The sequence below is a fragment of the Ylistrum balloti genome, unplaced genomic scaffold, assembly GCF_031769215.1.
Source record: "Ylistrum balloti isolate Yb309-2 unplaced genomic scaffold, AGI_CSIRO_Ybal_v1 Utg370274, whole genome shotgun sequence".
Classification (NCBI taxonomy): domain Eukaryota; kingdom Metazoa; phylum Mollusca; class Bivalvia; order Pectinida; family Pectinidae; genus Ylistrum; species Ylistrum balloti.
The window spans coordinates 733,941-852,653 of record NW_026782212.1 but is presented as its reverse complement, the minus strand read 5'-3'; the positions used below and the strand labels follow the sequence as shown (position 1 = coordinate 852,653).

Below are 118,713 nucleotides of genomic sequence, written 5' to 3'. Positions count from 1 at the left end.
TCAGCTCTAACCGGTCTCCATTTCAAACATATTGTATTGCTTGAGGCTTGTTTCCATCACATATAACAAAGCTTGTATCATCAGTCATACTGTTACCTTCGCTTGTTTTATTCGAGATGAATCTTACCTCATATTATACATGTGTCTGTCTAATTAAATAGTCACATATAAAGCTTTACAGGTAGATACAGGTACAGGTAAAGTTCCTATCAACGATAAGATAAAATACAAAAGAACAGTGGATGACCCACAGCTTTGTGATTTAATCTTGATAACATGCTAATACTAAAACTGAAATTTGGATATTGTCTTAAACTAGTCACACATACCGTGAGCATATCAAGCTACAACTGTGCATCCCTATCCATTTCCAGTAATAAGTTTTGGAAATAGCCATCAGAAGTGCTATATTTGATTAATCGATTTCCCCCATTACCCATAATGAAGGTACAAAACCCTCCAAGTTAGTGAAATGCAAGGCTTTTACCGCTATTTTCCAAGCCCTCTCCCATATCATTATACTGTAGGGTTCAAAGGCAAGGGGAAACACTTATGAATAAAATTGATCTGGTTGAACGTACAGAGGTAAAGTCGTCGTAGAAGTTTCAAAAGGAGAGCAATGGTAAATTACACAATGGATTCAAGACTTACTGTATGAGACAAAATGTTGTCTATGTTAATACAGAGGAGGTCTATGTTTCAGGTAAAAGGCGGGCCAAAGGTAACAGCATACACGGAAGTGTGAGTTACACCTAAACTGATATGGTGAAGTGCACAAAGCATGCTTTTATTTTGTTTTTTTACACTTCTGTAAATGTGCTTCCCGACAGTGAAGCAGGACATTACATTTCCCTGGTCCACATTTTTTAACAAACAAATTTGAATGGTAAGAATAGTGATTAAGTGATGTTTTATCTTTTGAAAAAAAAACAACATTTTAACGAAACAACAAACCAGGATATGGCCAAAATATGGTATAAGGGACTTACTTCTCTATTGAAAGAAAATAAGAACTGTTACAAAAAACAACACAAATCAAAGAGGATTAAAATGAGCTCATTTACATAGATCCGAGAAAAAAGGATTAATCTTTATATCAGAGTTTTATACTCGAAGAAAAATGACTTTCTGGAATGTATAAGTGTTTGCATATATGAGGCTGATAATCTTTGAGATGGAAAATATCGCTTTTACTACCCATGCATTGGCTTATGGAAATAAACGTGTGCTAAACGCTCAATTAACCGAGATATATTTTAATTAACACCAGAAAGAGCTCCATCATCTTTAATACAATAAAACTGTTTAGAAAAAAAATGTATAATTACCAACTACAGGCATTAGTGTGCTCACCATGAAAACTGGTAATAGTATGTCTTTTTCGTTGAAGTTATAAAATTGTCACTTTGTGAACAATGTGAAATCTTTGAATATATGTGCATATGATTTTGTTAGAACAGTTTGTATCAGCTGGAATTGTACACACTATTTTGTCTTGGAATAAATCTGATATAACTAATACATTAATTATGTTTTCGTTTTGACCATGTCAAGTTTTAGTTAAACCTGCGATTTTGAAACAGGTCTGCCTACTAGTATACTTGTTTGACACTACTCTGTTTGTATCCAGATTAGGACAATCCCAAGTTACCTTTAAGTTTCAATTTCCGCCATGTGTACTAGTTCAAATCATCCTATCGACATTAGATCTTGCATGTTTAAACTCAGTAAAATATAATCTGATAGCGTCCGTATTTGATTACCCTGATTAGACATTAATTAATAACTATGAACCAAACCAGGAAGTTAAATTTGGTGAGTAGAATGAACATTGAAAATATATAAAAGTCATTTCATTGCCTATTTAAGTCAACATTTTATGATTTACAGTTTGATTTTATATATGCTGATTACTCCTATAATTACCGACTACATAAAGAGTAGTATACAACAAACTCTACTCTCCTCCACTTATTTAAATACCGACATTTCTCGTACATTAATATATTTCAAATTCCAAGTATTTTCCTGACCAGAAGCAATTATACGCAGTTATCAATATCATGAAACAGCTGCGAGACTAATGAAGGGAATTTTAAAAATAGATTTTAACATCAAAGTAAATAATACGCTTGCCTACTTTACAGTAACAACAAAATGGAAATAGCTTAACATTACTTTTGAAAACGACGTTTAATTTAGAATTTTCTTACAGAATTCAACATAAACTACACTGGTTTTCATGATGTTGAATTGTTTTAATTACGGGTACTGTAAAGTAGACTGAGTTGAGTAGAAAGCAACCATGTATATTTCTGTAACACTGAAGGTATAATGTTAATCATTCATGTCTGGTGAGTGAATTTATATATACCGGGATCACATAGTTGGTCACGATGATATATTTTATACTAGTTGGGGATGTTTCATTATTGTCATGTCTTATGAATTTGACTTTTCAGAGAACGGCTGTTTCGAGGACGCAGATCAACAAAAGGATAGTTCTGGTCACATGGCCAATATACAAAACAATCTTAATTCTATGTTTGCATCATATACATTGTATCAACTTGATATCCATGACTATCTTATATCATCCGTACTACGTGGAAAAAGAAAACAAGAAACTATTAATATGATAACAGGAGCTGAAATGAAACCAATACACACGAAGGTAAAAGTATGGACAAGAAGACTCTATCTGGAGATCCATAGAGATGTACAAGGAGAATAAAATCCAGATGCTCCGACAGGGTACGCGTCTTATGCATCAATTTAAGTTAGTCATTGATAGAAACAACCAGGCACAAAACAATGGGCATCGGGGAATAAGAAAGAAGGAATATACATATCATGCATGCTGCGATATCGTAGTCGACAAGAAAATTACAATCTCACTTCTGTTACACATGTCGTAAGTAATGTAAGTTAGTAAACACTTGTAACTTTAAACATCTAATCTACTCGTACAGTACGGAAATAAATCAACTTAAATCTGCATATCCCAATAACCATTAAGTTAAACCCATTTTCTTAAGAAACCGAAATCGAAACTAGGACGGAATATGGAACTTTCATGAAGACGTTGTCAGTGTGAATTTATCTCAAGAAAGAACTTTCACTTAACGGCAGACGCACACATGAAAACCATAATAAACCATAGCACGGCCATTCAACTAACTACTGACGTCCAGTTTGTGACTTAGAATAGTACCCTGTATAACTGAAGCCTCCCCCCAATGTTTCGGACATATCCTGATAACCCTCAACTTAAATTGAAATAGAAGCTTTCATTTTGCACCTGAATATTTACCATGTAATTACTACACATTTTTAAAAAGCTGATTTGATTTTTTGAAAGCTAATGTTGACATGACACAGGACACGTTATGATATACCCACAGAACACAATGAGACGGAAATAAAAATACATACAAATTGTTAGATAGAATTGTTCAATCGTGATGTCACACAGTATATTGTTCTTAGTTAGTCATATCATGCAACATGTTGCAATGATTACCACCGATCAATGTTTGTTCAATGAAGGACATAATCGACGTTACAGCTGTCGTGCACAAAAGCATTTAAATTCAGAACTTGGACGATTGTTCGTGTCTGCCATGTTTTATGTACACTAGCTAACAGCCCCTTATTTAAAGAGATACCTTGCAGCATTTAATTTCTAGACTCCCCCTCACCCTCTTGCTGTAAAATATAGGGTTAGAGCATTCTAAGAGATCAGAACACAAGGACTGTTTTGTTTATCAATTAAATATTCTAGAGACATGTGCTTTATAAATATTTCTATGTGTGAAATTAATAATGAAATACATATATCTTCATCTGCTGTAAGGCTTGTCATATGTAACGTAGGAATCCTTTGTCGAAAACCCTAGCTTTACTTACAAGAGTTTACGTATTTTATTTTTCAATTACGAAGATTAGATATTATTTTTATTATGTCCAGGATGATGGAGGTCACAAATATTTATGACGATTTTCCAGAACCAAGAATACTTACATGGAAGGTGGAAACTTATTCCTTTAATGATAGGCCAGTCAACTTGGTATTCCTCTGGGTTTTATTTCTTTCTCTGATTCTACTCACGGAAATATTGATCAACATGATCTTGTTCTATATTCCAAGAAACGTCAAGAATACCTGGAATATCGGAGTCCTTGACACATTTAAAAAATGCATTAACTTTACGTAATCAATAGATATAAACGTACATTTTACATTACAATACCCATCCTTATACTATGTACCGTAAACATACACTGTATCTTAACACACATCTGTGACTACACGCATAGTGTAGGACCTCAAGGTGTCATTCTTATATTTACAGTAATAAATAGCACGTAAGTTGTAATTAAGAAGTGCCATAAAACGGTTGGTGGTAATAATCTGTTCTATAAATAGTAGTTGGTTAGGAGTATAATATAGTATTTAATTCTGTGTGTGGTTATGTGGTGTCGTTTTTTGGTAGTTTAGCCCATCAAATTAGTCACTGACCTGAAGATTTAAAGCGCTCCGCTATATGGCAGCTTTTATAAATAATACATTTCAAAAGTCTATGAAAAGTTATTATTGACAATTATAGCATACGTGTAAAATGTTTATAGAGATAAGTAGAATCAGTGTTGTACATTTCGAGATATTGATTTATTAGGACGGACTTACGTAATACAATGGCTGAAGCGAGATATTGATTATTGTATGAATATTACATTGATTTACATATCTATTACCTATTGTACAATCGAAAGATAGTATCTTCAAAGCAAGCAATGTATTTAATGTGACATGCGTAACACAGTGTGTGTACGATGTGCCTAACATGTCTCAAATCATCTGACATAATTAATTCTTCTTACCTCGGTCTTGTTTTTCGTTTGATCAGAATGGCTTCTAGTTACAACCGGAAGTATAACCAGCGTCTTTGTCTGACTTAAAACTCGGTTCAGAATTGGTTTTTCCAGAATTTATATGAATGCATGGTATCATACTAAGTAAGCTATGGATGGATAAAAACTCCCTGCAATCTAAGTACAAAGTACTCTAACTCAGGGATTTTAAAGTGTATTTTATTCCTGTGAAAGGAAGATAAGATAAACATAAACAAGCCTGCATTGGTAACCACATCTTAGCTGTACCAGATTTATAGTCAAAGGGAGGTAAGTCAATCGTGCATTTGTTATACTATTTGTTGTAGAAGTATAACCACAAGAGGCAACATTGAAATTGTCCATCAACGATCTTAAACGCTAGGTCTATAAAAAAGCTATAATAACATATTTTCCCGATTCAACAACTGATTTAGAATTTCGTCAACAATACAATTAAGTCTTATACAGCATCTTCTAAGATATGTGGTTTGCAAACCTGGTATTAAGCGAAAATCATTTAGGAGAGAATTTCTGCTTAACAAAGATTCTGTTGAAACTTTCCATACGGTGGACAAATGGATGCATAGTGCATACCGATTACACATTCACTGAAACACGAACTGGCATCTTATTTATTCCAAGTAAAAGACGTAAAAAGATAAAGATTATACTGATAAAGAAGAAACCGATCGTTACATTACCAGAATGCTGAGCGTTAAGCAGAGAGTGGTAATTGCCATTTTAAAACACAAATGTAAAGCCTTTCTCAAAGGTTAGGTGAACCCACATGCTTCATGGGATCAGAGACCAATATAAACTTTTTTAATACAAGATAGGTTTGCTGCATGCTCAGTCTTGGTGAAATTTCCTAATATATATTTTGCTTAGATTTGTAGGTAAAGAGCTGCAACAATTCACCTGTTTTGATAATGCAAACTCCAATTTTATAATGCTAGAGAACGTTTGTTCAATGCTGAAGTACAGCTCCATTGCAAAAACGGCTACACTACAATGACCAGATCCAAAATGTCCAAAATGGATGTTTGTTTTAAAAATGGTATGCAGTAAATCCGTTTGTGATTGTGAACGTTTTTGTTGCACCAAAGACAAAGTTAAAATTCGGGATGGCATGACCTTACGGTTTCGAGACCAATGTGTCGAAAAAAAAAAAAAAAAAAAAAACCAGCAGAACAGGTAACTCTCTTGCCAAGTATATACTGATGTTGCAGTTATCGATATATCAATGTCTTGTCGTTAACTTTATTGAAATTGAAAGGGCTGTGTTGAACATATTTGTCAATTATACATACCGTACATGGAAAGAAGACAAGAAAGATTTCCTTTTTACAACAGCCACTTACCTATTTTCTTACAAAGAAACCAACAGGCCCGGTTTTCCACCAAGCTGTATAATAAGCGTAACAGTGTCTTTCAATTTCGCTATAATGAATTTTCCATTTCTGGACATCAACAGTTTTGCTTCCATACCTGTGTCATTATCAAGGACCTGTTTTTAATATCATGATTGTTGTGAAAAATGTCAACAACTGAGAGATAAACTCTCTCTGTACGGGTTTGAGCTATACAGATTGATTACGGGAAAATTTGCTGTCGTCATACTGATTTCTTGGGGAATATTCTGATTCCTTATGCAAAATGAAGTCGTGAGTCTTTGGTGCTCATTTACATGTCTAGTGTTGTTGTTAACCTTGTCCCTATTCGGGGACGTGACATTACTTTCTTGGATCGACTAAATTTGTATAACGGGATATGTTGATGAAGCACAAAATGCATACTATTGCAGAACACCTGGTCTTATCCTCCTTGTACTATTTCTGGGGACTTGTTAAAACCTTTCTTTTGTTTGTATTGTAACGTGCGCGCTGCCACTTTGGATACTTCATTAGTCAGGATGGATATCACATTTTTCCTCAAAATCCTTTTTTGAGAATTCTTTAATGTAAGTCTATATTAATTCTAATAGCAACAAAAAGTCCGATAAATAGGCACATATTTAATTAATTTTTAATTTTATCAACAGGATTAACAGGCTTTGAATACAGTGTACAGGCAAGACATTGAAAAGGTCATTGTAAAAGACACAAAGATGTTCACAAACATGATCAGCAATCATCCTACTTTCGCTCATAACCACCTGACTGTTTACCGGGACATTAGGGTTATCTATTTTAAGCCATGTTCATTTTTATAGAAGTCAGCAGGTATCTGTTATTCATTGTTCATCACACATATGTTCTTCAATTATACAAAATAGCATGTAAGGGGCATTTACTTTTATTTTCTATGTCCATCAATTTAACATTTCTCACAAGCAGCTGAAATGTTTTAATGCATTTTGAGAGGCCTCTTAGAGAACTGACAGAGGCCAATAAAACACAAAACTAGAAGGTAAATTAATCATCGATTTCACATCGTTCTATATCTATGAATTCAATTATCCTTACTAAAAACACGTAAAAGCACGTTTAAAACCTTGGGAATGAATATTTACTGTCATTGTGATTCGAATTCCAGTTTTGCAAGCAAGCTACTACATGTAAACAGACTGTCAGACGACAGTACTATCACTGGAACGAAATCGTTATGATATTTTTATTCATCGAATCTAGGTTCGAATAAAGATTATGTTAATCTAGTAGAAGACGCTTACTCTTCCAGAACACCTGGTCTTATTCTTGTACTTTCTCTGTAGTCTCGGTGCAGATCTTTCTTTCATTGAATTTGACATGTTTCATATTTTCTTGCTGTTTTTTCAAAAGTAGCATTCTGAATCGCAATAGTCAGTCATACGACATATGTTCTAGTTAGATAACAGCGCATGCTCCATTACAGGTGTACACTCGTTACTCTTCGTATCCATATCATTAGGTGACTCATACCTGCAATGTAAAAAAGTTTCTAACCAATAAATGGTCTACGTGTGAACGTTGATGTACCTTGTTGGTCAAGGAAGAAGGTTATTTAAATAAAATACAGCAAAAGATTTCCTTACTAGGCGTTAGAATCCAATAATATTATTTACCAGAACGATAATATCGAAAAATAAATTGTTCGAATGTTGCCATTCATGATGAAAAGATAAAACAATCAATAATGATACGTCTGTGATATCATGATACACATTTATCTGAAAACAATCATCATTTCCCTTCGTTCACCAAGACCAGACAACAAACAATTCTTTTGACACATTTTAAAGAAATGTTTTTTTCCTACATTTTATACGTGTAACCAATCTGATTTTTCAGCATATTGTTTCTTCGTGAGAAGAATATGTAGGAATGAATATTGCCAGAATTAAAAGACAATATTGTCGAGTGTTCCTATAATTATGAATGCAGTCTATTGTGTAGAAAGGTGTGATTGTGTTTTTATGCCAGGCATTTGAGTTCAGATTTGTTTATCTTATCCAAATAAAAGCCTGGCATTACCTCTCCTTTATAGAATGCAGTGTCTCTGGGAGGGGTTCCATCGTCGTCTTCGGTAACATAACAGCGAAAAAAGATCCCCTTAAAGCCAATGCAGCAAACAGGAATATCGGCAGTTTGTGGTCCTTGATGTTGTGAACAGTGGTTGTGCTCATTGTCAGTATAATGTGTTGGTACACTTTACAAGTGTGTAATCACTATAAAGTCGACACCAGTTCCATATCAAATTATATCAGAAAACTTATTCGAATTTTTCGAAGTCTGCAAACAGCACATGCATTTACTTCGCTTACATATGAAGGTCGTTACTAAATCATTTGATAAAAGAAAAAGCCGATTTATTAACGGGATTCATACACAAATCCGATAAAACTTGGGCAAAATATGAACAAAAGATAAAAATCATAAAAGACCAGGTGATACGGAATGGTAAGAGTATAAAGTGAAAACGAAACATGACAGTACATTTACTGTCACGGTATTCACCTCCATAATGTATTCTTATGTTTTAAATGACAGCCCTCATGAGGTGCAACGCATTTTAAAGACTGTAAAATAGACACTGAATAACACCTTTCAATACAAATTTAGGGTTAGATAAAGTAAAACCTGCAATACATTATACTGCATCATACAGCCGTCCCTCGTAATTGATGGTAAGCGCCTAAAGTTTGAACCCGAGGAAGCGATTTAGGAAAACTGAAATTAATCGACAGAAACTTTAGAATGCGGTACACAAGGGGCGATTAATTCTTAAATGTTCTTTGTTTTTAGTACGGCATTATCAAACAAAGACTTTGGAAGGCATTGTTTTTTGTTTCTCTATATCATTGTATATTATCGGCACTTGTGAGGATACCCGTTTGCATCAACTTTTTAAACAATTTTCAAATCCGGATACGTACACTTGAGGAGGATAGACAGATACTAGCATGTAAAACGTATTTACTGAACTTACAGTTTTGTGTTACTTTTACACAATTAATTTAAACAAATTACTTTATTGATAAATGCCAATGGGCCATGCTATTTCAGTTACTCCCGACATAAGCAAACAGAATCCATCAAAAAACATCCCTAACATGAAGAGCTTTGTAAGACCAATCTTGTCCAACAACACAAACGCAACAGCGTTTCCAGGGAACTCGACAAGGCCAGAGAGACTAAGATTTGCTGTATTTACGGAGAATCCGAAGTATGTTATGTATATAACCATCCTGAAATAAATAAGGCAATGGTAGACACAGAGAGCATCACAAATTGTTTTATATAAATTTCTGATATAAATTATCAAAAAAAGTGTTTTTACAAATTTCGGAAATATGCATATTTCATAGTACTGATAACGGTAATTTGTTTTTTCTAAAAAGCACTGCTCTAGAATGAATCAAATTTCTACAGAAAGGATAACGATGTGAAAAAATCTGTTTTATACATTTACCAATTTGTCCATATTATCGCACATCGGGTAAAATAGTCAAAGATGTGAATAAATGGCAGACGTTGTATTGTTCGGGTTCGTCATCCTCATCGTTGGTTAATTGTTGAAAGTCAAGTTTGTCTTCATGATTATTCGATTTTGTGATTTTACGTATTACAAGGCAGGCCTCTTCATGTCCACCCTGACTAATGAGCCAACGTGGAGATTCAGGAACGCTCCTATGAAGAGATTAAATTGTATACTTTTTTCCTTCTTTTAATGTCGAGAAGATTATACAAAAGACACAAGTGAACAGCACTTTTAAATGCAATTTTAGAGTTAGATAAAGTAGAGTAAAAAATTATCAAACTGCAGATCAAACTGCAGTATACGATTATTTCGTCCTGCCTGGATTCGTTAGTGCTGCTAAGGGCCTTAAGCCTGAAAGGAAATATCCAAGTGATAAAAAGAAAGGCCACAACCAAGCATGGAAGGTGCACTTACATGAAAATAATTTCAAAATGCAATTTTATTTTAAAGATAAAACCTCTCATATTCAAAAAGTTTGTATACGACATGTTATCATAATATATTTTACGTAGCATACAGTTGTGGTACAACGGAAAGTAGTTTTGTTTACTTATCGACATCGTTATCGAACGAATTAACGACACAGTGGCAAAACATATAATTCATTTAGGCCATGAAATGTTTGAATTCAATACAGATTTCGAAATAAAACATTAAAAAATAATAATTGAAACTCATGAAAAACAAATGAAAACATTTACCAGCGATGATTGAATTTTGAAGAACTTTTCGTAAATATCTTTCTTCTTCCTTAGTGTGTCCTTTGACACTGCCTTACTTTTGGTCTTATGTCGAACATGTGAGGAAATCTTTAGTAAGTGGTAGTAGCCGCTCATTGCTTTACGTTCAGTATTAAAGTAACTACTGATAAGCACGCTGTCAGTATAAAATTGTCCTGCTGGGAGCATTCGACAACAATCTAATGTGGTACCACTTTAAACTATTAACACCCCAGTTCCGTACTTCCACATGGAAACTTTAACGACCATATCACTACCTTCCAAAAGTAAATGCACCCAACTCACACTTACCTCGTATACACAAGGAGGCCTCCATACATGGTCATTGTTGTTGATAAGACGTTGAACAATACAAAATGCTTTCACCAAGCGTTTGATAGTAGCAAAGGGAGGCTAATCATAGATAGCAGTCACTCGCTCTGCAACCTATTTAATAGATTGACTCTCCAGAACTTGAAACTTTATCAAAGCTCAGTATGAAGCCCTTTCACCACCTAACTGATGGTATGTCTCTCCAACGATGCCAGTGATATAATCCTACACAAGTTTTAACAAGGATAAACATAAGGCGTGGTACATTATAACATCCTACAGGAAATATATGATATACCCTGATAGATGTTTGATTTTTCTAGTTCAAATCTAATGGTAACAGTGTGCCATACATGTTGATGACTATATAATTGAATGTATAAAGGATATCATAAAAAATGTTGTATTTGTATTAATGTATATATACATGGTATAGTGTGTATGTTTTGTGAGAGTTATCTCCCTTTAATTTCTATATTTCTGTATTCATTATGCTGTGTTATTTTCATTTCAATCTTGTAAAATCTATCTGTAAATCAATTTATTCCACCCTGGCCACTATGTGAAGAAAAATTATATAGGCTTTGCCTGTTATCTAATTCACATTGACATCTTTTATCAATAAAATTTGTTGAAATTAATAGAAATGAACAGTGTGCTTTGAGAATGATTTGCTCGTTTGGATTTGTATATAATAGAATTAAGGTATTTTTTCAATGTTATTTTGTGTTTTAGGTAACATATCCCATTTGATGTGAAATACAAGGAATGAAACTCATATTTAAAAGACATGACATATATTTCAATGATAATAATAATTGTGAAAATCAGAATACTTACCACCAGTAAACAATACAAAGCGCTAATGGCACAGAGCATGCTGAATATATTTCCAGTCACGAAAACCATAAGCAATTCCTGATTCCATAACCGGCTAAATAGCCGACATTAATCAGCACCCCAGCCCAGCAACGTTTGGATGGTCCAACAAGCTCCAAAGCTACATATCAGGAATTGTATGAAATATATAGTATATAATATAAATTATACGCACTCCTCTATTGATTGGAGACATTCTCATAATATCCCAATTTCTTTATGGTATGGAAATTATAAGAAAAGTCAACAATAGATTGAAATATACTTGACCTAGCAAATCTATTAATTCGCAAACGAATCGAATTCCCAATAGTAATTAACAATACTACATGTTACATATTTTAATATAGAAGTAGCATGTATTGACACCTACTGTATGAGGGATTACAAACGTCACATCAACGTCACATGTACGCCATATTTACGTCACATTTACGTCCATATGGATGTTAAGATATGATAAAATATTCCCAAAATGATATTTTAATGGACTATATTAACCTACGTATGTGTTTTATGTTAATGTGACCGTACAACAGCGTATTTTGCATAGAGCACAGTTTTGTATATCAATATGCATATACTAGACTGCCAACACGCTTATACCCAACCTACCAACACGATTATACCAGACATCCAACACGCATGCAATTCTTATGTAAAAATGGTATTACTGTTATTAACTTGAATTGCTAATGTATCCTAACACATGAACATCTTTGACATACTAGTGCATGCTATTGTAAAAGTAAAACAAATACCATGTGTATTTCTGACGGTAGGACATAAGATGTTGTACTTGTTGTTACCATTTGTAAGAGGCGACTTAATTTGGAATCGGATCTGTCTTTTCTTTCTAAACGCGTATTTTCTTCCTAATATCTGTTTTGACACTGAATAATTTTTGGCCTTTACTGGCTCGTTCGCACCTGTGAAGGCCTACGACTCCGTCCTCCGGAAGAGATATGCCTGAAAATGGTAATGCCTTCTCCCTGCTTTACAGCAACGTGGTAGCGTTACAGATATGTCGGTTGTCAGGATAATGAGACGGGATGGCAAGGTAGGGTTATGAAGCCTCTATTGCAGCCTCTCAAGAAACACACGTACTCAATATATGTATTGGGAAGATGTCGTCGAACTGCATGAATTTGCTGAGTTCTGTAATAACATCAATGTATTACAAACTGTGTAGTAATTACTCATAGATTGATCATTACCTTTGTGAGAGAAGTACACCTGTATAATGGCAGAAAAACCTCAATAAAGATTTATGTTAACAATCATCATAATTCACACTACATTTGGTTTATATAATAAAAGAACCAAGATTTGTTCAAGAGTTAATATACTTAAAAAGGCCAATATCAAACGAAATACAGATATAAAAATTAAAAACAGGAAATTCCAAATACGGTCATCCTTAAATTTGATTTCACAATATTTATTTCGAACATATCTTTGGCATCTGGTTAAATGACTGATAACTGATGACTGACAAATGGCTAAACTGATAGTACAGACATTTGATTTCCTTCTATATTCTGTTTACAGTTGTATACAGAAGCAAAACCATGATTTAGTTACAATATTATGAATGCAGAATTAGTAAACATATCTAAATGCAATTAATACTTTGTCTTCTGTGATTTCTACAATTAATGAATAAGTATGATCGTTCATTGTGGTAAGCTGAGACTGAATTCCGTATTAGGATAAAAGTAGGTCAAACAAGATGGAAGACAAAGATCTTTTGTTGTTATAAACTTGAATAACATGAATACGAGGACTGATTGATCATTTGTGTGCCTTCTTAAGCATTTCAGCAGGCATGTCTTTTTCAGCTCTAGAATCCCCTGTCTATTTAAGGCTGTGTACACGAAGACTGGTGTTTTGGTCAGGTAGCACTCTAAAGTAAACAAGGCAAGTGACTTTTGCAAAATGGACAAACTCGCTAAATGAGCACTGATGCAATATTTGCGCAAGAAAGGTGAACACCAAAGGATATGGTAACAACACAAGGGAATTATGTCCCTTCATAGGCTATAGTGAAGGTTGGGCAGAGCCTTAGTAATGACATAAATCCTGGAAAGCTTGTCACTGTTGCAACCCCAAAAATGGTAAATGAAGTCCATGATATTGTTATGACTGACAGGTGATTTACAGAGAGATATGTAGCCAGCATAGTTGGGGTTTCACAGGAAAGAGTACATTCTATTCACACAGATGATCTTGCAAGAGGAAAGTTCTCAGCCCGTTGAGTACCAAGACTTCTGACAGTTGATCAAAAGCACCTAAATGAATCTTTCAAGAATCATATAGGCCTAGGAATCAAGATATGGACGTATAAATCAAATTGTTTCACCGATAAGTGTGAAAAAACAATTAGCATTAAAACATATTTTTTTATAATACCTACCTTGGCAATAGCCAATGCAATATATCAGCTCAATTATGACACAGTATCATGTTTGTCGGTCATCCATGATTATCGCAAAATAAGAAAAAAAAAAAAAAAAAAAAAGAATGAGCACACAAAAGATAACAAAAAAATTCAAGGACATAAAATTACGTCAGAGAGAGTCTGAACATACATATCCAAACAGCGTATCATCGTTCCCGGGTTTTTGACGCTCATAACTAGGATTTTACTGTTGATGATGAACTCAATAAACAAATGTTAAAATGATAGACAATCGGATCGCCATAACGTTAAATCTTGTCGGTCTTTTGTACAATTGTTTGAGATTGAAGGTGGTAGACCCTGTTGATGGACTTCAGACCCAGATGTTTGGTAAACCATACATGCCATGCTTGCATTCAATTGAGTGCTGTTCAGAATATACACATCAAATATCCAGTAGCACAGTTATGTGGTTGCAGAATATATCGAATATAAATTCTTCTTATACTCATTTGATGTTTGAAAAGATGAACAAAATGTTCTCCATTATGAAGTAAGCAGTAATTAAAGTTTTGAATTTTGCATAATTTACGGAGCTGAAACATTTTGTAACTGTTCGACGAAATGACATTTTTGTGATTTTTCTTTAGTTTGGCATCTTTTTAAAACATGTACAGTTCATTGCTTTTATATGCAAGAGGAATGTGACATATCTGAGCATTTCTGGTTCACGAGGATGTATGCACTTGAAGTTATTTATAAATTTGATACAATTAAATAAGTATCATATTCTATTAAATGTTCACTATAATGTAATATTCGTATTTAAAGGTTTTTTTCCGCATGTGTTTTGCTTCTCTGATACTCACACCAGAACAAGCGGGCAAAAACTAAAGAGTTGTCAAACAAATATGTTTGCATATCATTAACTATCTGCTTGCTATTGCCGGTAATACGGGAAGTACAGTCACATTCTTAAATGAAAGAATAAATAAAATAATTGGTTACAGTTTTTTGACACCAAGACTCTTCCATTTGCTATATCGTAGGTATCGTCTCTACTACGATTAGCTGTCGACGTCTTCAATAGGATTATCTTTAAAAGGAAGAAAGTAAATCAAAGACACTTTTCAGTATTGTTTAAGGTAAGCATAGGTGGGATTTTCTCTTGTTACGATGATCATCTGTGATATAGAACAATGTTATCTAGATTACTTCGTTAGAATTAATTACCTGTTCTTACTGGCTGTGATATAAGAATAACTATTGAGTTAATGAGTACATTATGTAGATCACATATACCGAGTACATTATGAAGATCACATATACCGAGTACATGATGTAGATCACATATAATGAGTACATGATGTAGATCACATATAACGAGTACATTATGTAGATTACATATACCGAGTACATTATGTAGATCACATATAAAGAGTACATTATGTAGATCACATATCACGAGTACATGATGTAGATCACATATAACGAGTACATTATGTAGATTACATATAACGAGTACATTATGTAGATCACATGTATCGAGTACATGATGTAGATCACATATACCGAGTACATGATGTTCACATATACCGAGTACATGATGTAGATCACATATACCGAGTACATGATGTAGATCACATAAACCGAGTACATGATGTTCACATATATCGAGTACATGATGTAGATCACATATACCGAGTACATGATGTAGATCACATATACCGAGTACATGATGTTCACATATACAGAGTACATGATGTTCACATATGCCGGGTACATGATGTAGATCACATATACCGAGTACATGATGTAGATCACATATAACGAGTACATGATGTTCACATATAACGAGTACATAATGTAGATCACATATACCGAGTACATGATGTAGATCACATATACAGAGTACATGATGTAGATCACATATAATGAGTACATGATGTAGATCACATATACCGAGTACATGATGTAGATCACATAAACCGAGTACATGATATAGATCACATATACCGAGTACATAATGTAGATCACATATACCGAGTACATGATGTAGATCACATATAACGAGTACATGATGTAGATCACATATACCGAGTACATGATGTAGATCACATATAATGAGTACATGATGTAGATCACATATAACGAGTACATGATGTTCACATATACCGAGTACATAATGTAGATCACATATACCGAGTACATGATGTAGATCATATATAACGAGTACATTATGTAGATCACATATAACGAGTACATTATGTAGATCACATATACCGAGTACATGATGTAGATCACATATACCGAGTACATTATGTAGATCACATATACCGAGTACATGATGTAGATCACATATACCGAGTACATGATGTAGATCATATATAACGAGTACATTATGTAGATCACATATCACGAATACATTATGTAGATCACATATACCGAGTACATGATGTAGATCACATATACCGAGTACATTATGTAGATCACATATACCGAGTACATGATGTAGATCACATATACCGAGTACATGATGTAGATCACATATAGCGAGTACATGGTGTAGATCATATATAACGTGTACATGATGTTCACATATACCGAGTACATGATGTAGATCACATATACCGAGTACATGATGTAGATCACATATAATGAGTACATGATGTAGATCACATATACCGAGTACATGATGTAGATCACATATACCGAGTACATGATGTAGATCACATATAATGAGTACATGATGTTCACATATAACGAGTACATGATGTAGATCACATATAATGAGTACATGATGTAGATCATATATACCGAGTACATATATCACATTTAACAACGATGTAATGTACAATACTCCGCCCGTTAATTCACCAGTATATTGTTTTGTTTATAAATTCCAGAATAGCTAGTGAACCATTTATTCCTGATACTGTTATCAGTAATTAACCCTCACCCTGTCTGGTCATAAGTCACTGTATTCCTTCAACTATACCAAAGTATCAGTTTACCGTGATGGATTTTGATGCTATTTTAGAAAAACTAGGAGATTTTGGTCGTTACCAAAAGTGGCTGTACTCTCTTATCTGTATTTCATCAGCGTTTGTGGGTTTATTCGCCGTAATTTCAGCAATCCTTCTTGGTACACCAGAACACAGGTAAGATTAAGTATTATTTTCTCGGCAATATTCCTAACCATTGTACATGAAATTTCAATAACAATATGTACTCGGTATATGATATGAGTACGGACTTTCTGCTTAACAGGGCTTTTTCCCATAGATATCAATACTTGATGATGTGCGAGTTTAATTTTTATCAGTACGAAATAGTACCTTATTGTTCGTTTAGTTCACATATGAAAGGGAGATGTTTATTAGATTTATATTCAGAGTTCCACGGAATGATATCATTTGCACATGAATTTGTATACAATATATGCATTCATATCTATAATAGATGCTTCTATAGGCAGTATGTCACATATCCATTATATTTGAACAGTTAAAGAGCCAGACCCACTCCGTTATAGATATTTTTTCATTAATTTTTGACAGAAATATTGTTTTATACTAATAGATAATATATCAATAAAAACTTGTATAAAGTTTCGAACTTGAAATTGAAAGGGTACTGGAGATATCGGTGCCGGAATTAGTGTCGTTAATCAATATTGATGAGGAAAAGTCACATGATACAATCAGACGCGGTCAGAACCAAAACAAAAATGGAGGAAGAGGTGAGAAGTTCGTCCATGTGACATCATTTGTAAAGAGATTTTACCGATAAATGCAATTAGTACTCTATATATCCTATATGGAAATCATCTAACGTATATATTGATCACATCTTAGATCTTAGATATGACACATAAACGTGCAGATTACGATAAAAACTACGATTAATTGTAAAGAGGCCCTCAAACGGGAGCTACGATACGGCAACGAGCATAGAGAACATCGCGAAATGGATCTATCTAAAGCGAATATTCGATGATAAGAGTATTTATGAATATGATTTTAGAGTGATACTACACGAGAGAGCCAAACAGAGAGCGATACAGAGTATGTCCCAGCCATCTTCCTTCTTTTTGCCCAAGAGTCCGTCAAAATACGTTTTCTTCCCCGCTTCCCTCGCACGCTTTCCGCCATGTTGAAAGGTGGCATGTTTATTTACAGTTCTTTGCGCATGCGTCAGAGGGCAGGACTTCCCGCATAATTATGAATTAGCACTGAGTCGTTTCAAATACTTTTTTAAACAAGTATTTGTTACGTTAGATTGGTAGCGATTTACTTTAAAATTGCGGTATTACAGGGTTAGTCAGGACTTTTGCTACCCGAGAAAAGTAGTAAATCATGAATTTTTGTTTATATAAAATGATATCGGTTGAGGAGTGGGTCTGGCTCTTTAAGCTAAAGTACATCACTAAGTGTGATATCAAGTAAACGTTATCAGAGAAATAGTAGATCTGTGCGCATATATTCAACCTAGCAAAAATATTCCTCACAAAACCAATGCAATGGAGACCGAGAAAATATTTGCTAAACTTGGAGCATTTGGAACATACCAGAGGATTTTATATTTGCTTATTTGTGTAGCCTCAGTGTTTGTCGGGCTTTTTGGGGTTATTTCTGCGATGCTCCTCTATACACCAGATCACAGGTGAGCCTAATCAGAGAGTTTCTGATTTCACAGCCTGTTGTAACGCAACACAATTACATCATAAGTTAAATAAATAAAAAGATCGATAAAATATATATGCCGTTGAGTTTTAAAGAAGCAAATGTTTACAAACTTTAATTTGGTTTTCTAATACACTACTACAACAAAAAGTAAACAAGTTAAAATATCCTACTTATTCATCTATCTATTTATCTATTCTTGGAAAAAACCCGCCTTCTATTCAAAACTAATCTAGCTGGGACATGTATGATGCTACCTAACTAAATATGACTTTTCACAACTAAGATGAGTATACATTTACCAAACACGCTAAATATATATGTATCATAGTGACAGGGGCTGTAATTGCAGAGAAAGGGAAACTGTACAATTTTTAAATGTTTTGATATTCTATGGGCCGTATATTTAGAAACACATACATTAACCTTAAGAGAAATGCTTCAACTTTTCATTGTGTGTTTGATGAATGATTGAAACTCGATCAACATATACTTAACATTGTCAATCTTCAATAACTGTCGTTATTAGATCAGCTTTAAATCAATTTGCGTATGGAAGTGTTGCGTGATTGTAGTATCTCGAGGTCGAGAATACAACTTGATGTGAGGATCCTATTTACTCAATAGTGATACTTCTTTTGACCTTTCGTTACAGATGCAAGATACCAGGCTATGATAATGACACTTATCATATACAGAATGACGACCACCTTACACTCATCAACAAGTTTATACCTCCGTCGTCGGATGAGACCTACTTATACGACCAGTGTCACTTGTTTGTCTACAACGTTACGTCAGTTACGTTCGACAACTCCAGTCACCCAATCAATGCAACAAAGATACAATGTACTGAATGGGTTTACAGTGACGATGTGTTTAAAGAAACATTTACATCAAAGGTAGCTATTTTGTTTGTCTTCGGTTTTTAATATATTTCCTTCTTATTGATAGACAATGTCAAAATGTCTGAATTAATTAAAAGGCTTGAAGGTATTTCACCGAGACTTCTTAAAAGTACAAGCAGAATAAGGCCAGATGTTCCGGAAGAGTAAGCGTGCTCTGCTTCAGCGGCAATATCGCCAGGTAAATCTTGGTCAATACAAGAAAGTAATATCACGTTCTCAAAGGCGAATAAGGTATACAACAACGGAACTAACAGGCAAACTAACGAGCATAAAACACGTCCAGGTTCGCATAAAGAAATGGAATATTTCTCAATGACACCAGTATGACGACCGTAAAAAGTTTCATTAACTTGCATCTTTTAAAACCACGTGTAATGAGTATGTCCGTCAGTTGACGACTTCTTGAATGATAATCGTGATAATGGGAACAGGCAATTGAATATGCAATCAACTGCGACATGTCAGCACCTTAGGTTGGTGATACAGGGATGTTGCTATCAATAAGTGGGAAACTAATATTAAGGAAATCAAAACCACCATACTTGGTGGAAAGTTGTCAATGTTGATTTCGTTATAAAAAAGAGTCGAGATAAGCGGCCGATTTAGAAGAGTATGTTGTGTCCTTGATTTCCAATTCTGGTGGGTGTATACTATTGATGTTGTAAATGATTGTTTTGATATTTAAAAAGCAAGATGTCATTAATATACTTGAGTGAAATTAAACGACTTTGCAAAGTGTTTGTTACCTGCTCTGATACACTTTTCGATAAATTCAGCCTCCTATGAAAACAAAAAAGTTTAGTCAACAGAGGCATGGCAATATTCTGTTGAAAAATCTCACTATCAAATTCGACGAACATGTTGTCAACCAGATACTTGATCATTTTTATGTTTTCCGTACATTTCGTCTTTGATTTTGACGTATATTCCATGAAAAAAGCTTCATTATAGATAGCAAACATATGTTTGTTCCATTGTTAATCTTTCTTGGAAAGGAAACGGTGACGAATGCTATCTACTTTGCTGATATTTATGGTAAGCATAGGACCAAGTTGAATTTGGCTACGTTAAACTGCCAATTCTCAACGAAAGTCATCAGCATTTCATGCTCTGTTGATGTTAGGCAGATCAAAGATCAAATGTAACTTTCGAAAGACGGTCCCGTTGTTCCATTCTAAACCGGACCAAGTGTATTTCCTCCTGTGTATGTATTTTACATCGCAGTTTTGATATGCCAGGTTCACTTGAAGGTATTGGTGGTAATAGGACATAGGTCATTCCATCACAAAGGTCTGTGTACAGAAATAATTGGGGACATTTTAGCTATGTTTTCTCCATTATTATTAGAAGCAGTACATAGAGGTATAGGTAGTATTATTTACAATCTAACGATGATAAGTATTTACATAACACTGTACTGGGGACCTGTGTCACTATACCGTAGTCGTGGTGAAAATAAATCAAACCTTTTATTGAAAACTTTACAGCTACGCCACCGTTAATTTATCGACTATTTGCTCCACAGTGCAGTAAGCAAATAAGCTATAAATAATCTGATAGCAGCTTTCCTATTCAGGAAAAAGTAGCTGATAAGTTTCAAGCGTGAATCACAGATTGATTCTGGAAAAATCTTTGCTATCAAAATGACGGGCCTTGTGCTGATGTCTTTGAATATTGGAATTAAATAGCGTATATTTCGGCGAGTAAGCCTTGTTTGGAAGAATCAGTAAAGCAAAGCTTCTAAACGATTGCGCTCAAAAGATCGGCTAGATCAGTCGTCTGTACTTCTAGTCCTGTTTACTTTATTCCAGATCTGGTGCATCTTTGTTGTGATAGTATAACAACGACGTCACAGAAGTTAGACTGCACAGATTAAATTAAATTAGCCCGTACAATTTCATAATTGTCATTTGGAAGCCAAATCCATGTTGGAAACTTCGAAAGTAAAGTGTAAGAATTATAATCGTTGGACGTCCATATCATACCTTACTTTATCCACATCTGTTATCCATATAGCGATACAAATGCGTGGAGGATGTTCATAGAGATCATACCCGTTATACAATTTCAAATTTATCACTTCTTCTGACTTCACGCGACAAATGTTTACACTTACCCTGGGTACCTTTTTCGGCGGAATAATACGAAGTTCCGAAAGGTCATGTGATGAACTCGGCTATCTCCGATCAAAACAGTGAACGGCGATGTCGACCAGCGTTAGAAGATGATAATCTTTATCAATTTTCCTCAAAAAGTGCTATTATTTTGTGAATAGTCTAATTAAAACTACAATATGATAATGATATTATACTATAATATATATATATTATAATTTCTCTATATCAAACGCATCATAGAAAAATCAATAAATAACGAGATCTATCCGTTAAGTCTCTATACGGACGAGTGGTGTCTCAGAAGTCAAATCATCTTTCTGAATTCAAGAAATAACTACTCACTCACAATGACGTTTCAGACCAAATCAGGTCGATAGCCACTCAGACTTTAAAGTTAAGGAGGAGTAGCGATTTAAAGGAAAAGTTTACGGACAGCGAATGGCGGACGACGGCAGGCGAATCACGATGATTATAGGTCATCTTGACCTTTCGCTTCAGATGACCTAAACATTCATGAAATACAACATTCTGAATTATTTCCCTAATTAGATTGTCTCACCAAATTCTGAGTAAGTTCTTTGTTCTCTTCTTTACAACATACCCTTCATTTGCACAATGTTACCGACCAAAGTCACGAACTTTGATGTAATATCGTGTTCTGATCCTTTTCGGTCTGGTTTCATAGCTCTGTTTATTTTTGCCGAACTTTGTCTAAATATTATGAAAGCAAGTAGTTCGGCTGGTCTTAAATTATATTCTCTCGCAGTTTATTGGAAAATCGGTTTTAGATTAACGGTGTAAGCGTATAGCTATAAAGATAATCTGTTATCAATTAGATGTTTCTAGCGGAAGTACATCACTTGAGGAAAAGAAAAGAGAGTTTTATGCTAATCTTCCTCCTGCAATTTGATGCCGATAACACAGCTGTCTATGTTGTGGGTAACTAACCCAGGTACAACATGTACGCTGACCACATAGATATCGTGACATTCTCATTTGCCATGTGTATTTTAATATTGTTGATCCAATGATTAAGTTTAAAATAATAGCTTTTACAAGAAGTATATATTTCTCGTAATTGTTATGTTGCTATGAATAAATAAATTTAGTAACGAAAAGTCAAACATTTCACATAATGTTATATGTCCTTATAAAACATGGAATCAATATGTTATTTTTTGTATAAAGCTAATATATCTGACTTTGGCTAATGTGAACATTATGGCGTCCCCCTTAAAGCTCGACTTCAGACCACTCACCTTGCTATGTCTAAAACAGTCAATGTCACGATACAAAACTAGGCGTGATGGATTAAGATCAGGTCGAATGGTTTTTAAAACAATGGCTTCAGGGACAACTTTCGTTTGTTGACATCCTATTCAGTAATTAGTTGATAACTTTACTAAGGTTTTGATATATTGATGTTCAATGATCGATCTCACATTTATCGGGGAAATAATTATACTACGAGACCAGATAATACCGGGCCAGGCCGGGCCTTACCGGACAAAGCTATACCAGGCCAGACCAAACCAGGCTCGTCTATGTTTGAGAGTATGCCGAGTTTTAATCTGAATTTAAGACCATCACTGTTTTCCCATTGCGATCATGACACGAAATGTTTTATTCATCATTCGAAAGAATGTCAGATGATCTGAATTTAGTACAATCACTCTCGCGTGATGTTGTTATCCTGGTATATACATGTATCAACATGTGAAATGCTATTTAATGAATTACGTAGTAAACACAATACGGTAGCTGCCAGAAGCCAACCGAAGTATGGTATCGCTTCACTGTAAAATTGAACATATATTTGTCAATAAAAAATTATCTTTTTAATTCTTTTCTACATATTTATATGTTTTTATTGTAGCATAATCTTGTCTGTGATGACTCCAATAAGCCACCCCTATCAAAGTCTTTATTCTTTGTGGGGATTCTGATAGGTGCGTTCACCTTTGGTAACTTATCTGACGGGTAAGTTCACTCTTTTATTTCATTTTGTCTACAAGTTTGTTGTTGGTCTACTTTTATCATTTTCTTTTTGAGAATGAAATTATCAATTTTACAAAGGCTGTGTTTATGAAGACTCGGTCGGGACATACGTCAATTCTCCCTTTACACAATTAAACTTAATGAGCTTGTAACGTTTTTACCTGGCATTCATTTCATTCTAACTGACCTTGTACAAGTAGGTTGTGCTCACCGGTGTTGTTATACCGCCGAAAAGAAATTTAGGGAATCTTGTCTGAACAACTCCCACAGTTTTCATCGAAACTATATGGAGATTCAAGACTGAAGTTGTACACCTGCGATTAATTTTGGGGGTCTATTTATTTCCATTATTCTTTCTGAAATGCTCTTCTCTTACGTTTTACACGTCCTTTTGTCCGGACCATTCTTCCTGTAGTTCAGTTTTGTATATTGAGAGCTCATTCTAACACATTATAAACAATTTACCTGAGGGGTCTCCGTTGATTGGGTAGCGGGGATTATAAGTTGGCCATCCTGGCGATAGTTCTACATTTTATCAACTTACGTTATGTCGTTAAATGGTATTTTTACTGACCTTATACGATATAGTACTACATGTTACCCAGACTAACCCTGTTATCTGTTTCAAACACGGTATTCTATGTATGTGATGTTTGCTCTAGAAGTACAAAATGCAGTTTTTAACGAATTAAAAAAAAACAGTCTTGAAATAAAGTCAGGTAACTTCTCAGTTAAAGGTTTAGAGTTGAGCGAATTGCAGGTTACGTTTTGGCTTTTTTTTTGTAAATTCATATGTTCATTTTATATTTTGAATTGAAACTATACTAAAAGACACCACAGATAAACAATAAATACGCAGACACTAATGGAATAACTCTATAAAAATACCTTTATGTAGCTAGTATTGTACAGTGAGGACGTAAGATATTACCACATGATGTACTGACATATCTCACCAGAATCGGACGGAAAAAAACATTCTACATCGGAGTCATTCTTATGTTGGCCTCAACTTTGGCTTTAGCGTTCAGTCCAAACTATATTGCGTTCGCCATATTCATGACCGCTATAGGGGCGACAACTCAGGGAGTCTTCTTAGTCGGATTTGTGATCGGTACGTATAATAGTCTATATTCCTTCAAGACAGCTGTAAATAATATCAGGTATTATCTTCATTTTTCGAATCCGAAAACAACCAGTGCCTTTTGTTATAGTTATAATACAGGTATTGTGTTGTGTTATTTGTCAGGAAACTAAATTTTCCAATTCAATTTGATTTTAATTTTGTTTTCACTTTTAAACACGGAAGCACTTGAGCGTCTTAATGTTTTCAAACGTATACGAATGTTGTACTAGTATCAATAATGTAGAAAACCATACGTAACATAATACTGTCAATTGTCATATTACAGGAATGGAACTTGTAGGACCCACAAAGCGAACGTTTGCCGGAATCGTCAGCGAGTACTTCTTTGCGTTGGGTCTAATAATCCTGTCTGGAATAGCTTACTTAATTCGTCACTGGAAATATATAGAGATAGCATGTGCTGCTCCATTCAGTATTATCCTGACCTATTGGTGGTGAGACATCTGTTGTTTTTTTTTAAAAATTGGAATATTGAAGTCACTATATACATATAATGAATTATTGGAAAGAAATTAAGCATTATATAATTCGATAGAAATGTTGGTTAGTCATTCAGCACATTCCTTCCTCTGGCGGGGTAACTCATCGGCGGAAAACACATGTGGAGACTGGGAACACAATGACGAATACACTATGTACATGAGAGAAATTAGATGGGTATCATAACATAATGGCGGATAATCATTGTCGACAAAATACATTAGACGGGTCCACATGTGGTATCTGTGAACACAATAATGGATATTCTATGTTAACAGAATACAATATACTGGTACCACAACACAATGACGGACGATCTAAGTTGACAAGATATTAGACTGGTTCCACATGTGGTGACTGGGAACATAACAACGGATACTCTATGCTTGCAAGAGGTATTAGACGGGTACAGGTATCAAATGTGGTGACAAGCTACACTAGGACGAATGCTAATAGAAAGCAATAGGCGGGTAACACATATGGTGACGTGAAATACAATGAATGATACTCTATATTTACAAAAGACATTAGACGATACCACATGTGATAAATAAGAATGCAATGGTGAATATCCTATGTGGCATAAACGTGATATTATAACGGGTACCACATGTAGTAACATAACGTTGGATGACCTGTACCATCTTGTGCATTCCGAGAAGTGATGTTGCGTGTAATGAATACATTTCATGACTGTTTTTTCCTCTTCTTTGTTCCCTATGTTACAATATTTCGCAAAGTTTGTTCTTTTTTTTACAATCTTCTATAATCGAAGGCTATTGCCGGAGTCGCCAAGATGGCTTATTACCAAACATAGATATGAAGAAGCCAAGGTCGTCCTACAGAAGGTAGCCAAGGTGAACAAGGTCGTGTTAAATGATAATCTGTTACAAGTATCGGACAAGGAAACTGACGACGGTAAACAAAATGACGGGAGAGTCTGGCAGCTCTTTACCTCACGGGTGTTATGCTTAAGAACTTTGGTGATTTTTGTAAATTGGTAGGTTCATACTTAAAACACTAACTTTATTACTGAAATTTTAATTATACCAAGAGGTATTAATAATACTGTTGAGAACAGTCACGAGATTCTATCACGTGCTAGGGAATGCTTCATATTTAACTGACGTTGTCAGTATATCATACACTAACAATCTGACGGCCGTAATAACAGGTGAACAATTTAAAGCAAATACCTTGATGCTGTTATCTTTCCAGCGTCGCACAGTGGTGACTTTACAGAATGTATTTTCAATTTCTACTGGAGTAAGGTGACAGCGATGCAAAAAGGGGTTTAACTTTCTCCATAGTTACAGGATAGACAGGAATGGAATAATTATATTTTCTTTTTGTATATGATAGAAATACTATAATATTTCCCTAGTCCAAAGTTCATGATTATTCAATAATTTAACGAAATTATATTTTCTTTGTCTTTAGGTGCATGGTGACAATGGCCTATTATGGTCTGTCCCTTAACTCCGGTAACCTTGGGGGTAACTACTTCTTGAACTTCTTCCTGTCTGGTCTGGTGGAGTTCCCGGCCTACACTCTTGTCATGCTCTTGGTGGACAGGGTTGGGCGGAAGTGGCTTCATTGCATCAGTATGATCATGGGCGGGTTGTTCTGCCTCTCCACAATATTCCCTATTCTGTATTTAGACAAAAGTAAGTAAAATGTATGTAAATGTTGTCGCTTACCTTGTCCATAACATTGTAGTATTGTAGCGCTTTCAATATCTTTACATATATTTTCTTAACAATTGCGGAAGAAGCTATCAACTTATATCCATTACTTTTTTTTGCACGGCAGGTGACCCCGTTCGGGGAATCGAACCCTGGGTGTCTAATTGAAAGGCGACTGCAAATTAATAACGTTCTTATCGATATCTTCACTTAAATATCCCTACATCAGTTTTTATTAATTGAACATTCATTCAATTAAAGCACTTTTAAAAAATCAATCGTTCGTTGATAACACATTTATATTTCTATATTAGATTAATATTGAAATAATCTTGACATTAAGATCATTCAAGAATAAATAAATAAACACCGCCAACATTACATTGTTTACAGAATATCAGCCCCTGACCACAACTCTAGCCATGTTGGGGAAACTAGGGGCTGCGGCAGCGTTTGCCATCATATATATGTACTCCGCTGAGCTATTCCCAACTGTAGTGCGTAACGCAGGGATGGGAGCGAGCTCTTGTGTTGCCAGATTAGGGGCCATTGCAGCGCCATTCATTGCTGATTCGGTAAGCCAGTTCACTGAAGCCATTTAGAGGAAATTTGTGAAGTTTTGTAAGACGGAAGAAACGCTCAAGTTTGGGTTAAACAATATTGATTAATTCGATTTAACATGAACGTCGAACAATACAATACAGAGAGAATTTAGAAGAAGTATTTACATATCTATATTAATAGACAATGAACTAGGACACAAAAATAGCTGTCATAGGGAGCCATGGACATACATTATGCTGTATGAAAACGGCCCAATACGACAACCGGCATGTAGGCAACATGTCTTCATTAATGTACATATATAAGATTAAAAAAATTGGACGCATTTTGACAATGATAGGTGAGTAATGTGAGGTGTGAAAAAAAGATATGTAGGGGATGGAGGTAGGAGTAGAGAAAGAGTATTTTCGGTAGGATAGGGGTAGGGAAGGGTATAAGTGGTAGGATGGAGGGGGAGGGGTTTGGTTGGGAAGAGTATTACTGGTAGGATGGAGGGGTAAGGGGAAGATTATTACTGGTAGGATGGAGGGGTAAGGGGGTTGGTAGGGGAAGATTATTAGTGGTAGGATGGAAGGGGGTCGATAGGAGAAAAGTATTAGTTGTAGGATTGAGGGGGTTGATGAAGAAGAGTATGAGTAGTTGGATGGAGGGGGTTGATAGGGGAGGAGTTTTAGTGGGAGGATTAAGGGGGTTGATGGGGAAGAGTATGAGTTGATGGATTGAGGTGGTTGATAGGGGGAAAGTATTATTGGCAGGATGGCGAATACTTAAAGAGTAGACACGGTATAACAAAGTACAAGTATTATGTAACATAGCCAAACATTTCTTCCTTCTTTTGGAACGAGTCAAGGCGGGATCAAGGCAGAAAACATTTCTTTATTCAAATCACACTACATTCTGTTTCATCACGTTCCATAGCCATCCTTCTCCGTGATCACTCATGTTTGTTACACGAACCATCTCGCCACCGTAAACCTGATTCAACAAGTTATGTTTCAAGGTTTCGATACTCTAATAGTTACAATCACTTTCTCTCTGCACCTGGAACATGGCAAATAGAAGGTTCCACGTGCGACACCTTGTAGACAACACGAAAAGTCTAGTTTGATACTTTAATGTACATCAAACGAATTTCGGGAATGCATAACGGTATATTGTTATACCTTTGAGGTCAGGTGTCATTCCTTTTTTATCTTTAAAAGGATCGTATGAGCCCGCGGTAGGATGAAAGGGGTAGGGGTTGATAGGGGAAAAGCATTAGTTGCAGGATTGGGGGTGTTAATAGGGAGAGAGTTTATTGGTAGGATAGTGATAACTTAAAAGAATAGACACGGTATAACAAAGTACAAGTATTATGTAACATAGCCAAACATTTCTTCCTTCTTTTGGAACGAGTCAAGGCGGGATCAAGGCAGAAAACATTTCTTTATTCAAATCACACTACATTCTGTTTCATCACGTTCCGTAGCCATCCTTCTCCGTGATCACTCATGTTTGTTACACGAACCATCTCGCCACCGTAAACCTGATTCAACAAGTTATGTTTCAAGGTTTCGATACTTAATAGTTACAATCACTTTCTCTCTGCACCTGGAACATGGCAAATAAAGGTTCCACGTGCGACACCTTGTAGACAACACGAAAAGTCTAGTTTGATACTTTAATGTACATCAAACGAATTTCGGGAATGCATAACGGTATATTGTTATACCTTTGAGGTCAGGTGTCATTCCTTTTTTATCTTTAAAAGGATCGTATGAGCCCGCGGTAGGATGAAAGGGGTAGGGGTTGATAGGGGAAAAGCATTAGTTGCAGGATTTAGGGTGTTAATAGGGAGAGAGTTTATTGGTAGGATAGTGATAACTTAAAAGAATAGACACGGTATAACAAAGTACAAGTATTATGTAACATAGCCAAACATTTCTTCTTTCTTTTGGAACGAGTCAAGGCGGGATAAAGGCAGAAAACATTTCTTTATTCAAATCACACTACATTCTATTTCATCACGTTCCATAGCCATCCTTTTCCGTGATCACTCATGTTTGTTACGCGAACCATCTCGCCACCATAAACCTGATCCAACCAGTTCTGTGTCAAGATGTTATCGAGGTTAAAAAATTAACATATTCCGATACAATGATAAAGGGTTTACAAACAAAAGATTATATTGGATCAAAACGGTGTGTTTCACTGTCATAAAATACTGGTATTTTCTGTTTCGTGCTGAATCACCATATAGCATCCTCAATACTCCTAGGGTTACAATCACTACATCCTCAATACTCCTAGGGTTACAATCACTACATCCTCAATACTCCTAGGGTTACAATCACTACATCCTCAATACTCCTAGGGTTACAATCACTACATCCTCAATACTCCTAGGGTTACAATCACTGCATCCTCAATACTCCTAGGGTTACAATCACTACATCCTCAATACTCCAGGGGATACAATCACTACATCATCGATACTCCGTGGGTTACAATCACTACATCCTCGATACTCCAGGGGTTACAATCACTACATCCTCTATACTCCAGGGGTTACAATCACTACATCCTCAATACTCCAGGGGTTACAATCACTACATCCTCAATACTCCTAGGGTTACAATCACTGCATCCTCAATACTCCTAGGGTTACAATCACTACATCCTCAATACTCCTAGGGTTACAATCACTACATCCTCAATACTCCTAGGGTTACAATCACTGCATCCTCTATACTCCAGGGGTTACAATCACTACATCCTCAATACTCCAGGGGTTACAATCACTACATCCTTTATACTCCAGGGGTTACGATCACAACATCCTCGATACTCCAGGGGTTACGATCACTACATCCTCGATACTCCAGGGGATACAATCACTACATCATCGATACTCCGTGGGTTACAATCACTACATCCTCGATACTCCAGGGGTTAAAATCACTACATTATCGATACTCCAGGGGCTACGATCACTACATCCTCGATACTCCAGGGGTTACAATCATCACTACATCATCGATACTCTAATGGTTACAATCACTTTCTCTCTGCACTTGGAACATGCCAGTGGCAAAATAGAAGGTTCCACTTGCGACACCTTGTAGACAACACGAAAAGACTAGTTTGATACTTTAATGTACATCAAACGAATTTCGGGAATGTATAACGGTATATTGTTATAGCTTTGAAGTTAGGTGTCTCTCTTTTGTAATCTTCAAAAGGATCGAATGAGCCCGCGGTATGATGAAGGGGAAAGAGGGTTGATAGGGGAAATGTATTAGTGGTAGCATGGAGGGGAAGGGGGTTGATAACGGAAAGGTATTAGTGGTAGGATGAAGGGGAGGGGAAGGGGGTTGATAGGGGAAGAGTATTAGTGGTAGGTTGGAGGGAAGGGGAGGGGGTTGATGAGGGAAGAGAATTAGTGGATAGGATGGAGGGGGTTGATTGAATAATAGTATGAGTGGTTGGATGGAGGGGGTTGATAGGGGAAAAGTATTATTGATAGGATAGCGATAACTTAAAGAGTAGACCCGGTATAACAAAGTACAAGTATTATGTAACATAGCCAAACATTTCTTCTTTCTTTTGGAACAAGTCAAGGCGGGATCAAAGTAGAAAACATTTCTTTATTCAAATCACACTACATTCTATTTCATCACGTTCCATAGCCATCCTTCTTCGTGATCAATCATGTTTGTTGCACGAACCATCTCGCCACCATAAACCTGATTCAACCAGTTCTGTGGCAAGGTTTTATCGAGGTTAAAATTATAACATACTCCGAAACCATGATAAAGGGTTTACAAACAAAAGATTATATTGGATCAAAACGTTGTGTTTCACTGTCATAAAATACTGGTATTTTCTGTTTCGTGCTGAATCACCATATAGCATCATCGATACTCCAGGGGTTACAATTACTGTATCCTCGATACTCCAGGGGTTACAATCACTACATCCTCTATACTCCAGGGGTTACAATCACTACATCCTCTATACTCCAGGGGTTACAATCACTACATCATAGATACTCCAGGGGTTACAATCACTGCATCATCGATACTCCAGGGGTTACAATCACTACATCATCGATACTCCAGGGGTTACGATCACTACATCATCGATACTCCAGGGGTAACAATCACTACATCCTCGATACTCCAGGGGTTACGATCACTACATCCTCGATACTCCAGGGTTTACAATCATTTTCGCTCTCTGCACCTGGAAGATGTTATGGCAAAATAGAAGGTTCCATGTTCGACACCTTGTAGACAACACGAAAAGACTAGTTTGATACTTTAATGTACATCAAACGAATTTCGGGAATGCATAACGGTATATTGTTATAGCTTTGAAGTTAGGTATCTCTAGTTTGTAATCTTTAAAAGGATCGTATCAGCCCGTGATTGGTGTTTATTTTCTCCTGAAACCAATCCAGTTATTGCGGATGTGCCTTCAATAATGACCAGGGGTGTAGAGAGCGGAAGTGATCGTAACCCCTGAGATATCGAGGATGCCATATATAAGATCTAAAGATTTGGATGGGAAGAATCTATACGTACAATTAAATTATGCAATCAATAGCCTATGATATTTTGTCGTTTGACGTTTCCTAATACGCCTGTCCAGCTCTTCTCACCGATACTCAATGGGAGACATGTCAGGGCTATATGGGGGCCAAACATTGTATGCCATGAGAAAAAAGTCACGACAGACTCTAGCAACATGCGGTCAAGCATTGTCTTGCTGGAAAACTAGGTTATGACGTTTGAGAAGTGGAAGGACATGTGATTGGAGATCTGGTCTCTGTATCGAACAGCATTGCGGTTTGGATCCGGGACCACTAAGGTTGTTTTACTCTATGGGCGATGCCTTCCAAAACCATTACAGAAGCCCCGTCGAATCTATCACGTTCAACGATGCATGTGTCGGCGAAACGCTTACCTCGTCCAATGCGCAATTTTTTTATACTAGCAAATAAATTAGCAATATACTGAAAGTGACGTGTATTGTGACAGTTCGTGTTTATGATAGTTCATTATGTGTTAATACTATCAGTGAAAGGAACCGTTTCATGGACAATAGCAAAAAAGTGTAATTTCGCAATACTGCAAACACTATACAGAAGGTGGTTATTTGTGTTCCATGCAAGTGAGATAGTAGGAAACTAGAAACTTGGCACAATCTGTCTGTCCTGTATACTTTCAGGGAGATAAAATCGGGGGCAAAATGGGGAAGGCCTTCCCATTAGTCGTGTTTGGAGTAGCGACTATTGTGGCGGGAGTTCTTGCTTTACATTTACCGGAAACCCTGAATCAAGATCTGCCGGAAACCCTTGAAGACGGAATTTTATTTGGAACGTAAGCAAACTTTATGCATTTCCTACATTTCTATCAAAGGTAAATGTAAGCCACATTAGCTCCATAAATACATTTAGTATTTCAGTTGCTATATAGATATTTGTAGTTTAACAATAAGTAAACGCACCCTTGCCACAACAGAGTGTACTATTTATTTCCTTTAATACTGAATTCTGCTAGATTGTGGAACAGAATTTGTAATTACATATGGTTTGTATTTATCCAGGTCTGCTTACAAAAGCAAGAAAAAGGATGAAACTACCCTGGCCACCATCAATACAGCGTATGTCCATGATGATGAAAATGTTACGTCGAACGCTGATGGTGACATGGTCTCTAAACTATAGGCTACATCATGCTGATAATACTATAATTAGTATTTAAATGCTATTTATGTCTTAGGTCTGCCAGCAGTCTTTAATAAAACCGATTATGTAAAAATTCCCAATATCAAAGTTTTCTCTTGTGAATACACTTTAATCAAGGTTTTGGACATTAGTATGTTAAACTAAGATAAATACTGTTTATCTGTTACTGTGACTTGGGTTTTGTTCCATCCATGGATGGAGAATAAGATTTTGGGCACAGAGGAAGACATTTCTTAACGGTGTGAAATAATACAATTTAATTTTAATACAAATTAATGCAATGTCTATACATCATATACAACGACTAGATAAGCTATATAAGCTCAATATTGATTGTCAATGTACGATAAAACATTTTTAATGGATATGAACCTTGGTTTAGCCAAGTAATTATATTGTTATATTAAAATGTTCAGTTTTACCTTGACCTGTTGTGTTGTTGGTGTTGTACATATCCTTAGCTTGAGGTGGTTTAAAAGGACGATGTACTGTAACGATATGTAGTTTATATACTGCATCACCTGCATGTAAAAAGTAACAATGTTTGTCTAAAATCTAAAGGTTACAAAATGTGACGACAGTATAAATAAACAAGGGTGTTTCCTGGAAAAAAATCACTTCCTTTAGAGTGAGATAAGGGTATTAAAACCCGATGGGGGATGATTATTATGGTTACAAACATGAGGTATGGCATTTTTTTTTTCTTACCTTTTTTCATTGGTCTGAGTGCAAGACGAAGTCAACAAAAAGACTAGGATGGCGTATGAACTGTTGACGAGGACCGCGCTTCTCACAAAATATAATTCTAGTGTATATGCCAATAAAATGTCAAATAAAATTATACTTTTGATATTTATTCTATATTTCAAATAATAAGTTCTGCGTTAAGATGAGCTTCAATCATGATGATACAAATGTAACACAATATTTTCAGTTTTGAGAATAGCACATGACTTCACTTGCAGACGAACTAGCGCATGTGTGTGGCAACATAAATGTAGTTTCACTTCCGGATCACATCACAAGGAAATCTCACACTGGAAATTTACCTGTGCAGGGTAAGATAAGTGCTTGTCTAGTTCTAGGGTTGAGACGTACACTGGCTTTTTCCCAAAGCGGATTTTCACTCTACTTGTCCACGAGTTCTAAATTAAACTTTCTAGATTTCAGAACTTGGTCATTGGTAGTAAAAACCCTGACTTTGAAACCTGACATTAATCTTACAAATCCTGGTATATTGTTATCAGCCAAGTTCGCTGTATATTGAAAAGTTGTTACTCCCTCCCATGTTACAACATTTAGATCACCTGCAGGGGAACAACGAAGAGAACCCAACAAACTCATGAACAATGGGAAGATTCACATGGATAATATGACCAGGTGTTCCAGAAAGATAAGCGCCATCTGCTTCATCTCAATCAGATCATTATGATGAATGTGATACATTGTTTTCATCAACCTTCATCTCTCGATACCCTATATTGTGAGTTTACTGATTGCCGGCATCTTGTTCGAAAATCGTGATAATGAGACATGCCTTTGAATATCCAATCAAGTGCGACATGTAAAAAAAGGTTAGGTTTACTATTCACTCAAACAAATGTCTTCTTGGCCTGATGCCTCCACGACAAGCAGCAAACCTTCACCAAGACTGAAAAATTAATCCATATTCATCAAACATCAAAGCTATCCCCTTTTCAAAGTTTATAAATCAATATCGAAAGCATTCCATAACTACTAGATTAATTTATATGTATATTATATACATTACATGTATATAAGGATTTTACAACAGCAGTACAATCAATTAGAATACATGTACCCGGATTCCTTACTGAATCTTTGGAACTAGATAACAATTACGTTAGAAAGACAAAATTATTTTATATTTAAATATTATGTGAATTCATCAAACTTCATTTGGCTACATAAGCATATGTTTATTTTTCATAGATTACTTATTACTTTGTTAGGTACGTGTAGGATAACTATATGATGAGAGACGGAACTGATTTGGTCATTAGGATCCAATAGGTGGAGATAACGTTATTTCTGATAGATGGGAAACATTTCGATCACATGTAGCGTAATTTACAATTTTTGTTGATCTGCTTAATAATGGATATACTCTTTTTGATAATTGTTGTAAATTCGAATGTACCGTCTGTATCAATACATTTTTTATTTATCATTCGGCTGTTATGTATGAAGTATTTTTAATATCTTCATATGCAATATGCATCTTTTACTCCTCCAACCAAAGATGATATCACCAAAATTTGTATCCTTGTTATCAGTAGAGACAGGGAGATTTTCAAATTTGTCTTCAATACAATCTACTGTTTTGGCTGTACTTTGTGAAATTCTAGGTATAAGTGAAACATTGCCAAAAGTCCTTCTAACAAGAGTAGATTTTGTTGGAAAAGAGGTTTTCTGTAGATCTAAAATATCATTATATGCAGTTTTGGAAGGGAAAAAGAATTTCAACGTCCAATGTTATCGACTTTGAAAAGTGCTGCTAGTACACTATATAAACCAGAAGTATATTTATCGACGGCGAAGAAGGATAATTTTCAGCAAGCGACACCAAATATAAATGGAAATAAATAGCTATGTAGCTTTTTATGTTCATAAAATCTTTAAAGGTCATTTGTTAGAAAAAAGACTAGTCACAATTGTTTTAAAAAGCTACAAAGTGCTTTGAGACGGCTCCCATCCGATGGATATTACGACCTCATTAATTCATGGCGACCAAAATAAGAATAATGAATGTAAAAACCATGTTAAACATCTTTAAAGTGGCCGACTGTGTGTTCGACATTATGATTAATTTAAGTTTTTAGAATGCGCTCAGACTTTTCCTAATTAAACAATGCGTCAGGAGTCAAACGAATTGGAGTGTCTGCTAACTGTTGCTTACATTTGAAAATGCACATAACAATGGCATTTATAAAATAGTAGGTGATTAGTAGTTTTTCTACAGTCTGACTCTTATATAATTATTATTATTCATATAAAAATCATGATAACTATGGTTGTTGTCTCTTTTTTCATCAAAAAGATTATGAAAGCTTTCCCCCATTGTGACGTTATTATAACTAGACCTGTCGTTTTCTTCCCCTTAGATTTGACTATGAAACCTGCTACATAACTATTCAAGTATTTCCTACTCGCCCTTCAGGAATACCTACCGTTTTCTTTTTATCGTATCTACCGTTTACAACGCCGTCGCCGTGATATTTAACAATTAAGTAGACAGAATATTCACTAAAGCAGTTATGTCAGTTTGAAACAAGTGGTCTGACGTTTCTACATGTTAACAGGTGTTCAAAGTACAAGGTACAACAACTCCGACGCATGTTAATTATATAAAGGAAACATACTTTTATCGTAAACATTTGGAAAACAGATTTTAATGGTAAAGCAAGATAGACGCTGTTATTTAGTATTATAAAATTACAGAAAATACATTAGACAAACCAGGTGATAGTTCTAAGATGATCTAAACACGTGCAAACATGTTAATTAAGGTATGCAGATTATTGTAAAAGTTTAAGATCAAATAAACATGTCTTTCAAAAATGGCAACTAATGAGACTATTAGCATATACCTGCTGGAACTAATTATAGCCTCTGTTGACTGACTTGCTTTTGTATTCATACCACGCTAAACTAATCCAAGAGCTTATCAAGACAGAAAGTGACAAATTCTTAACAAAGCCAATTTCACTTTTAAATACCTTTTTGATGACGTCCACCAATAGCAATACACCTATGACATATTTGCAACATCCATTAGTATACCCATCAGTATTGGAACATGAAAGACTCTTCTACATTGGTCGTTTTCTCCATTTTGTCCTACATGGAAACCAACATCTATATAATCATCCATTTCAACATTTTCGCATCCACAACCAATGGTGCTGGCATGGAACAGTATATTCGATATCCAAAGGACTGTCCCAATATCACTATTTTCGTGCTAGACATCGTCAACTGGCGAGCCAAATCATCACGTATGTTTTCAAAACAAGCAGGTTGATGAAAAAGTGTTATGGCTTACAGAGGGATCTCATTGAGAAATATCCTCTTTCAATGTGCGAAATACAGATGGACATTGTTGTATAACATATTCTCATCTGGGAATGTGACATTACTTAGTATGATTGACTAAGTTATACACAGCGGTGTCATCAATCAAGCAGAAGACGCTTATCCTTCCGGAGCACCTGGGCTTTTCTCCTTGTACTTTTTCATGAGTCGTCGTGCAAGTCTTTCTTTTGTTCATATCTTGCTCTGGTTTTATTGAATATGAATTTGGATTATGATTCTGGTGGCATTTACTTGTTGCGTTAGACTCTTCTATAATTTTGTCTAGTTTTACATAGAACTAGAACTCTGTTATATTACATGTCATGCTGATATTTTGCATAAAGTATTAATAGAAGTTTTCCTTTACTCCAGGCCTTTAAGCATGTTCTAGTTTTGAATATATAGTGTCACAACACCGTTGGAGATTATGTACAGGCGAGTCCGAGATAACTGAATATTTAGAGCGTATGCAACATTGAAAACAAGTACAAACGTGTGTTTAAATAAACAGTCCTTAATGTGTGAATGCAGTAGGCATATTTTTTGTCCTGCCCCGGGAACCGACCTCGGGAAGGGAGTGAGTTACTATAGCTTCGAATGTCTTTTCCTTTTTTTTCTGCTCACTTCCGTGCCGGGGTCTAAGTCCTTCAATACTTATCACTAAATTTTGACCTTGGACCAACAACTTTTCCCCTATTATCTTCTACACTTGTCACTGGTACTTCAGATGGTTTAAAGTGGTGTGTCGTAGATCAAAAGTAGGTCAATCTTACTTAAATTGGAACAGTTTGACCTAATTTGACCTACTTGTCTGGATTCTATCTCCTACACTTCTTGTCACTAGAACTTCATATTGGTGATATCGTGTCATTGAGGGACTGTGCTTCGCCGAATTATTTTGTTTATCAATTTTTACGATTCAACGACACCCAGGTAATAATATCGTATCATTGATAATGGTCATTAGATGTCTTGTCGTGATCAATGCATTGAAAAATTATTGTCATGTCCAATTTTTTACTTTTTATTTCCAACTTCTCGTTACTTGTAACGCAGTGTTGGTTTAGATTCTATAATATTTCTGTCTAGTTTAACACAAAAATTACATGTCTTGCGAAAAAAGAATACCAAATACCGATCATTTTTTTTTGCGATTCGACGACACTTCGTAACAGAATCTTATGATAGATCATGGTCATTGGAAGTCTTATCCTAACAAATGCTTTGAAAAATTGTTGTCGTGTACAGTATTCTTACATTTACTTCCTACCACACTGTGCATGTAACCCAATTTACAGGTGACTGTTGATTATTCATTTTTATCCGTTCTAGTGACATCGACATTGCAACAGAGTCGATTTGTGAATCTCAAACAAATTAGAGGCTTATGAAAAATATTGCTTTCACAACACGAAACAATTTGCATTGAACAACATTATTTTAATTCAACCAATGTGTCTTGTCAAGGATTTAGTTCAATAAAAGTAAAATGTATACATGTGATATATACCTTCTAAGCCAGATATGTTTTGGTTTTTATTTAAGTCTCTAATTCAAAGTATCAAATTCGGGATCATGTAAAGATGAAGTCATATACCGTTTACACGTTTCATTAAAGGATAAAATATGCACAGACATAACTCTTACTTGCATATGACGCAGTTGTAATATTTTACAGATACCATATCCGTAGACCGAACATTTATGTCTCTTAAATGATAATTTAATGTCCATATTCACATTTATTATGCTGTTATTGATATTTACATGTTTTATTGACTATGCTCATTTTAGAGACAGAACGGATGAGATTATAAAAGTGGAAGAAAAGCAAACACCATGAACTAAACAAGTATTCCCACAACGTGACCAGCAACGTGGGTTCATTTAAAAACATAAAAAAGTTTATTTACATCACTAACTTTTTCAAACCGTACAACTTGCTATTTTTAATCCATTCTAGTGTCTTTCTCTCTCTTCTCTTTGACTTAAAAATTCAATGGCACCGCAATTAAAAGTGATACTAATAGCACTTAGACTGGCTTAAAGCAGCGTTTGTCATAAACATTTTAGAGACAGAAATTTTTGGTTCTACCATATCAGTATTTACGAAAGCCTAGAAAGCCCAAATTTTGAAGGGAAAGTTATATAACCGCGTCATATTCATTAAGGATTTAAAAAAAAAAGACCGGATGTCATATTTCGTTTTTATTAACGAGAAATGATTATGTATATGTAAACGTGATTGACAAATAAAAGTGATAAAAGAATAAATACTTTTTAGATAGGACATTTACTTCTATTACTTGTTTCAAAGTAGTTTAACTGTGAAATAAGTGGTAATATTGAATGTAATAATTGGAATTCAGTCTGATTTCTTAAAATTGAGATTGATGTTAATACGTTTATCAGAAAGTTTTGGAACAAACTACAATTAGGTCATGCTAGCTTGTTAAATATTAGCGACAGCTATATCAGTTGTCCAATGTCAAGTCTGGTCTTATCTAAAGTGTCGCATTAAGCATTCAGATAATGAGGGTCCAAAGATACTTAAAATTATGGAACCCATGGTGATATAGTTGATAACGACCATGAGATTGCTGGACATAGAACTACCTGGGACTTATTGATATTGACTCTTACTACCCTCATACGATCTACAAACACTTCCGGTGAAATACAGCCGTAGTGATAGTTAAAGTTTCAGAAGACTCTCACCTTAAGAGGAAATCGGTTAATCTATCTGTCCAGTGTAAACCTAAAATTAGCTAGCTCTGATTTGTGTTTGAACTGCTATGGTGGTGACCATACATACGCTTAGAGATAATTTGAATTCTTTAAGATCAAGCACAAAAGAAGCACACAGACAAAGAGCATTTCGACACTGGCCTACCCGATCGAGAACGTAAGGACGAAACTTCTTCTCCGGAATAAAAATGGAGGACACGCACCAAGCAGGTAAATGGAAATTATTTTAATGTTTGTGGTCAATAATTAGAAAATAAGTACATGAATGGATTTGTAGTTATGTAAGTCATGTGTGATATACAAAGCTTTCTCCTTCCTCTTATTCCTAGTTAAATGCCCCCGATTCTCGTCTACCGAAGCCGTATCATTCATAAGACGATCTCAAACATGAAGATTACTTTATGCATAGATAAGACAATATCATTTTACCTAATTTTTTCACTAACCCCAATGACATTATCAAAGGTACTCATATTGCCTACTTACGTAAAAAAATCGTGTTTTGTGTTGAAACTATCGTACGGCTGTTAAAGTCGTAGTTTAACAGCTGATAAAAAAATACCAGCTTCACAAACATCAATTAATGTATTTGTTTGTGACCGGAAGTGCTGAAAATATATTAATTACATGACCTACATACCCTGTATCAAGAAATGATTCCTCCTTCTGATTCAGAAATTCATTTCAACAAATGCTCAGAATAGAATGTTTACAACAGCATTATCTTCAGCGCATGCACACTAAGTGCCTCCTGAGCTATGGTGTCGATGGGAATTCCTGATATATTTTAGACTAAAGAATAACAATTCTCACTAACTAAGATGTACACGGAAAAGAAGTCTGTAAATAGAACGTTTGTATACTTCAAAACCATCATTTTAGAAATTAGAATTGTCTACGAATCAAATTATATCGTGATGCTCCCTCAATACGTATAGTTAATTCCGAATGTAAAGTTTGACCACCTAGATTCTTCGGAAAGCCCGTCTATTTATAGCGCTAATAATATGTGTACATGTTAATAATCAATTGCGAACGAGGCAGTTACGTTTGCCTACGCCTGCGGAAATAATTTGCATTGATATCAGTGGTAAAGCCTATTAAAATACGCTTCTTGTAAAATATTATTTGCAAATAATGTTTCACAGTATTAAGAGCAGACCAAAATGTATTCACTATAGTTTAAACGTTGTTATTTCAACGTAACATTACATTACATGCTTACTTGTCAACTTCAATTCACACGCACATATGATGTTTCCTCTTTGTTTCGGTGCATATAGTTCTTCACTATTTGAAATAAATCCATCTGTCATACGGACTCCTTATCCTTATTTTCGGACGGATTATCATATCATCACTGGAATACTCTCTGCTTTGTGACTCATGCAGTGACTGATTTTCATCGCCAGCCTCATGCGAGATGCCATATTGTTTGCAACGCATGAGCAGTCAGTTCCATATGAGCTATGATGTGGCTGTATAGTTCGTAATCTAAGTAGTAAGGATTCTTATGCAATTGATTTCTCTATAAATTTTGACTTTGAGCAAAAAATGAATTTAACTGCACCACACAGATGTTTCGTTCTTCCAGGACTCGTCAGTGATGCTACGGGCGCCATTATGAAACTTAGGAGGCGACTGAGGTAAATAAATATTGGTCGAAAGAAAAGTCAAAATCACGATGGGGAGATGCACTGACCCCAATGTTTTGTAAATGTGGAACATTTCATCAAATTCATATGTATTTAATGAACCGTGCAACTATTCGAATTAATTAACGCAAGGTATGCATGATACGACAAACGAAGAATACACAAATGTAAATGTAAAATTCGACTTTGATTTAGTCCAGTCTACTCATGAATTACACCGCATCATACAACTGTTTCATCCTTTTAGGGCCCATCAGTGATCCTTAGGACTAACTTTAGAAACCAGGGAAGCACCTAAAGAAACCGAAATGATCGATAAAAATGTAAAAATCTAAATGGGGGAAGTTCACTTCCCCAAAATTCCATCAATGTCGCAATGTTCATATATCTGAAAATTTTGAAAAATATGCATTTGCAATCTAAAATGCATTAGTTTGATATGTCACCGTTGATAAGAATACTGTTTACGAATTTATTCATCAATCAAATTGAGGGTGTATTATCGATATTTAGATTAACTGTGTAGGAAATGTACTAACATAGATCGGCTTATCGAATATATGTGTAGCTGCTATTTGTGGTTATATTTATGACAAGCACAAAAATCAGTATAACTATCAACATAGAAATTAGACATATATCCGAGAGATGCCAACTCTAAAAAACAATTTATGACTGCAATCAGCAGGTATGAAATAATAAGGGAATTAAAACATATACATAGAGTTTGACAAAAATAACGATGTCCAGAAATCGTGTGAATCAGGGATGGTATCAAACCATGATTAAAAATCGAATTATCACCGAAGTAGAACAATCATTGTGAACCTGGAAACAAATATAATTCCACTTCTTGCAAAAGACTTTTCGGGTTAGTCAGCTGCGACGCATTCTGACTGACATATGACTAAATATATCTGAAAGTTGATGTACCCCAAATATATCTGAAAGTTGGTGTACCAAAGCATGGCGTTAGGGAGTGCAAAGGTAAGTTTTCGGAATGTTGTTACAAGTTATGTTTAGACGGGATTTATCGAAAATAGATTTTATGTTTACATACATAGAGTGGAGTTTGATATTAACAGTGCTTCTATTGATTATATGGTAAGCTAACGGTTGTATACTTGTTGGCATTGAAAACCATTGCATAATTCAGCACATATATTATAAATGCAAGGATATTACATTATGAAATAAGTCAACAATATCTTGGTCTATAATAACGGTAGACGTTTTAGTTTATGTATCTGTTTAACCTTCATAACTTCATTACTGTTATTGTTGGTGCGGATCCTTATAGTATTGTTAGATCGTATAGTTTCTTGATCATTCCACTATATTAGGACAAGCTGTTGAGAAAGCGTTCTTAGCTCCTGCTTGCACTACAGAAACTACATGTGGGAAGATTTCCAGTGGAATTTGTAACACATGTAGAATGTGCATGCATGTTAGACGTGTAACATACAAGTTTGTCCATGACTGTGATCTAACATTCCACAATAAGAGTACGTACGTCCTAAATGTAAAACAATAGTTATGAGGATTATGTACGTAACAAGATCGCAATTATATTGCATCTGCAATTTGTGCCTTCTTGTCTTGTTTATAGCAGTGAAAGATAAGACTTCTTCGGATACGATTGTTTAATTGTCTAAATATGACTAAACTATTGACTTGACTGTCGGTGTACATCAAAAACGTATTTTCTGAATTTTGTCCTACTTGAAAAGATGCGGCTTTGTTCGAGTAAGTACTTTCATTTTTCTTCCAATTACATTACTAGTTTAAAAATACTCTCGTTCAAAATTACAATGTGAATAACCCATTTTCAGTGTTACTTTATCACCAATGAAGCATACAAGGTTGGTCTTCTTAGTCATAGTGTAAGTCTTTTCACCACAAGACTCCACGAGAGCACTGTGCATGAGGGTAAAATCCTACGTTTCAGTGAAAATCACTTATTGAATCAACCTGTTTCATATTAAACGATGCACAAATATAGCTTCAAAAAGGCATTCTCTATGATTTCAAATAAAGTGGTGGAAAACGTATGACAGGAAGAAATTCAACTTATATATGTCTTGGAACGGAAAGTTCCCAGACAATGTTTGGTTATTCGGTCAGACCACCGAGAAAGTATGTTTTTCTTGATTCCGAAATGTTTTTACTGTATCCGAGACTTTTTCTGCCTATTCCCGTTATCGTCAAATGAAAAAAATGTTTTCTTTTTATCACTGTTTATCGTCTTATCAGCAGCAAAGATCATTTCCTGACAGCACCTATTGTATGCTGGGTGAATGCGTTTGTTCTGTATTGTGATGAATGTGTTTGTCTGTGGGAGGATAAGATAAATTCCTGCAAGCCTCGTTGAGAAGTCTCCTGATTCCGATTCTGTAGTACTATCACAACGAAGTACACAGTCGAAGGCTCATCAGGCCACTAATCTCAGGCGTATTACATAATACCACAATGTTGAACAATGTATAGTGAGTGGAAACTACCATCTCTAAGACTCACATATGTCTCAGCCTGGGAACCAAATCCGAAGCCTGGTTGACGAACGCTCAGCTAAATGCCAATGTTGTGACAGTATCGAGGGCAACATTAAGGAAAAGCATTTGTCTTTAAAAAAAAAAAAAATTGATCACTTGTTACTTATCATGATATTGGGACAGGATGTGCAATTTCCAGCACTCTATCTGAAAGGTATTATATAATCGATGGGTGTGATGCTCTGAGGCTCCTTTCGGTTACTTTTTTAGCGCGTGCATTATTATTTAGTCTTTGATAGGTCCCGTTGTGAAGAAGATTAAAACATTTATTGAGCATTGATCAATGATACGTTCAAACATACGTTAAATAACTTGAATATTGAAAAAATCATTTGAATGCACCATTAAAAAGCGTTTCAGTAAGTTTTCAACAGAGTGTTCTCGTATAATGCCATTGTTGCGTTCACATACATGTATATTATACATATAGTGTTTTTGTTCAGTTTCAATAGATATCACTTGTGAAATGTCGTGTAATATTATAAAGCACTTGGTATAATGCCTGTAAATCAGAAATGGTGTATGTAAGAATATTATGCTATCATTGTATCAATTAAGCACATGGATGGAATGACAGTATATTGTATATAATGTATTGACAAGAGGAAAAAACATTGGCATAATGTAGGTACATTGTACATACTAAAGTAATATTAGTACAACGTATGGAACAATGTATCCATTCAGTTTCTCGAACTTCTCATTTACCATCCAAATCTGCTACTAACTCCTAATTGTCCGGAACGTGCACTGACCTATATATTTACGAACATATACACGTCCACGTATCGCCATGCTCTGGCTACTGTTTATGTTACAAGCGATAGAATCAGTTTGTCTTAACGCACACTGACCCAGTTATAAGCCAAATATTAGCCTCAAAGTCACTCTCTGTGTGCAAGCGGCTATCAAGTGCGTTGTTTTGATGGTCAGATATCGTGGTTAACGCGCAATATAACTGCGGCTACAAGTGCAAGTTGTTCCAATCATCGAGACACAAGGTAAGATAGCCGTTTCAAAACTCATGTACTTATTGAATGATCAATTGTAAAAAAATCCAATTCTGTTGTAACTGGTGCATGTTCATGGGCAATGGTCAACGCGTAGAAGAGATCCGCTGATTCCTTTGTTGGTAGAAATTTTATTTTGTTTCATTTCCTTAGCTATACAGTTGTGAAACTTTTCATCATTTACCATTTGTTTCTCAGCGCCGAATTCTTTCATTCATCTGCGGTGTATTTAGGGTCAACTTTGTTATTTATCCTTGTACACTTTTGCCAGTATTAGGTAACCTCCGTCTGCTTTGGATTTTCACTGATATTGCTTGTTCTGTGATATTTTCTGTCTGCTGCTAAATGCTGATGAATTACTTGAAATCTGAGATCCTGGGATATTTAGAGATTGTGTGATATGTCTTATCCTGACAGGTTTATTGATATGGTATTGCATCATGGAATTATCAAGAAGGCGAATCCCACATTTTGATAACAGATGTTTTGATTAATAGTTTTCAAATACACACTTGACTGTGTAATACATCAAAGCCATGTAAAAATGATTTTCAAATATTTCATGCATTCTAATCAGATAAGTTATACAACATAAGTTAAATATTTAGAATAATGAATAAACAATTAATAAAGAAAGGGAATGATAAAGATTCACTCTCTGGGATCTCCTTCTAGATTCTGGTCAGTCATTTCCACTAGTTCTCTCCATTACTTCAGACAGGGAAATTTGTCATATGACGGCCGATAATTACTCTTATTCTCCGATTGACTGCCCACTCGTTTAATTAAATTACACTTTGCAATCTGACATTTGCTTGCAGAGCAAGTTAAAGGAATTTGTAATTACCTGCTAGGATCATTGTTGCCATCCCTTAGGATGAACTTGTGATTAAATTAAAGAAATCAAAACCAGATTAACGTACCTTGTACATCTCCTCTCATCACCATTTAGAAGTGAACTTTTCAAATGTTGTTGATCAACGTAGCTTGAGACATCCATAACCTCCATTAATGGTGGATCATTGTCATTGCTGCCTAACAAAAGGCTCTACACACGGTGATATGACAGCTATTCAGTATAGCACAGAAAAATATACAGCATCGTCATTAGACCTTGAATATGTTTTCATATGGAAATCACTTTTATTGCTTTTTATTCAATATAGTTATATTTTGATTGTATTATACATTTGAGAACTGACACGTATACTAAGTTACCTATGATCATCACTTTGGTAGACAATGTCAAACGTGGCTCAAATTAATAATTAACAGCATGTATTGATGTATCTCCATAACATCAAATGATCCTGTAAAATAAATTAAGTTACAATTAAGACATTTGAAGTTCAATTTTACCTTATAGCTAAGAAAATAAATAATAATTTGTCGAATTAAAATGTCAAATATAATCACAATACTTCCAAATGCTATGAACATTATACATGTAAAATATATCGATATGTATTATGTTCATGCCAAAATTATTACATTTGACGCATCGATATGATAATTATCTTATGTTTATGGTTATATACTTAAACAAATCTTGACTCTATATCGAAAGAAAAACGAAAGCGACGAACAAAAATCAAATCAAATCAAGAAAACCACTTCGATACAAATTTTAAACCCTTTTCGTTATAGCAAACAGCTTAATGATTTGTTAGGCATGACAACAAAACATTTCGAAAAAATACAATAATACAAATATGAATATATTTGTTGTATGATGTGGTACAGTTTTACTTAACACCGGTGTAGGTTGTGTAGGTTAGATGACATTTTGAATTCTATGCTGCTGTCATTTGTTTTTATAACATACTTGTACATTATATTTAAAGTATTGTAAAGGAAATATATCATTCTGAGATAAGTTGACATCTTGAAACACTTTAAGATGATATAATTATCAGTTGCCCGATTAACTACCGCAGTGATATTTCTTGACTTGAAGAAGTCCACGTCGGAACATCATATATCATTACATCGTTTTCAAAGAGGTAATGAGAGTTAACCCTGATTAACTGTGACAGGCGGGTGGGATAGTAGGGAGGATGAATGCCATCTAGGTCGTAAATTGGCTCACGTAACGTTCTCTTTATTATGTATACCTTACATGAACGAACTTAAATTCACATATATCCACGCTTTCGGTGGCAGTTGGGGCACGATTTCAAGATAAAGTGTATAATCATCATAGTGTACCCAGCTAAAGAAGTATTTGAAAGATATGACCCGATACCGTAACAGATATTGAGACCGGTCAAGAGGTATATCTGCCAATCTGCCACTTGTTATCAACCGTAACGCAGTACAAACGTATAACAGTGATTAAATACTATCCACTTAATGCAAAATAGCTGCTAATACTTTTTAGAATCCCTTGTCCCGAAGACGTTTCCGACGTCCGGCGTCATGAAGCTGGACGAAGTTCTGGAGAAGATCGGTCAGTTTGGACGCTACCAGAAGATCATATTTGTGTTGATATGTATTCCTGGTATAAGTTGTGGTATTGTGATGACGTCGGCGGTGATTTTACTGGGAGTACCGAACCACAGGTAAGTAACCATATCAGATTTATCACAATATAAATATAATGTCCAATAAAAGAAAGTCTGAACAACACTTATCAATTATACTACTTCAATGAAACCAAGCTAACAAATATTAGTTCCACAAGCGCTGATATAATTGATGTTTGGGAACATGCTTTGATATGTAAACAGTTATGTAACAAATCGTTTGATGGTAAAACATACAATTATTTGAAGCTTGGAAACTGACAGTTTTTATTTGCAATAAGATTAAGAACTTCAAACATTGATTACATTGATGTTAGTGTTTCAATAGTCTTATAAGTAGACAAACACACACGTGTAAACTAAATTTGGCACTAAACTTGTCTGCACATGCAAGAACTTGCCTGTCACACATTGTATTGAACTAGCAATGCAAAATAAATAATAAACATTTATAATTTTCTGATCGTCGTACATCATTAATGTGTAACAAACAAAGTTATATATTAAACCAGCATTTTTATTTTATTTGTTACAGCTTAATACTGTAAAAAACCTACTTATCAAGGACAACGATTAAACACTTATATGTTACATGTACTATTAATAAGAAATAGTTTACAGTTAGATATCGTGAACTGACTTTTGTACTTGGGTATATATAATATATCAGTTAAATAGATAATTTCAAAATTAAAATAAGGTAAAATTATTATGCTTGAAATATGTCTTTTCAAGTTTTCAAAACAGTTATTGTAAGAGAACACACTCGATTTGTTACGTCAGACGAAAAATCACCATAGGGAATGGGGGATGGGTTTCGATAAAATGTTTTCCATAAAAATAAAATTATTACATTTTTATTGAAATAAAACGTTAGCATGCCAATATCGGTTTTGTGAGTTTCTTATATAAATTATACAGATATGACCGTTTAATAATTGTAATATATCTATACACTAAAAATGTTATTCTTACCTTATGATAGAAATAAAAAAAAAGCATAAGACTCGGTCTCATACATTTTGTCTAATCTGCAAAATGTCTTGCAGAAAAAACCCAAATGCTCAGTTACCTTAATCATTTTTGATTATTTGCATTTCTGCATAAGCCGTCAATAATAAAATTATTGAGGGATTGACAACGCTATTATAACACAACATTACATATAGGAATATAATTTCGCTCGTATCATTTATGTAAATATCGGTAACAATAGCAAATACTTTCAAAGAATCATCAACACTTCATTATATAATTCTAACTTTTCTCATTTAGTACAACGGAAATCCTATTTTACATTCCATTCTATTCTTATCAGATGCAGTATTCCCGGATATGACAATGACACCTACTCCATTCAAGACCCAGTACACCAAGAGTACGTGGCTAGGTATATTCCACCTTCTACAGATGGAACATCTCTTTTATATGATAAGTGTCACGTATACAGCTTTAATGCCTCAAGTACAACGTTCGACAACTCCAGTCATCCAATCAATGCCACGCTTGTGAAGTGTACGTCATGGGTGTATGACGATAGCGAGTTCTTTGAAACGTTTGTATCAAAGGTAAGAAATTTTACACACTTATTATTATATTATTTAATTGAAGACGTTAGAACATTTCAAAAATATTATTGCATCTATTCCGGTTTGAAATAATTGGTTACCATCAGCGCAATTACAATGTCAGACGGAACAGCTATGTAAAAGGTATTCTAGATGTACCGTAGTCCCCATGGTCATTATAGTAACTCACAAGGTATTAAATGCCACTTCGGCCTTTTCAGATTTTGAAAAGAAAGAAAATCATATAAAGATAAAAAAAAATCACAACGTTCTTCATATCAGTACAAAATAATTATAGACATTACTATATGAAACGACTAAAGACTGGCTACATTTGTATATTTTTACAAGATATCACTGAATTAATGTATTCTGGTTAACATATTATTGCGTAAACATGTCACAATGGCGGTTTAATGTGATTTTAAAATTGGGAATTGTATTATTGTTTTAGCATGATCTTGTATGTGATAATCACTACAAAGTCTCCACAGCTAAGACCATTTTCTTCGGCGGTGTTTTGGTTGGCGCTCTAGTCTTCGGTTCCCTCTCGGACGGGTAAGACATATTTCTGATTTGGTAACATATGTAATGTGACCTCTACTATGTCTATGGCATTGTAATTGTTATGTGCGAGTGAAAACGCGATACATTGTTATTACGACATACATTCATATGCCGTGAAACCTGACCATAAACATACCATTTCAATTTCATCAGATCATAAGAGCGACACCTCTCGAATGTTGATTTTGATATATACAAAGTAAGCAAATAGTGCAGCTGCCAAATCATTTTTTTTAAGTTAAGCATTTACATTTTTGCATGAGAGAGAAAAAAAAAAAAAAAAAACAAATACGCCAGAATTAAAAACAGATGCATTTCATGATCCACTTACTTTAATACTTTATATTACAGCCTTGGCCGTAAAAAGACCATCAATGTGGCAATGGCGTTGCTGTTTTCATCGTCGTTAGGTCTGGCTTGGGCCCCCAACTATATTGCCTATGTAATCCTCAGGTTCCTGGCTGGTATGGCGTTCTCAGGGACATTCATCACGGCATATGTCATAGGTAATTAGAATGTGACATCATTTAGAGTGTCGGAACTAAATAAACCATAACCGTTCAGGCCAGAAAACATATGTAACGTATACTTCAGCAGGTGAACATTAAACACAGAACAAAATGTAAATAACCTGTCAAGTGCATTCACATTGACAGGTTTCAAGCTTGCAATGTTAACTCACACTTTTCGAATGTAAGGAGTATTGCTTTCCTGAAATAATAATAATAAAACAAAATTCTGGTAATCTTTTAAAGTGAAGGTTATTACCACCCCGGAAAGAAAGATCGGGGGTATATCGCTTTTGTGCTGTCTGTTTGTCTGTTGTTAACTTTAACTTTGCCGAGAATTGTTGCATCGTTAGAAATAGGGCTTTCATATTTGGCATGTATGTTCCTTGTGACAAGACCTTTCCTATCATACCAACATTTGTGACCCTGTAAACTTAACTGTGACCTTTGTGCTACATTTGAAAATATATAATCATAACTGAAATGAAGACATACGTGTGTAACAAAGTGTGCGTGCAATTGGCACATGTCTTACACAGCAGAGTTTTAAATTACAATTTCAGAAATGATTCATAGCGATAGATTTCTAATTTTGCCTGAATTCAGTTCATTCATTTAATCATAGTGCCTTCAGTATTAAGTAAGTATTCCAAAGGTATATCAGATCTTGTTAAAGCAGTTAAATCAAGTTAAAACTTTGTTAATGAGAGGTTACATATCATTTGTCATTCCATACTTAACAATATATACATATATGACCTTCACTTAACCTTGTCTCTACCTATCGTGATATTATCATTGTATCATTCACTGCTGGAACAATTACTCATAAAATCAGAATAAGTTATCGTCGTTAAAACATGGCATATGCGGAATTCGAGAGCAGGAGTTAAAAACCACTCAAGGCAACATTGATATGATAACAAGTTGATTCAAAGGCAAACAAATATGAGTACCGCCATCAATATTCAGTAATTTATCATCTAGTCAAGAGGAATTATCCATATAAGGATTACGTATCCTATATTTCTACTGCCATTTATCAGATGTCGTAAATGATTGATTTGTTGTAGACCTACAGAATGAATAGCTACTTTTTTACCTATACGAATGTGTTGTGTCCACACACCAGCGTTCAGTACTCTCTATGTGTATAAATACTTAATTGACTGATCGTTGTCATTCATGACCTCCTGTCCGGGGATTTTTTAGTCACTAAGGGATGATAAGACCCCTGAGGTTCCTAACCTGACCTGTTTTCCTGATCGGGAATTTTTTAGTTACTGGGGACGGTAAGTCCTTCAAGATTGTCTTACTAAAGCTGCTCTACTTGTATCTACTTCACCACACTTGATTTGATACGGCTATTTGTAACAACCTAAGACAGCACGTCTTTATATCGTGTGAAACACTCAAAAGAAAAGTGATATCGTATAGTTATTCTCACTGATGTTTATTAAAACGTCAACGCGACACAGATGGAACAAGTCACCATATATAAACAAAGATATCAGTGAATACCAACAATGGAAATGTGTTAAAACTGTGATAATACACCAGTCAGTCCATTATTGCATATAATTACGTATTTAATTCGTTTTCAATAATATATTAAACTTTAATATATTTTGCAGTAATCTGGGGACACAGATGATATGTCATAACTGTTCTGTTAACCAGTGAATCAGACTTTTCTATATTCTAACATTGTTAAGACTCATAGATGCTCAGAGGAACGATTGTGATCACCATACATGACGACACAAATGCTATAGATGTAGGACAGATTTACAGAACTCATTGAAATCAACAAACAATATCTTTTCAGGTGTGGAAATAGTAGGTCCTTCAAAGCGTAAATACACAGGCATAATCAACGAAATTTTCTTCGCTTTTGGAGAATGTTGTTTAGCGGGGATTGGATACTTAGTGAGAGATTGGCATTACGTGGAAATAATCATTGCAGCACCAATGATATTGTATCTGGTTTACTGGTGGTACGTATGTATTTGTATCTTCTAAACATACGATATAATAATTGTCATTACGACTAACTATACGCTACTTCCTGTTCAATCGTCTGATAAGCATGTGCGTGCAAACAACGTATTGATAAATCGTTGTTAAGATCCACAGAAAGACTTATTTAATGTACATCACATCAACGTAGTTATCTTACTCCTGTGGAGAAGCACCAACTGGAAAGGGTCTCATTTAGACTACCTGCTTTGATGTGAAGCGAAAGCTTTGTTGAAACACAGATTACAATGACAAACATTATATCCTTTAAAAGCTGAAACTATCTGATATCTGTATATGTCGCATGTAAGAAGTAAATTCTACATATGATTATCTAATTGATTATAGGATAATTCCTGAGTCGCCAAGATGGCTAATCAACAAGGGTAGATTTGATGAAGCTGAGGAAATACTAAGAAAAGCAGCAAAATTCAACAAGAAAGATTTGCCTGCAAAAATACTAGACAGGGATATCAATGAAGACAAAAAGACAGAGAAAATTTACAAAATATTTTCATCACGGGTCCTTCTTATCAGAACAATGATTATCTTATACAACTGGTACGTATAGAAATGCCTTCCCCTTATACCACCGGTACGTACTGAAATACCATTACCCACTTTTAGAAATGGTACGTACTGAAATACCTTCCCCTCTGATACAAGTTGTACTGAAGTAACTTACCCTCTTTTACAACTGATACACTAAAATAACTTACCCTCTATACATCAACAGGATTATAATTATTACTTACATTGTTGTTACATATTGGATACTTTTAAACATTTCTTTAGGACGAGATTCACTTCCTTAATTCGGTTTTCGAGTTCCACGAGTTCGTAGAAGTGAAGTTATATGCATGGAGCATTTTTATCAGACAGTTGTTTCAGTCCCTTGTTAATTCATTGAACAGTGTTATTACTACATTTTGAGCTTACGTCCAAGTCATGTACAGCAAATATAATACAAAAATGCCGTTGTTATTAGAAGCTACAACACCATTAAATATCTACAAGTAGAACCAAGGTGTATTGTATAACCAGTATGATATGTAATTAAAAGCTGTTATAAGAGCTATCAACTGAAACTGAAGACAACAAAAAGATTTTACTACCGCAGAATGGATGGCTTGGAAGGATGTACTTGAATTATGGGGAAACAAAAAATAGACACACACCTCAAATTTAAAATAACCGACTGATGAGCAAGGGATAAAAGAGAGATAACTCACAATACACTTATGTTTCATTCATCAGCCTCTTGGGTGTTTCGACTCTACGAGCGAAAGTCTGGTGGAATTAATCGTAAACCTTTATACAGATCGAAGGTTAACATAAATAGTTATAGATGTTAAATAACTAATCTGGACAAACGCCACACAGTTGCTAATATTTACTTATCTTCATTTCTATTAAAAAAACAGCTTGTCCTTTTGTAAGATGTTGTAATGTTAGGAAAAGATGTTCTAGCTATTTCACCGACTGAATGAAAAAAAGAAAAAAAAAAAAGAGTATTCGCTTTTGTCGACGCTCAGTAACAGTTATATATGATAGGTATGTCGTTGAAGTTATATCCCCACAGGTTGCTATTAAAGAATAAATGTCACCATATTGAGAGACAGGTGAACGGGGCTAAATATGTTTATGCATCCTATCGAGAAAATGTAAATGTCAACTTACTCTCTACATAAATTAATGGCAGTTATATCAATTGATGATATCATTTTCTCGTTGTTCTGACATAGATTCCATTAAAGATAATGGGTGTTAGGGTGTTTATTAAATGACCGACATGAAGTTTTCACTTTTATCATAAGTCTGAAATGTAATTATTTTGATGTCTATTACTGATACGGATCCCGTGTTGCAGGATGGTCGTTAGTATGACGTATTATGGATTGACCTTGAACTCAGGAAATCTCAGCGGGGACGTTTACCTCAACTTCTTTTTCTCTGGATGTGTAGAGTTCCCAGCCTACATAATCAGTATCATCTTCCTCGATCGGCTGGGCAGGAGGACACTTCATTGTATAATGATGCTTGCTGGGGGCTTAGCGTGTCTATCAACAATATTTACCGTGTTGTATGGCGGAGAAGGTATGCAGACTGTCTCTCCTTTTTTAACTAGACCTTTTGGATATTGCTATTGTTGTAGAGAGTAGAAAGAGGAGAGCACAGTAGATAATGTTGATCAATTTGTATATATTGTTATGACACTTTTTCAATCGCGTTTTCTCCTTTTAATGTAGATCTCCAGACTTTAACCACAATCCTATCTTTGGTTGGGAAACTAGGATCATCTGCAGGATTCGCCCTCATTTATATATTTTCTGCGGAGCTCTTTCCGACCGTTCTCAGGAATGCCGCCATTGGCATATTCTCGAGTGGTGCTAGGGTCGGTGGTATGATTGCTCCTGTCATTGCAGACTCGGTATGTCCTATCATTAGTACATTTTGGCAGACACCAATATGTGATTAACATTTCTCTGCATAATGATATGAAGATATACGAAAAGTGTATAAATAAAACATTCAAATTTAGCTATAGCATAATAATGCAATCAACATCCATTAGATAAACAATGACATCAATTACGGATAATCGTAAACAGTACATTGCTGTTTCAGTTATTCTCTATTTTCGTTTTTTGAACAGGTTACTATTATAGGCGGTAAGATGGGGCAGGCCGTCCCGTTGGTGATATTTGGAGCGGCATCTGTCCTCGCTGGTATTCTCACACTTTTCCTGCCTGAAACACTCAATACCCGACTGCCAGAAACAATAGAGGACGCGAGATTATTTGGCACGTAAGTTGAAATTAATATTTTCCATACAAACATGACTCTTAAAAGTTAAAAAGATTAAAGCTCGTGGGAGACCAATAGATTTAAATGGCCTTAAACAGAAAAGATTGAAGTCGGAACTAATGTGGCAAGAAGGACCAATTAAATTCAACAGCGTGATCATTTAAACTGTGTGAATATTATGAATATTATCGATAGATACACTCCGTCATCCCCAGCCTATGGTGTTAACATGGTGAAACAGTTGATTCGATATTAAAGGACCTGCTTCCATTATTGATTGAGAAATGTCTTATTTCTTTGCGTGACATGAAGCTGGACTTATTTCTTGCTCATGAGTTTGCCTGCTGGTTCCGTTGTTGTATACCTTGTTCTCATTTGAGAACGTGACAAGACATAAACTTAGTTAAATTTACCAAGATTTACATGGCAGGTATCGCAAATAAGGCAGAAGATGCTTACTTTTCTAGAACACCTGGTCTTATTCTCTTTGTACTTTGTCATGAGACTCATTGTAAAGTTTTCTTTTATTCATATTTAATACTGGTTTTATTGAATTTGAGTTTGGCTTAAGATTATGCTCCCTTGTTGGTATTTTCTTGTTTTCGATAAATACAACATGCCATCAGTTATTAATGAATGGATTTCAATTATATTTTATCTTAATGGTTTGAAATGAAACACAAGTGATGTCAATGGATACTGAAATACCTGTTTCTAAATCTAATGAAATATGAAATAATAAAGATATATTAATTCGGAAAAAAAAGAACTATTTCACAAATGGTTTCGGATATTCATTTTCTAGCTACGGAGACAATCATTAGGTAAATCGTATAAAATGTACATGTAGTTATATCAGTTTCGTTTATTTCTTTTGTCATTTAATGTATTTGAGTTATCTAATGCAAAATCCTTTTATTTTCCAGTGAGAAATACAAACAGAAAGACAAACATGATTACCAGGAAGAGGAGTCGACCACAAAATTTTAATAAGAATTTATAAGTTAAATTCATTTCCAATTAAGAACTATTCTTGAGAGCATTTCAAAGAATATTGCCATTATAGATTGTACAAAAGGCACACAAGTAAATAACACTTTTTGATACAAATGTAGAGTTAGATAAAGCAGAGCCAAACAATGAAATAAATTGCATCGTACAGCTGTTCCGTCCTTCTTGGACTCCTTAGTGATGCGAAGGGCCTAGTTTGAAGCCTAGAAGCAATTTAGGAAAATATCAAAAGAAAATTAAAACCTAGATGGGGCGGTCCATTGTCACCATCATTCAATAAAAATGATTATAAAAACATAGAATAAGGAAACTTAAGTATGTCTGAACAAAACTTTTCTTCGGTTAACTATAGATTGAAAATAACGTTTTGAAAGGGAGTTCATATCATCAGTAATTTTGTATAGGTAAATTATGCAATAATTGTGTGAGTGTGTGTTATTGGAAAGGCGATGCAGATTTAGAAGAGGAGGCAAACACATTGTTCACATTATTGGTTTTGTTCAAACAATCAATTTTGTTGTAAATATTAACTTTAATTTAGAATGACGCACATCTTTCGGGAGACCTATTCTGGACATTTATTTTCAATAACATACGTTAAAGAAATATTTTGGTCAAATCAATGTTAGCGGAATCTATCCATATTGGAGTTGAATACGGATTCACTCGCTGTTGCATTTTAGAACAATGTTATTTGTCTAATAATTATTGTTAACATTATCAAATATATGGAATTTATAGCGGCATTGCGAAAATAATATTTAGCTAACCTTTCACTATATATAGGTATGCGTCATTATCATTCAAACCTTAATTTCAATTTTTCAACACTAATACAAACCATTTCCATAAAGCCGTTTTTAAACTATACCATGTATTGATAAAGCGCAATAACAACCACGGGCAGATAATTTATGTATGAGAAATTGTAGGGAATGTCGAACTCAATAAGTGTCATGCAATATCGTTTCGTCGCCTTGTAAAGCGATATTGAAAAATAACACTAAGGACAATTTACAACAAAATATCAATTTTTGCAATATAACAGATTTACGGTCAGAGATTTCAGTACCAATTATTCCAGGAAACCAACTCTACAGTCCTGCTAAAATACTATATTTTACTTTCCACATTTTGCAACTAAATGATATTTCGGCATTTGAGTGATATATCAAGATACATAAATCAAGACGTGACCATAGATGATACACTATATTTTTACCTCAAGTTAAAAATTGACATATTCATCTAATATGCTGTGCCTTAAAGGTAAACGGGATCCACGTCCAGATGTCAACACTTTCAACATTAAAGGACATGATGTCTTTCCTGTTGGAATGGTATCTTTCTTCTTACAAACGTTATTTTTTTTATAAATTGTTTACCATTTTTTTTTCAAACGTGTTTTATTAAATTTGATATTTAAAACGCTGTTTAGGGAAGTGGTATCGTGTTTACAAAGGGTTTTATACAAACATAGTCAAATGTCCTATTTTCAAAACCTAAACCAATATAAAAAACAGAATACACATATTTTTATCGTATCTATGTAGGTAAGAAGCAAACACACAAGCAAGCATTGCTGATTTGTTGATATTTTACTGAAGGGCTGGTAATTAAGTCAAAATAATACCTCAAGTAGCAAAACCAGTTTTGCATTATCTTTAAATGACGCGGGCAGCTACAGGCCGTTGTTATTGAACTTTTTACACATCGTACAGATGTAATGTAATGAATTCCTACGATTTCTTATAGATTCATCGTTTGCTATTAATAAAATACATTGACATGTACGTAAGCACTTTTGTTTCTATTATCTTGTTCATTTATACGTTTATTTAAAAACTGCAATCCACCCAACTTGTGACAAGTCAAATATTGTACCAGACACACAAATGGATAACTCCTTTTGGTACAAATTTATCTATAGATGTACTAGAGACAAATAATCAAAATGCATCATATAGCTGTTTTGTCCTTCTAGTTCTTGTACATGGGTGACAATTAAATTCTCTAATATTGTAACTCAATAGATTATATTTCTTAAAAATTGCTCAATTAGGAAAACAATGCTTATGGACAAAGTTTCAGAGAAAAAATCGAGTAATCGTATGTAATGCTAACAACGAATATAGACTTCATTAAATATCTGGTGATTATGCATTAGTTTGTGTCAATAATTCATATCCTAATATATTAATACTCTTATATCTGTCAATCATCCTTGTTTCTGAGAACCGAGGAAATATCTTTATTGGCTTAATTCCCTTATTTTATATATGGGCCTCAATAAACCAACATGCTACATGTATACCTGACCAATAATTAATAGCATGATTGCAAAGTAATATTTTCTATTGGCGTTCAATGTTTCGAAGCGAAACACACATATACATATATTTACTTGATTTGTTTTTAGTCGTATCATTTTTCAACAATTGAAAAGAAGAAAATATAATATAGTCTTTTGACTTTCATAGTTTTCTAATCCATTAGTCGCCGTAAATACGAAGGGAGAAATAACGAAAATCTGATAATGGCGAAAAACTTTCTACTGTATCTTTCACAACTCTCCTTCTGCCTGTTAACGAGATGCATAACGATATCGATATAAATATTTATGCTATAATTAATGATGTACGTTATAACATTCCCGTTTACATATACTGTATGAACATGAAATGCCTTTAAAATACACAATGTTAAAAATAGTTAAATCAGCCTTGTTTCACTTACCTCAAATATATAAATGAACAAAGTCAGCGTGATATTAATTAGTTTGGCTTATTGAATGTTTAACAATAATGTGCTCTCTGAGTATCTGACGACCTGGACGGAGGCATGTTTAAATCCTACCACTTATATTTAGGGTGTGACAGTGCATTTAAAGTTTATACAGGTGTGATCGTATACTTTTAATGTATATACCTTTTAGAAGCATGCGACTAAACACATTTGAAAATAAAATCAAATGAAAAAAAATAAATAATAAAAAATAAATAAATAAATAAATGGAAGAAATTTCTATGCATTATTGGAAATTTCGGATTTTAACATTTTTTTACTATTTTACTTGCCTTATTTTGGGTCTAATGACGATATTTTTATTCACTATTTCACACAAGTTGTAAGAATCATGACATCATATTGGTAAAATACCATGAAAATGAAAAAAAAACGTCAAATGCCAAGATAACAATCGATAGCTACAATAAAAATGTACAAATGTAGTTATCGCTGTTATGTAAACATATAGTGAAGACATTGTATTTCTGTATTGTACATCCCATGTTAACAACGTTAATTAGCTATCAATAATCCAATTTTTTTTCCGAACAAACTGATCGGAAGGAATTTCATAAGCCAAGCTGATTGCTATCATGTTTACCTGTCTCCGTTAATATAAACGTTTCAATACCGTATGTATTTGCATTGTAACACATCTAAAACTATCAAAACTTTGATATGGCCATAGAAAATGTTCAAAAACTGAAATCACTAGACTCATGCGTTTCACATTGCGGTGGAATTGGACCAGAATGAAAGTAAAATGCACTTTAAGTAGTTCAGAATTGCTTTGTAATGATTTGACTTTAAATGAATTTATATAATCTGTTGGTGAATAAAGCCGTTAATTGCTTGTAATGATTTATAACAAGTTGTTACATTTCTAAATATTTCTTAACAGGTCAGTTTTTCATATAACGTATGGGCGTTTTTGTCGTAGAAACGGGTCACACAAACTCGCGCTTGTAGTACTTAGCGTTTTTTCTAGTGCATTTGATTATGATTATGCTGAATAAGGGTTGTCGAAAAATCAAACTTATACAAGAATAATTTTATTCGAAATGACAAAATACAGTAAATCATGACAAGGCAGTTGCACGTTAGAGTCGTGATAAACTGCAGTTTTGTTATTAGGTTAAAGAATGTCACATATACGTTCATGTTAAAAAATATTACATGCTGATTTTTTTTATGTTACGCAATATTTATGTGTTTGATGCAAGAGATTCCAAGAGACGGAAATTTAACTCTTGTAAACACTCCAATTGAATACTTAACGGGTCACTTATTCCTATGTTATATATATTAAAAAGAAGAGATAGGTAATGTGTGACATTAAAAAAACCTTTTTGTTGACATGTTGGTGTTTTCATGGTTGGTTTAGCTATAAACTTGAATGTAAATGAATATATTATAGTTCTATCGAATTCTAAATTTGTATTTGACGGTGTTAAAGATTTCAGGTGGTAGACGCCTCTGGTGGAATTCTAATCCCCGAAGTTCGCCGTACAATACATATCATATATCTAATTCGTTCGAATAGTTACACGGTTCAGAATATAACATGTTTTTCGATTTTTCATTTAAAATAAGCAAATATGTATTGAATTGTGGGGCTAGTGCACCACTCCATCCCATCATGACTTTTTCGTTCGATCAGTTTTGGTTTCCTTCAATCCTCGTCAAAATGTAGGCCCGCAATCTCGTGGAAGGACTAAAGAGCTGTGAAAAGCAGTTTAATTCATTATTTCGCTATACGAATTCTGAATTTTTATTGAAAAGTGCTTTTCAGTTTTGTGTGTTGTAAGTCTTTAGAATACTTCTTACGTCAGTAGTTTTCAGAACCAAAGCACATTTCAGTTTAACTGTTTGATCAATACATATTAGCATCTTGCGATGATTATGTATTTCACGTTTGTAAGTAGTGATCTCTCGAGGAAACATTTTATTCTTATTCAATGTAATTTAAAGCAAACAGACTTCTGATATTCCAGATGTTGTTATCGAACATATAAACATATACACATACATCATTTATATATGGTAGTCTGACTGAAAGATGCTAATACTAATGCAATGACACAGACTACCCCAACCATTGAAATAATCTGTTATCGGCAGTAAACAACGCAAGAGAGGAAATGATAGTATTGGGAAAATATAAACCACAGTGATATCGATTGTTTAAAAAATAAACTGAAGCCATAGAGTAAGAACTTAATTTGTTTTTGAGTTATTCCTTGAACACAGACATCCTGAATCAGTTTGTTGTATTAGCGTCATCCGTCGAAATATTATTCGTAAATTGTGACATTTGGAACAACGTTTTGATTGTCAAATATAAGACATTAAGAGGATATGAAATTTGCAGACAACCAAAAGCTGGAATTCCCATAAATTCAATAAATGCATTATGATATGGTATATTGTTAAATATTCTTTTAATATCATACGTTATTAAATCGTTGTTATATAGGTCAAAGCCGCTACTCTCTCCTCATGAATCTGTCAAGTAGCCAATAAACTAGTTAATTAGAACAACGATATGTGTTTTCAAATGTCGTTAAGTCATTGATATAATACCGCCCCATCTGTTCAAAGGTTTGAATGCTACTTATTCATTTGCAACAGAGGTCATTATCTCAATGTTTCAATGTCTCAGATTCGAACTCGGGACTTCAGGATTACTTTTCTGACGTTCTACCGATATAGTGCGACTAGTACATATATTTACCAGGGCTGTATACCCCCGTCTCTCATCTGTTAACTGTGAACCCATCAAAATGTATTGTTGCTACTGTATTAATATTTTACTCAGGTTGACAGTTTGTCGTCTCTTTGAATAAAAAAGAATTTAAATTTTAACATGTCTCACGCTATCCTGTATTGTTAAATGATTTTTTAAACAGGAAAAGTGTATACACACAGGGCAATAATGTTGACATATCATTTCGTTATTTGCCCTTTCGTTTTGAACAGCTATACCCTTGTTTCATGCATATATTAACCCTGGCCTACGATCTGACCTCCCGTGCCTGCGCATATAAAAAACTGTATGAATTATTATAATATCTAATATTGGTCACCAATCTCTGACTTCTCTTCGGTGGCTTTTTTAATAATGAAGAAATTCGAAGAAGTTCTGTGCATTATTGGAGAATTTGGACTTTATCAAAAATGTATTTTTCTTCTGTTGTGCCTGCCATTTGCAATTTCTGCATTCCATATGGTAATGAGCGTTTTTGTACTTGGAACTCCTAATCATAGGTAAGAAACTGTTATGTTGCTGATACATTTTAAATAATAAAACTACTGTTTTAAGTTCTTATAAATATTTTTTTAATAAAATAAGTTCAAAGCAAGAATAAATATATGAAATGTGCACATAATACTGACGAAATTCTGTGTCAACTTTAATAAGTCAAAATTTCGAATTAAGGGATCTTAAACTGAACTATTTCATGATATTCCTAAAGCTGATTCCACTTACAAACATGAATGGCTAACTTCATTGTAATTCCGTATCCCATTCGATTTATTAAGTACTCCGCTTGTGACCGAACAGAAGGACAAAACAACTTTACAACATAGATCGATTTACTGTACAAACAATTATTAACACAGCGTGATGGCAATTACAATCATGGATAATATCACAAAAAGAAAATGCAGAATAAAAAAAAAATTATCACAATAATTTTTTTAATTCTGTAATATATTTGTATCAAGACGTTCTCAGAACAGCAGCCATATATACATTATCAACGATGTGGAGTTCTTTACATCTAGCTAGAGCCAGACTGTGTGAGAAGATACTGGAAGCATAACTGGCAAGGTCTCTGTGGACAAACGGCAATCGAAAACATAAACGACTAAATAAACAGTGGAAATTGAATGACTGCATAACCACAACATGGTTTGTGGCTTACTAATGTATACTAATTAGAAATAGACGTAAAGAATGATGAATCGTCACTTTAATTTTGTTCAATATAAATGTAAATCATGAATCTTACTTTGAAGGCGTAGAATGCATTTTAGAATGGCTTACTATTTCGAATATGATTTCATATCTATAGAAGTATATGTAATTTAATGTTTGTTTGTCGTGTGAATCAATTACGCAAAAATTGTATCATGGAAGCCAAATATGGCGTCTTCCAACAACATAACAAATGTTTATTGGGTTAAGATCAGGGGATTTTGTACAACAATCAAAACCTTGCTAATTTTTTCTGCTGTAAAACGCCCTCGTCACGTAACTTATGTAGGATCATGCGGCAAATAGGACCCAACTCTTTGACATTGAAAACGGAATGGCGACGAGTGCATTTTAGTTACCATCCAGAATGACTGGTTCGATTTCCACTTGATCTGCCTCCCTAGATAAGCACACTACCTCCACCAAATCGGTTGTGCTGGGATACACAGCAGTCTCCGACGAGTTATTTCCTACGTCGCCATTGTCGCTGCCCCCAATTATTGTACATCAAGCAAAACTCTACTAATTGGTGATCAAAACATTGTTCTATCGCCGTAAGAGCCATCGTCAGTGACATCGAGCCCAATCGAGGTGATAGCCTTATGAAGAGGTCTGTGTAGGTCCTTCCCGCACACACACGGTGACGTTTCAGCCTGTTACAGATGACCAAAAAAGGTTCTTGCTATTACTGTTGCAGTTAAAAATCAATCCCAAAGATGTTACAGCATTATTAGACGGTCTCCACGAAGTATGGTAACTCGTGATCGGCCGCTCCTTGGATGGTCAGACGATGAAACGGTTGCATGAAAAAGATGTCATTAATGCAACGAACTATGTTTCAGCTATACCCAAACAGTATCACAACTTTGTGTTACGTTGCATCATCATATATCATGCCAATAGCACTTTACCTTTTGTCTTTAAATGTACGCGAAAATTGCATTGATTTGTATAATTTGTAAAACAAAATGACGATTATTCAAGTGATAAAAGGTTTTGACGTGTTTGTTCAGTTATTATATACCTTGTTCTCATTTGTGAACGTAACATTTCTTGTATTGATCAAGGTTTACAAGGCGGATGTCGCCAATGAAGCAGAAGATGCATACTCTTCTGGAACAAATGGTCTCATCCTCCATGTACCTTTTTTTAAGAGTCTCCTTGTTAATCTGTCTTCCGTTAAATTATTTCCTTAGTTTTATTGACTTTGGCTTTGGATTAAGATTAAGTTAACATGGTATAACTCACAGCTTTTAAATAATGATGGTCTATCTACCTTGAAATAATGTGAAGGTTTTGCTTAATGGAGAAAATAGTTGGATAACAATAAGTCTATATTGGCGTTTAACATGTATTAGCATCTACGTAGGATCCAAATAAGAATTACAAAATAAGATATTTACATTTAGATCTAAATACTTATCCCGAATGAAAAGTGCTGCTTTTGAATTGCTGTTTGTTGCTACTGTCCGTGTTATCTTATCTACAGATGTGCTATACCAGGATACCCTAACGATACATACGCTATCCAAAGCTCCTCTCACAAAGCCTTGGTCAACCGACATGTACCAACATCGATGGACGGAACTTTCAAATATGTCCAGTGTAACCTGTATGACCGTTCGTATGACGGCGACGACAACTCTACCGACCTGAAGGCCTGTTCATCTTGGGTCTACGATAAGAGCGTCTTCATTAACACCTTCACCTCTGAGGTAAGTAATGTTTCTAGAATAATCGATGTTGTAGCAGTCGATGACAAACAATAATAGAAATCAATTTTTAATAACGAGATTTATACCACGTTTTAAATAAAGCAGTACTAGCTCATATATATGTAACCTTATGTATAAATGATAGCATTTCTAGTTGACAATTATCCAAACAACTCGTGCCATTATCTTGGCCAACTTATTTTTGCTTTTGCACGACGCTCAATTTGACAAAACACATCGAACGAGGCACGCCTTCCGATAGAAAGCCGTTTGTTCTGACCAATACTCACCTAAGTTTGGTCTCTAACACCTACTTTTTCCAATTTCTCTTCAACTGTTGATTGGTAGGAACTAACGTATAAGAAGTGTTGTCCTGAAATTATTTCTTTTCTTGTATCTAAAGAACTTTTTTGCCTACTGATTTCGTGAAGGGAGATATTATTGATTTAGTTGTTGTTTTCAGAGAAAGTTTAGTCTCTATCCATTTACATACGTCAGGCCTCCAATGTTGACAATGTGTTTCAATTTAATCAAAATATGCAGTCTTTGTGCTGACGTTATGAAGAATCTGTTCCCTGATCATTTAAAAAAGGTTGTTGCAAAAAGATATTAGCGGTGATTTGTGAGGGGTCTGCATGTTTTTTTCCCGACGATGTTTGACAGGTGTTATTTACGTAATGGATATTTCATACGTCAAAATTACATCAGGAATGCTTTGTTGTATTTCAATTAATTGTTATAACCTACCCCTTTACCAATGACATTGGCAAAACAACGATTTGTGTAAGATTTTTGGATGTTTCTAGCATGACATCGTTTGTGAAGACAAGTTTAAGACATCACACGCTCAGATGATTTTCTTCGGTGGTGTGCTTTTAGGGGCTATCGGATTTGGATCACTGTCGGATATGTAAGTAAACATGCATACTGTGAGAGACGAATTTGGCATTATACTTTCAGTAATAAAACATTTGGTGTATATATCACACAATCTCATGAGGTCTATATTTGGTGTCCGATGTCGCCTTAATCACGTCAAGGTAATGGTTGTAATGGTTTATTTTCGCGGGAAAAAACCAAACAACGTCAGAATCAATCTACACCACAAGTTTGATTCTGCTATGGCTTGTCGACCTTTCATCAATCAAAACTTTATAATCTCGGTAGATATCAGATTGTCGAACTTATTCTTTTTCATTTTTAAATGGGATACAAAATATCTCGTGAAAGGATACATTAAATGCAAAAACTACTTACCAACCTTAAAATGGGGTCGGTAGAGCGAAGGAATAACTGAGCTCAGTAAGTTATATAGTGGTCATGTTCTCGTTCGACGTCATAGACTTTTGAACGCATGCGTACAGTAGTAACAGCGATGATAAGAAAGTATAACCCGAGTAAATTAATGACAGATGTCATATATGTATAAATTAGGGAAATAAAGAAAATCATTGAGAGTATATTGGAGTTTGTAGTTATTCACATTGCTTATATCTTATTTCATTACATATTTCTCTGTATTGTTGAATTTGATCACTTTCTTAACAACTTCACTGATCTAAAAATATGTATTGTCGACCTTAGAACAAGGAATGAGACACAAGTTATTGGAACATATCCATGCCTTTTCAAAGTATATATCTACCAAAAAAACAACTTCATATAGTGTTTTATAATCCATTAGTCAGTGTAAATAAGTTTGAAGAAGAAAGAAGAAGAAGAAGAAATTGTAGATGCATCTCTCTCACTAATTCATTTTGACTTTAGGTAGAGATATAAATTGTATTTGTAGTTATTTTGCAGTGAGATATAGTATTCACCGCGCGTTAAATCCAACATTTCGAGGGGTGTGTGTTTATATGCTGATTTTGGCGACATCAAATGTTCTTTGTGTATGCATTTGAGAATCTACCTGTTTACTTTTTACCTTTTTACCCGCGGTATCGCCATAATCACCATAAAAAACTCATTACGTCGACAATATTGACTCATGCCTTTCAGTTAGCTTGAACGCCATGATTAGATTGTCAAGGAGAATAACAATCTCGACGACAGGTTACACAAATTAGATATGGGAGATTAAGTATGGTCATAATTCCACTGTACGACTCCACCTTTACCAGGCAGTCAGTAAACAGAACGTGAGGTCAGAAACAAAGATAATGACGATATAGCCGCCTAGCTTAGAGCTTTATGATATATGGTATATGTAATGTCATGTCTCTCTCAATAAAATAGACATAACTACATGGAAAACGTCACTGACAGAAATATAGACAACATTTTCTACACGTGATTCTAGCTTGATAGATACTCCGTAACACCACATTTACATTACATATACATGTAAATATTTGCTTTGAGATGATAATTCTAAGGGAGACGGACTCCGGTCGTCTAGAATGATAGCTTTACGTCTTACCGCCAGCCTGATTAATTAAAAATTTTGTTTTGCTTTTATCATATCATTACTTTAGCTGTGGATGTGTTGCACGTATGACTATTCCAAATTAAGCAGGGACACTAACGTGATGATCTTTAAATATCATCTCTTTCACCGAATTCACTTTTTTCTTTTGAACACGTAATTTCTTTTCCTGACTGTAGGTCAAGGTCACAATCAAAATATTTGGGAAGGTCATCAACTGTATTCGTTACACGCACTAAGTCTTGGGTTAACTTATCGTCCGAATAAATCGTTATATATCATGTATATTTGTGGCCAATGAACTGAGTATTGTAAATCACTGATATTTCGCGTGTGATTTATGTTCGCGTTGATACCTGAGAAAAATCAATCGCGTATTTAATTCCCTCTCAATTATTGAGTTTAAAATAAACAATACAGGATATTCAGTCGTTATCATAACTTGGTTTAATAGACATTTTCGTTGATTTTATACGCATTTATCATATAATCGCCAACAAGTCTGATAGACACATATTACCTTTAAATTCAAACATTATAAAAACTCTGTACCTTTCAACGAAATCTCCGTACTGCTGTCAGTAATGCTTCACATACAAACGCACGAAAGTTTTATAAAAATCCTTTCGAGATTACACAAATAAAATGGTCTAATGTAACACATTAAAGGCAATATAATTATTTTCTCTAAAATTATTTCAAAGCATGCCTCTGTTATGAGATAACTAGTGCACTACATGATTTGTTTTAAATCAAGGACCATATTGTTATAATTTACGGAAGATTACAAAGTTGATATGCAGATTTAGGTGTTCAAACGTTTGTCATGCATCACGAAAAAGCCTGGTCGCTTCAGATAACTACGTCAGGATGTACAACCTCGATATCTGATTTTCTCTTCTGTCTTGATATAACAATACCTGTATAATTTATAGATTAAAATTAATGTTTTTTTTCCTGGAAACCTAATAAAACATACCGTTCTATTATGTAGGGGTGATGATTTCATTGCTTAATTTATGATGCTGCCATGTTCTTGTGTTGTCATTTTTGTACATTGTAATCTACGTCAGGTTTGATAATATATAATCGAATATTGGTTATAAGTGACATATCTAATGTTTGTATCATTCCAAATTTTTAGATCTTATTGTTGGCATTACTTACAAGCACAACGTTTAAAAACTGGGATATAAATGAATATCGAGATGTTTCTAAATTATCGTAAAAAGTCAAATTCTGAATAAGTCTGCCCTGACAAAAATCGCGTGTGATGAGTGAAGCAATAAAGATGTTTTTCTTTTTAATTTTCACTTTTCCGTATTGAGAAACTTATAATAAGCTAATCATGATTTACTGAATCATTTATAGGCGCCTAAAGAATTAAATAATCGATTATGATTTAATTGTATTTGTGTCATTTCAAAGATGTAGCCAATCATGGTCTGATTAGATTTCATAGTACATTGATGTTTTCGGGTGTTTTGATGTTTCATTCAATTCGATAGAACGCCCCAGTTGTTCAAAGGTGTTTTCATAGGTACTTTCCGTTCATAAACAGGACCCCAAGCCCACGTGTATTTTGAAATAACTACAACGTCAAGAGATTATTTGTTTGTTTTTTTCTACAGAATCGGACGAAAGAAGACTTTGTATATTTCATTTTTGTTGTTGCTGGGAACGACTTTAAGTGTAGCATGGGCTCCGAATTTCGTCACATTCTGTGTACTGCGTTTCTTGGTGGGAGCGTCCTGTGCTGGAATGTTTATGACTACATTTGTCATTGGTATATATACACTATTGTGTACTGATTCCCTGCGTTAATCAATATAATTGTAGCTTTTAAATTTCCTTATTCGCATATATAGCTTCATTTAACAAAATTTTGAAATGTGGATAATAAAACAGGTTAAAATTCCATGTGGTATACCTTTTTCACATTGAAAGGCCTCGTTTTATCTTATTTAAATGCTCTGAGTTGAAATACTGAAATTACTGAATATATACCTTTTAGGTATGGAGATGGTTGGTCCCTCCAAACGTATGTGGGCCGGTATTGTCATTGAATATTTCTTCGCCTCGGGACTAGTCATCCTAGGAGGGGTGGGCTATGCCTTCAGGCAATGGAAATATACCGAGATTGCGTGTTCAGCACCAATTGTTTTTTTCCTTTTGTACTGGTGGTAAGTGTAACTGGAGCAAACACATATTGAGTAAAAGTAATGTTGAAGGAAAGGAATCTCATACTTGATTTTTTATGCAACGGACCGACATTTCAGATTGATAACATCATTCTTTTGTTTAAATGTTCTTGATTCATTTTCCATCTGTTATTTAGTTTCATGTTTTACATTTACTGTCGAGTGTCACTAACTTAGTCACTCGCAAAACATTTCTTCATATTTTTATTTTCTTTAAAAACTGACAAAATAAACTATCCATCACTTCAAGAAAATAAATTCACCCCAAGCCCCTATTTAAAACGTTTTCTTCTTCTTTTGATCTGATCATGTTGATATATATGAACATTCCTTGTATTAATCATCTGTTGATGTTGATCACAAATGAAAAAAAAAAAATAATAATAAAAATTGTAGTTAATGGTAAGAATATTTTGTAAATCAAAACTACGTAATGATGAACCATTTCAATTACACTAATGCATCAATACTGGATTCTGTACATGTGACATCCTATTGGAGTGCAACTCATAACTTCAACGGATGGAACTTTATAATCAATATATCGATGTCATGTATCACACAACACGCAATTAAATATGTAGATTTATTATTGAGCACTGTATCCTTCTCATTAATATTTTGATTCATTTGTTTTATTTTCATGTTTTGGGGAGGAAACTACTGTAACTTGTACATATGTCGTTTTTAGTTGTTTCCTGTTTGACTGTGTCTGAGGTGAAAACTGAAGCATTTTGTTGACATCTAATCAATTTGTTATAATAAAACAATGTAAAGTAAGCAAAAAATGTGATTTCAAAAATACAGGTATTCCTCCTTGAAAAATTAAATGAACCATTTTCATCTTGCTTGTGTATTGTGTTTAGGCTTATTCCCGAGTCACCGAGATGGTTGATCAGTCAGGGTAAAATCGATGAGGCCAACAATATTATCAAGAAGGCAGCTAAAGTCAACAAGGTGACAATCCCAGAGAATATCCTGACAGCCGACTCTATTGACGAAGCGGAAGCTGGTCGTCTCTGGCACCTGTTTACGTCACGTGTCCTCCTCATCAGGACACTCATAATATTCTTCAATTGGTAATTGTTTTGTTCGTATTGAATTTCCTATGATTTTTATATTTGTTTAAGCAGGTACTTAGTTCCAGTATATTAAATAGTATCACTGTAGCAAATTTGGCAGGATAAAAGTATAGACATTTTTAATTGTTTGTATTACTAAGATGATTATCAATGATCAACTTGAAATCGATGGATAACAAAGTTTACTTTTCATACTTATTGTGATCTGTTCAAGGGGTGTAGTGAGCATGGTTTACTATGGACTGTCTTTAAATACCGGAAATCTCGGAGGTGACTTCTACGTGAACTTCCTGTTGTCCGGTCTGGTCGAGTTTCCCGCCTATACGCTATGCCTTTTGCTCCTTGACCGGGTTGGTAGACGACTTTTACATGCTTCCTGCATGATTGTTGGTGGTGTGGCGTGTATTATTACCCTTTTCCCTATGATATTCGCCGATCAAAGTAAGTTATTAGTTTTCTTTGTTCATGGTTATTTTGAGGGAAAGTGCAATGCACAACTCAAAGAATGTTTATCAAGGCAAGCAGATGCAATTCCTGGCGTTCGTCTTTGAAATGGTATTTTTATATGTAATTGTACACCAATTTATACATAGCTGATTCTGATAGTTTATTTATTTAAATGGTTAAGTCATTCAAGTGCTGTACTATGATTGGTTTTATATTGTTTAACATCCTGCACCTGTTTATTTATTTAAATGGTTAAGTCATTCAAGTGCTGTACTATGATTGGTTTTATATTGTTTAACATCCTGCACCTGTTTATTGGTAGCATTTACAAATGCCATTATAAGCAATAGTATCACGCAATCGAACCTTACAAATACACTGGTATTCATCATTACTGTAACAGAAGAATAAAATGTTATCATATAAGAGTTCCCAGAAAGATGTCAGTGGACTGTATCTTAGTGGCAAAAATGTCTTCATCATTTAAGGTCTCCAGCCAATAACGGTTACCCTGGCTATGTTGGGCAAGGTTGGAGTGTCTGCCGCCTTCGCAGTGATATATGTGTGGTCAGCTGAGTTATATCCTACAGTTGTCAGAAATGCTGGCATGGGCGCCAGCTCCTCGTGCGCTCGTGTAGGAGGCATGATTGCACCGTACATTGCCGACCTGGTATGTATTGAGATAAGATTATTCCTATCAAAAACGGTATCATGAAGTGCCGATTAACTATGATATCACCAATATATCACATCTTATAATATTGATTAAACTTACCGATAGTGGTATATTTCAGGTTTGTTTTTTTTTTTAGATATTAATAGGACGGCAAATAAACTGATGGTAACCGTATTGTAATCAAATTATCAATAAACTTTATTTCAGTAGCGTTGTGAATTGATAAATGTTCATACTGTTTACAATCAGTTCGATGATGGCTCCGTTTCCGTAAGAGCATCCCCGGCACACAAAATATTTGTATTTGACAATTTCATTGAAAAAAGCATCACTGAAATACACACAGAAAAATATGTTGATATTAGGAATAACATAGTACTAGTGTATTACATGAAATATCAGCGTTACAAAAGATGCATATAATATTATATTAATTTGAGAATATCACAAGTTCAGTGTATTAACGACTACTTTTGAAAACCTTTATAATCTGTGTATTACACCAATGCAGGGTTGTACGGGTTTTTTTCCCGCAAATATGTAATTCTAACAAGAGCATCTAATAAATGACCACTTTTTCGTAGAACAAGGTGATTGACGGTGACCTAGGACGTGCAGTACCTCTGGTCGTGTTCGGCACGATGTCGGTCGTTGCTGGGATTCTGTCACTTTGGTTACCAGAAACTAACAAAAAGGATCTTCCTGAAACTCTAGGTGATAGCAAAAGATTCGGTCAAAAAGAGTAAGTATTTAATATATCTAGCAAAATAAATTAAGTTACATAATCGATAAACAGTGCAGAAAAGAAAACAAAGAAGATTATTATAGAAAGGGAAGTTAATAGCAGTGGTGGAGACGGAAGTAAATAGTGGTAAAATATCTACATATTCCAGCTTGGGCAAGACAAATCAGGCGATATAATTTGCATTTTTCAATTGCTTGATATAGGTTTCATTGTAATGATGACAATAAAAAGTATGCACAATTGGCATGATTGTCTGGATGTAACTATCTTTGCAGGTTGTCAGAAAAATGCGGGCCAAGGCTTAGTTTTGACAACAAAGGTTTTGATTCCGAACAAGGCATCACTAACAGGATAACGGAAGACTACACAGACATAAAACTATGAAGAAATATCTGAACGTTTAACATCCAGTTGGGTTATTCAAATAATCTAGGAATTATATACAGAAATGTTAACTATCCAAATGTGTTTTATCCCTTCTCTTGAACTTAACATTTTATTTTGAGGCTGAATAGTAGCTACTGTTAGAGTTTATATGACTGTAGGCGTTGCTGAATTCCGTTTATTAAGATAGGATTAGTGCAGATACTGTTTCCCTTTGACCAACGAAACGTGATTTAGATAAAGTTAAACTTGAGGGGTAAAACACACATGAAAATTGAAAAATTAGAAGACAAACGTTATTGATTAAAATCCCTTTGTACATCTTGTTATTGTTATATTTAGCCATAGGAGAATATGACAAAACTACACCAATTTTCATTAGATACATGTAATTGGGGCTTTCAGTGCTCAGACATGCATACGTTGGAGAGAAATGGCCAGGTTGACATCGTCTTGACTTGAAAAATAAATCAATCCTAAAAGCATTGAAAAGACATAAATCTGACTTGTACTGTATTATAATTCACATATAAGCGATTTCTGTCGAAGCATCATGGGATATATAGAAATACTGATAAGTGATCAGCAATTTCATGTGTGACTTTGAGCGGCTAGCTATAACTAACCCAGTAAGTAGAGTGGCAACACATTATCTGATATAAAAAATGCCCAAAAAGGCAAAAGTTTGATAAAAAAGGAAATTATTATCACCAGTTAAATCTATATAAGTATTAGTAGACCCAACAACAGCATTCATTGCAGACAATAGTACAATATCATATTACTTTAAGGAGCTGTAGACCTCACAAGAAACAAAGACAGACAGACGGACGCCCGTTGGAGGGACGCTGATGTTGCTCCATAATATGTCCGTCGAAATTCGACTGTACAAATCACCAATGAAAAAAATTAAATGAAATGACAAAACTACATTCTCTATTCACACTTCTTGCAAAAAAACCCCTACAAAATTATGCAAATATATAATAGCATACAGCACAACAATTATGTCCTGGTGTGTTTGCGTACCAGTCTGAACACCGCGTTGGACTGCCCGTGACAAAATGATGATGCATACATGCGGATTTTTAAATGTAGAAAGATGATTAAATCTAACCAAATGTATACCATTCGTACAATGCAAATAAAAGACATCAGTAGAATATAAAATCTGCAGACAACTGGAGTTTCCATAAAATCAATAAAAACGTTAAAACGCGATATATTGTTAGATGTTCCTTTTTAATGTTATATAAGTCAAAGCCGCTACTCTCTGCTCATGAATCTGTCAAGTGGCCTATAAACTAGTAAACTAGAACAATAATATTGTGGTTAGTGTTATTAAATGTCGTTAAGTCATTGGTATAATACTGTCCCGTCTATTCAACGGCCTTAATGTTACTTATTCATTTGTAACAGAGATCATGATATATTTCAATACCTTAACTAAGATTCGAATTCTGGACTTCGGGCTTACTTGTCAAACGCTCAACAGGTTGAGCTAAAGAGGATATCTCCCTATCCAAGGAGTATATTGCGGTGAGCACCTGCATTTTCCAGGGTTACATATTCCCCAACCACCCGTTTGTTAACTGTGAATGAAACAACCTCTGTTGTTGATACTATATAATGTGTAATTAATTTGTCAGATTGGTGTTACTTTTAATAGTAAATATATATTTGACACTTTTTCCATGCCACACACCATCCTATGTTGTTAAATGAGATTTCAACAGAAATTTTCACTTAAAAAATACCCTTTTACACTTCAGTGTAATTTTGTTGTTATATAATTTCGTTATTTGTACGCTTTCCTCTTAAATAGATTAATCTTTTAGTGCATACATCAAGCCTGCCCTACGATGTGACCTCCCGTGTCCATACATATAAAGAACAGTATATATATGTTATTTCAATGCTTAATGTTGGACACAAATTTCTGACCTCTCCTCTTCGATATATATATCTAAAAATGACGAAATTCGAACAAGTTCTGGGCACTATTGGAGAATTTGGACTTTATCAAAAATTTGTTTTTCTGTTACTGTGCTTGGCATATGTAACTGCTGCATTCCATATGTTAATTAGCGTTTTTCTACTTGGCATTCCAAACCACAGGTAAGAAACTTTAATGTTGCTGACCCATCTTGAATACTAAATCAACTGTTTTAAGTTCTTTGATTAAAAATATTCAGAGTAAAAAACTCTATGTAGTGATAAACATATGAAATGTACACTAATACTAACGAAATTCTTTGTCAACTTTGAAAAGCCCCAATTTCGGATTAAGGGTATTAAACAACCATTTCATGATATTCATAAATTCGATTTATTATGTACTACGCATGTAACCGAACAGTTGTTAGACAAATGACGATGTATTGTATAATCACAGCTTTAATGACAATTAAAATATCACAAATTTAAGATCAACAAACCTGTACATCAAGAACGATGTGGGGTTCCTGATCACCAAGTCAGTGGTGATGTGATGTTAAACTTTTGCGATAAGATATGATAGGGGCTAAAAGCATTTCAGAATAGCTATTATCACGAATACAGTTTTATACTTAAAGAAGTATATGTATAATCAATGCTAGTTGGAACTTTGTCACGTGAATCAATCATGTAGTAATTGTATCCTAAAATTAATAATGAAATGAAATTAATTGGTTTTGTCAGTCTTTGTATCAAATGAAAATCTGAATAGATACTATTTATTTATGCGGCAGCCATGTCAGGTTTCAGTGAAATATGGCAATTGAGAGGTCAAAAGATTCAGTAGATAGACTGCTGACGGACGTTTAAACGCTGACCAAAACCCGTAAAGGTTCGGTGATTATGTTTGATGTACAAGAAATGTTATGGTCATGTCTCTAAGATGGAATAGGACAATATCATTACAACTGCGGCGTATGGAGTCTGTATATTGCCGAATGGTATAAGCTAGCATTGCTTCCCACCCCTCATGCAATGCCCACGCCAGTTCATCATACTACGTCCACCAAATTTGTTACACAGCAATCTCCCAAGCGTTCTTGCGACATTGACTTTGTCGCTGCCACCAATTATTGAACATCAAGCAATATCTCTGCTAAGTGGTGAACAAAACATTGTTCCATCGCCGTAAGACCCATCGTCAGTGACACCGATCCCAGTCAAGGCGAGCGCCTAAAGAAGGATCTTCGCACTCATGCAGTGACGTTTCAGCCTGTTACACTTGACGAAGTAAAGTCCTTTCTTTTACGGTTGCATGTAAAATAAAAAATATCGAACATGCTGTAGCAGTATGAGACGGTCTCCACGAGGGATGGCAACCCGTAGTCGACCACTCCTTGGATGGTGGGATGTTGAATCGGTGGCTTGAAAAAGTTGGCATTAATGACAGAGCATATTTTGACTATATCAAAACCGTTTTACAATCTCGCGTTACGTTGCGTTGTCATAGAGTATGCCAATAGCCATTTCCCTCTCTTCTTTAGATGTACTCGTCATTGTGTAAATTTATAAAAACAAATGATGCTTTTTCAAATGATCAAAGGTTTTGATATAGTGAATAATGCGTTTTACAAAAATTCCACTAAACAAATTTCGAATAATGTGATGGGATGTGTTTTGTTTTACGAGACAATTTTTCAATTTCACACATGTCTGTAATAAAAATGTTTGCAGCTAATTCAGAGATTCTAACAAAATAATAAGTAACTAAAATATCTGTATAATAAACCTATGTTTGGTGTACGCCAAGGTAATTTGGTAATTGGTTAATATTTGTTAAGTTAAAACAACAGGTCAAATTCTTTTTAATTCAATAGAAACAATTAAAAAGAGCCAGCATGTGAACAATATCATAATCCAAGTTCAAATTCAACAGAAATAGGACAAATTATGACCAAAAATAAGGTTTACACGGAGACACCTGGAATATGAGAAAAGGTGCTTCGGAAGAGTAAGAGTCTTTTGCTTATCGATGACATCCGTCATGTAAACCTTGTAAACTAAGTTACAAAGTCATTACTCTGCTGAGTGTAATAAATGTTATACAAAATGCTTAAGTTTCTGATATGATACAGCCTCATTTCTCGTTAACTTCCGACGACATGAATTCTTGTTTGGATTGTAATAGTTTGCTGACAAGGCCGATTATTTTCCTATGAAACTTTTATCAGCTCAGATAATTGTGTCAATGACTCGCCTATCTACAAATATGAAGGAAATAGTTTAATACCAAATGAGGAATTAAATAATAATTAGTTACAATTGTAATTTCCTTTTAAGGTCATCACACTCACGTAGAACATTTTCTGCGCAACTGGAAAATAAAATTCTCCTAAAGCTTTCATGAACAATGCATCTTAATATAGGATAAATTAAAAACTCGGGAGCACGTTTGAATATGAAAAGAAAAGATATTGAAGTGCTGACTTTTACATATATATGTAGTTTAGTTGATTGTTTTGTTTTTGCCTAATCCAAAAATGTCGGTTCCTCATACGAAAATCTAATTTAAGTTAATATGATAAAATTCTATGCCTTATTTTTGTCTGTGACCGTTCACTTTCGATATTCAATGCACTGTTCCAATTATCACTATCTGACAAGCCGTCAATTTACGTCCGAAAACACATAGTTTCAAAAGATTGATGAAAATTATGGGGATGATTTACGGTCATTCTAATAATCCCATTGAGAAATAATCTATTTCTTTGTTCGATATGAAGCTGGACGTGTTTGATACTCGTTAGGTTTGCCTGTTTGTTATTGTATGCCTTGTTCTCATTTGAGAACATGACATTACTTGTATTGACCAAGGTTTACATGGCTGGTCTCGCCGATGAAGCAGAACTCGCTCACTCTTTCCGAACACGTGGCCTTATCAACCATGTACTTTGTTCAGGAATTTCCTTGTAAATATGTCTTTTCTTAATATTTTACCTTAGTTTTATTGACTTTGGGTTTGTATTTAGTCAAAATTTTTGAATTTTGAAATTTATTTTTTTTTTCAACCAGTGTTGGCATAACTCACATTTTTCAATTAACAATGGGGTATCTATTCTAAAATGATGTGAAATTTTTGTTTAATGGTCCGGATACAATGCAGTCGATGGTTAATTACTGGTGTTAAACATGTATTACCTTCTTCATAGAAACCATATAATAATTACAAACTAAGATGTTTACATTTAGATCTAAATAATCATCCCTGATGATAAATGCTATTTTTGTATTAGTGAATTGCTGTTTGTTGCTACCGTTGGCGTTATATTATCTACAGATGTGCTATACCAGGATACCCTAACGATACATACGCTATCCAAAGCTCCTATCACGAAGCCTTGGTCAACCGACATGTACCAACATCGACGGACGAAACTCTCAAATACGTCCAGTGTAACCTGTATGACCGTTCGTATGACGGCGACGACAACTCTACTGACCTGAAGGCCTGTTCATCTTGGGTCTACGATAAGAGCGTCTTCATCAACACCTTCACCTCTGAGGTAAGTAATGTTTCTAGAATAATCGATGTTGTAGCAGTCGATGACATACAAAAATGAGATATGATGAGCGTAGAAATCAACGCAATCCTCTCTGGTACAAGACAACAATGTAAATAATGCGGGGTTATGATAAGTTCAGCATTTGGCGAAACAATTTTAATAATGCAGATTTTACCACATTCTAAAAAAACCAATCTTTTCAAAGAAGTAATATCTCATATATATATGTAACTTTAAGTATGAATGACCTACTGATATTTCGTGAAGGGAGATATTATGGACTTTGTTGTCGATTTCTGAGAAAGTCTATCTTCTGTCTATTTTGATACGGCAGGCCTCCAATATTGACGTTTATTTTCACAGATTTCAAATTGTCTGAATTTAATTAAAATGTGCAGTCTTTGTGCTGACTTTATGAAAGAATCTATTTCCTGATCATTTAAAAAAGTTGTTGCAAAAGATATTAGCGGTGGTTTGTGAGAGTCAGCAGGTTGTTTTTTATTTCGACGATGTTTGACAAGTGCTATTTACGTAACGGGCATGCCATGCGTCAAAATTGCGTCATGAAAATTTAATGATTTATTTCAATTAATTGTTATAATCTATCACTTTCAACAATGACAAAAAGACGGTTTGTGTAAGATTTTTGGATGTTTCTAGCATGACATCGTTTGTGAAGACAAGTTTAAGACATCACACGCTCAGACGATTTTCTTCGGTGGTGTGTTTGTAGGGGCTATCGGATTTGGATCACTGTCAGATATGTAAGTAAACATGCATACTGTGAGAGACGAATTCGGCAACTTACGTTAAATAATGAAACATTTGGTGGATATATTAGTATATTTCACACCTTCTCTTGAGGTCTTTATTTAGTGTCCTCCGATGTCGCCTTAATCACGTCAAGGTAATGGTTGTAATGGTTTATTCTCGCGGGAACAACGTCAGGATCAATCTACACCATAAGTTTGATTCTGGTATGACTTGTCAATCCTTCATCAATCCAAACTTTATATAATTTCGGTCGAACGTATTCTTTTTGATTTTCAAATGGGATACAAAATATGACTCTCTCTTGAAAGGCTACAGGCAAAAAACTACTTACCAGCCTTAAAATGGGGCCAGTAGAGCGAAGGAATCACTGAGCTCATTGTAAATGAATTGAAGCTGATTCGAGATTGTAGATGTATCTCTCTCACTAATTCGTGTTGACTTTGAGTTGTAATATAAACCGTTTTTGTAATTATTTTACATAGTGAGGTTGAATATAGTATAATCACGACGACAGGTTACACAAATTAGAAGTGGGAGATTAAGTATGGTCATAATTCCACGTTAAAAGGAAATACAATGATATGAACTATTCCAGCTTATCTATGGTATATGTAATGTCATGTTTATCTCGATCAAATAAAATAGACATAACTACATTGAAGACGTCGCTGACAGAAATATAGACACGTTTTCTACACGTGATTCTAGCTTGATAGATACTCCGTAATACCACATTTACATTACATATACATGTAAATATTTGCTTTGAAATGATAATTTTAAGGAAGACGGAATCCGCCCGGTCGCATAGAATGATAGTTTTACATTTTACTGTCATGTCAGCTTGATGTAATTAATAGTTTTGTTTTTACGATATTATCGCTGAAGTAGTTGATGTGATGCACGTATGACATATGAAATTAGGCAGTGACGCTATCGTGTTGATCTTTGAACATCTTCTCCTTCCGCGGATCACCTTTTTTCCTATTGAACACGTAATGTATATCCGTGACTGTAGAGCAAAGTTACAATAAAAATCCCCGAGGTCGTCCATTCTTAGGAGACACTTTGAAGGGAAAAGCTAATAATGATTTACTGATTCATTAATACGTACCTAAAGAATTAATTGATTGATTCTGATTTAATTGTATTTGCGTTATTGCAAAGAAGGAGCTAATCTTGGTCTTATAAGATTGTATAGTACATTGATAATTTTCATTCATTTCGATAGATCAGCCCAGTTGTTCAAAATTTTCATACGTACTTTCCATTCATGAACAGGACTCCAGCAACATGAATTTAAAAAAACACTTCAAGGTTTAGCGATTATTACTATTTTTCCCTACAGAATCGGACGAAAGAAGACTTTGTATATTTCATTGTTGTTGTTGCTTGGAACGACTTTAGGTGTAGCATGGGCTCCGGATTTCGTCACATTCTGTGTACTACGTTTTTTGGTAGGAGCGTCCTGTGCTGGAATGTTTATGACTGCCTTTGTCATTAGTATGTAAACAATATTGTATACTGATTCCCTGCGTTAATCAATATAATTGTAGCTTTTAAATTTCCTTATGAGCATATATGGCTTTTTAAAAAAAAAATGAAATGTGGATAATAAAACAGGTTAAAATTTCATGTGGTATATATTTTTCACATTGAAAGATCTTATTTTATCTTATTTAAATGCTCTGAGTTGAAATACTGAAATTACTGAATATATACCTTTTAGGTATGGAGATGGTTGGTCCCTCCAAACGTATGTGGGCCGGTATTGTCATTGAGTATTTTTCCGCTTTGGGACTAGTCATCCTTGGAGGGGTGGGCTATGCCTTCAGGCAATGGAAATATACCGAAGTTGCGTGTTCAGCACCAATTGCTTTTTTCCTTTTGTACTGGTGGTAAGTGTAACTGGAGCAAACACTTATTGAGTAAAAGTAATGTTTAAAGAAAGGAATCTCATACTTGATTTTTTATGCCACGGACCGACATTTCAGATTGATAACATCATTCTTTTGTCTTAATGCTCTTGATGCATTTTCCATCTGTTATTTTGTTTCATGTTTTACATTTACTGTCGAGTGTCACTAACTTAGTCACTCGCAAAACATTTCTTCATATTTTTATTTTCTTTAAAAACTGACAAAATAAACTATCCATCACTTCAAGAAAAAAGTAGATATCGAAAATAAATTCCCCCCAACCCCCTATTTAAAACGATTTCTTCTTCTTTTGATCTGTTGGTCATGTTGATATATATGAACATTCCTTGGATTGATCGTCTGTTAATGTTGATCACAAATATGTGAACAACAAATGAAAAAAAAAAAAAAAACCATAAAAAACAAAAAAGAATAAATAAATAAATAGAAATAAACAACGATTTATAGTAAACGACGGACTTTAAATCTTATAAAAATATTTTGTAAATCAAAACTACGGATAGATCAATCATTTCAATAACATCAATGCTGGATTCTGTACACGTGAAATCCTATTGGAGTGCAACTCATAACTTTATAATTAATTCATCGATATCGAGTATCACACAACACGCAATTAATTAAATATGTTGATTCATTTTTGAACACACTTTCCTCCTCATTATTCTTTTAATTGATTGTTCTAACTATTTTTCACTTTTTAGATAGAAATTACTGTGACTTGTACAAATGTCGTTTTTCGTTTGTTTCCTGTTTGACTGTGTCTAAGGTGGAAACTGAAGCATTTTCAGCTAATCTGTGTATTGTGTTTAGGCTTATTCCCGAGTCACCGAGATGGTTGGTCAGTCAAAGTAAAATCGATGAGGCCAACAAGATCATCAAGAAGGCGGCTAAAGTCAACAAGGTGACAATCCCAGAGAATATACTGACAGCCGACTCTAATGACGAAGCGGAAGCTGGTCGTCTCTGGCACCTGTTTACGTCACGTGTCCTCCTCATCAGGACGCTCATCATATTCTTCAATTGGTAATTGTTTAGTTCGTTTTGAATTTTCTATGGTCTTTCTATTTGTTCAAGCAGGTGTTTGGTTCTAGTATATCAACTATCATTACTGTAGCACATTTGGCAGAGTAGAAATATAGACATAACTTGTTTGTGAGACTCAGCTAATTGTCAATGATCAACTTGAAATCGATGGTAAACATGAGGATAACAAAGGTTACTTTTTGTCGTTATTGTGATCTGTTCAAGGGCTGTGGTGAGCATGGTTTACTATGGGTTCTCTTTAAATACCGGGAATCTCGGAGGCGACTTCTACTTGAACTTCCTGTTGTCCGGTCTGGTCGAGTTTCCCGCCTATACGCTATGCCTTTTGCTCCTTGACCGGGTTGGTAGACGACTTTTACATGCTTCCTGCATGATTGTTGGTGGTGTGGCGTGTATTATTACCCTTTTCCCTATGATATTCGCCGATCAAAGTAAGTTAGCTTTGTTTATGGTTATTATAAGGGAAAGTGCAATGTACAAATCCCAAAATGTTTATCAAGGCAAGTAAATGCAACACCTGGCCATGACGTTCGTCCGTGAATAAGTATTTTCACATGTAATTGTACGCCAATTAATATATAGCTGATTCTGATTCTTTATCCAGATGACTATGTCATTTAAGTGTACTGTACTCATGTCATTCGTTTGGTTAAACATCCTGCACCTGTTTATTTTCAGCATTTACAAATGCCATTATAATTAATAGTATCACTTAATCAGACCTTACAAATACACAGGTATTCATCATTACTGTAACAGAATAAAAAAATATTATCATTTATATAAGAGTTCTCAGAAAGATGTCAGTGGACTGTATCTAAGTGACAAAAATGTCTTCATCACTCACCATTTAAGGTCTCCAGCCAATAACGGTTACCCTGGCTATGTTGGGCAAGGTTGGTGTGACCGCTGCCTACGCAGTGATATATGTATGGTCAGCTGAGTTATATCCTACAGTTGTCAGAACTGTTGGCATGGGCGCCAGCTCCTCGTGCGCTCGTATAGGAGGCATGATTTCACCGTACATTGCCGACCTGGTATGTATTGAGATAAGTATCTTCCTATTAAAAACGGTATCATGAAGTACCGATTAACTATGATATCACCTATTCCTATACTAACACATCTGTAAATATTGATTAAACTTACCGATTGTGGTATAAGTTTTTTTTAATTTGTTTTTAAAATACGAATGGGACGGAAGAAGGTGGTTTATCAAATTATCAAAAAAACTTCAAACAGTAGCGTTGTTAATTGATAAATTTTCATACTGTTTACAATCAGTTAGATGATGGTACCGGTACCATAAGAACATTCCTGGCATTCATTATTACTTGTTTCTTTTAACAAAACGGTATTTCAACATTTCATTTTAAAAAACTTCATGGAAATAAACACAGAATAATGTGTTGATGTGAGAAATAACATAGTACTAGTATATCACATGAAATACAAGCCTTACAAAAGATGCTTTTGATATTATATCAATTTGAGAATATCACACGTTTTGTAATCCTTTATAATCAATGTATAACACCAATACAAGGTTGTACTGGTTTTTTTTAACAAATGCGTATTTTTTAACAAGAAAATCTAATAAATGACTACCTTTTCGTAGAACAAGGTGATTGACGGTAACCTAGGACGTGCAGTGCCTCTGGTCGTGTTCGGCACGATGTCGGTCGGTGCTGGGATTCTGTCACTTTGGTTACCAGAAACTAACAAAAGGGATCTTCCTGAAACTCTAGAGGATAGCAAAAGATTCGGTCAAAAAGAGTAAGTATTAAATATTTCTAGCAAGATAAGTTTGGTTTCATTGTCGGCAAACAGTGCAGGAAAGAAAACAAAGAAGATAATTATGCAATGAGAAGTTAATAACAGTAGTGGAAATGGAAGCAAATAGTTGTAAAATTGGCCAAGACAAATCAGGGGATATAACTTCCTTCTTTTTCAATTGCTTGATATATGTTTCATTGGAATGATGACAATAAAAAGTATGCACAATTGGTATGATTGTCTGAATGTAACTATCCTTGCAGGTCGTCAGAAAATTACGAGCCAAAGCTTAGTTTTGACAACAAAGGTTTTGATTCCGAACAAGGCATCACTAACAGGATAACGGAAGACTACACAGGCATAAAACTATGAAGAAATATCTGAACGTTTAACATCCAGTTGGGTTAGTCAAATAATCTAGGAATTATATACAGAAATGGAAACTATCCAAATGTGTTTTATCCCTTCTCTTGAACTTAACATTTTATTTTGAGGCTGAATATTAGGTACTGTTAGAGTTTCTGTGACTTGTAGTCGTTGCTGAATTCTGTTTATTAAGATAGGATTAGTGCAGATACTCTTTCCCTTTGACCAACGAAACGTGATTTAGATAAAGTTAAACTTGAGGGGTAAAACACACATGAAAATTGAAAAATTAGAAGACAAACGTAATTGATTAAAATTCTCTTGTACATCTTGTTATTCTTATATTTAGCCATAGGAGAATATGACAAAACTACACTAATTTTCATTAGATACATGTAATTGGGGCTTTCAGAGCTCAGACATGCATACGTTGGAGAGAAATGGCCAGGTTGACATCGTCTTGACTTGAAAAATAAATCAATCCTAAAAGCATTGAAAAGACATATAAATCTGACTTGTACTGTATTATAATTAACATATAAGCGATTTCTGTCGAAGCATCATGGGATATAAAGATAATAAAGATAAACTGATACGTGATAAGTAATTTCATGTGTGACTTTGAGCGGCTGGCTATAACTAACCAGGTAAGTAGGATGGCAACACATTATCTTATATAAATTATTGTCCAAAAAGTCAAAAGGTTTATAAAAAAGGAAATTATTATCACCAGTTAAATCTATATAAGTATTAGTAGACCCAACAACAGCATTCATTGCAGACAATAGTACAATATCATATTACTTTAAGGAGCTGTAGACCTCACAATAAACAAAGACAGACAGACGGACGCCCACTGGAGGGACGCTGATGTTGCTCCATAATACGTCCGTCGAAATTCGACTGTACAAACCACCAATGAAAAAAACATTAATGAAAAAACTACAATATTATGCAAATATATAATAGCATACAGCACAACAATTATGTCCTGGTGTGTTTGCGTACCAGTCTGAACACCGCGTTGGACTGCCCGTGACAAAATGATGATGCATACATGCGGATTTTTAAATGTAGAAAGATGACTAAATCTAACCGAATGTATACCATTCGTACAATGCAAATAAAAGACATCAGTAGAATATAAATCTGCAGACAGCTGCAGTTTCCATAAAATTAATAAAAACGTTAAAACACGATATATTGTTAGATGTTCCTTTTTAATGTTATATAAGTCAAAGCCGCTACTCTCTGCTAATGAGTCTGTCAAGTGGCCAATAAACTAGTTAACTAGAACAATAATATTGTGGTTGGTGTTATTAAATGTCGTTAAGTCATTGGTATAATACTGTCCCGTCTATTCAACGGCCTTAATGTTACTTATTCATGATATATTTCAATACCTTAACTAAGAGTCGAATTCTGGACTTCGGGCTTACTTGTCAAACGCTCAACAGGTTGAGCAAAAGAGGATATCTCCATATCCAAGGGGTATATTGCGGTGAGCACATGTATTTTCCATGGTTACATATTCCCCAACCACCCGTTTGTTAACTGTGAATGAAACAACCTCTGTTGTTGATACTATATAATGTGTTATTAATTTGACAGATTGGTGTTACTTTTAATAGTAAATATATGTTTGACACTTTTTCCATGCCACACACCATCCTATGTTGTTAAATGATTTGTACGCTTTCCTTTTAAATAGATTAATCTTTTAGTGCATACATCAAGCCTGCCCTACGAGGTGACCTCCCGTGTCCATACATACAAAGACCAGTATATATATATGTTATTTCAATGCTTAATGTTGGACACAGATTTCTGACTTCTCTTCCTCTTCGATATATATATCTAAAAATGACAAAATTCGAACAAGTTCTGGGCACTATTGGAGAATTTGGACTTTATCAAAAAGGTGTTTTTCTGTTGCTGTGCTTGACATATGTAATTGCTGATTTCCATTTGCTAATTAGCGTTTTTCTACTTGGCACTCCAAATCACAGGTAAGAAACTTTAATGTTGCAGACCCATCTTGAATTCTAAATCAACTGTTTTAAGTTGTTACAAATATATTTGATTAAAAATATTCAGAGAAAAAACTCTATCTAGTGATAAACATATGAAATGTACAGTAATACATACAAAATTCTTTGTCAATTTCGAAAAGCCCCAATTTCGGATTAAGGGTCTTAAACAATCATTTCATGATATTCATCAATTCGATTTATTATGTATTACGCTTGTAACCGAACACTTGTTAGACAAATGCCGATGTATTGTATAATCACAGCTTTGATGGCAATTTAAATATTACGAATTTAAGATCAACAAACCTATACATGTTAAACTTTTGCGATAAGATATGATATGGGCTAAATGCATTTCAGAATAGATATTATCACGAATACAGTTTTATACTTAAAAAACTATATGTATATTCAAGGCTTGTTGGAACTTTGTCAAGTGAATCAATCATGTAGTAATTGTATCCTAAAATTAATAATGAAAAATGAAATTAATTGGTTTTGTCAGTCTTTGTATCAAATGAAAAACTGAATAGATACTATTTATTTATGCGGCAGCCATGTCCGGTTTCAGTGAAATATGGTAATTGAGAGGTCAAAAGATTCAGTAGATAGACTGCTGATGGACGTTTAAACGCTTACTAAAACCCGTAAAGGTTCGGTGATTATCTTTGATGTACAATAAATATCATGGTCATGTCTCTAAGATGGAATAGGACAATATCATTACAACTGCGGCGTATGGAGTCTGTATATTGCCGAATGGTATAAGCTAGAATTGCTTCCCACCCCTCATGCAATGCCCACGCCAGTTCATCATACTACGTCCACCAAATTTGTTACGCTGGGTTACACAGCAATCTCCCAAGCGTTCTTGCGACATAGACTTTGTCGCTGCCACCAATTATTGAACATCAAGCAATATCTCTGCTAAGTGGTGAACAAAATATTGTTCTATCGCCGTAAGACCCATCGTCAGTGACACCGATCCCAGTCAAGGCGATTGCCTAAAGAAGGATCTCGTGTAAGTCTTCGCACTCGTGCAGTGACGTTTCAGCCTGTTACACATGGCGAAGTAAAGTCCTTTCTTTTACGGTTGCAGGTAAAATAAAAAAAATATCGAACATACTGCAGCAGTATGAGACGGTCTCCACGAGAGATGGTAACCCGTAGTCGACCGCTCCTTGGATGGTGGGATGTTGAATCGGTGGCTTGAAAAAGTTGGCATTAATGACAGAGCATATTTTTACTATGCCCAAACCGTTTTACAATCTCGCGTTACGTTGCGTTGTCATAGAGTATGCCAATAGCCATTTCCCTCTCTTCTTTAGATGTACTCGTCATTGCCTTAATTTATAAAAACCATAATTTAAAAAAATCAAGTGATTAAAGGTTTTGATATAGTGAATGATGCGTTTTACAAAATTCCGCTAAACAAATCTCGAGTAATGTGATGGGATGTTTTTTTTACGAGACAATTTTTCAATTTCACACATGGTTGTAATAAAAATGTTTGCAACTAATTCAGAGATTCTAACAAAATACATAAGTAACTAAAATATCTGTATAATAAACCTATGTTTGGTGTACGCCAAGGTAACTTGATAATTGTTTAATATTTGTTAAGTTAAAACAACAGGTCAAATTCTTTTTAATTCAATAGAAACAATTAAAAAGAGCCAGCATGTGAACAATATCATAATCCAAGTTCAAATTCAATAGAAATAGGACAAATTATGACCAAAAATAAGGTTTACACGGAGACACCTGGAATATGAGAAAAGGTGCTTCGGAAGAGTAAGAGTCTTTTGCTTATCGATGACATCCGTCATGTAAACCTTGTAAACTAAGTTACAAAGTCATTACTCTGCTGAGTGTCCTAAAAGTTATACAAAAATGCTTAAGTTTCTGATATGATACAGCCTCATTTCTCGTTAACTTCCGACGACATGAATTTTTGTTTGGATTGTAATAGTTTGCTGACAAGGCCGATTATTTTCCTATGAAACTTTTATCAGCTCAGATAATTGTGTCAGTAACTCGCCTATCTATAAATATGAAGGAAATAGTTTGATACCAAATGAGGAATTAAATAATAATTAGTTATAATTGTAATTTGCTTTTAAGGTCATCACACTCACGTAGAACATTTTCTGCGCAACTGGATAATAAAATTCTCCTAAAGCTTTCATGAACAATGCATCTTAATATAGGATAAATTAAAAACTCGGGAGCACGTTTGAATATGAAAAGAAAAGATATTGAAGTGCTGACTTTTACATATATATGTAGTTTAGTTGACTGTTTGTTTTTGCCTAATCCAAAAATGTCGGTTCCTTATACGAAAATCTAATTTAAAGGCACAGTCCCACTTCTCGACCGATATTATTTTATATCAAAACAAAAATCATGAATTTCTATTTTTCTCGGGTAGCAAATTATGACTAATTCTTTAATACCGCAATTTTAATGTAAATTGCTACCAATCTAACGCAATAAATAGTTTGAAAAAAGAATTAAAAACGACACAGCGCTAATTCATAATTATGCGGGAAGTCCTGCCCTCTGACGCATGCGCAAAGAACTGTAAACAAATATGCCGTCTTCCAACATGGCAGAAAGCGCGCGATGGAAGCGGGGAAGAAAACGTGTTTTGACGGACTCAGAGGCGAAAAGAAGGAAGATGACGCGAGACCGTGATATATCAAAGGCAAGGATTTATATTGGCGAGCATACGGAAAGATGGAATGCTGTGAAGACCGAACTGAATTTAAAAACAAATTACGAAGTAGATCTAGCGGGTATTTTGCTCGACAGGTAAGAACTCAATCCACAAATATAAAAATACGGGACAATTAAAGCTTGAATATGTATGTTTGGTTATTTTGTGCATGTGATTAAAGTATGTTTGTTGGTTTTCGTGACAAATGATGACCTGACAGCTAAAGAAACTCAGACAAATACGGTGTTCTGCATGCAGCTAACGGCGATCAAAATTTCGGGGGCCCCTTGAGGGAAAATTATAACCAAAGTTTTGGAATATGTAGTCTTGATCAAAATACCTTGAAATATCCTTAATTTCTCATTGTTATGATGTCTCCAATTCAGAAACAAAATCTGGTATCGTTTTTCAGCGCAAATTTATCCTATAAGCATGTGCATCATTTTTAATGCAACAGATAATATAGATACAGGTGTGATCAAAGTTAGCCTGAACTGACAAACTGTGAACACTCAACAGTCGAACGATTTGATGAATTAGCTAGGTGAACAAAATTGATCGCATCAAGGTATTTTAAAATATATAGATAAAGGTTATATGGATTATAATTAATGACCCTCTTTATCTAAAAGTGTCAATATTATCAATTATAGAATATAAAGTTATAAAGCATGTACAATGTATATATTTTCCATATAGATTCTACACAGACAAACCCAGGATGACAGACACGAGTGCACAACCAAAAGTGTTCTCTACACCCATTACCAAGGAATTCATGGCAGCAGAACTAATGGTTTCAGAAAATTCTTCAGTAAAGTCTGATGAGAGGTAAATTTATACATGTAGATATATACATGTGTGCATAAAAGTCATAAAATCAAAATTATTTCTTTTCCTAATTTTGATTCTTCTCCTGTTGACTTTTTTTTGACCAGGAATAAAAAAGGTCTATTAATTAACATCACAATAGTTTCAAGCTAATTAAAGTAGTAAGTTTAATGCATAAAGTGAAGTATATGTATTTGAGTACATTTTCATTTATGATTTGGCAATATCTGGTTATTTTGTGTGTACAAATGTTCATGGGTAGCCTTTGGTGACAGTATATTATATATATAATTATTTTGTATTGTATAATATTTATCGTACATGTACAATAAACTTATAATTTTGCAACCGAAAAACAACAGGAATCTTATCACTATCGATTTATTCTATACAGTATAATAAGCAGCGTGAAAGTGCACTCTCAGACCATGTACAGTAGTCAGATCAGTCTGCAAATCACTTTACGTTGTAATTTATGAATTCAGAGTGAAAGCGTCATCGTCTGAGGTATCTGGTGTCGGAGAACTTGATTCTGGTAAAGGAATATATGACCATCCCAGCATTTCCTAGTAAGTACAGTATATCACATTATGGATATAAGCAAACTTACTTGTGATATAAGCAAACTTCTTGTGCATTCTAGATCTGCATGTATTAAAAAATACTCTGGCTTGCTCCAATATTTAGGGCATTGTGTGACAAAATGGTTCAGGCATACTACCATTAATTGCTATACCTTTCACCTCTGGGTCATATGTTCGAGGCTTACGTGAAGCAGTTGCCAGGTAGTACTGACTACAAGTTGTTGGTTTTCTCCAGGTACTCTGGTTTCCACCTTATATGACCCTTGCTGTCCATAGGTTGTAAAACAACAAAACTTCCTTAGAATAAAGAAAAAAGTAAATAAATAAATGTTTCCAACATCTAAAACTTACACATTCTTTAATTACTCAAACTTTTAGGCTATCGATGGGCAGTAAAGCAACAATGAAATAAAACCTTAACCTGAGTTTGGATTTATGTAAAATCTTAAAGCCTTGAGTATCAATGTTTTAACATTTGCGCATGTTTATTTTGTAACAGAGGAAAGAGAGTACCTGTCAGGAAACAAATGTCAACATCTTTCATGGATCCTTTCAAGTAAAATTACTGTATTCTCGCATTAAATTGTACGCAAAGCCTTAGCTTTTCTCTTCATTTGAACAGTTGATATACTATCCATCAGTTATATTTAAAGTGTAGGAGGTTTTACAGAATCGCACTGTGTCTTTATCTTTTCTTGATCATATTTTTTCAAAGTTACATTGATGATCTTGTCATGATAATAGTTGACTTTATTTAGAGATTAAATGTTTAGTCAAAGGCTATTTTCCTACATGGTCCTTGGTTATTTTATTTTTTTTTTATGCTGGGGCCTGGAATATATTACATTATTATTGCACTATACTTTTAAACCTGTTTGAAAGGAAAATAAAAAGGGACTCATTTTGAAAAAAAAAAAAAAAAAAAAAGCATGGAGCGAAGCTTTTGGATGAGAGCAATCTATTCCAGTACCTTAGACTGCTCAACCACAGAAAATTATATAACCTTTTGACGTCATCAAAGCTGTTTCGTATATATGTTTCTATTTTTTATGGTTGTATTTCAGCATTGATGTGACTGAAGAATTGGTTGAAGACAATCAAGAAGATGACCCCACTTTCCATATAAAACTAGGGTAATTAACAATTCATTTCATATCTTTTAATTATTATTTATGATGTAAATACCCATCAATAAATTTCTGTCACACCATAAATCAATTTGGTATAGATGAAGCATTACAAGATCAAGTACAATTCACGTTCACAATAAGTAACTATAACAAAGAGCTATTGAAAATATCCCAAAGTACACAATGTAAAAAATTAATTTTATCTCCACTGGCACGAAGGGCCAACGTTGTCTGTCCGTCCATCCCTCCATCATCTTGCGTCCATCAACTTTTCCTTTAAAAATCTTCCTCTGAAATAACGAAAGGCCTAGGTTTACCATATTTGGCTGGAAGGTTCCTTGGATCAAGCCTAACAAAGGTTTCCAAAAGAAATGACCTTGACCTATATACAAGGTCAAATGGGTCAAATGTGTTAAAACCTGAAAAACAACTTATTCTAAAATACTGGAAGGTCTAGAATTATCATAATTGACCAGTATGTTCCCCTGATGGTGCATAACAAAATTTAAAAAAGAGAAACCTTGTTTTTACATTCTGAACATATTCTGGGCCCCTTGTTGCTATGTTTAGTAAAATTATTTAGTTATATTTAGTTTTGTTTTCTATCTGTCTTTTACATGGTCATCTCCTTTGCACCACAAGAGATAAACACTTAAGTTTTAATACATCCTTCAATATAAAATCCATTCAATTGAAACCAGTGTCAATGACAAAGTTTTTCCTAATTGCATATTTTCTCTTGAAAGTCTTCCTGTCATTTGTAACAAGTGAATTTATACATCAACCATTTTACAGAGGGGGAGAAATTGAACAAGTGGAGGACAGAGCAAGAGCAGACATTGCATTTGGGGAGGAAGATGATGATGACAGTGAAAGTGAGAGTGATGATGATGTCGATAAGAAAGTCATTGTTCCAGGAATCTGCAAAATGTCAACTGCAGATGATGTGGGAACATTATTGGATGATAGTTGTGCCGTGGTATTCATCCATCAACTGAAACACCTTGCAAACTTGAAAGTAGATGGAAACTGTGTGGTGAAAGGATGTAAATTGGGGATACAAATGAAATTGGATAAAGTAGGATCTGCAGTATATTTGACCTGGGTGTGTATTTAACAGATAAGCATACATGACATATAGATTTCTTATTAGCTATTATTAATTTATTTTGATGAAATGCACACAAACATCAGGAAATTATGACTGTCAACTGATATTGTATTACTGTATACACTGTATGTATTTTCAGTTAGAAACTTGTGGCATAATATCCAGGCCCTACAAAGTGATCATACATTTTATTTATCAAATAATATCCAGGCCCTGGGATCTCTAAACTTCTTAATATGTTATTATTTTTAAATTTGATAGCTTCCAATGAAAAATGATTTCACCATCATAACATCACTTCTGATAAGAATGAGATTGTATGTAAGAAGTTTTTAGATATCGGGGCCTGAAAGATGTCATTATTGACTTGGTATTACAATGTAATTTATGTATATTTCTTATGATGAAAACAACATTCAATTTCAGGTATGTGGAAATTCTAATGTTAAATACAAATGGAAGATTCCATAGTGGAGACTTGCTGATCACCTTCGCCATTCTGTTATCAGGAAATAACTTCATAAAATGCAGTTATTTGCCAACTTCACAAAGTTACATTTCCCTTCCAAATCCAGTTTCAACAGGATACAGACAACCTATCTTGTACCATCAATAGAAGATTATTGGTCTAGCCATCAGGAATGCGTTTTAGAGCAGTTAGAAGATATTGAATTAATAGTTTCAAGTATTTTTTCTTTCAATTAGTATATTTAATTCATCTGTTCAAAGTGCAAGTGAGTTACTGCATTGGTTTGGGTTACGTTGTTCCATTTCCGTTTTTTTTAATTCATGCTGGGTGAAGGGCTACCAAAATTGTTTAAGATCAGAGAGGTCAACAGAAGCAGAACAAGCAAAAGGTCCAGTACACTTTTAATGTGTAGATATTTATGAAGTAATATTTGTTTGCAAATGTATTAATTTTTCATTTAAAAATAAATTTAGCTGTTAGCAGTTATATAAAGTGATTTCATCAGAACTATACACACACAGATATAAATCTGTACAGGAGAGATGTATTATGTTTCAACAAAGACATATTTTAATATTTCAATATGTTAACCTTGTACTTCTTTTAGGAGATGGTCGAATGGATTCGCCAGGTCACTGTGCACAATACTGTACATACACCTTCATGGATAACAACTCCAAGAAAATTGTATCTGTAACCATTCTAGACAAGAGAAAAACATCGAGGACGAGCACCAATATGAAAAAAAGGATTTTTGAAGGGAATGTAGGAATTACAGAACAAAAATATCAATGTGTCAGAAGTGGTCACAGATGCACATCTCCAAATGGGAGCAGCTGTGAGTAAATATTAATGGCTTATAGTCAGCTTTATAATAATTAAATATTTTTGAGTCATTTTAGGTGACATGTTTTGTACATGTTCATAATATTGCTGAAGAAACATAATGCATGATGTGATACGCTTTGTGGTTGTAAATGGAAAAGAGTTTCCATGTAGTACATGTATCTTAGTTCATTTTTTCCAATGCAGCTATACTAGTACTATATCATGCTGGGATAAAAAAATGCAAACTTTGTTCAATTGAAAAACCTTGACATTCTTTCAAGGTCATGGGTCAAAACTTCAAACAAAATCTTAAGACAACTTCTTTCCAATAACCTGAAGGTCTAGGATACATGTATTGATATAGTGCGTGTAGCATGCTGGGATAAAGCACAAACAAGTTTACTCAAATGAAAGACTTGTCTACTTTCGAGGTCAGACTGGCCAAATGTGGCATATGATTATTAAGACCCATGGGACTCGTGTATATTTCTAAGATTATTTGCTTGAGAGGTAGTTTCATGTATAAATAGATACAGACTATTTTGTTTGCTGCCAAGAGATTTGCATATATTCCTCCTGTATACAGAGCAAGGAATCTCTTGGCAGCAATTGACTGCTATGCCCACATCGTTCGGCCTGACCTTTATAACAAAGATGGCTCAGTAAGGTATGCTACATATTTATATGAAAAGGAATGAGATTTTGTGGTAGAATAAAGCAAATGAAATTTAAATGCCTATTGTAAAATTGGTAACCAAGTTACTCTAAATCTAGTTGTCGATTGCTGTAGAATTTATGTTAGCAATATATAAATTATGGTTGCTAAAAGACCGTTTGTGGGAATCAATTGTCTGTAAGTCTGTAAACTGGAAAACCTATAAATAGTGACCAGTATTGATTTTGTACCCTAAAGTTTTTATACCAATTTCAATGCAACTTCACTCTTCTGTTGGGAATCATGTGTTTATGTGAGTGCTATGTTTTTTCCCCAAAGAAATTGGTTGCCATGGTAACCAGGTCACAACAAAAATTTTGCAAATAACTTGGAGCGGGGGAGGGGGGTATTAGTTAGCCATTTGCATACAGTTCTATTTGTATTTTGTATTCCAGATACCATAGAATATACAATAAGAAATTGTAAAGATGGAGTGCTGTAGAAGAAAACCTACTATTATATCAAGGATCTCCTATCCAACATTTTCATTAGAAGAATTGAAGACAGGGTAGGGATGAAGGGCAAAATTGTTCTCGCGGCAACTGACCCAAGGCGCTTGTCAGCTCATTTTGCCCCAACTGAACCTCCACCAACAAGAGAGCTGGTAGCTTCAAAGCAATCTCGCTTTACAAGTTGAACTGTGTATCGTAACTGATTTCTTTAGATAGTGACCTTGACTCTAACATTCACTTTAATGATGATTATGTGTTTTTGATGAAGATGATTTGTTTGCTAATGATGATGATGGTGACAATAACATGCGATGATAAGGTTGCTGACGACTGATATGTTGTGATCGCTGATTTTCCGGTGATTTGCAATGGTTGTTGATAATGATCATGATGCTACACTGTAATGGTGGTGGTTATTGATGTGCTGTTGTTTAATGAAAATGTTGTGACAATGATAATGATGATTATGCATGATTTTAGTTGATATTAACGATGAATATGATGATTGATGATGATGATGTTTGGTGACAGTGGGGTGAGGGGCTGAGGGTGGTATGACGTTAATGACTAGGAATGAAAGTATAATCAAAGTGTAAATGAGTAAGTGGTTCTATGTGCAGGAATAAAAATAAATTTAAAATAGTGATATAACTGAGTTACTGTTCATTAACATGTAGCAAATTATGACTATGGTCATTATACTGAAACTTCAAAATTGGCATATGGGTGCACCATGGTGAGACAGTTATGTCGCATACCAAAAGTAGGTCACTGGGAACTTGACTTCCACCTTTGACCTCCATCAAAGTACGTCCGATGGGGGACTGTAATACTTCAAATTATCTTGTTATATTTATAAAGAAATCAAATACTTTTGAATTTTATTTACATTTATTTATTCTCTTTAAGCATGTTTTCTCATATGAATGAAAAATTGAGGAAATTGTCAGGAGTTTGATGACATGTAACCAATGACTACTCACTTTACAATCATGTATACAAAGAAGACACATGTCGAAACTTTATTTTACGACAAATATGATTTTGCAGAAACAAGATATTCTAACTCATACAGGGATTTATCAAGGCTGTTTTTACTACCAGTAAAGGGTACATTTCCCCTTTAAAAAGTGTAAACTTTTGAATTTTATTTACATTTATTCATTCTCTTTAGACATGTTGATTGATAATGTCGCATTGAGAGAGAAAATCACCCCCATTAAACTAAGAATATAAAAAAACATCATTCGTAAATTCCTATTTTTGTCCTATTGAGGTTTTTTGCCTTGATAAAGTGTAGAAATGACCACAGGCACTCGAGGCCAGGATATTATTTTTTAAACATTGATTTTTGTTTTAGCACTCATGACTGACGTTATTTAAACGAAATATCAGCAGAATTCAAGTTTATGTGCCGGTTGACAAATCCGAGGTCCACGGTCATTAAAAATACACAAGGCAAGCAACTCCAGATTTTAAAAAATCGACCCCTCGCTTGGAAACTGGCTCAAAAAAAGTAGTTATATATATAAAAGGGTAGTAAAACAAAACAGCTAGATAAATCCCTGTCACAGTAAACACTCATGTAGGCCCAATCAGTCCATATGAACTTCACTGTATCTTTGATGGGATAAAGACAGCATATTGGCCATACTGATCAGGATACTTGTCCCGAATGGCCCACATACAACAGCTAACAATGGCCAACACATCCTGCCTGTACAGCTAGGCAAGGCGCAACACCGCATTATCCAGTATTCGCGCGTTGAAGTCCTGTGAATGAAAAATTAAATCGGTTAATGCATCAGTATACTGATTAAGATTAAACCAGTACCAATTTTGGCTTGTATTATTATTGTACGTCCTTTCGACAGGTAGGGTCATTCAGGTGTATATGTTATTGGAAAACGAATTAAGAGAAATCACCTAACAACTGACCCACTCTACCCACTCTAAAATCTTATTTATAAATATTCTTATCGTCGAATATTCGCTTAAGATAGATCCATTTCGCGATGTTCTATATGCTCGTTACCGTATCGTAGCCCCCATTTGCAATTAATCGTAGTTTTTCTCGTAATCTGTACGTTTATGTGTCATATTTAAGCATTGAAAGATGTGACCAATACATACGTAAGATGATTTCCATACATGATATATAGAGTATTGATTGCATTTATCGGTAAAATCTTTTTACGCGATGTCACATGGACGTACTACTCACCTCTTCCTCCATTTATGTTTTGGTTCTGACCGCGCTGAACGTATCACGTGACTTTTCCTCATCAATATTCATACTGGTGTTGATTAATGAGACTAATTCCGGCATCGAAATCTCCGGTACCCTTTCAATTTCAAGTTCAAAACTTTATACAAGTCTTAATTTATAGATTATCTATTAGTATACAACAACATTTCCAGTCAATAAAATATGAAAAATTTCTATAGCGAAGTGGGACTGTGCCTTTAAGTTAATATAATATAATTATATGCCTTATTTTTGTCTGTGACCGTTCACTTTCGATATTCAATACACTGTTCCAATTATCACTATCTGACAAGCCGTCAATTTACGTCCGAAAACACATAGTTTCAAAAGATTGATGAAAATTATGAGGATGATTTACGGTCATTCTAATAATCCCATTGAGAAATAATCTATTTCTCTGTTCGATATGAAGCTGGACGTGTTTGATACTCGTTAGGTTTGCCTGTTTGTTATTGTATGCCTTGTTCTCATTTGAGAACATGACATTACTTGTATTGACCAAGGTTTACATGGCTGGTCTCGCCGATGAAGCAGAACTCGCTCACTCTTTCCGAACACGTGGCCTTATCAACCATGTACTTTGTTCAGGAGTTTCCTTGTAAATATGTCTTTCCTTAATATTTTACCTTAGTTTTATTGATTTTGGGTTTGTATTTAGTCAAAATTTTTGAATTTTGAAATTTATTTTTTTTTTTCAACCAGTGTTGGCATAACTCACATATTTCAATTAACAATGGGGTATCTATTCTAAAATGATGTGAAATTATTGCTTAATGGTCCGGATACAGTGCAGTCTATGGTTAATTACTGGTGTTAAACATGTATTACCTTCTTCATAGAAACCATATAATAATTACAAACTAAGATGTTTACATTTAGATCTAAATAATCATCCCTGATGATAAGTGCTATTTTTGTACTAGTGAATTGTTGTTTGTTGCTACCGTCGGTGTTATCTTATCTACAGATGTGCTATACCAGGATACCCTAACGATACATACGCTATCCAAAGCTCCTATCACGAAGACTTGGTCAACCGACATGTACCAACATCGACGGACGAAACTCTCAAATATGTCCAGTGTAACTTGTATGACCGTTCGTATGACGGCGACGACAACTCTACCGACCTGAAGGCCTGTTCATCTTGGGTCTACGATAAGAGCGTCTTCATCAACACCTTCACCTCTGAGGTAAGTAATGTTTCTAGGATAATCGATGTTGTAGCAGTCGTTGACATACAAAAATGAGTTATGATGAGCGTAGAAATCAACGCAATCCTCTCTGGTACAAGACAACAATGTAAATAATGCGGGGTTATGATAAGTTCAGTATTTGGCGAAACAATTTTAATAATGCAGATTTTACCACATTCTAAAAAAAACCCCAATCTTTTCAAAGAAGTAATATCTCATATATATATGTAACTTTAAGTATGAATGACCTACTGACATTTCGTGAAGGGAGATATTATGGACTTTGTTGTCGATTTCTGAGAAAGTCTATCTTCTGTCTATTTTGATACGGCAGGACTCCAATATTGACGTTTATTTTCACAGATTTCAAATTGTCTGAATTTAATTAAAATGTGCAGTCTTTGTGCTGACTTTATGAAAGTATCTATTTCCTGATTATTTAAAAAGGTTGTTGCAAAAGATATTAGCGGTGGTTTGTGAGAGTCAGCAGGTTGTTTTTTATTTCGACGATGTTTGACAAGTGCTATTTACGTAACGGGCATGCCATGCGTCAAAATTGCGTCATGAAAATTTAATGATTTATTTCAATTAATTGTTATAATCTATCACTTTCAAAAATGACAAAAAGACGGTTTGTGTAAGATTTTTGGATGTTTCTAGCATGACATCGTTTGTGAAGACAAGTTTAAGACATCACACGCTCAGACGATTTTCTTCGGTGGTGTGTTTGTAGGGGCTATCGGATTTGGATCACTGTCAGATATGTAAGTAAACATGCATACTGTGAGAGACGAATTCGGCAACTTACGTTAAATAATGAAACATTTGGTGGATATATAAGTATATTTCACACCTTCTCTTGAGGTCTTTATTTAGTGTCCTCCGATGTCGCCTTAATCACGTCAAGGTAATGGTTGTAATGGTTTATTCTCGCGGGAACAACGTCAGGATCAATCTACACCATAAGTTTGATTCTGGTATGGCTTGTCAAGCTTTCATCAATCAAAACTTTATAATCTCGGTAGATATCAGATTGTCGGACTTATTCTTTTTCATTTTCAAATTGGATACAAAATATGGCTCGCTCTTGAAAGGCTACTTTAAATGCAGAAATTGCTTACCAACCTTAAAATGGGGTCAGTAGAGCGAAGGAATCACTGAGCTCATTGTAAATTAATTGAATAGATACTCCGTAACACCACATTTACATTACATATACATGTAAATATTTGCTTTGAAATGATAATTTTAAGGAAAACGGAATCCGTCCGGTCGCATAGAATGATAGTTTTACATTTTACTGTCATGTCAGCTTGATGTAATTAATAGTTTTGTTTTTACGATATTATCACTTAAAGCCCCAACATACGTAAAAATTACTATAAAAAACAAACTTTATCTTATTTTCCCCGTAATATATGTAGCAAAACAAATACTTTCCTTTAATTAAAGAAAATAAAGCTGACTGTTTTCAATTTAAATAAAAATTAAAACAATCGGAAAATAAACAATATGGGACCCACAATCATTCATACATTACCGCTCGTAGCGATGACATTGCGCATGCGCATATTCCGCGTGTGTTAACACGGCAGACACAGCTAAGAAAAGACGACGTGGTCCGAAGAGTACTCCTTTTTTTCCAATCATACATCAGGCCAGTTCTGAATTCTTACGTTATAATTGTGCGTCGTATCGTTTCTAAACCAATTATTCCTTTTAATAATTTCCCAAAAACTGAATGTTTATCACAGGAATACCTCAAGTCTACGACAAGACTTCGCACACAATGTTTGTAAACAAAAACTTACCGTAGACATATCTGCATGTGCTTCCTCTATAAGTAGATACCCCAACTCTCGCGAGATCAGGTCATGAACTTTCCGACGTGGTTCGGCAACAATCGTAATTTCGATGGCGTCGTGTTTTAAATGGAGGTGTGTTTACAAATAGCGAGTTTCAACTGCTCATATATCAATACTTTATGCACAAAGTCATGGTAACTATTGTTTGAATAACTTAATTTTAACTACATCTTATAGAATATCTGAATAATTATGTGTGATTATACACTAAATTTTTGGTGAATGTTACGTATATTGGGGCTTTAAGCAGTTGATGTGATGTACATATGACATAAAATTAGGCAGTGACGCTATCGTGTTGATCTTTGAAAATCTTCTCCTTCAGCGGATAACCTTTTCTCCTATTGAGCACGTAATGTATATCCATGACTGTAGATCAAGATTACAATAAAAATCCCCAAAGTCGTCCATTCTTAGGAGACACTTTGAAGGGAAAAGTAGAATTCAATCAGGTCTTTTGTAAGGATTGGATTCTAATCAACCCAAACACTATACTAAGAATAAACAGTAACTCAGTATAGTATCATGTTTTTAAATTATAAACGTGTGAGTGACGATAAAATAAGTATTTTAAGAACATTAAACTCGTCATCTTTATCTTATATTTAAAATAATGCCAGTGAAAGTATAAAGAAGGTAATCAGCTGTATTCGGTACACACATCTCCCATTACCCTATGTTTTAGGTAGGTTATCGTCCGAATATATCGTAATACACCGTGTATATATGGGATCAAAGCACTGAGTGTAAGTCATTTATATTTCGCGTATGATATATATTCGCGTTAATACACAATCGCGTATTCAAGGCCCTCTCATTTACTATTTTGAAAATACACACTTCACAGGATATGTTGATTCAGTCTTTATCTTAACTTGGTTTTATAGACATTTTTGTTGATTTTATACACATTACATCATATTATCTTTTTTCTGTACCTTTCAACGACATCCCCGTATTGCTGAAAGTAGAACTTCACAAAATAACAAGATTTATGTAAGTACAGTTTATAGATCGGAAGCCAAGCAAATATACCACAATGGAAAACCAAAATGCTATATATTGTGTTTGATAAACTGGCACCATCTTTTGCTCTCCATCGAAAACAACTCATTCTTCCCTCTGAACATAAAAAACACAAGGGATGCTTGATATTTACATAGCCAAACATGTTCTTACGGTATTGTTGGCATTACTTACATGCACAAAGGTTAAAAACTGGGATATATATGAATATAGATATGTTTCTAAATTATCATAAATAAAACAGTCAGGCTCTGTATACTTACGTTCTGACAGTAATCGCGTGGGATGAATGAAACAAGAAAAGGTTTTTACTTTGCTTTTCCTTATTATTGAGCTTGTGATGCGCTAATAATGATTAACTGATTCATTAATACGTACCTAAAGAATTAATTGATTGATTCTGATTTAATTGTATTTGCGTTATTACAAAGATGCAGCTAAGCTTGGTCTTATACGATGTTATAGTACCTTGATAATTTTCATTCAAATCGATACATTGGCCCAGTTGTTCAAAGTTTTCATACGTAATTTCCGTTCATGAACATGACTCTAGCTAAATGAATTCATAAAATCAAATTACAAGGTCATGCGATTATTATCATTTTTTTTTTGCCTACAGAATCGGACGAAAGAAGACTTTGTATATTTCATTTTGGTTGTTGCTGGGAACGACCTTAGGTGTAGCATGGGCACCGGATTTCGTCACATTCTGTGTACTACGTTGTTTGGTAGGAGCGTCCTGTGCTGGAATGTTTATGACTGCCTTTGTCATTAGTATGTAAACAATATTGTATACTGATTCCCAGCGTTAATCAATATGATTGTAGATTGAAAATTTCCTTTTATTTATATATAGCTTCACTTAACAAAATTTTGAAATGTTGATAAAAAAAAGGTTAAAATGTATGTGGTTTATATTTTTCACATTGGAAGGCCTCTTTTTATCTTATTTACATGCTCTGAGTTGAAATACTGAAATTACTGAATATATACCTTTTAGGTATGGAGATGGTTGGTCCCTCCAAACGTGTGTGGGCCGGTATTGTCACTGAATATTTCTTCGCCTCAGGACTAGTCATCCTAGGAGGGTTGGGCTATGCCTTCAGGCAATGGAAATATACCGAGATTGCGTGTTCAGCACCAATTGCTTTTTTCCTTTTGTACTGGTGGTAAGTGTAACTGGAGCAAACACTTATTGAGTAAAAGTAATGTTTAAGGAAATAAATCTCATACTTGATTTTTTATGCAACTGGCCGACATTTCAGATTGATAACATCATTCTTTTGTCTTAATGTTCTTGATTCATTTTCCATCTGTTATTTTGTTTCATGCTTTACATATACTGCCGACTGACACTAATTTAGTCTTTCGCAAAACATTTATTCATATTTCTATTTTCTTTAAAAATTGAGATTGATCAACTGTTGATGTTGATCACAAATATGTGAACAACAAATGAAAAAAGCAAATTGTAGTTAATGACAAGAATATTTTGTAAATCAAATCTACGGAATGATGAACCATTTCAATAACACTAATGCATCAATGCTGGATTCTGTACATGTGAAAGCCTATTGGAGTGCAACTCATAACTTCAACGGATGGAACTTTATAGTTAATTCATCGATGTCATGTATTACAAAACACGCAATTAAATATGAAGATTGATTATTAAGCACGTTATCCTCTTCATTATTCTTTTGATTAATTGTTGAAACTATTCTTACGTTTTGGGGAGGAAACTACTGTAACTTGTACAAATGTCGTTTTTCGTTTGTTTCCTGTTTGACTGTGTCGAAGGTAAAATCTGAAGCATTTTCATCTTGTTTGTGTATTTTGTTTAGGCTTATTCCCGAGTCACCAAGATGGTTGATCAGTCAGGGTAAAATCGATGAGGCCAACAAGATCATCAAGAAGGCGGCTAAAGTCAACAAGGTGACAATCCCAGAGAATATCCCGACAGCCGACTCTATTGACGAAGCGGAAGCTGGTCGTCTCTGGCACCTGTTTACGTCACGTGTCCTCCTCATCAGGACATTTATCATATTCCTCAATTGGTAGTTTTTATGTTCGTTATAAATTTTCTATGGTCTTTATATTTGTATAAGCAGGTACTTGGTTCCAGTATATCAGATAATATCACTGTGGCAAATTTGGCAGAATAAAAATATAGACATAAATTGTTTGTACGACTCAGCTGATTATCAATGATCAATTTGTAAGTAATGGTAAACAAAAGGATAACAAAATTTACTGATCATTTTTATTGTGATCTGTTCAAGGGCTGTGGTGAGCTTGGTTTACTATGGGCTCTCTTTAAATACCAGAAAGCTCGGAGGCGACTTCTACTTGAACTTCCTGTTGTCCGGTCTGGTCGAGTTTCCCGCCTATACGCTATGCCTTTTGCTCCTTGACCGGGTTGGTAGACGACTTTTACATGCTTCCTGCATGATTGTTGGTGGTGTGGCGTGTATTATTACCCTTTTCCCTATGATATTCGCCGATCAAAGTAAGTTAGCTTTGTTTATGGTTATTATAAGGGAAAATACAATGTACAAATCCCAAAATGTTTATCAAGGCAAGTAGATGCAGCAAATGGCGTTCGTCTTCGAAAAAGTGTATTGTACGCCAATTAATATGTAGCTGATCCTGATTCTTTATCAAGATGGATATATCATTCAAGTACTGTTTTCATGAGATTGGTTTGGATTTATATTGTTAAACATCCAGCACCTGATTATTGACAGTATTTACGAATTCCATTATTAGCAATAATGTAATCAGACCCTACAAATACATTTATATTGATCATTACTGTAACAGAAGAATAAAATGTTATCATATAAGAGTTCCCAGAAAGATGTCAGTGGACTGTATCTAAGTGAAAAAAATGTCTTCATCACTCACCATTATAGGTCTCCAGCCAATAACGGTTACCCTGGCTATGTTGGGCAAGGTTGGTGTGACCGCCGCCTTCGCAGTGATATATGTGTGGTCAGCTGAGTTATATCCTACAGTTGTCAGAACTGCTGGCATGGGCGCCAGCTCCTCGTGTGCTCGTATAGGAGGCATGATTGCACCGTACATTGCCGACCTGGTATGTATTGAGATAAGTATCTTCCTATTAAAAACGGTATCATGAAGTACCGATTAACTATGATATCACCTATTTCTATACTAACACATCTGTAAATATTGATTAAACTTACCGATTGTGGTATAAGTTTTTTTATTTGTTTTTAAAATACTAATGGGATGGAAATTAACTAGATTGTTAATCAAATTATCAATTATCAAACAGTAGCGTTGTTAATTGATAATTTTTTATATTGTTCACAATCAGTTTGATGATGTTACCGGTACCGTAAGAACACTCCTGGCATTCATGATTACTTGTTTCTTTGGATCATTGAAGTAAACACAGAATAATGTGTTGATATAAGGAATAACATAGTACAAGTGCATCACATGAAATATCAGCGTTACAAAAGATGCATATAATATTATATTAATTTGAGAATATCACAAGTTCAGTGTATTAACGACTACTTTTGAAATCCTTTATAATCTGTGTATTACACAATGCAAGGTTGTACGGGTTTTTTCCAGCAAATATGTAATTCTAACAAGAGAATCTAATAAATGACCACCTTTTCGTAGAACAAGGTGATTGACGGTGACCTAGGACGTGCAGTACCTCTGGTCGTGTTCGGCACGATGTCGGTCGTTGCTGGGATTCTGTCACTTTGGTTACCAGAAACTAACAAAAAGGATCTTCCTGAAACTCTAGAGGATAGCAAAAGATTCGGTCAAAAAGAGTAAGTATTTAATATATCTAGCAAAGTAAATTTAGTTACATCATCGGCAAACAGTGCAGAAAAGTTAACAAAGAAGATTTATTATAGTAGTTGTAAAATGTCTACATATTCCAGCTTAGGCAAAAAAATAAAATAAAATAAAATAAAAATCAGAGGATATAATCCTTTTTTCAATTGCTTGACATATGTTTCATTGAAATTATGACAATAAAGAGAAAACACATTTTGTATGATCGTCTGAATGTAATTATACTTGCAGGTCGTCAGAAAAATGCGAGCTAACGTTTAGTTTTGACACCAAAGACACTGACAGAATAGAGGAAGACTACACAGGCATAAAACTATGAAGAAATATCTGAACGTTTAACATCCAGTTGGGTTATTCAAATAATCTAGGAATCATATACAGAAATGGAAACTATCCAAATGTATTTTATCCCTTCTCTTGAACTTAACATTTTATTTTGAGGCTGAATAGTAGCTACTGTTAGAGTTTCTGTGACGTGTAGGTGTTGCTGAATTCTGTTTATTTAGATAGTGTAGCGATAATATTTTTATCAGCTTCAATACGATATGGGTAGAAAACACCTACAGGAATTAGTGCGGAAACTGTGTTGCTTTGACCAACGAAACGTGGTTTAGATAAAGCTAGGCTTCAGGGGTTAAAGTCAAGAGAAAATTGAAAGAAAAAAATAATAATCAACGTCATTGACTAAAATCCTCTTTTTTACCATGTGACTATGTTTAGCCAGAGAAGCATATGGTAAAACTACACTAATTCCCATTGCTTCGACATCCGAAACTTTGAGAGAAATGGCCAGGTTGACATCTTGACTTGAAAAACAAATCAATCCCAATAATACTGACGATATATAATCTGATAAGTGATGCATGATTTACTAATCTCATGTGACTTTTAGTGGCTAGCTATAACTAACACAGTAAGTAGGATGATAACACATTATCTGATATATATGCAGAAGACTGAAAAAATGTGACAAAAATTGACCCAATAAATTATTCTCGACAGTTGAATCTATTTAAGTATTAATAGACCCAACGAAAAATTAAAGGAAAAAAAAAAGGCAAAACTTCATTTTCTATTCCCATTTCTTATAGTTTTATGCAAATTTATAATAGTAGACAGCACAGAAATTACGTCCTGATGTGTTTGCGTACCAATCAGAACCCTGCGCTTGACAGAGCTCAAGGAAAGCGGAGTAATGGCCCCTTGCCAAATTGATGATATTGTTATTCTAGCATACATGCGGATTTTAAAAATAAAATAAAATCTAAATCGAACCGAATCTATACTATTCTTACAACTCAACGGCACGTATTACTGTCCATGTATGAAATAAATGAAATCAGGTGAAAAGTTTTTTCCTAAATAAAAACTTGAATTTCACCGCAAAGTTTGCATTTCATCAAAAATTACTTGATACTGTATATTGCCATACAATATATCCGTGTCTATAAAACAACACTTCTACGTTACGTTATATTTAATTCAGGATTTCACATTAATCTTAATAAATTACTGAACTGGACGAACTTTGATCAATACGTGACGAAACCTGACACCATGATTTTCAATTATTTCTATAGAATAATAAAAATGATGAGTCGATATTGGAATAAATTATCTCTGATTTGTGATTTACTTTCAGATTCTTATTATCATTCACTAATAACGTCCTTAGAAACATGCACATCAAAAATTTCCATATACAATTCATTATAAAAAGACATTATATAAAAAGGCATTATATATATATTAAAAAATGGTGTTGAGGCGTCAACGAAATCCTGAAGTCATGGAGACCATCACAAGAAACGTAAAATATATACAAGCAGGGATAACAAGTCGTTTATAAGATTAGGAGAGGGCGATGGGCATTGCCAATTATAAGGTACTTATTCGGTTTTTGGATGGCATGTTAAAAGAACGAATGAAGATAGTCACCTCCGAACCAAAGTCCCACAAACAATTGATAATAGTCATAGATCAACGGGAAAGTACTGCCTGTATCTGCAATTCAGACTGGTGCCCCCCGACTTGGTCCTTCCTTTCGTTACACAATGTGTTGAGTAACATCGTCAACTAATTGTTCGTTTGAATTCCTACATAATAATAATGGTAATGAATTCGTGTTGATGTCATACGAAACTCAGAATATATATATCATCAGAGGCTCCAGGCGACAAACGAAAATATGGCACCAATTTGTTGAATTGTACTGTCAAGATGTTGAAAAAGTACATAACAAAACTGACCCCATATCAAGATTTCTAACACAATTATTGTGCCTGTATTGATTTGGCCATCACATCTCCTGTTCTGTAGGGCACACTGACAAATCTATATATAAACATACCATTTGTTCCTTTATATATTACATATTTAAATGTTCGGCATGTAACGAGACCTCTTTCGAAAGTTACAGTCGTTCCACAGCAGAATCAGCGAGACATTATCCAGTGGTGCTGGCTGTAAGTTTAGAAATTTGTAAGCTATACTCGCACCGCCAAACTCCAGGCTTATCTTGATCTTACCAACATGACCACTCTTATGGTCGGTTCGACTCCTTAGGTTACTGTAATCCACTCATACATTCCATTTCAGTAGATGTTTTCAACTCAAGCCAACTTGTCAGCGTTCGCACAGTCGGATCTCTTGTTAGACTTTCGACTTTAGATAATCTGCGTTCATTTTCAAACAGTAACTTCCGCGTGTAAACTAGTGTGCCTATAGGTATAGTTATTTCAATACCAATTGCATGAGATAAATTTCTGATTAAAACTAAATGTCATACGAAGTGGGATTATTCTATAAAATAATAATGAAGGATTGAATGTAAAGAGAGAACAATACATTGGCTGCCTAAGATAATTGGTTATTGAAAAAAATGCTACAAATTGATAAATCATTACTGTTCAATCACGAGGCCAACAGGCGTGCTTGCGTAAATTCCGATCTGTTTATCAAGTCCTTAAATAGGTTAATCGTAAAATAACCGGACGCGTGCGAAAACTGCTGTTGCTTATAGACAGTTGACCATGAGATATAGTGGATTAAAATCTGTGCAGCTGGGTTTCCTACTTTAGATACAACTTCAAAACTTTGTCCTATCGACAAGGGTGTTGGTATAGATATGTTAGCTTTCTCCGCGAAGGCGATGACATAAAATGACTTGCCGTCATTGTTCTCACTGCTATGCATTGCATACCAGTGCTTGGATAAATGTGTCACCAAAACCGACCATGAATTGTTTTAGAAAAACGGGACTCCCTGTTTCTCTTATATATTTCGTTGATAAGTGGAAGGGACTAACATGAATTTTAATCTTTATATAAGTCGATTATGTAAACATTGAGTACATGACATGGTAACGTGAGTCTCTCACGACGACAATTACGAAAATGATGTAATAAGGGTGAATGAAAATGATATCGATGATGACCCAATTCCTGAGGTTAAGACACACTTTGATCTTGATGATCACCGAGACTTTGATTTGTGCAATGTTACCGACGATACGTTCTGCGCATGTTTTCACACTTTGAAGAAGTATGCCGAGAATAAATTTGAAAAAACAAAAAAAAAAAATCCTCCAAATACAATCTCCGTGTTTCTTAAAATGTAATCTTAACTTGTGAACATTTGAATTAAACATGATGAACGTCACACTAATCGCTTCTTCAAACAGAAATGAAAATGAATTCAAAAATATAAACGTTCGGCTTGGTGACGAGCACCAAGTGACCCGGTTAGAGTTGACCATGACAGTCAATCAGAACGCGTTTAGAGTGTAAACCAAAGTTTTGTCAAACAACAATTTTAAATGTTAATTAATGAAGTGCTACATAACACCGACTTATTGTAGTAGAATATGTGCTACGTGTATCAGTACATAACAGTAGTAGCCTATGATATAAAATATTTCAATAGTACCCTTTGTATAAGACATTTTTTAAAATCCAATGTATCTAATTTATCTTGCTTTAGTTGTTGAATGACAACCGAGATATTTTTAAGCTAAACTAATCTACATTTACAGCATACAATACCAAAATATTTGTCAATTTTAAAAACATCTCCTGTTAGTTAACCGATATACGCAAGATGAAGAAAACGTTACATATATCTTTACTGTTCTTTTTATATTGAATAGAACCCATTAAACACAATATAAAATGGCTTTAGTAGTGACAGGAACAAGCAAAGCGCGTGCGAATGTCCCATGAAACAAGAAGATACCTATAGGCACCCTTGTTTCATTACAATACATCAGCCGTGTTGCCCGTTCACGTAATTTCTTTCCAGTATTGACTGAGTATGAATCAACGCTATGCCGTGTACAATACTAGGTACGCGGTATCAATTTGCTGGCGTGTTATTTATGCGGGACATATAAGGATTTCCATTAAAATACCGAACTTTTTATGATACAAGTTCTTGACTCGATGTACGAACGTTCTAATCAACCAGCCACTGTTGATTGACAAACTACGTAATTTTAGTATTGATGATCGGGAATATTCCGCCGTTGTCGGGATCAGTACACGCTACATCCGCTTTCCTTCCACCAGTATATTTAAGTTGTCCGATTGCATTCATTCTTGGTCATGGCTGCCTGTTCGTATCGTAATGTTCTGGTAAACGCATGTAGTGTACTTGAATTTGTAAACGTCAGTATAACCGTTATGGACAGCGCTTATAAAAAAGTCCGCATGCTGATTTCCTTAGTACAGAATTTGTCCGTACTTTGTCCAAAAAACGCGATACGATGCAGAAAAGGACGATACAATGCAGAAAAGCGCGATAGAATACAAAAAAGCGCGATACACTACAGAAAAGCGCGATAAAATACAGAGATGTGCGATGCAATCCAGAAATGTGCAGTACAATCCAGAAAAGGACGATACAATACAGAAATGCGCGGTACAAGGCAGAAATGTGCGGTAAAACCGCACAACATGTACGAGTTGAGATTACAACCGCATGATTATAAACGAATCAATGTTCCAAATCAGATAAAATAAGTAAAAAAAAAAAAAAAAAAAAATCACAAGTTAACATAAGTTAACACACGTACATGTCATGATCGGCTCGTGTCAGATCAAAATTTAAAAAAGAAAACATCTAATGAAGAAAAATATGACTTTCAGACCGAAAAAGTAGGTCTAGTATGTGACAAATCTCCAAAAAGTACCTTAAAATGACAGTTGATATATACATACATGTATAGATATAAACATCTTCCTATCATAGCCGCAGCACGGTCGACATTAGAGCATCTATTGTGACGGCAAATACAAACGAAACAAAAAAAAAAAAAAAAAAACATGTAGTTGATTTACAACAAAACGAAGTTCTATGAGAACAGGCAAATGTTTTCTTTTACACATTTCGTTTTACTCAAAAGGGTTTCAATTTACTTTTCTAATATATTTCCATCTGAAAGAATTTTTCCGCTTATGTTTCGGTGACCGAAAATATCAGGTATCAAAAAACTCGAATTAATGAAATTTTGAAACACCCTTTTCGTAATAAAGAAAAGTTTGCAGGAATTCCGTCAGAATTTAACAACCTTTAACTATTTGTACACTGTGGAGGCCATTTTCACCCCTTTATATTTCTTTGTTATATGGCTAATAAATACACTACGAGGGAAATGGTACATTACATGTAAATTTGTCTGGTACAAAAATATTTCAACAGAATGCTGCCTTCTGGTAAACAAATTGTAGAGACAATCATAGGTCACGTGAAAGGCAGATTTATGACGTTGTTTAAGTCTGTGAGGAGGAAACATAGCGTCAGGGATTGTCTTTGGTTGTACACAGCATTTGTATCCTCAGCCATGACGTGTCCAAAGACGGAAACAATGAAGATGAAAATCATCTAAAACACTTTTAAACAATTCCAAAATGCCTGAGACGGGGTAAATAGAAGGGAACAGCTTATGTATGTCTTGCCATGAATAAACTGTTTAGATTAATTCTATATCGTCAAAATATTTCTGACAAAAATAAGATTGTCCAAATCACTGATATATCTTTGTCATTAGTTAATAATATAGCAGTGGAGTCGTCAGTTCAGGACAGATGTTGGTAGGATACAACCTGTCAACATGATGTCAAGAAACTGAAAGTTGATTTGTAGAAACAGTTTCATACATCACTATTTGATTAACTTCGTAAAGGTTAGATTGTATTAAGTGAAATCTTCAGGGTTTTGAAAGAGGCGGAGCGAAGCGTAGCCCCTTTCAAAAGCCTGGAGATTTCACTTAATACATCTAACCGATTTAGACGGCTACATGTATTTAACCTTTGACCCTTCTCCCAACACCCTTGCAGGTGTCAGCTCCGGTGTTCTGACTGAAAGGTTCAAGGCGGAGTCAATTATGGTCCAATTAAGGGTATACTTGCACATGATTGGTTAACCGATGTAAGGCAATGCGTTGATTGAAAGAGGCTGAAAAAGGGCAGTATTTTCTGTTTGTTCCCGGTCATATAGTTCATTTTTATGAAAATTCTTTCGTTGTAAGCATGTCGGATTATGTGAGTGAGGCAGATCTTAATATTGTGACTGATCTCAGAGGTACGATTTTAACGATATTTTGAAAACAGAATGTAAAGACATTGTTTTGACACAGTTGAAATATTCTTTTCCGACAGTCGTTATCGGCATTTGGAAATGAAACAAAACAAAATTCTACAAGATATGGTTCCGCTCTTACATCAGACGATGTCGCAAAGATACATATGGAAAGGATTCCGAAAAAAAACTAGGGCTAACACTAAGTGGTGTGTTTCGATATGGAATGACTGGTTGGCGATCGAAAAATATCGGAAGACTCGTACATTTGTGATTTGCCATCAGCCAATTAGTGCTTTAGTTACGTCATCTTATGAAATCATCATCACCACGAAGACCTATCTTCAGCATGAGGATCAGTTTCTACAGGAACATGTCACAATCAATCCTCAGCTCTAATTGGCTGGAACGTATGAAAATGCCAAAACTGCCGTCTAAAATAGTAAAAATACAGATTTGCTCAGTCGACAAGATGGGAAAAATGATCAAATGTGATTCGACATCTTTGTAAATGCCAGAAGAAAATATATGCAAACAAACTGTTTCTTTTGTTGAAGTATTACCAACAACAGTAATATGTAAAATCGATACAAAAAAGCGTACCTTCCTGTGTAAAAGTATATGCCTACTTTTATTTGGTTCGAATAATGACATGGTTCAGGATATATACATTTATTCTGCAACGGGCAGTTGCATTGTCGGAATACACCTGCCACATATATTTTTGCTGTTTACGGCAGTCATGGAAAACAGCTGTATTTTAGCACGTGCAGTATTTGGATAGAATTACTTTTTCAATGTATCCTAATAACGTTTAATGATATGAATAACTGTTGAAATAAGTCATTTGAGATGTTGCAATGAATAAGTTTATTTACGAAAATTCATAAAACCGCTGTCAAATTCGTTGAAGTTTGGAACTACATTTCTACGCGGAGCAATTATTTTGGCAAACGTCATCAGGAAAACTTCAGCGTAATGTCGACGAAAGGTAAACAAAGCTTGAACTACTTAAGTTTTGATTGTTTTATTTTAAATCAATATTGTAGGATAAATAGGATACATGGTTAGTGTCCTAAAATATCAGCCGTATTTTGACCCGAGACAGAAAGACAAAATTGACTCACCAGAGACTCGCCACTTTTGTCTTTCTTTACCCTCGCCAAAATACAGCTTATATTTTAAGACACTGACCATGTATTCTCTATGTACTTGACGCTGTTTTGAAATTATCTGATGTATGAAAATTACGAAATTTATATAATTATAGGTCTGCAGAACATCTTTGAGTTTTTTTCCAATTATTCCGATTTTCCTCACTCACTTCCTAAGCTTCAAAATTTAGGCCCTAATCATCACTGACGAGTCCTAGAAGGCTGTGTGATGGAGTTTAAGTCATCGTCTGGCTCTTCCCTTTCTGAAACAAAATTTGTATTTAAAGGTGTTATTCACGTGTGTGTCTTTTGTATAATCTTTAAATATATCAATAAAAACATCAATCTGATGTTTTGATAAAGATTTGGAATGTTTTAAATTTCAAACATATTACTCAATACTATGTAAACTAGTATCCAAGGTAGTATTATCACTGGACACAACATCTGGTATGAAACTGCGGACATGCTTACCTCATAGCAATATATAAAAAACTATAGTTTACAATGAATTTGTAAATTGTGTACATTTCTAATATCCTCACACTAAAAAGTTCACAAATGGCTAAGGTTCAGAAAAATAATTGATAAATGAACGTATCATACATGCTTATTACGATGGCTGACTTTGGACGAATGGTTTTTTATTCCTCTTTATTGTATATCACCGTTATAATTATATTAGTTAGATGTAAGTCGTTTGGTCATTGTAATGATATATTGTAAGTACATGTAGTTTTAACAAGACAAGATAAAGATCAACTGGTATGCTATATACGAAACCATAGTACGATCTATAACGTGCACAAAAGTTCAATTAATTTTACAAAGCACAATATATGTATATATTCATAGACCACAGGAAAATTATATAATTAAAAAATAATATAAATATCATATAATAGTATAAAGGGAAAGTTAAAACAAAACGTACAGACCACTATTGGATAGGTGCCTGTATGTCTGCATTAATCATATATTATTTGGCATTACGTGTCATGTAAAAAGGTTAAGATGTGCATAAATAGTTTAAATTGACTGCATAATGATTCAGACCCAAATTTTCTATTCAAGTCAGCACAATTATGGGAAAAAAGACAGAGAATGAAACAACATATACTCACATACAAAAGAGAAATGGATAATTAATACAAATTTAGAAATGAAAAATTCATTGTCTAATCGAAAAGTTACTGAGAGAAAGTACAATTTCATGTGATAGGAAACTGAAGAAAGATTGACAGAAATCTGTTGAAAAATGAGGTAGAGAATCTAAAAGTAAGATCAAAGAGATCGAAAAACTTAAATAAACAAAGGGCAATAACTTGTCAAAATGTCGCCCAGGATGTCTTCGTACCACATATATTACCTACATAAGTTACCTTTAAAAGAAATGCTTTATCTTTCCGCTTCGCGTTTGATAAACGCCAGGGTTTCGATCAAGTTATGATGCGTACCGCGATAATTACGCTAAAATCACAAAATCTACGCTTGTGTCGTTATACAATATTTAAAAAAAAGGGACGTATAACGTCATTTTTTAAAGATAATGAAGTAAGGTTTTAAAGAAAATTTGAAATTTTACTTGCCTTTCTTCAGTTAGGTATTAACCCTGTATAAGGACATATGTGTGTCTTCTCTATCAACACTGAGATCTTGTAGGTACTTCTCTTCAGAAATAGTCCACCTATGTATCTGTAAGTAACAGAATGGTGAAGGTTATGTTTACATGTAAAATGTTACATATTGCAGCTTCTCAAGGAGATTAGAATGAAGAAAACTTAGTTTGCAATAGAAGCTATATTGATACCTTGATATTTTTTTCTTGTTAGTTCGCCAGTGGACCAGAATCTGTAGGGACCTTTCGATCCACTACTGAACAATGCAGAACACTCATGAAAGCCTTGTATGTGCCTTAGGTAAATGTATAAACATGTATCTTAGCTGGTCAATATATTTTGTATAAGAGCCTAGTCATTAGTAACATTGGCTATTGCCTCTTTGTTAAGTGTCCTGTTGACAACATTCTTTATTTCACTGCCTGATAGATCATCCAGGCTTTCCTCCTCATCATTAGTTGGAATTGCCATTGTAGACTGATGAAAGAAACGCTTACCATATTCTGGGGAATCTGCTAGTGTCTCATCTACTGTTTTATTTTTGGTGATTTAAATTTTGACCGTGTATTGATGAAAAACAATAGAAAATGGATTATCATATTTTATCAATTCTTTTTTCCAGACACCCTCTCCAAATAATCATAGACCTGAACGTAATTTAGACCTGCCAATAGGCTAGTCTAACCTTTACCTAGATACCTACCAATAGCCTGTCCTTAACGTTATCTAAACCTACCAATAGACTATCCTGAACGTTATCTAGACCTACCAATAGCCTGTCCTTAACGTTATCTAAACCTACCAATAGACTATCCTGAACGTTATCTAGACCTACCAATAGCCTGTCCTTAACGTTATCTAAACCTACCAATAGACTATCCTGAACGTTATCTAGACCTACCAATAGCCTGTCCTTAACGTTATATAAACCTACCAACAGACTATCCTGAACGTTATCTAGACCTACCAATAGCCTGTCCTTAACGTTATATAAACCTACCAATAGACTATCCTGAACGTTATCTAGACCTACCAATAGCCTGTCCTTAACGTTATCTAAACCTACCAATAGACTATCCTGAACGTTATCTAGACCTACCAATAGCCTGTCCTTAACGTTATATAAACCTACCAATAGACTATCCTGAACGTTATCTAGACCTACCAATAGCCTGTCCTTAACGTTATCTAAACCTACCAATAGACTATCCTGAACGTTATCTAGACCTACCAATAGCCTGTCCTTAACGTTATATAAACCTACCAACAGACTATCCTGAACGTTATCTAGACCTACCAATAGCCTGTCCTTAACGTTATCTAAACCTACCAATAGACTATCCTGAACGTTATCTAGACCTACCAATAGCCTGTCCTTAACGTTATATAAACCTACCAATAGACTATCCTGAACGTTATCTAGACCTACCAATAGCCTGTCCTTAACGTTATATAAACCTACCAACAGACTATCCTGAACGTTATCTAGACCTACCAATAGCCTGTCCTTAACGTTATCTAAACCTACCAATAGACTATCCTGAACGTTATCTAGACCTACCAACAGCCTGTCCTTAACGTTATATAAACTTACCAACAGACTATCCTGAACGTTATCTAGACCTACCAATAGACTATCCTAAACGGTATCTAGACCTTCTAATAGACTATCCTGAACGTTATCTAGACCTACCAATAGACCATCTTGAACGTTTTCTGGACCTACCAATAGCCTATCCTAAACGTTATCTAGACCTACCAATAGACTATCCTAAACGGTATCTAGACCTACCAATAGACTATCCTGAACGTTATATAAACCTACCAATAGACTATCCTGAACGTTATCTAGACCTACCAATAGCCTGTCCTTAACGTTATCTAAACCTACCAATAGACTATCCTGAACGTTATCTAGACCTACCAATAGCCTGTCCTTAACGTTATATAAACCTACCAACAGACTATCCTGAACGTTATCTAGACCTACCAATAGCCTGTCCTTAACGTTATCTAAACCTACCAATAGACTATCCTGAACGTTATCTAGACCTACCAATAGCCTGTCCTTAACGTTATATAAACCTACCAACAGACTATCCTGAACGTTATCTAGACCTACCAATAGCCTGTCCTTAACGTTATATAAACCTACCAACAGACTATCCTGAACGTTATCTAGACCTACCAATAGCCTGTCCTTAACGTTATCTAAACCTACCAATAGACTATCCTGAACGTTATCTAGACCTACCAACAGCCTGTCCTTAACGTTATATAAACTTACCAAAAGACTATCCTGAACGTTATCTAGACCTACCAATAGACTATCCTAAACGGTATCTAGACCTTCTAATAGACTATCCTGAACGTTATCTAGACCTACCAATAGACCATCTTGAACGTTTTCTGGACCTACCAATAGCCTATCCTAAACGTTATCTAGACCTACCAATAGACTATCCTAAACGGTATCTAGACCTACCAATAGACTATCCTGAACGTTATCTAGACCTACCAATAGACCATCTTGAACGTTTTCTGGACCTACCAATAGCCTATCCTAAACGTTATCTAGACCTTCTAATAGACTATCCTGAACGTTATCTAGACCTACCAATAGCCTGTCCTTAACGTTATATAAACCTACCAATAGACTATCCTGAACGTTATCTAGACCTACCAACAGCCTGTCCTTAACGTTATATAAACTTACCAACAGACTATCCTGAACGTTATCTAGACCTACCAATAGACTATCCTAAACGGTATCTAGACCTTCTAATAGACTATCCTGAACGTTATCTAGACCTACCAATAGACCATCTTGAACGTTTTCTGGATCTACCAATAGCCTATCCTAAACGTTATCTAGACCTACCAATAGACTATCCTAAACGGTATCTAGACCTACCAATAGACTATCCTGAACGTTATCTAGACCTACCAATAGACCATCCTGAAGGTTATTTACACCTACCAATAGACCATCCTGAACGTTATCTAGACCTTCCAATAGACTATTCTGAACGTTATCTAGACCTACCAATATTCTATCCAAAACGGTATCTAGACCTACCAATAGACTATCCTAAATGTTATCTAGACCTACCAATAGACTATCCTAAACGTTATCTAGACCTACCAATAGCCTATCCCGAACGTTATCTAGATCTACCGATAAATCATCCTGAACGTTATCTAGACCTACCAATAGACTATCCTGAACGTTATCTAGACCTACCAATAGACCATCCTGAACGTTATCTGGACCTACCAATAGCCTATCCTAAACGTTATATAGACCTTCCAATAGACTATCCTGAACGTTATCTAGACCTACCAATAACCTATCCTAAACATTATCTGGGCCTACCAATAGCCTATCCTAAACATTATCTGGACCTACCAATAGACTATTCTAAACGTTATCTAGACTTACCAATAGACCATCCTTAACATTATCTGGACCTACCAATAGACTATCCTTAACATTATCTGGGCCTACCAATAGCCTATCCTTAACATTATCTGGACCTACCAATAGACTATGCTGAACGTTATCTAGACCCTCCAATAGACTATCTTAACGTTATCTAGACCTACCAATAGCATATCCCGAACGTTATCTAGACCTACCAATAGACCATCCTGCACGTTATCTAGACCTACCAATAGACCATCCTGAACGGTAACTAGACTCACCAATATACTTTCCTGAACGTTATCTAGACCTACCAATAGACCATCCTACACGTTATCTAGACCTACCAATAGACCATCCTGAACTATATCTAGACCTACCAATAGACTATCCTGAACGTTATCTAGACCTACCATAGACCATCCTGAACGTTATCTAGACCTTCC

The 118,713-nt window shown here is 34.7% G+C and overlaps 4 protein-coding genes and 1 long non-coding RNA gene across 11 annotated transcripts; 4 read left to right on the top strand and 1 right to left on the bottom strand.

Annotated features, from left to right (window-relative positions):
• Positions 1-17,205: 17,205 nt before the first annotated feature.
• LOC132552743 (organic cation transporter protein-like) lies at positions 17,206-33,574 on the top strand. Its single transcript, XM_060216942.1, has 10 exons — positions 17,206-17,348; positions 19,528-19,774; positions 23,774-23,877; positions 24,855-25,009; positions 25,308-25,476; positions 26,298-26,522; positions 26,963-27,189; positions 27,601-27,782; positions 32,983-33,134; positions 33,361-33,574. Exons 1-10 carry the CDS (start codon positions 17,206-17,208, stop codon positions 33,479-33,481), a joined length of 1,725 nt encoding a protein of 574 aa, XP_060072925.1. The 3' UTR covers positions 33,482-33,574.
• Positions 24,767-41,770, bottom strand: LOC132552744 (uncharacterized). Its single transcript, XR_009554339.1, has 3 exons — positions 41,571-41,770; positions 33,925-34,023; positions 24,767-27,173 (listed from the first exon to the last, which is right to left on the bottom strand). It is a non-coding gene; the product is annotated as an uncharacterized LOC132552744 (long non-coding RNA).
• A 50-nt stretch (positions 41,771-41,820) lies between these two features.
• Positions 41,821-73,335, top strand: LOC132552741 (organic cation transporter protein-like). Of its 7 annotated transcripts, none has more exons than XM_060216936.1 (11): positions 41,903-41,991; positions 47,943-48,123; positions 49,406-49,655; positions 50,110-50,213; positions 50,574-50,728; positions 52,560-52,728; positions 53,099-53,311; positions 54,621-54,847; positions 55,000-55,181; positions 55,407-55,558; positions 56,485-58,362. In XM_060216936.1, the coding sequence occupies exons 2-11, from the start codon at positions 47,981-47,983 to the stop codon at positions 56,546-56,548; spliced, it is 1,659 nt and encodes a 552-aa protein (XP_060072919.1). In that variant the 5' UTR covers positions 41,903-41,991; positions 47,943-47,980; the 3' UTR covers positions 56,549-58,362. The 7 variants fall into 7 exon arrangements, with proteins under 7 accessions (XP_060072923.1, XP_060072920.1, XP_060072924.1 ...); XM_060216935.1 differs by lacking the exon at positions 41,903-41,991 and adding an exon at positions 43,537-43,746; XM_060216940.1 differs by lacking the exons at positions 41,903-41,991; positions 47,943-48,123; positions 49,406-49,655; ... (6 more) ...; positions 55,407-55,558; positions 56,485-58,362 and adding exons at positions 41,821-41,846; positions 64,828-65,053; positions 65,860-65,963; ... (5 more) ...; positions 72,472-72,629; positions 72,908-73,335.
• Positions 73,336-74,988: 1,653 nt separating this feature from the next.
• LOC132552737 (organic cation transporter protein-like) lies at positions 74,989-84,731 on the top strand. The gene is made up of 10 exons (XM_060216930.1): positions 74,989-75,134; positions 78,292-78,517; positions 79,178-79,281; positions 80,640-80,794; positions 81,021-81,189; positions 82,045-82,257; positions 82,483-82,709; positions 83,134-83,315; positions 83,897-84,054; positions 84,318-84,731. The coding sequence occupies exons 1-10, from the start codon at positions 74,989-74,991 to the stop codon at positions 84,424-84,426; spliced, it is 1,689 nt and encodes a 562-aa protein (XP_060072913.1). The 3' UTR covers positions 84,427-84,731.
• A 1,552-nt stretch (positions 84,732-86,283) lies between these two features.
• On the top strand, positions 86,284-105,813 carry LOC132552736 (organic cation transporter protein-like). Its single transcript, XM_060216929.1, has 10 exons — positions 86,284-86,429; positions 98,529-98,754; positions 99,418-99,521; positions 102,268-102,422; positions 102,649-102,817; positions 103,493-103,705; positions 103,931-104,157; positions 104,564-104,745; positions 105,309-105,466; positions 105,726-105,813. The coding sequence occupies exons 1-10, from the start codon at positions 86,284-86,286 to the stop codon at positions 105,811-105,813; spliced, it is 1,668 nt and encodes a 555-aa protein (XP_060072912.1).
• The last annotated feature ends 12,900 nt before the right edge of the window (positions 105,814-118,713 follow it).

Coding starts and splice junctions, on each gene's coding strand:
- LOC132552743 (XM_060216942.1), top strand. CDS start 17,206: ATGGATTTTGATGCTATTTTAGAAAAACTAGGAGATTTTGGTCGTTAC. Junction 17,349..19,527: donor CTTGGTACACCAGAACACAG/GTAAGATTAAGT, acceptor CTTTCGTTACAG/ATGCAAGATACCAGGCTATG. Junction 26,523..26,962: donor TTGGTGATTTTTGTAAATTG/GTAGGTTCATAC, acceptor CTTTGTCTTTAG/GTGCATGGTGACAATGGCCT.
- LOC132552741 (XM_060216935.1), top strand. Junction 48,124..49,405: donor CTGGGAGTACCGAACCACAG/GTAAGTAACCAT, acceptor TATTCTTATCAG/ATGCAGTATTCCCGGATATG. Junction 52,729..53,098: donor TTGTATCTGGTTTACTGGTG/GTACGTATGTAT, acceptor AATTGATTATAG/GATAATTCCTGAGTCGCCAA.
- LOC132552737 (XM_060216930.1), top strand. CDS start 74,989: ATGACGAAATTCGAACAAGTTCTGGGCACTATTGGAGAATTTGGACTT. Junction 81,190..82,044: donor TTTTTCCTTTTGTACTGGTG/GTAAGTGTAACT, acceptor TATTGTGTTTAG/GCTTATTCCCGAGTCACCGA. Junction 82,258..82,482: donor CTCATCATATTCTTCAATTG/GTAATTGTTTAG, acceptor GATCTGTTCAAG/GGCTGTGGTGAGCATGGTTT.
- LOC132552736 (XM_060216929.1), top strand. CDS start 86,284: ATGACAAAATTCGAACAAGTTCTGGGCACTATTGGAGAATTTGGACTT. Junction 102,423..102,648: donor TATGACTGCCTTTGTCATTA/GTATGTAAACAA, acceptor TATACCTTTTAG/GTATGGAGATGGTTGGTCCC. Junction 102,818..103,492: donor TTTTTCCTTTTGTACTGGTG/GTAAGTGTAACT, acceptor TATTTTGTTTAG/GCTTATTCCCGAGTCACCAA.